General features: G+C 36.2%; 1 protein-coding gene across 3 annotated transcripts; it reads left to right on the top strand.

The window, feature by feature from the left end:
- Window positions 1-34,511: 34,511 nt before the first annotated feature.
- Window positions 34,512-128,950, top strand: CDK8 (cyclin dependent kinase 8; the record flags this gene model as incomplete). 3 transcript variants are annotated; one of them, XM_084234574.1, is made up of 13 exons in its annotated part: window positions 34,512-34,639; window positions 81,258-81,333; window positions 87,921-88,031; window positions 91,910-92,050; window positions 109,042-109,099; window positions 111,480-111,611; window positions 118,393-118,536; window positions 120,917-120,986; window positions 121,770-121,842; window positions 124,677-124,774; window positions 125,478-125,556; window positions 125,683-125,838; window positions 128,825-128,950. In XM_084234574.1, 13 exons carry the CDS (start codon window positions 34,512-34,514, stop codon window positions 128,948-128,950), a joined length of 1,392 nt encoding a protein of 463 aa, XP_084090700.1. The 3 variants fall into 3 exon arrangements, with proteins under 3 accessions (XP_084090700.1, XP_084090699.1, XP_084090701.1); XM_084234573.1 differs by having other exon boundaries at window positions 125,680-125,838; XM_084234575.1 differs by lacking the exon at window positions 34,512-34,639 and having other exon boundaries at window positions 81,310-81,333; window positions 118,408-118,536; window positions 125,680-125,838.
- Between the last annotated feature and the right edge of the window lie 15,229 nt (window positions 128,951-144,179).

Here is a 144,179-nt window from a genome sequence, read left to right as displayed (position 1 = left end):
GACTACAACTCCTGTCTCAGAGGCCTGCCTTCCTATCTCGCTCCCTTTTGGACGTTGCCAGGGTTAGGTGTCTCCCTCTCCTTGTAATCCTTCACTTTCTTGTTACCCCTGCCCTCCGTCCTGCTACTGGTTTCTTTCTCGGCCGTTGCGACGGAAGCTCGCGCCGGGGTAGGGGCCCCCCTACAATAACCTGGGCTCCAGAGCCCGACCCACCTCTTCCCAACCGAGCCCGAGTAACGCTTCCCCTGGCGACCTGGATCCCACAGGGAGGCAGGTGACAGACGGTGTGTCTGAGCCAATGGCCAGTGAGGGGAGCGCATGAAGAGCGCAGTTAACCAATCCGGGAAAAGATGGGGGTCCCCAAGGCCGGCCGGCTTTCCGCAGCGTGTCCCGGAAGTGGCAGTGGGGGCCCAGCGCGCACCCCCAGCTCACCTCGCCGGGGACGGGGCCGACCTCCTCCTGTGGGTTCAACAGTCACGCGGCGGGCGGCTGTCCTCTGGGGCCCGGGGGCTGTGATCGGAGGGCCAAGGGACTGGCCCCGGCGCCTCCGGAGATAGCTGCGCCTCCTAACCGCCTAGTGAAGGGAGGAACTGGAAGCCTCGCCGCAGTTTGAGATTACCCAGCTAGCGTGGAGTCCATGGAGGACAGCCCTGCGTCGCTAGCCCTGCGCCCGGCCGCCCTACCGGCTGAGAGGGGACGCTCCTCCGCCCGCCGGGAGCTTGCGGGTGCGACTGGAAACTGGGTCCGGCGAGCTCCAGAATGCCCGCCTTTCACGTTCCGCCCTCTCGAGGCCCGGGGTCTCCGCGCTCGCGCGCAGGGCTGGTGGTTGCTAGGTCTCTTCTCGAGTGCCCAGCGCCAGGCCACTTAGCGCGGGTGACAGCCGCGTAGTCCCAGGCACACGGCCTGCTTTCCACTTTGGGGAAGTATCACCACCTGCTCGGCGCCCTGTTGTCCCGTGTTTGCCTAGCTTGCTACAGAGTGCAACCCTCTATTAAGTGATGTAATAGAGGTAAAGGGAAAACTTGTACAAAATAAAATAAAATAAATAAGCCTATTGTTATAGATATTAAAATGGGACTATATAAATACACAGTCTACAAGGCCCTTCAAGATTTCTCTACTACATACCTACTGCTTGGCGTTCGGGAAGTATTTGAAGTACCTGTACTCTCTTCGCTGTCCAGGTGTCACATAGCTAACAAGCCAGACCCTTTGCTCTCTTCGAGACCTGAGAATTACAAATCCTAATCACATCTGAAGTGCTTATTTCAGATTTCTTCCTTTTCCTGCTAGGAAAGACGTTTGAAACAACCCACATTCACGTCTCTGGTCTTATTTCTGAAATATGACACTAACCTTGCCCTTTGCTTTGCCCTTGACTACTCTGCACAGGCTTTTATGGGCTCCTTTCCTGACATTCTTAGCCAGAATAATTGCACAGTGCTCACACTGTTGTTACTTTTCGTCCAGCCATCCATCCATCCATGAATTCATTACTGCAGCAACTTTCCAGAGCGACTCAACCCCCATCATTATGCTGGGAGCCTGAATAACAAACGAGATGTAGTCTACTGTATCAGTGAATTACTGGTGTAATAGAGGTAACGGGAAAACTTGTAAAATATAGGCATATTGTTATAGATATTAAAATGGGACTATATAAATACACAGTCTACAAGGCCCTTCAAGATTTCTCTACTACATACCTACTGCTTGGCATTCGGGAAGTACTTGAAGTACCTCAACAATTATACGGGAACTCCTAAGAAACCTCCCAATCCCACTTTCACCAGACTTAATTTCCTTTCTCTCTCAGGACTCTGAGCAAACTCATCTCCAAGGAATTTTTTCTGATAGCTCTTAAGTGACACCCTCATCACACCCCCCATCCCAAAAGCCACACAGAAAACCAGGCAGATATTTCTTCCGGGCCTCCAAAAGCTCCCTATGTGTAACTCTATCTTGAACATGTACTCATTTACTTAACAAATACTGAATGCTATCATGTGTTAGGTGATAGTAATAACAGCAGAGAATAAGGCTAACAAGGTCCTTGCCCTTGTGAAACAAGGCCCTCCTTTTCTATGGAAGAAGACAGATATTGAGCATGTACTATTAAGAAGACAGATAATGAGCAGGTACTATCTATTCTATGATTTTCTATTAATGTATCAGTCTCCCTCATTTAAGAACTTAAACTCCTTAAATTATTCAAGAAAAAGTTATTTATTTTTATAACCCCAGAATTTATCACATAACATAACATTCTCTGGCCTAACATTCTCCTATGCCTACTGCATGAGTAAACAGAGAAAAGTGCAAAATTTTGAAACAGGATTAATATGTGATATGGTGACCTTAGAAATTGTGAGGGCAAGTCAGAGAAAAACACCAGGTGCAATATTCTCAAGCAGAAGTCATTTTAAATAGATAGACAATATTTAGTGTAATATCTGGTCAAGTATGAATACTCTTTGATGTTAAACCAAAAGCATGCTAAAATAGAGAAATCAAAGAAGATGAAATCTAATAAGAGATTTTTTTTTCTATATTAGCACTGCTCAAAAAAGAAAATACTTAACATTTCTAAGCTACAGATGTATTCCCCTATTCTATCTGGGCTGCCACAAAGACAGACAGAAAGCACAGGGATTTTATTCCTTTTGCCTCCCAGTACAAAACAAAAGAACAGCAAATTGTTCAAGGTCTGTCAGTGGATATCACTAATCAAGTGATTTACCTGGAGGAAAGCTGCAGGTTTTTGACAGATAATGTATGTAACTTGAATCCAATACCTTGCTTCATTGTTTGTAGCTCAAGACAAAGTAACTATAAATATGGACTAGATGTGATAGTTAGACCTGAGAAATGAATCATTCTGAAATTCTATATTTCCAGATCTCATAACCTACCAAGATCTGTGGTCCAATTAATCTCAGTTTACCTGGACTATTTAAAGCATATGCATATTTAAATCCAGAATCTTTTACAATTAAAAAGAAAAAAGTGTAAAATAAATAACCATAAACTTAAAAAGACCCTCTGTATATCAGATGTTTTTTTATACTAACAATATGTCAGTGACTTTGGCTTCATTGAATGACAACCTTAATTAAAATTTAAAATGCAAATTGGATAATTGATGTAGATTTCTAAGTTTAAGTGGGAATCTTATGAAGTTAGTTTATGGACAGCCCCAAAACAGCTGAGAAATTTAGGCTCATTATGTTATTTTTTAGGCTCATCATATTTCTATGATTAATTTTTAAATAATTATTTAAGGATTCAGGAAGGTGTCAAATATGTGAAGATCTTATAAATGGAATAAAACATTACATTTATAAATACAGTTTTAAATGTTTGAAGAGGATTCATTAAATAATACGTAAATGAGACCTAAAGGTAGTTGAAGGTTAATTCCAGATGACTGTTGAAGTTCACCAAACATTTCTAGATAATAATAACTATAATAAAGCTAGACTATAAGAGCTATTAATAAATTTTAAAACCTAGGGTTTAAGTAGTACATTAAAATTTGGACTTAATAAATTGAATATTAACTATTTAAAGCAAATTTTTTTAAGAGTATTTTCTTTATTTCCTCTTTAAATATCTTTTTAAACATCTTTCTTGAGCTATAATTCACCCTTTACTTAAAGTTTGCAATTCAGTGGTTTTCAGTATATTCACAGAAGTTGTACAACAATCACCACAATATAATTTTGGAACATTTTCATCACCCAAATGAGAAAGCTCATACCCATTAGCAGTCAGTCACCCAATTCCTTTCCACCCCATCCCTGGTAATCTGTAATATACTTTCTATGATTTTTGCCTATTCTGAACATTTCACATAAATGGAATTGTAACATGTAACGTGTAGCCTTTTGTGTTTGGCATCTTTCACTTAACCTACTATTTTCAAGTGTCACTTTGTGGTATTTTATATGTCAGTACCTCATACCTAAAGACAAATTTCTGAGTAGTCTTTTTCTTTGTATAAAAACCGTGTTTGGGGCCTCCCCTGGTGGTGCCGCGGTTGAGCACTGGGCTGTGAAGCTGCCCGCAGCCTCTGCAGCGCCAGTTCGTTCCCCAGCCACCGGCGAGGGTCCCACATGGCACGCACACCTCTCCCGCCACGCCAGCTGCTCCCCTCAGCAGTGTACTTCGTCCGTCTGCCTGTTCTGTTCTCCGCTCTGGCTCTGGCGAATTCCCTCACCCTCCCACGCTTCTGACTGTACCCAGTGCTTGTACAAATAAATAAATAAATAGTTTAAAAAAAAAACAAAAAACATGTTTAAGGATAGCTGCTGTTAAGAGCTAAATTGTATTCCTCCACCAAATTCATATTTTAAAACCCTAACCCCAGCATCTCAGTCAGAAGTGTGACTTAAGTTGGAGAATTAAAGTTAAAATTAAGTTGAAATTTTGATAGTTTTGGTTACCTTAAATGAGGTTATTAGGGTGGGTCTAATCCAATTTGACTAGCATTCTTATAAAACGAGGACATTTGGACACACAAACACCAGGGATGCTTGTATACCAAGGAAAAGCTGGGGAAGCACCAGTGAGATGGTAGGCCAGTCAATCGGAGACACCTCAGAAGAAACCAAACACGCTAACAGCTAGATCTTGGACTTTCAGCCTCCGAAACTGTGAGAAATAAATTTCTGGTATGAAAGCCACTCTGTCTTTGGTATTTTGTTATGGCAATCCTAGTGAATGAAAATATACCCTCTATGTTAACATTTTAAAATTTTACTCTATCAGAAATTCCTTCAGAGACAAGCATGAGACCCAAAAAAATAGGGCACTCAGTTTTCTAAACTTGTGTTCTAGAGATATGCAATGTTTTCTTTTAGAGAACTTGTTTTCTCCTTGGAAGAAGCAGCTTTATGGACCATAACCCCATCTCTCTGTTTGAAATAAAGTACGTGTTGCAGATTTTCTGGGAATTTGGAATTTGTTGGTTAATTGTGAGTAAAAGAATTGAAAGGTCATATCGATGCACAGGCCGAAACCCCTCAGATGAAAGCCATGGGCAAGTAGACAAGTCATTAGACAAGAAGCAAAGGACTTTCTAGTGTCCAAGCATCTAAGTTATTTTGCAAATCAAGGGTATATTATTCTCCTGTTTCTTTATATCATTCTCTCTCTCTTTAGTTGGGTTATTTTACTGGGGTTCTTGTAGCTAACATATTTTTTCATCAGGCAGGGTTCAAGCACGATACAAAAGTCACTCTGCATTTATCAAAAAGAAAGTTATTCCTTATCAAGACTCAGAGACCTACAAATTTGTTGCAATGAGAAAAGGAGAAATTTGTTGCAATGAGTTGAGTCTCAGGCTGACTTTCAGGTTCCTACAGGTTCAACCTAAGGGGAAAGCTCCCACCTCAGGTTGCCCTAGAAGTCCTGAGTTCAAGAAAACACCATTTCAGCAGCTGCAATACAGTAATAGGAATGCCGATATAAGAAACATTTGTCATCACAATCACCAAGTCTCTCTCAGACCTCCATGGTGGTCTAGGGGTTAAGTCTCAGTGCTATCACCACTATGGCCTGTGTTCCATCCCTGGCCAGGGAGCTAACCCACATATGGCGCAGCAGACTACTCCTGTCTCACCGGCTACTCCCCTCAGCAGTGTATTTCAGTAAATCTGCCTGTTCTGCTCCTCACTCTGTCTCTGGTAAATCCTCTCACCCTCCATAACCCCTGGACGTCTGGCCTATACCCCAGTTATTCTAGACGCGCGCGCACACACACACACACACACACACACACACCTCTCTCTACACCATTAAAGCAGGAACCCACTTGTGCAGAAAATCCTTACCTCTCTGTACTTGACTTACAATTAGCCCAAAGAGGGTAAAAGTATGACCTCTGCTTCACTTTACTTTTCCACAGTTCAGTTTTCCACATATTGGTGAATACATTTAGCGGGCAGAATCTAATTTGCATCTAGGACAGTTGCAAGTAAGTGTGGGTAATGGCATTTTTTTCAGTTTCCAGGCTTTATGTAACATGGTATGATAATAAAGGGAAAATGGAGGTTTAACAAGGAAATCCAAAGTATCCAACAATATCATACAAGTATCCAAAATATCATCAATCTGGCCTACTAAATTATATCAGAGACTATCTTGGGACAGACTCTCTAGAAATAGAGCTTGAGACAAGGATTCTTGTTCAAGTGACTTATCAGGGAAGTGTTCTCGGGAGAAGGAGAGTAAAGGAAGTAATATTGACTAGGAAGACAAAGGAAGAAGAATGAGCCTTAGCTGATTTCACAAAATTCACCACCAAATTTAACCAATAAGTCAGTCGTTTGTAATTTTGTGCCATTGAATGAGATCTGCATGGGCAGGAATATAGCATAGCCTTGCATGTTTGGTGATTGCTATTTTGGCCAAGAACTATTGCTTAGAGAAAGCAGCATCTAGAATTGTTATCCAACACTCACAGTGCTGGAATTTAGATGCAGTAGCTTCTGAAGTTGATCTGGGCAGGACATAAATAGTGTTCACTACAGTACACTCTTTGAAATGTTTCAACCATTTGTTTTTCAGGTTAAACAACTCCATCTAAGCACAAGCACAGTTTCTCCAAAATTCTTATTAGTCACCATTTCTGGGAAGTTTTATGATAGGAAGGTAATGGGACAAGCTACTGTCCCTACTACTGCAGTTGGCGCCCAGGCCACCACTGATATCATTATCTCCCTCCTCCACCACCCTTTCTGGATTCCCTTCCACCTCAGCTATCACTTCTGGTGGTATAGGTGGCACAACTAGTGGATTGACCCAGACACTCATCACTGAGGGGCTTAATACCCTGCTTGTCATGTTCTTATCAGGCTGTGGTAACTGTACTTATCCATTTATAGTTATAAGCAGGCATGGGACTACGCAGATATGCCCAGGTGGATCTCTTGAGTGCCTAGTACATTCCTATTTGCTTCCATATGTAGCAGAAACCCCAACTCTTCATAATGATTTGTCAGTCGTCTGGCATTAGGAGTCTAAAGTGATCATAGAGCCATCATAACTTTAAGCTGAATAGGACTCCCACAGTATCCTTTGATGGGCGCCCCCTATGTCTGAGTATCAGGATCTCTGGCTTAGCAAAGCCTAAAGTTACAAGGACAAGAAACATAAAGTTTCCAAATGGATCACTAGGAGTGATAGTGAGTGGGTCACTCCTGCTTTTATTGCTTGATCTCTGGATCCATGTCTTCTAGGGACATGGTCTAGGGACACAGGCCATATTATAGTGATTGATTTAAGGATTGTATTGTATCCAATGATAATGCTTCAACCTTATTAGAGTTCCTGTTCACAGGTTGATAGCCACATACATGTACCAAGGCTATGTTAATACACTCTAGTAAAGATACCAAATCTGCAAAGCAATAGCAATAGGGTCAATACTTGGTTAAGTTTGTGGTAGACCATCATCATCAGTCATGATCCATCAGGTTTTTGCAAAGGTCAGACAGGGAAATTAAATAGTTATGATGAAGAGCTCCATTCCTTCAAGTCTTTGAGGATGGTAGTACTCTCTGCCATCACCCTGGCTTAAAATACTATTTTTGACTTAATGTCTTGGTGAGAAAGAGGCAGTTTTAAAAACTACTTCTTTGAATTTCCTACTTCAGTAGCTCCTATTCCACAGGTCAAATAACTAATATGAGGGGTCTGACAACTGCTAAATATGTCCATTCTAGTGATATATTTGGGAACCAGGAAAATAACCAGTCAGGTTAAAACTGAGGCCATGGACTCAGCAGACCAACTTTGAGATGGACCTTCCTTCCCCACAGTCTGCCGGGGCAATGCTGGTATTGTTTTTATTCCAAACTTCCAAGAACCATCAAGCGCATAATTGAAATGCCCCTGGGGCACTTTTTGGTGATTAAAATCCTGCACCTGGGCCTCCCCGGTGGCACTGTGGTTGAGCGCTGGGTTGCAAAGCTTCTCGCAGCCTCTGCAGCGCGGGATTGATCCTGGGCTGTGGGGCTGCCGACGAGGGTCCCACATGGCACGCAGACCTCTCCTGCCCCCCCGCTGCTCTCCTCAGCAGTGTGTTTCGTCAGTCTGCCTGTCTGTTCCCCGCTTTGTCTCTGGTGAATCCTCTCACCCTCCCATGCTTCTGACTGTACCCAGTGCTTGTATAAATAAAATAAAATAGATTTTTAAAAAAATAAATAAAATCCTGCACCAGGGGAACAGGCCGCCATACAGATTGTCCCTTACCCACTATATATTCAACCCACTATGGTCCAGCACACTCCTGGATCCCTTCCAGATGTTTTCTCCCTCTCTTTGCTGGTGTGAGTTATCCAGATATAATAATTCTCTGAATGAAAGTCCCTTTCCTCTCATAGCATGGCAAACACTTCCCTAATTGAGTCATGGTGAAATGTTACCCCAAGTGTTTGGTCTGGCATCTAAAAACTGAAGGTGGGAAATCATTATCTCATAAGGGCCCTCTTTACTACAGACTTTTGCATAGCAAGGGAAGGAGGGTGTTATCTTCTAAAAAGAGGTGAGGATCACTTTGGTAAGCCCATTAATTCAGGGGAATATGGGGGCTCATATGGTGTACCTGCCCTGCAATAGATATACCCTATGTCAGAGCTACGGGTCTCACTCCCTCCCTTTCAGGGTATGGCGTTTGGAAGAGGGCAGTGTGCTGCTCCTTCTTGTGACATCTGGGCCTGCCATTCAGCACAGTCTCTGTCAACTGCAGGTGATAACAGTCTCTTTAAATCCTGTCAAGAAGGCCCTCTGACTCTCACATTTCACCCTTAATTCATGATTAACTGACCTTCCAATTCCCAGTCCTTAGAATAACCACTCCCTCCATATCTCTCAAATGCCAGAGACACTGAACCAACCAGGACATTCCCTTCTGCCTGCCACACTTTCCAACTCACACAGGCAAAAAGCTAGCCTTTGAACAACTTCAAAGCCAGGAACTGTCAATAATCCATCAAGGTCTTTGTGGCTGATCATCTAGCAAATAATCCAACTCTAGAAATTCAATCCTGCTTTTGGAATTCCTCTGGGTCCCAACTATCTTATGTCAAGTTCCTTAGAAACACCTTGAGTCACAACTATTGATGGATACTCTTCAGGAGACGCCTTTCAGTAGTGAGGAGGAAAGGCAGGGAAGAAAGATTACAGAGCAAGAACTGGCTGGTGTCTAGCCTCATTTGATTCTTTTATTTGGGAAAACCTATCCTAGCTCTTTCTGCCAGGATAACTCTTTTAGTGGTCATCAGCTGTGGTAACTTCTCCTTTGGAAAAAAAAATTTTTTAATCAATTTATTGACTTATTTTATTTTATTTTTTTTAAAGATTTATTTATTTCTGCAAGCACTGGGTACAGTCAGAAGCGGGGGAGGGTGAGAGAATTCACCAGAGCCAGAGCGGGGAGCAGAACAGGCAGAAGGACCAAGGTACACTGCTGAGGGGAGCAGTGGGCGCAGCAGGAGAGGTCTGCGTGCCATGTGACCCTCGCTGGTGGCCAGGGATTGAACCCGTGCTGCAGAGGCTGCGGGCAGCTTTGCAGCCCACCGCTCAACCATTGTGCTACCAGGGAGGCCCTCCTGTGGAAAAATTTCACTGGCCTCCTAGGCCTTGGTTAGGTTTTCCTTCTACGCAATTTCATAGTAACCTATAGTAACCTTTGTCTTTCACTTATATATGATAATATTACTATCTTCCTATTTGAGAAAAGAGAAAAGAATTTTCCAAAATATATATGGTACTCCTTTCTCTAAGGGTTTCAATATGCCTGGGATGAGGTAAGGATATATATATTTATGAATTAGTATATGGTATTTATAAAATAGGTATCATATATATGACATACACATTTTTTAAACTCTGCAGGAGGTTATGCTACATTCAGAGCCCTATCCTAATCCCTTTAATATCCACTAACCCAGTAGTTTTCAATTGTTACATTTTAAAATCCTCTGAGGAGCTATTGATTCATGAGCCCAGTTGCCAAAACATTCACATTTAATTGGCCTAGAATCGTGCCAGCCTATCAGTGATTTTATTAAAACTACCAGATTATTCTATTGTGCAGTTAGGATCAAGACCCACTGGACTGGACTATGATGTCTTGGGGCAGGGCTCTGGTTTATTCCTCTAGATGTTTCCAGGATCTACTTCAGTGTCTGTGCTGGGCATATAATAATATTGCAAAATGGTTGAGGGAAGTAGAAAGATAAGTATAATTTCTCCCTTATTTATGACATAAAGTACTTAACAATATTAAATCACATTTATATGTATGTATATATATTTGGGGTGTGTGTGTGTGTATGTGTGTGTGTTTTAACCCATATGGAGAAAGGGGAGAAAAGATTAAAACATCTTATGTGTTAAACCATTTGAGCCCCCAAACAAAAACTTAATAAGGTAGCAGTTTTCCCATTTATTATTTGTGTGCAAGTTACATAACTTCACTTGGATTCAGTTTTCATATCTGTTAAGTAGGAATATTGCTGAGGCTGTAGAATTGTTGAGGATTATAGAAATTGCATTTAAAGGGTTCAGTGCAGGGCCTGGCATGTAGTGACAATTGCCAGCAAATTGTGTCTAGTGGTAGTTATAATGATAATACTTTACTGGGAGAGTTTTGACAAATCAAGCTTAGTGCTGTTAAAATCTATGATTTCTCTTGAAACAAGCAATAAGCATTCATAAGAAATGATTCAGATGAATGCCACTGTTTCACAGACTTAGCTTTCTGAACTGTACAACAGCTTCATACCTTGTTTTTTGTTCTTTTCTCTTGATTCTCTCAGCTGTCAACCCTGCACTTCCAGCTCTGTGTTCTTGTCTCCTCTTCTGCCCGTTCCCAGCCCAATTCATTGTAGTCTCTTTCAGATACAACTTTCATATTTTAAAAGACAGTTTTCAAGAGGACATTCGTAGATTGCTTCTTCCATAGGACTCAGTCCCCTTTCTACTCTCTATTCCCATCTACATATATATAGGAGGAAAAGATGTGAAAGATATTTTTAAGTAGTTTATGTCATAAAAAAAAAGTGTACATGCTGGTTCCTAGGCCAGTCCAAAAATAATATTTAATATATAGTGGATCTAAATTATTAATTGTCCAAATAGGGGTTTTACTCCCTGAATCAGAGGTGCAGATGATAAAAAGAATGTTGTAGAGAGGAATGAGGAGAGAAAGGAGGAGAGTAGAAAAGTAGGATTTTCTGACAGTCAATTCGAAAGCGTCTCCCCCTTTGCTCCATTCCCACTCCTTTATTCATCTGACAGTCTTTACTGAACTCCTATTGTATGCAGTGTCCTGCTGGCTGCTATGAAAACAGCTGGTGTGGTGTCTGGAACCTGGTGGGTACTCATAAATGTTTATTTCCTTTCCTCTGACATTGACCTTCATGTGAACTTGTCCATTCCTGTTCTGATGTCTTTTGTAGTAAAAGAGCTATGCCAATCTTGTTTTTTTTGTAAATCTGAATAGAATTTGATAACTTTTGACCTCTATTTAATGTAGATAGGTTAGAAATCATTATCTTTGGAGACTGGAAGCCAGGAAAGGAGAGGGGTTTCTGGGATGTTACCTAAAACAATTTGAGACACAGGAGTCCTCTGTGGGCCATGCTTCCAGAGACATTTGTGCTCATCCAAATGGAAAGTTAACTTAGGTCAAAGAGTAGAAAGGAGGATTTTTCTGACAGTCAATTAACAAAACATTTAAAAGTTTGTAATTTGCTTATTGGAACTTGGAACTCAGAACTCATTTTGTCAAAAAAAAAATATATATATATACATGTATATATGTGTGTGTGGTTTTACTTCTAACTGTATAGTGTTTGAATTTGATTCTATATATAGAATTTGATAACTATATATATAGTGGTTTTACTTCTAACTAGCCCAAAAACTTAAGTGATACTTTGATTTAAATAACTTTTTATTGATTTGATCCCCGACTGCCCTTGCCCTGTTGGCTTATCCTTTCTTTTTTGCACTTCCTTTTGTTACCTATGTGACCTTGGTCAACATACTTAATATCTATATGCCTCAGTTTCTTAATCTGTAAAATGAAGGTAAATAACTACCAAATTCTGATGATTAGATTGAAACTGTATCCCTGCAGCACAAACATGACTGACTTTTCCCTGTCACCTGAGCTGGGACACATACTGGCTTTGTTGATAACAACCACTGTGAAAGTGTGAGCAGACCTGCTTAGGCTCCTGCTGCTGACCCCAAAACACTCTGCCTGCAGTGCCAGGCCACCCCAAAAATGGCCAGCAGTGGTGACAAGTGGTGGTGTTTTCCCCACCCCACTGCCCCATGTCATGTGGCCATGGGGGCTCCAGCAGTTGAAGTGACTCTACACCCGGTGGTTCCTGGTTCAGGGCCACAGAGAGGTTCTGGGGTAGCTCCTGTGCTGTGGCTCCTGTAGCATGATAGGCCAACATGGCAGGCTGCCACTGGAACCCATATCCTAGCACTGCTGTAGAAGCCCTCTGCCCCAGCATTGTTACACCTGGCCCCGCTGAGAGGCACTGGGTGCAGAGTGCCTCTGGTCCTACTGAGGCTGGCTCCCACCCTTGTTCCCTGGAGCTCCACCAGACCTCAGTGCAGGTTAAGTTTTCCCTTTTATCTGACCAGGATTGCGAATGGATCAATCAGGTTCAAGTTCTTCAGCTGTCAGTCAAGGACTTGAGCTCATTCAAATTAAAAACAGGAGCAAGTACCTTTAAACACCAATCAAACAAATAGGATTTAAAGACTGTCCAATCAGTCATGTAGGCTGGGGACCCTTGAGGAGAATATAAGAGAGGGCAGGAGCCAGCTTGATTTACTCAGCATCCGTCCTCTGAAGAGACAGGGATTCAGTAGACCTCCAAAGACTCTAAGACCTCTGCATACCTGTAGACCTCCCTCTACCTCCACATCTCAGTAGACATCCAGAACCTGAGACCTTTGTGGAGACCCAGCTGCTGCACCTGTATCTGGCCATGCCTCTGACATTGTTTGCAAGGAGCACTTTCAGCCTTAGCCCTGTGTCTCAAAGAACTGGTGGCTATTGGTTCATACCAACAGCTCACAAGCAGCTGTAATGCTGGTGTCTCTGACACCACCTCATGGTGACCAGTGGTGACCAGCATCACTGACCAGTGCTAACCAGCTCTGTTTACAGGTGACTGGCACTCTGTGTCCGGCTACCTTTGAGAGCTATCCATTGCTTTGGATTGTCTGGCACTGCCTCCCAGTGCTGTTGCTTCAATTACCGTCCAGTCCAGTGTCTGGTGCTGTCCAGCCTGGCCTTCAGTCTGTTGCTGTGAGCTGATGCATTGTCACCTTAGCAGGCTCACCTGTGGGCACATCCAGCTGCTGCCATGAGTTGAATACTGGTCCACTCCTTACTGGTGTGCCACCGGCTCCAGGCCTCTGTTGCTAGGACAGCATTATCTTGCATGAGTGACCTCTGTTTGGGATGACTGAACACTGCAGACACTATCTGGGGTGAGACAGTCCACCTGTGGCCTTAGAAACTCTTTGTTTCCCCAATCTTCTGTTTGTTAAATAAACCCCATTGTTGTTTTTCCCTAAGCCTAAGGGGTGTGTTGCAGTTGTCAGTGCATAGGTGAGAACCCACAAACTGTGACCTGCCCCCACCATGGAACTGTTCTTAGCACTGTTTTAAATACTCTTTAGGCACTATTTTAAAATGAATAAAAGTCTTGCACATAGAAAATAAACAATAAATAGCTGTTACTAGTATTAGCATTATCTGTCTTACGTTGACTACTCCTCACTCCCAAAGGGCAGAATCTTAGACAAAAATTTATGCAAAAAATGATTTTTTAAGGAAGCATTCTATCAACTTTGACCTAAGTTTAGAGGGGATATAGGGGCCACTGGGGACATAGGTCACCCTGTGTTGTCCCAATCAGAGACTATGAGAGTTCGAGTATTCATTCTTGTACCCCTAGTCACTAAGTAAATTTGGAATGGCTTAATTCCCAACTATGACTTTATATGTGAAAAGGAAGTGGGTAGTCTAAGGGTAGCCCTACAAAGAGATAAAGAAATCTGACTTGACATCTGCTATATCATCGCCTCCCAAGAAAACAGACAATGATGCATAATGTGAAAGGTATTGTGTTAGGTCCTGGGATAAGAAGAGTTATAAAAGCCAATCCCTGTCCTTATACACTTTAGAATACCGTTTATGAGCGGGATTAAACACACAATGGTAAAAGTCCCAAATAAGCGTAAACAAAGCACTTGCTATGTATGGGTGATAAGATCCCAGATGTACCTGACTTGGATCTCAACGATTGGGTATGGTTTCAATAAGTAAAAAACAAAGGAATGTTGATGGGGAAAGGAGTGGAATGATGAATGTTTTCGGGAGAATCAATAAACTTGTTCTAATGTAGTGGTTCTCAACCTTGAATGCTCATTAGAATCACCAGGGAGCCATAAAAATCCCAATGCCCAGCTGTAGCCCAGATCAATTACATCAGAATTGCTGGATGATGCCCCAGGTATTTTCAGCGGACACCCAAGGTTAAGAACCATTATTTTATTGGAAAAGAAGCAGCTTATGAGAAACTTGTTAGGAGCTATACTAGAGATACAGAAGAGCTCAGATTATGAAAAAGTTAGCTATGTTGAGATAATTATGTTAATCAAAATTTAACATTTTCATTGCAAATTGCCTTCAAGTATTTTCATAAGTCAGGCTAAAGTAATTGCAGGGCCTGGAATGTTAGATGAACTATGAACTTTAAGCTCTAGGTGATGAGAGATTACATTAGGGTCCTGGAAGATTTTTCAGAATGATATAAATGAAAGATTGCAAAATTTGAGCAGGATGTCAGGTTAAAGAGCAAGAAGGACAGTTCCTAATAGACTTGACCTTGGTTGATGAGAGGAAAGGGCAACTGAGGGAGAAAATTTCCAGAGGTTCTGGGCATGGAAACAAATAGGCCCTGGTATCAAGCCTCAGGTGGCTGCAAAAGTGACTTAACCATACTTATGTGTGATAAAAAGAGGGCTGTGTGGCTCAGAGGAGATCCATGTTTGTGCAAGAACTAGACAGAAAAGACTTGGCTTTTCTGGCAACTTAGTGTTAATAATATAGTCCAGCTGGTTGACATCTTAAGACTAGAAAACCAAACTCCAAATTAAACTCCATTCCTATATATCATTTGCTGCACTGTTGTATAGCAAAATGTATTTTGAACTAAAAAATAGAAAGTAATCTGTTATTTAAGAAAAAAAGATGCCCAATGGAGGGAAAAAATGACAGAATTATAGTACTGTATATTGACTTAAAGAGGTAAATTCTACTTAATACTTGTAGAACATGAGAGTAGAACTTACCAACAATCAATGCAAAAGATTTTCAGTTTGGGATGTCCTTAACAGTCACACTAGTGGGAAACTATTAACTAAGAAAAGGAGCTTTTTTTACCTTATTACTTGCATTATTTTTCCTGCAGTCTGTTTTGTTTAGCATGTATTTGATGGAAAGGTCTTGCCAGAGAACAGAGATATTAAGGAAGCAAGGAATAGGGTAGAAATTTTTAAAATTATCTTGCAAAAATTAAATTAAAAACATTTCAAGCTAGTGTTGTGATATAAAAGGCAAAGGCTGTCCTCACTTAAATGCCATGGTCTGTCATTTTAACTGTTGTACTGCCAATAATCCTAACCTCCCTTGCCTCATCTTCTTTTCATCATACCCAGTTGGCAAGGTCCTAACCTGGAATTAATCCAACATCTGTCTTTGCCCAGTCTCCACCTGCTCTGTTGAGTGCTGGTGATGAAAATCTCACAACAGGGCAGATGGGTATTGATATGAATGCATGATTGCACCCACAAATGGACCCTCAATCTTGGTAGAAGTCTTAGGGTGGTATTCTGCCAGTAACTCTTTCATTATGCTCAAAGATTATTTTAAACCTGAAATCCTTTCAAATATACTATCATTGCTTTCTCTCTTTCCATGCCTACTCCTCATTCATAGCAGGGGAACTTTTCCTTTACCTTATAGAGAAAATCAAAACCATCTGAAAAGCAAATGCTTTTACCAGAATCACAGATACGTGTATATTCTATTTGGACAAACTGAAAACCACAACCATGATATCTTGCTCTTCCTTCTATTAAGAAGTTGGGTCTACTTGCCCACTCTTTGATCTGGGATGGGCTATTTTGCTTTAACTGAAAGAACATGGTGACAGCAAGGTGTGAATTTCAGAGCCAGGCCTCAAGAGAGACCTCACTGCTTTGGCCTTTGCACTTTTAGAGTGTACCCACAGCATATAAGGAAGCTTGAACTTGACAGCTGAAGGGGAAAAACCATGTGGAGAGACCCAGTCAAGAGCCAGCACCAAACATTGGACATGTAAATTAGGTCATCTTAGACCCGCCAGTCCCCATCTAGCAATTGCCTGCAGCCATATAAGTAAACTCAAGAGAGACCAGACCGCTCGGCTGAGCCCAGCCAACCTATAGAACTGTGAGAAATAAGTGGTTTTTTCACCACTACATTTTGGGGTTAACTGTAGGGCAACAATCAATATGTGACAGTGACTCATCCCTCTTCACTTCTCACCTGTTAACCACAGAAGAGATGCTCAAGTACAAGCCTATGCTTTGGCCTTTTCTTTCTTGCTATTCCAGGAGTATAGAACTATCTCTTACCCCTTACAACTGGCTCCACCTAATCAGCAATGAAATATCTCCTGTTTCTCCTGAGTAATAAAGCTTCTTTCAATCCCATGTTCACTTCCAGTGATAGCCCTGATGTTACAGGTCTTTCTTTTCCCCTTTACAGCTAACATTGTGAATGAGAATACTAAAAATAGCTAACATAAACAGATCACTCACCATATGCTATGCACAATTCTAAATACATATATTATTAACTCCCTTACCCAACACCACAACCTTATGAAGTAGTTACTATTATTATAATTTTACAGATGAGGTAACTGAGGCACAAAGCAGCTTTCTCTGTTAGTTAAAGGGTAGATTTGGGTACAGAAGACAGACTCTGTGGCTACAGTCAGCTCTCTTAACCATTCTGCAAAAAATTTATCTATCAGTACATTATTCCAGTCTTTTACTATGAACTTACTCTTCAATTCAATGCAGGCTGTCATTGATCCTTGCATTACCACCAACACTACTCTTGTTAGTGTCCAAAAAAAAAAGATAATAAATCTTACATTCTCAACAGGGCTAAATATGATCCACAGGGGGCAAAGTGGATCCTTAAGGGGCCAAAAAAATCTTAGATATTACAATGGCTTCTATACCTCCAAAACACCACAGTATATTGATAGATATATAGTTTTCTCTGGTATTAAAATTTCAAGGGGGTAGATAATTAGGGTAAAATGTCTGAAAATGTTCCTTAGTAGAGAAATAATTTTTTTTAAGATTTTTTATTTATTTATACAAGAGCTGGGTACAGGCCAGAGGCACGGGAGGGTGAGAGGATTCACCAGAGACAGAGCAGGGAACAGAACAGGTGGACTGACTGAAATACACTGCTGAGGGGAGCAGTGGGCGAGACGGGAGAGGTCTGCCAGCGCCTTGTGTGTATCTCCCTGACAGACCAGGAATCAAACCCGCGCTGCAGAGTCTGCGGACAGCTTCACAGCACTCTCAACCTGCTGTACCACCGGGGAGCTCTGTAGAGTGATAATTTTAAAAGACGTTGAGAAACACTGTGGTAAACTGAAAACTACAATCTTTTGTTTAAAATTTATTTATATATTTTTATTTTTTATTTTTTTTAAAGATTATTTTATTATTTACACAAGCACTGGGTACAGTCAGAAGCGCGGGAGGGTGAGAGAATTCACCAGAGCCAGAGCGGGGAGCAGAGCAGGCAGAAGGACCGAAGTACACTGCTGAGGGGAGCAGCGGGCGGCAGGAGAGGTCTGCGCACCATGTGGGACCCTCCTCCGGTGGCCGGGGAGCAGCCGGGGATCGAACCAGCGCTGCAGAGGCTACGGGCAGCTTCGTAACCCAGCGCTCAACCGCTGCGCCACTGGGGAGGCCCTATTTATATATTTTTATATCGTTGTTCATTTTTGTGCAAGTTTGATTTTTTCCTTTCAAGTGTAATCCCCAGAAAATTGCCAACACCAAGATACCGGTGAACTGTAACCAGTCTCTTGTGCTCTTTCCTCCCTTGTTTGTTCCCTTTCCCACCCCCTCCCTTGCTGAATGTCTTCCATTTATAGTTTGCCTGCTAGGTTGTTTTTTTTTTTTTTTCCTGATTCCTTGTTTGGCTCCCCTATATTCCTCCTATAAGTGAGACAATCTGATATTTTTCTTTTTCCTGTTGATTTATTTCACTGAGCATAATCTCTTCTAGTTCCATCCACGTTGCTGCGAATGGCATGATATCTTTTTGATTGCTGTATAGTGTTCCATTGTGTATATATACCACATCTTCTTGATCTGTTTTGGGCATTTAGGTTGTTTCCATATCTTAGCTATTGTAAACAGTGCTGCAATAAACATAGGAGTACAGGTTTCCTTTGGAATTAATGTTTTTGTGACCTTTGGGTATATTCCTAGGAGTGGAATTGCCAGGTCATATGGTAGCTCCATTTTAGTAGTTTGAGGGTCCTCCACACAGCTTTCCATAATGGTTGGACCATTCTGCATTCCCACTAATAGTGTAAGAGTTCCTTTTTCTCTATATCCTCACCAGCATTTGTTGTTGCCAGTTTTTTTAATATGGGCCATTCTTACTTTTGTGAGGTGCTACCTCATTATGGTTTCAATTTGCATTCCCTGATTATGTTGAGCATTTTTTCATATACCTGTTTGCCAAATGCATTTCCTCTTTGGAAAAGTGTCTTTTTACTTCTATCCATTTTTTGACTGGATTGTTTGCTTGGTTTTTGCTGAGTCATGTGAGTTCTTTATGGATCTTTGAAATCAGACACTTATCAGTTGCATGGAGTGCAAATATTTTCTCCCATTCAGTAGGGTGTCTCTTTGTTTTGGTTATTGTTTCTTTTGCTATACAGAAGTTTTTAGTTTGATGTAATCCTAGCTCCTAGCTGTTTATCTTTTTTTTTTTTTTAAAGATTTATTTATTTATACAAGCACTGGGTACAGTCAGAAGCGCGGGAGGGTGAGAGAATTCACCAGAGCCAGAGCGGGGAGCAGAGCAGGCTGAAGGACCGAAGTACACTGCTGAGGGGAGCAGCAGGCGGCAGAGAAGTCTGCACGCCATGTGGGACCCTCCTCCAGTGGCTGGGGAGCAGCCAGGGATGGAACCGGCACTGCAGAGGCTGCGGTCAGCTTCACAACCCAGCACTCAACTGCTGCGCCACCGGGGAGGCCCCTTGCTGTTTATCTTTTCTTCACTTTCTTAACTCTGGGGGATGAGTATTAAAAGCTGCTTCTGAGGGCATCCCCGGTGGCACAGCGGTTGAGCGCTGGGTTGCGAAGCCTCTGCGGCCTCTGCGGCGCCGGTTCGATCCCCGGCTGCTCCCCAGCCACTGCAGGAGGGTCCCACATGGCGTGCAGACCTCTCCTGCTGCCCGCTGCTCCCCTCAGCGGTGTGCTTCGGTCCTTCTGCCTGCTCTGCTCCCCGCTCTGGCTCTTGTGAGTTCTCTCACCCTCCTGGGCTTCTGGCTGTACCCAGTGCATGTATAAACAAACAAACAAACAAACAAACAAATAAAAAAAAAAAGCTGCTTCTGAAATGTGTGTCATGGAGTGTTTTGCCTATGTTTTCTTCTATATATTTTATGATTTCATGTCTGATGTTCAAATATTTTATCTAGTTTGAGTTGGCTTTTTTGCATGGTGTGAGGCAGTATGTGGTTTCATTCTTTTGCATGTGGCAGTCCAATTTTCCCAGCACAATTTATTGAACAGACTGCCCTTCTTCCATTACATAATCTTTGCTCCTTTGTCATAGATTAGTTGTCCATATATATGTGGCGTTATTTCTGGATTTTTAATTCTATTCCATTAGTCTGTGTGTCTGCTGCTTTTGTTCCAGTGCCATACTGTTTTAATTATTATGGGTTTGTAGTATAGTTGAAAGTTTGGGCATGTGATACCTCCTTTTCCTTTTTAATCAGGAGAGCTTTGGCTGTTTGAGGGTTTTTTGTGATTCCATATGAATTTTAGCAATATTTGTTCTATTTCTTTGAAGAATGGCCATTAAGATTTGTATTAGAATTACATTGAATCTGTAAATTGCCTTTGGTGGGATGGCCATTTTGAAAATGTTGATTCTTCCAATCCATGGGCAAGGGATGTCTTTCCATTTCTTTGTGTCTTCTTCTATTTCTTTTAACAGTGTTTTATAATTTTCTTTTGATAAGTCTTTCTCCTCCTTTGTTAGGTTTATTCCCAGGTATTTAATTTTTTGGGGTACAATTTTAAATGGGATTTTTTAAAAATTTCTTCTTCTTCAGGCTAATTGCTTGCATATAGGAAGGCTACTGATTTTTGTGTGTTGATTTTGTATACTGCTATTTACTAAACTCGTTTATTGTTTCAATTAGTTTTTCTGTAGAGTTTTTTTTTTTAAGATTTATTTATTCATGCATACAAGTACTGGGGTACAGGCCAGATGCGTGGGAGGGTGAGAGGATTCACCAGAGACAGAGTGGGGAACAGAACAGGAAGGTTGACTGAAATACACTGCTGAGGGGAGCAGTGGGCGAGATGAGAGGTCTGCCGCGCCATGTGGGATTCTCACCCGCCTACCAGGATCAAACCCATGCTACAGAGGCTGCAGACAGCTTCACAGCACTGTGTTCAACCACCTGCACCACTAGGGGAGGCCCTTCTGCATAGTTTTTAGGGTTATCTGTGTATGTTATCATATCGTCTACAAACAGTGATAGTTTTACTTCTTCTTTCACTGTTTGGATTCTTTGAATGTCTTTCTTTTGCCTTATCACTCTGGCTAGGACTTCCAAACACTACAATCTTTATTTTGCTTGAAATAGCAATTCAACACTATTGGCCATTCCCACATTTTCAGTACATGTTCTCTTTGTGACTTTTGTGATATTGTACTCCCTGGTTTCCCAAACAACCCTCTGATCTATTCCTTTCAGTCTCCCTTTATGGCTCTACCCAGCCCTTGAATGTTGGAAGTTCTCAGGGGTCTTCACTCTTCTCATATAACACACTTTGCAGGTAATATCATCAATTCTATGGCTGGTGCTTTTCAAATTTTTATCTCTAGTCTTGCTCTCTCTTTTGAGCTGTAGATGCCCATATCCATCTGCCCAGTTGGTATGTTTTTACTTAAATTTTTTAGACATCTCACATTTGACATATTCAAAACATTTCTTTTTTTTTTTTTTTTTTTTTTTTTTTTAACAATAACCAATATTTATTTATTGCTGCTTTATGCCATGCACTGTTCTAACAGGTTTTTTTTTTTTTTTTTTTTTTCCCCTTGGTATTTATTTTTTATTTTTTTTTTTAAAGATTTATTTATTTTTTTTTTTTTTTTTGAATAAATTTTATTGTTATATTCCCCATACAATTGCAGCCCCCCCATTCTGACCCCAATCCCTCCCCTCCCGCCCCCCTAAAAGTGTCTCTGGTTCATAGTTTTTTGTTGATTTTGATTTTCACTATCTTATAGTTATTCATTTTCCTGGTCCCTTATTTAAGTTTTCTAGATTCCTGCTATGAGTGAGACCATCCGGTATTTTTCTTTTTCTTTTTGGCTTATTTCGCTGAGCATGATCCCTTCCAGCGCCATCCATGTTGCTGCAAATTGCATGTGTTTATCTTTTTTGAATGCTGAGTAATATTCCATGGTATATATGTACCACATCTTCTTGATCCAGTCATCTATTTTTGGGCATTTGGGTTGTTTCCAAAGCTTAGCTATTGTAAACAGTGCTGCTATAAACATAGGGGTGCAGGTGTTCTTTGGAATTGATGTTTCTGTGTCCTTTGGGTAAATACCTAGGAGTGGAATTGCTGGATCATATGGAAGCTCTATGTTTAGTAGGTCCAGAAATCTCCACACAGCTTTCCACAGTGGTTGGACCAGTTTGCACTCCCACCAACAGTGCAGAAGAGTTCCTTTTTCTCCACACCCTCGCCAACATTTGTTGTTGCTAGTTTTTTTAATATGTGCCATTCTCACTGGTGTAAGATGGTATCTCATGGTAGTTTTGATTTGCATTTCCCTGATGACAAGTGATGTTGAACATTTTTTCATATGCCTGTTGGCCATTTGCATTTCCTCTTCAGAGAAGTTTCTTTTAAGCTCTTCTGCCCATTTTTTGACTGGATTATTTTCTTTGTTGTTGTTGAGTCTCATCAGCTCTTTGCAGATTTTTGTGATCAGTCCTTTATCATTAGTGTTGGGTGCAAAAATGTTCTCCCAGTTGGTGGGGTTTCTCTTTGTTTTTGTTATTGTCTCTTTTGCTGTGCAAAAGCTCTTTAATTTGATGTAGTCCCAGCTGTTTATCTTTGCCTTCACTATCACTGCTTTGGGTGATGTGTCTGTAAAGATGTCTTTGATGTGCAAATCACGTAGTGTTTCGCCTATATTTCCTTCTATATATTTTATGGTTTCAGGTCTTATGTCTAGTTCTTTAATCCATTTTGAGTTGATTTTTGTGTATGGTGTGAGGTGGTGGTCAAGCTTCATTCTTTTGCATGTAGCGACCCAGTTTTCCCAGCACCATTTATTGAACAAACTTTCTTTGCTCCAATGCATATTCTTTGCTCCTTTGTCAAAGATTAGTTGACCATAAATCTGTGGGTTTACTTCTGGATTTTCTATTCGATTCCATTGGTCTGTATGTCTGTTCTTGTTCCAATACCATGCACTTTTGATGATTATGGCTTTGTAGTATAGTTTGAAGTCTGGGAGTCTGATGCCTCCATTCCCTTCTTTTTTTTTCAGGAGAGCTTTGGCTATTCGGGGTTTTTTGTGATTCCATATGAATTTCATCAATAATTGTTCTATTTCTTTGAAGAATGACATTGAAATTTTGATTGGAATAGCATTGAATCTGTATATTGCTTTTGGAAGGATGGCCATTTTAATAATGTTTATTCTTCCAATCCATGAGCAGGGGATGTCTCTCCATTTCTTTGTGTCTTCTTCTATTTCTTTTAACAGTGTTTTATAGTTTTCTTTGTATAGGTCCTTTACCTCTTTTGTTAGATTTATTCCCAAATATTTGATTTTTTTTGTTTCAATAACAAAAGGGATGGTCTTTTTGATTTCTTCTTCTTCAGATTTATTGTTTGTGTATAGGAAGGCTACTGACTTTTGCGTGTTGATTTTGTATCCTGCCACTTTACTGAACTGATTGATGAGTTGAATTAGCTTTTCTGTGGAGTTTTTGGGGTTCTCTATATATAATATCATATCGTCTGCAAATAGTGATAGTTTGACTTCTTCTTTTCCTATTTGGATTCCTTGGATGTCTTTCTCTTGTCTTATTGCCCTGGCTAGGACTTCCAGTATTATATTGAAAAGCAATGGTGAGAGTGGACATCCTTGTCTTGTTCCAGATCTTAATGGAATTGCTTTCAGCTTTTCACCATTGAGAATGATACTGGCTGTTGGCTTGTCATAGATGGCCTTTATGATGTTGAGGTATGTTCCTTGTATCCCAAGAATTTCAAGGGCTTTTATCATGAATGGGTGTTGCACTTTGTCGAAAGCTTTCTCAGCATCTATTGATATTATCATATGGTTTTTATATTTCTTTTTGTTGATGTGTTGGATAACGTTGATTGATTTTCGGATGTTAAACCATCCTTGTGCCCCTGGAATGAATCCAACTTGGTCGTGGTGAATTATCTTATGGATACATTGTTGGATTCTGATAGCTAAAATTTTATTGAGGATTTTTGCATCAGTGTTCATTAGGGAGATTGGCCTGTAGTTTTCCTTTTTTGTGTTGTCCTTGTTCGGTTTTGGTATTAGTGTAATGTTGGCTTCATAAAACGTGTTTGGTATTGTCCCTTCCTTCTCAATTTTTTGGAAGAGTTTGTGAAGGATAGGCACTAATTTGTCTCTGAATGTTTGGTAGAATTCATTTGTAAATCCATCAGGTCCTGGGCTTTTGTTTTTGGGGAGGTTTTTTATTACCATTTCAATTTCGCTAATTGTAATTGGTCTGTTTAGGTGTTCTATTTCTTCTTTATCTAGCTTTGGGTGATTGTAGAGTTGTAGGAATTTGTCCATCTCCTCTAGATTGTTGAACTTGTTTCCATATAACTGTTCATAGTAGTTACTGATTATTCTTTTGATTTCTGCTGTGTCCGTTGTGATTTCTCCTCTTTCATTGATGATCCTGTTTATTTGTGCTTTCTCCCTTTTTTCCTTTGTGAGCCTGGCTAGGGGTTTGTCTATTTTATTGATTTTTTCAAAGAACCAGCTCTTGGTTTCATTGATCTTTTGGATTGTTTTTTTAGTTTCAATTTCATTTATTTCTGCTTTGGTTTTTATAATTTCTTTTCTTCTACTGGTTTTGGGGTTTTTTTGTTGTTCTTTTTCTAGATCTTTGAGCTTCGAGATTAGGTTGTTTCTTTGCGTTCTTTCTTGTTTCTTGATGTGAGCTTCTATTGCTATATATTTTCCTCTTATTACTGCTTTTGCTGCATCCCATACATTTAGGATATTGGTGTCCTCCTTGTCGTTCAATTCAAAAAATTTTTTAATTTCTTCTTTGATCTCCTCATTAGTCCAATGGTCTTCCAGTAGTGTGTTTTTTAATCTCCATGAGGTAGGAAAGTTCCTTGCCTTCTTTTTATGGTTTATTTCTAGTTTGATGCCTTCATGGTCAGAAAAGATGGTTGATATGATTTCAATCTTGGTGTATCTGTTGATGTTTGTGTTGTGCCCCAGTATGTGATCGATCCTGGAGAATGATCCGTGTGCGCTTGAGAAAAATGTGTACTCCGTTTTTTTGGGGTTTAGTGTTCTATAGATGTCTGTTAAGCCCAATTGCTCTAGGTCCTTATTTAGAGCTTTAGTTTCTTTACTTATTTTTTGTCTTGTTGATCTATCCATTGTTGATAGTGGTGTGTTGAAGTCTCCCACTACGTATGTGTTTTCTCTGATGTCTGTTTTCAGAGAGGACAACAGTTGTCTGATATATTTTGGTGCTCCTTCGTTTGGTGAGTATATGTTAATGAGTGTTATTTCTTCTTGAAGTATTGTCCCCTTGATCATAATGTAGTGGCCCTTGGGGTCTCTTTTTATCTTTTTGAGTTTGAAATCTGTTTTATCTGATATAAGTATAGCTGTTCCTGCTTTCTTTTTTGGTCCATTTGCTTGTAGGATTGTTTTCCATCCTTTAACTTTGAGCCTATTTTTATCTTTTGTAGCTAAATGTGTTTCCTGGAGACAGCAAAAGGTTGGGTTTTGTTTCTTAATCCAGGCTGCAACTCTGTGTCTTTTTATTGAAGAGTTTAGTCCATTTACATTCAGAGTTATTATTGATATGTTAACATCTGTATTTGCCATTGTGTTTGTCTTTCCTTTGATTTTATTTATTTATTCTTTTAATAACTTTTTTTTTTTGGCCTTCTTTCATTGTTATTCGTCCCTCTGAGGTTCTGGCTTTAGGACTCCTTGTAGTATTTTTTGGAGTGGGGGTTTAGTTGCAATGAAATTCCGGAGTTTCTGTTTGTCTGGGAAGGTCCATATTCTTTCTTCAAAGAGGAAGGAGAGCTTTGCGGGATAGAGTATTCTTGGTTGGCATCTGTTTTCTTGGAGTCTGTTGACTATGTCCCTCCACTCTCTCCTTGCCCGTAGTGTTTCTTCGGAGAAGTCTGATGTCAGCCTGATTGGTTTTCCTTTGAATGTTATCTGTTTCTTCCCTCTTGCCAGCTTCATTATTTTTTCCTTGTCCTGGATTCTTGGGAGCTTTACTATTATGTGTCTTGCTGTATTTTTCCTTTCGTCGTGGAAGTTTGGTGTTCTTCTTGCTTCTTGTATATCAATTTTCAGCTCCTTCTTCACATTTGGGAAGTTCTCTTCAATTATCTCTTTGAATATTTTCTCTGTTCCTACATCTCTCTCCTCTCCTTCTGGTATTCCTATAACTCTTATATTTCCTTTCCTCATGGAGTCAGATAGTTCCCGAAGTCTTTCTTCGTTCTTTTTCCTTCGTACTTCTCTTTCCTTTTCTGTTTTGGTTCTTTTTATTTCTATGTCTTCAAGATTACTTATTCGTTCTTCCATTTCATCTATTCTGCTTTCATTGCTTTTCCCAGAATTCTTTAGTTCTTCCATTAATTCTTTGATCTCCTGCATTTCTTTTACTTCCCTCTTTAGGGACTCAATTTCTTTCTTCTGACCATTGTTTTCCCTCTCTAGGGACTCAATTGCATTCTTCTGATCGTTGATTATTTTTCCCTTATCATTGTTTTCCTTTATGACTTCTGTTAGTTTTTTAATCACGGCAATTTTAAATTCTCTTTCTGGAAGGCTCAGAAATTCTTCCAAGTTATTGTCTTTGCAATCTGGGGGCTGGCTTTCTTTTTGTGGTGTGCTTTTTCTCTGGAGAGTTGCTAGGTTGCGTGTGGTTCTTCTCTTCCCTACTGTCTGTTTTCTAATTTGCCGTATGCGTTGGGACACTGTGTAGTTGGGACTGGCCGGCATCTTGGGTGGGCTTCTCTGTTCCCCTCTGGTTCTTCCAGGAGTCATCTGTCAGTTTCAAGCAGTCTTTACTGGAGAAAGGTCCCTGTTCTAAAATGCCGATGTAGGGACACACTCCCCTGTGCGCCTGGTCTGCCCCGGCGGTGGGTTCCTGCTCCCCTCTGGGCTTGGACTGCAGGCCAGAGGGGGTCTGGCGTGGGCGAACTTCCCCCGCTCACCTCTGGCTCCTGAGGAAGCCTTCTGCAGGTAGTCTTTACTGAAGAAATGTCCCTGTTCTAAAATGGTGATGTGGGACACACTCCCTGCGTGTCTGGTCTCAGGCACACTCTTCTGCGCACCTGGTCTGCCCCGGCTGTGGGTGCTCGCTCTCCCTGTGGGCTCAGACTACTTGTTTGGAGGGGGCCCGGTGTGGGCAAACTCCCCAGCTGGCCACTAGCTCCTTCAGGAGCCTCTGCTGGCTTCAAGTCGCTAGGTGGTGCCAGAGATCTCTCCTAGAGCCCTTGGGGAGCTGATTTTCCACCCCGTGGGACAGGGAGCAGAGCGGGGATGGTAGGGTACACCTCAACGGCTTTGGGGTGCTGTGTCTGCCTTGTGCCCCACCGTCGTGGGGAACCTACGCCCCTAATTTCGTGCCCCGGGTCTCTGTTCCAAAGCCCTCAGTTCCAGGACGCGGGCTGTAGCCCAGATCAGTGGGGCGGGAATGGCGCCTTTTGAATCCTGCTCCCCTGCCTGGGCGCCTTGTTCCTGCTCACTCAGGATGGGCCTCCGCCGTCTCCCCCTAATTTCGTGCCCGGGTCTCAGTTCCAAAGCCCTCAGTTCCAGGATGCGGGCTGTAGCCCAGATCAGTGGCGCGGGAATGGCGCCTTTTGAGTCCAGCTCCCTTGCCTGGGCGCCTTGTTCCTGCTCACTCAGGGAGGGCCTCCGCAGTCTTCCCCTAATTTCGTGCCCCGGGTCTCAGTTCCAAAGCCCTCAGTTCCAGGACGCAGGCTGTAGCCCAGATCAGTGGCGCGGGAATGGCGCCTTTTGAATCCAGCTCCCTTGCCTGGGCGCCTTGTTCCTGCTCACTCAGGGAGGGCCTCCGCAGTCTCCCCCTAATTTCGTGCCCCGGGTCTCAGTTCCAAAGCCCTCAGTTCCAGGACGCGGGCTGTAGCCCAGATCAGTGGCGCGGGAATGGCGCCTTTTGAATCCCGCTCCCCTGCCTGGGCGCCTTGTTCCTGCTCACTCAGGGAGGGCCTCCGCCGTCTCCCCCTAATTTCGTGCCCCGGGTCTCAGTTCCAAAGCCCTCAGTTCCAGGACGCAGGCTGTAGCCCAGATCAGTGGCGCGGGAATGGCGCCTTTTGAATCCAGCTCCCTTGCCTGGGCGCCTTGTTCCTGCTCACTCAGGGAGGGCCTCCGCAGTCTCCCCCTAATTTCGTGCCCCGGGTCTCAGTTCCAAAGCCCTCAGTTCCAGGACGCAGGCTGTAGCCCAGATCAGTGGCGCGGGAATGGCGCCTTTTGAATCCCGCTCCCCTGCCTGGGCGCCTTGTTCCTGCTCACTCAGGGAGGGCCTCCGCCGTCTCCCCGCAAGCCTAGGTAGAAGGCGCGGGGACCTGGGCAGCTGCGATCCGGTCCGGATCCGCGCCGCTTTCCGCACGCAACCTTACCAGGCGGCCGGGGCTGTGTGCTGGTGCTGGTCTCCTCCTGGGGGGCGTGGCTCTCTTTAATGGCGCCTGGAGCTCACCTTCGCGGCGGATCCTGCAGGGTTCGCCTCTCCCGTTCACGGGGTGTGGTGGCTGCAATAGTTCCTTTCCACTCACAGTCCCACTTGCTGCGTCCGTTTTTCTTGTTGGCCGTTTTGGTTTGTTGTTTCCCTCCTTTCTGCCGGTCGGAGAGTGCCGACTTTGTGGGCGGGGGAGGGGAGCAGGGTTCTGCGCTTCCCTCCCTTCTCGTCCTCTTTTATGGCAACTTTCTTCTTCGGGCAGTTTGCTGGAGTAGTCCGTTTATCTTCCGTGTCCCAGTTCTCACTGGGACCTGCCGCTTTTCCTCCCTATTAACTTTTTTTTAATGGGAGATCTTACTCGCAGCGTCTCCTCGCCGCCATGTTGCTCCGCCCCTCTCAAAACATTTCTTTTTACCACACCCCCACTTGTTCCTCTCAAAGTCTTTTCCATTTCATTACATGGCAGCATCCTCAGGAGTCATCTTGATTCTTTCTTTTATTCCCCATCCAACTGGTCACCAAGTCATCTACCTTTTGTTCTCCCTTCCTTCCTGCCTTCCTTCATCCCTCCCTCTCTCTTTCTTTCTTGCCTCCTATAATCTATTCTTAACATAGCCCTTGGAATATTTGTTTTTAAACCATAAATCAAATGTGGTCACTCCTATTCTTACACTCCAATGGCTTCCTTTATCCTAAAAATAAAATCAAATCTCCTTACTTATATAAGGTCTGAAAGGCTCTATATAATCAGGTCCCTGCCTACCTTTTTGTTTTCATCTCACACAACTCCCACTCTTATTCATGACACTCCTCTTTCATAGGCCTTTGTTTCTACTCCTTGGTTCACAGCGTAAGGACTTTGTACTTGTTATCTCTAGGAGCCACTGGACTACTCTGTTCCCTTACTTTAAAAAGTTTTGCTCCTCATCATTCAGGTCTCAGCTTAAACATCATGACCTCAGAGAGTCCTTGGTCATCCTTCCAATCTAAAGAAATCCCCTACTGTTCCCATTTTCTAGCACATTGCCCTGTTTCATTTCCTAGATAGTACTTAGAACTTTCTCCTTTCTCCTGTGAGCTACCCAGTCTCCATTTTCCTTATTCTTCTGAAATAGGAACTTGCTACCCGTCCCTTCCTCCTTGGCCACAGTTTCTTGTTCCAGGATGGGCCCCTGGCTCAGCTGAACCAGTGCTTATCCTGGGATTTTAGAACTGGAATTGACAAACAAGTTCATTTATTCTCTAATGGTATTATTCTCTAATGATAGGTATTGCCTGATGTAAAATTCAGCAAGTGTTAGTGATCATATTTTGTGGTAGAAATGACACTCACATGATGAGGGGAGAAAATGAAGTCATTTTTAAAAGGTTTTTTGTTTCTGTTTCCAAGGTATAAATTATATTCTGGATGCCTATAGAGTTAGTTAAGAAATGCTGGCATCAGTATTTTCTTTGAAAAATTTAAAAAGGCCAGAAAGTTGATTGGTGTCTAACACCATATTTAAATGTAGAAGCTTAATATGCAAGCTTGATGATAAAGATGATGAACATTCGACTTGCAGAATGGGAGGTTAGCTTCTCTCTGTTTAACACTTGCTTTGATATTGAGCAAGAAAATTGGGCTAAGAGTTGTAGTGATAAGTCGTGTTCAACTCTGAGAGGACCCATTTGGGCTTTCACATTAATATATTATGAAGCTCAAATTTTTTTTGCACGTTGCAAAAATTACATGATCAAAGGTAAGATAGAAGATGTAAAACGTTTTAAATCACTCCCCCCTCATTACTATTAAGGTCCATTTCAACCTTCATTGAAATCAATCCAATTAAATAAATTCTGTGGTGCTTTGCATAGAGGAGGGGGTAGATGGTACGAGGAATGCATGGATTGGATGGTGATAGATGGTAACCAAGCAGAGGTGGTGGGTGTGGTATGGTATATACATTTGTCAGATGTGTGAAGCTGTACTCTTTAAACTTATACAATGTTGTAAATCAATGTTACTCAATAAAAATACATTATAATTAAATATAATTATGTAAACTACATGCTAGTTCTGTAGGAGATACAAGGATGAATAAGTCAGAGTCTCAGTCATTAAGATGTTTATTAAAGGACAGATTTTTTTAAACTGCATAAAGTAAATGCCTAAAATACAAGGTAACTATGTTTCTACATGAGTTACAAATAAAGTGCAATGGTGGCAGGGCTGAGGTAGGTGTTCATGACGAAGAAAGGTCACATTCACTTACAAAAACCAGAAAAGGTTTCATGACTAAGGTAGACATTTGAGCTGTGCCTTGGAGGATGGGTAGGATGGGTTTGACTGCAAAGGTCAGAAATGGTATGAGGAAGTAATCAGTTTTTGAGAATAGAGACAAAGGCATATTTGGCATGAATATGAAGGACAGTGGACAACTAATGAAAGCTTGAATCCATGAGGTTGACAGTGAAACAACAGAAAGACTATTTACTGGCATTATTATTCATAGGAATGGGGAGATTCAGGGCATAGTACAGTATGTTCAGTTTCAGAAATATTAAGTTTGAAATGACAGCAGAATATCCCCATAGGCTGAACACAAAGCAGTTGAAGTGTGGGGCTAGAGTTTGGAAGTCATATTAAAACTGGAGGTGTTAAATTTAGAATGTAAATAAAACCACATTTTGTGAAAAGAAGCATGAATCTTGTTTGCATATTGTTTGGATCATAGGCTAATAAGGGGTCATATATTCCAATATAATGTCATTGGAAATCATTATGAAGAAAAGCGGCATGGGATATCAGTAAGACCTGAGGTTGAAAATAAAACTGAAATGACATCTCCAAGTTGCTGATATGTTCAATTCATTCAAATAATAATGAAGTCTATATCCTCATTGTTTGATTCAGAGAAAGTCATTCTAAAAACAGGTTCTATTCCTCAAGTTTTTGGAATACTAGTAAGTATTCCAAGTATAACAAGTGTCACAAATCCTCCCTAGTTCAGTGCAGGCTACTTCTTATCTTTCATAATTGAGTGTCTGGCTGCTGCATTTCCTTTCCTCCAAGAAAGAACACAAGTTCCACACATAAGAAAAGGCTGATAGTTTTGGGATAACATAAGGGAATTACCACACAGAAAAAGAAAACCTTAAAACTGGTTATAGATATTACTGCTCCTTAGCTAAAGCACCCCTGTAAACCTCCAGTGGTTATTTCTTCCTTAGCTCCTCATTCTGATGCTGTATTAAGGGGTCACAGTATCTTACACCATTATATAGCCCTGACCTGGAGTCCAGACCCCTAACTCTCACCCTAGTCTCAGAAAGAAAAGCAGTCTTTTCTCTTCACTAGTCCAAGGTCAGCTTTCTTTTCTGTCCCATGATTATTCATAGTAAGAACACTGTTAATTATCTTGACTTTAGTGATCATTTCATTATGAAATGTCTATCAAAACATCATGTTGTACATCATAAACATATTCAACATTTATTTAAAAAATGCATATGCAATTTATTCAAAGATAATTCTTACCGTTGTCTATATGGCAGATTGAGTTAAAACAGTAGTCAAAAGTACATTTTTAGAAGTCTGGGACTTTCCATGTTCAAGAATATTCCATGCAGATTATACAGAAGATGGGGGTGGGGGAAGTGTTCAGGGCAAGTCCCATGATTTTTCACAACCTTTCCTCTAGTATAGTAGTTTGGTTTCTCAAGATCTGTAAGTAAACCTGGACAAAAAGATACATACCTCAAGAAACACAGATTACTCTTTTTCAGGAATAGTGTATTTTAAAATCTTATTTAGGGAACAAAATAATTCTTTATCTATGGAAAGAACAGTCTTGCTAAAGAAGCACCCAACTTAAATTACTGAAGAGAAACATAGCAACCCACTGATGAAAATTTGACTTCTTTGTGTGGTTACTCCGAGCTAGGACCTTTAATATCTCCATTTTGCAAAGAAAGAAACTGAAGTTCCAAGGATACTCTGCTAATAAATGGCAAAAGATGATTCAAATCCAGGCCTAGCTAGCCAGTTGCTGTACTTACACATGAAATAATATTAGAGGTAAACTTTAAACCAGTGATAAAGTCACTATTTTCGCCTAGGCAATTTATATAAGATGATTTTTCATAAAATAGTGTCATCATAATCATCTGTACATAGATATTTTTGACATAAACATATTTATTCACTAGTTCAACATATGTTTGCTGTGCTGTATGATACTAGGTAAGACAGAAAAAGCCAGTGTGACTTTAATTTATAATCTAGCAAGGGAGGGGATATAAAAGACAAAAGATAATTTGACAAATCAAACAGGAAATTTAAAAAAAAGTGTTAGGGGGTCTTACAAGTAGGAGGGGTTATCTGTCCTTTGATGGAATTAGTGGTAAAAGGAGCAATTGGAAAAACATAAAATAAATATATAAAATTTTTAATTTTTTTAAAAGATTTATTTATTTATGCATACAAGAGCTGGGGTACAGGCCAGAGATGGGGTGGGGGTGTGTGTGTGAGAGGATTCACCAGAGACAGAACGGGGTACAGAACAGGCAGACTGACTTAAATACACTGCTGAGGGGAACAGGAGAGGAGAGGAGAGGTCTGCCGGGCCATGTGGTTTGCTCCCTGGCCTGCTGGGGATCGCCCTCATGCTGCAGAGGCTGCGGATTGCTTCATAGTGTGGTGCTTAACCCCTTGCGCCACCAGGAAGGCCCATAAAGATAAAAAATTAATATAAAATCTAAAATAAGAAATAGACATACAACTAACAGAGTAAGACAAATAAGCTTATTATTTTTCCAAAATATTAAGATTCCTCCAGCTGAACTCTTTTCTACCTTTAAATTATTAACATTATTAGCTTTTGTGGATTTAGTTCCACGGCTAAAAATTTTTCTTACAGGCAGTGATGCAGAAGGCCATACATACTCCTTAAGAATGTTCCTTCTGAATGGATGGGGAGCATTTGGATGATCATCTGTTACAAGAGTAACACTATTTCGGAGTAGCTTGCATAGTCGACATTGATTCACTTTTATGTTTGTAATGTGTGTCAGTATCTGATATCATTATGCAGTCCTATCAGATTCGGAACAACTGGTAGTCGGCGAGCTGTTTAGAAATGCTCTTTGAAAGTTGGCATAAAATGTGATTCTAATACAAACAAGTCTCCCTTACATTACACGTGAATTTCTTTGGTTAAGTTTATAGTGCACATCAGACTCTAGCTAGAGACAAGGCTGTAAAAAAAAAAAAAAAAAAATCCCCTAAGTGACTGAAACTAACACCTTAAACTACGAATCCCATCAAGCAACGCTCTCCAGACTCCACAGTGTGGGGGTGGAGTCGTGGAAGGGGCGGCCCGAGCATGCTGGGCCTTGTAGTCCGCGGCCGCGGCCACCCTCGGGGCCTTCCACGTGGTGCGTCTGGCGGCAGCGCGGGGCAGCAGCTCCCCCTCACCTTCCCCTCAATCCCGGGGGGTGCGGGCCCGGGTGGGAGCGGACGGCCGCCCCCGAGCGGGCCGGCAGGAGGGCCGGAGGCAGCCCGAGCCTTTACGACGTTTTGCGACAGCCGCGGCCGTGTTCCGCGAGTCCCCTCCCTCCCTCCTCTCTCTGAGGAGGTACCGGCTGTTGTGCGGCGCTGCCTTTCTGTGGAGTGTATGGGAGAGTGAGTGAGTGAGTGAGTGAGTGTGAGCGTGTGTGTGTGAGAGAGCGGCTGAGGCGTGAGTGCGCGCGTGAGAAGGAGAGTCCGCCGCGGCCGCCCCGCCGCTCCCCGCTGCGGGAGCAGAACGCGCGACCGGAGGGAGCTGGAGAGTCGTTGCCCCGGGAGCCCGCGGGGACAAGGGCAGAGACACCCGCTCCCCACCCCCAGCCCGCGTCCCTCGGCTCTCCTCCGCCCGGGGGCACCTCCCCGCCCCCCGTCCCCCCCGCCCCCGGCCGGCCGCTGCCCCGCCGCCCCCCTGGATGTCCGCGGCTCCCTCGCGGGGCCTCCTCCTGCTCTAGCCGCAGCGGTCGGGCTGGTGCTGCGGCCGCCGGGAGTAGAGCGGGCGGGTTCCCGGGGGCTGAGGCTGCCGGTGCTTCCCCGGTCCCCACCCCTGCCCCCTCGCCCCCCACCCACCCGACCCCCCGGCCCCGGAGGCTGTGACAATGGACTATGACTTTAAAGTGAAGCTGAGCAGCGAGCGGGAGCGGGTCGAGGACCTGTTTGAATACGAGGGCTGCAAAGTTGGCCGAGGCACTTACGGTCACGTCTACAAAGCCAAGAGGAAAGATGGGTGAGTGTTTGTGTCTGTGCGAGTGGCCGCGCCGGGCGGCGCTCCCGCAGGCCTGGCAGGTATCCGGAGGGGGCGCGGGGCGCCCGAGTGCGGGCTCCCCCTTCCCGACCCCCGCCTCTGCCCCAGCCGGCCGGGTTTGGGGAGGAAGTGGTGGCCACACGCTATTCCGCATGCTGCTGCCTCTGTGTTCTACTTCGGTGGCTACCCGGGAAAAGGACCCTCTATTCCCGGGGCTGGACACTTTTCGAGGGTTTTGATAGCCTAAGGTTAAAAAAAAAAAAATCGCTGTATTGGTCAGTTTGATGATCCTGGGGGTCGATTTATTATGGTAACCTACTGGAGATTTCCTTACCTACCTCTGGAGTGACATCCATCCGTCTGGAAGGGAAGCTGTGATCCTTTTCCTCACCAGTTTGTGATGGATTTATTATCAAATTTGGGTTTTATTGGGGCGGAAAGAAAGCAGCAAGTAAATGTGATTCTGAAGAGTTCTTGTTGGTGATCATGTGCAACATAAATGTAGCAAGTGCTATTTAGTTATCATTAGCTGTGATTTTTACATAGAACAATGGGGGTTTGCTGCAGGGTGGGTGGTGGGGAAAAAGGCGAGTGACAAATAGGGTCTGTCTTGTTCAGGCTGTTCCCCCCCAAAATTTAACAGCCAGGCGATGAACTTGAAATAGTCGTTTTGCTTTAAATATTCTTCCCTAGAAATAACTTAATTAAGTCTATAACTGGTAATGTTCCCAATTTAGTTTCTTAAACAGGCAAGTGAAGTGTTCATTTTTCCTTTGTCAGTAGATGAATGTCTTGCAATATTGACAAAAGAGAAGACTATCTTAGTTGCAGAGAAAATGTATTTTATTAACTCCATGTTATCTTGTAAAAATGAATGTTGTCCTGTTGCCTTGACACTGGAAAATTTCTGGAAAGATAATGTCCAAGCTAATTAATTATATAATCTCTCTATTCTATTATAAATAAAGTAGCTTTACTTGAACAGCACTGTTACTTTGGTTAGCTACTGTTTAACGTTTAAACTAATTGCTTTTTTTTTTTTCAATTAGGTAGGAAAGTATGTTCACTCTATTAGCACTGAAAAAAAAATGAAACCATTCATAAAGCTGAAGTTGGGGGGAAGCCATATTTATAAATACTTTAGTATTCTGGATATTGAAAAAGCAATATATATTTATTCAACATTTTGCTTAGAGTTACTGAGATATCTTTCTCACATATTTAAAATGGACCCTGAGAGGAAAATAATAATTTTAATGAATGTGAAATGTATGTTTAAGTTCTTACATGCAGCATTAAAGCAGTACAGATAACTGCAAAGGTAGGGATTTGAAAACTTAATATTCTGGGTGCTGTCTGTATTTAAAAGTACTTTTTACTGAATTGAATAGTCTGGTGATATTTGAGAAATCAGCATCTGGAGATACTGTTTACTGTGGTTTAATTATATTTTTCATACTACTCTGTAGTAACATATATTTTTAAAATTATCCTCATAAACTTTCCATACAATATTTTTCAAAAACCTTAAACCATCTCTCCATTCCCTAATATTATGTAATTTTGGGCATTTTCATAAAATTCCCTATCCCATACGATTAGGCATAGTCATTTGACCAGTTATATCTTTTATAAAAATCTGGTGACTTTAAATTATTTTTAATCTCTCTGAGAGAAGCCAGTTCCATTTTCATAAATTACTAATTTAAACTAATAAAATGTGCAAGTTCTATTAATTTTTATTTTATATTTTAAAATAATAATATTGTATATTGCCAAGAGGTATTTTTAACCACATTTTTTTAATCTTATTGTCAGATTTTAATTTAGGCTAAGCAAAACTTTAAAAGAATTATGCCATATAAAAATAGCTAAATAGTATATGAGCGTTTATGATAGCTGAAAAATAGCATTGCATTTCTGAAAAAAACTTTACATTTATAATTCTTTGGGCTTGTTTTCTAGCAACCTTTAATGATGTTTATATGATGAGGTTGATTTTAATGGATCAAATGTCAAGAGAGTTTTAAAATTACTTAAGACATTTTTTGTTTTCCAGAGGGAATATTTTTCGGTTTGGCTTCTTTTTTATAACCTCACTCTGGTAAAATACAACATTGTATTTATGAGAATCTTTTGATCTTATGTCAGTGAAATGTAATTTAATGCGTTTTAGTCCTGGTAAAATGGAATTTATGGCTGTTTAATCTTTTATATAAAGTTGATGATCAAGAAGTTTGTTTTTAGTATTTACTTTCAAATTAAATTATATATTCTGCAATTGAAATTTCAGAGTGCTCTAGGAACTCAGACAGTAACACTTTCAAAGAGAATATTGAGATTTATACTAAAATAAATAAATTTTGTTTAGACGTATTTGATTGTTAAAATGAATGTATGTAAATATTGTGTCATTTCTGTTTAGACCAGACTTCCTGGCTTCTTAATTTATTAAGTTTTTAGAAATAAAACAGCTTTAAAGTTCATTTCTTTGACTTAGGAATTAGTAATAATATCTTGCTCAAATATACCTCGATAAATTGAGCATTTTAAGGAATGTGGGGAAAGGGAATTATTTTATTTGCAGCATGATACAAACAAGGGGAAAGGACCTTTTTGTAATTGTGTTAATTTCAAGATACTAATAGAGTTGAAACTTAAATGCCCAATAAATCTTGGAAATAATTTGTACTCACTGTCAGAGATACTGTCCTTTGTTTCTCAACACCAAAAGAGTACTCAGTGGGAAGGAGGGAATTCGTTTTCTTTCTGAGTCAGTTGCATTTTCTTTTTGCAGAATTTAGGCAACCAAACTCATTTTGTTTGAAAGAATGGAAAAGTGTGAAAGGCAGAAAACAATCTGTTCAAAATTCTAAACTCCCATTAAAATTCTACATTTGTAGAATTTAAAAATCAATTTGGGATGAGTTTGATCTCAAAAAACAAAAACACCCTAATGTTTTTATAAATAGGGGTCTTAATCTGCTGTGTTCAAAGGAGCAGGTAATTATAATTAGGAGTGTGAGTGTGTGTATATGTGTGTGTTTGTTATATACAGAAAACTTTTGTTAGGATACTCTTTGTCGGAAATCCAGAGATTAGTAGAAGTGATGATGATAATAGCTAAATTATTGAGTAAGTACTGGATCCCCAGCAAAACTCTTTATATTCATTATCTATTTAATCCTTACAAGTACCATATCAAGTCAGTTGTGCTTTTTACAAGTGAGGAAACTGAGGTTTGAAAGGCTAAGCAAATTTGGCCATGGTTACAAGACAAATTAAATGTCAGAGCTGGAATTAGAAGATTATAAGTAGATTTCTTACTCCAGAGATCATATGTTTAAACATTATGCTTCATATAATTAATATATTAATATAAACATAGACATGTAGATTTGGTTTTTAATGGGTCATTCAGAAAGCATGAATGCCCTATTCCAGTACTAGTCTTTTCAATTAACTGGCATACTTTCTTGGTATTTCCCTGAAGGGCCTGTTTTCTTCAAGTGTTACAGAAGTGTGTGTAGATGTGTGTGTTGATATGTATGTACACACATATGCATATATATGTCTACAGTCAAACTTTAATAAGGCATATTAAGATGTGAAAATTGTACATCTAGGGGAAAGAGCTGAAGTTGGGGAGACTATACTTTGATTTCAGACTCTGCCTCTGTGACCTTGGGCACTTGCCCTCACCTTGATTTCTTTGTGAGATTAGGGATTTGAATTAGTAGTTTTTAGGGTGTTGTGGGGTTTTTTTTGTTTTTTTTTTTAACCATTATGGCTTGAATAAGTAAAAATTATGTATGTAAGATATCATACTTTTGCAAGAATCATAAACAACTACTAAAAAAAATTTATTTTAGGCAGTAATACTGTTCCATATTTCTTAATCACAACTTTAGCATGGTTTCTAATCAACCACCCAAAAGAAGTTAGGTAACTCTCAAAGACTTATCAATTACTTTACCTAACATGCCTTATATCACTTTTGCATTCTTTCATATATATGATGTTGAGATTTATGAGCTATTACCAGCTCCCAATTCTGTGAACCATTTTTTTTGGTGGCTAGCATAGGGACTCTTCTAATTTAGTTTGCATTGGAAATTTAATTCAGTTTTAATTTTTAACTATGATTAGAACTTGGTTGGATCCTTTTATTTCTCCCAAAGGAAATTTAATAATTTTTCATCTCAGTAATGCTGAACCCTAATCTATATTCAATTTGATTTCAGTATTTCTTTAGATGTCAGAAATGCCAAGTGCAATGTGAATAATCCATCATTGGGGATTTCTTACGCCCAATAAAGAGTATTCTTATACCCTTTAAAAAATGTGGTGGAAAAAGACAAGCAGAATATTTACTGTGCATTTCTTAACACTTGTATTTGAATTTCTCTGTCTGGGATGTTTAGTACATTCAGTTCCATTGTTTAGGCCACTTTGAGGTTTCATGGTTAGACCTATTTTCTTGGTAGTGAGACTGACAAATTAACTAATTTAAAGTAATTCATTTGGAACTTGTTCATTTGATTATTACCTGTACTTTTTTTCCCCAACATTTGAAATCCATTTGCTTGTTTAGTCAATAGATATTTATTGGACCCTTCTGTATGTCAAGCACTGTGCAAGGTATTGGGAATACCAAGATGAATAAAATATAATTTGAGGAGATAGCCCCTGGCAAAACAAACATGTAAATGAACTAGTAATTTAATGAATACTGTCATAATACAAGGTACTGTTGGAACACATATGGAACCTCCCAACTGTTTAGGGTTTTCAGAAGATGACTGAAAGTCTCAAAAGTGACTATTAGAAGACGGGAAAGAGAACGTCAAAAAGGGCATTGTAGGAAGAATAGGAACAAAAATAGGTGCTCATTATTGTGCTCTTATATAGACCCCATTAAATTTTGTGAGTTTGAATTTTTCTTCCCATGCCTTTCCTCTACACTCCTTTTCCCTTCCCAGCATTTTGAGCTCCTGCTGCATGTGTAATACTTTGTACATGTACTACAAATGTTCCATTATGCCCACTGGTCATGATGAAATCTCTCATTGTTATTTAAAATGAGGATAAATTTATCAGCATACAGTGAACACCTTAATTGTGTGGCAGTTTTCCACCACTGAAGTGTGGGTGAATCAGAATGCAAGCAGCTCCTGAAATCCATCTTGCCTGATTTAAGAGTATTTTTGTATGTAAAACTGCCACAGAAGAACTCCATTTTGGTTATGGCCCTTGGTAGTAGTTCATTTTACATTGACCTCAACTCCATGAAGAATAAGAAGCTAGTATGTACTATGCTGCTGGGATGGTAGTGGGAATAGATTGAGGGGGAATTTCTCTTGTTGGGACTCTGATGTGTTGGGATGGGAGATTACAGAGATGGCTTCTGGCATGTTGGATTTTAGCTAGGAAAACAGAAATAATGACAAGTGACTATAAATTATTGGTGGCCATTTGCAAACATAGCCACTTTTTCAGGAATTACCTTTTCTGGACAAATGTGTTCAGAATTATGATTTACAAGGTAAATTTACAAGGTAAAAAACCTTTTAAGTGTTTTATCCATATGAAGTTGGGAACGGTGTGCAGTCAGTGTTGTTGAATACAAATTCCCTGTGACTGGTGTTATCTTTCCTACAGTGCCTTATATTGTTGAATCCAATCCTCATTGTCTCTTTCTTTTTCGTTTTTAATTTTTTTTCTGTTCTTAACTGCAGCTAGAGAATAAAAATCCTACTGTCCTTTACTCCTTCAGGACAATTTGTAAATCCTTTTCTTCACCTACCTTTAGGTAGGTCTTGGTCATCTCTTTGTTACTTAGAAACCACTAAGGTGTTTTTTTGTCCTTAGTTATCTCTTGTCACCTCAGGGCTGTTCTTGATGTTGTCAAGAACCTGTTATTTTCATCTTAACACTTGAAGACATTTTAGTATGGTTATTGTCAAGATTCTAAGATTCTTAGTGTGGTTATTGTCAGTCTCAAAACAAGTTCCTCTAGCAATAAGCTTCCCTTGTTGATGGAGTTATGTCATGTCTTTAAATATGTTATGACAGGAAAAACACTGAGAACCTCCTTAAAATTGAGATATGTTACATACCTTTTTAAAATGTGCAGTCCACTGGTTTTTGGTATATTCACAAGGTTGTGTAACCATCACTGCTATCTAATACAGAATGCTTTTATTACTTCAAAAAGAAACCCCATACCCATTCATAATCACTCAGCATTCCCCTCTCTCTAACTCTTGGCAGCCACTAATCTTCCAGTCTCTGTGGATTTCCCTATTCTGGGCATTTTATATAAATGGAATTATATAATATATGGCTTTTGTGTTGCTTTTTACTAAGTATAATGTTTTCAAGGTTCATCCATGTTGTGCCTGTGTCACTATTTCATTCCTTTTAAATGGCTGAATAATACTACATTGTTTGAATGTACTGCATTTTGTTTCTTCATTCATCAGTTTGTGGACATTTGGATTGTTTCTTCTATTTGGCTGTTATGAATAATGCTGCTGTGAACATTCACGTGGGAGTTATGTTTTCATTTCTCTTGGCCATATACCCTGGAAGGTATGGAATTGCTGGGTCATATGATAACTTCATGTTTAGTGTTTTGAAAAGCTGCCACACTTTTCAGAGCAGCTGTACACTACTTTTGAGTGGGTTTACCTTGTCTTTGATTTCGACCAAGATATTTGTCCTTTGTTTACAAGACTGGGCTAGCTTACCTTATTCCCAGTTCCATATTTGCACTTTTTTTTTTTTCATATTTGCATTCTTACCACAGTGATTCTGAAATACTGATAAATACAACTGTTACTCCTCCATCAGATCAGACCACTATTCTGAAATCTTTCTCAGGCAGCACCATGTGCTGGAAATGTTTTCCTCTCAACTGAAATCACTTCTACCATGTAGCTTCAGGGATCATAACTATTTTATCTTAACGTACAGCTCCTATAATTCCCTCTTTGCTCATATCCCACAAAACAGTTCTTCATAGATATATTCTGTAACTACTTCAGTGTATATGTGGTTAATATTTATATGTCCTTTGGGTCTTTCTGGTGGATGTTTATGGGTTAGATATTATAGATTTATGCTACGTTAGTTTTGTGTTCACCTCAGTTTCCAGCACTGTGCCAAATGTTAACTGCTATTTAAAATATTTAATGTTTGATGTACCTGAAATTCTTAGTTAGAAGTCTCCCTTTTAAATTTCCTAAAATTTTTAACTTGAACATACTAAGGAGAATAGAAAAGTAGTGCCTTGTGAAAATACCTTGAAAAGCAAAGTTTGATGGGCTGGTTATATTCATACCAAGAACAGAGTTGCTGAAAAGCAAAAGTCAAAGAGGGAGGCAAACTTTGTTGATTGGCTGAATATAGAAGGCCCATGAAAACTGAGTCACTACAAAGCATAAAATATTTTCTGAAATATGATTTGAAAATGAATCAGTTTAAATGGGAATCAAACATCTATTTCTAAACTTAAGGAAAATATAATTAGTCTCTAATCAGAACTAGCATTTATTTTTGTTTAATAAACTTCTTGATTGCTTCATATTTGAAGTTTACTTCTGTTATGTGCATATGAAATTATCTAGGTTAAACTACTGTTGAAGGTAATTCAGTCCTCTCTCTAAACAAGCTCTTTCCAATCTATAACTTTGTTAGAGCCAGTGAATTCAAACAAACTAAATAATCATCCTAAGGGGAGGAATTTTTATGTCATGATGCAAGGCTTACTTTGGGTGTTTATATATACTTGAAATTGTAGGTTGTCTGGAGAACTAAGGAATTTAAAAATAAACAACAGAACTTGTCAATGTCAGTGGTATTATGGCTTATATTAAACGGGTCATATTTTGGGATAAAGCAGAGATAAGTATTGAAAAATTATTTTTATATGTGTAAAGGAAAACTAATAAATCATGAAGTTTCAGCTTACATAGCACAGATTAATTTAACGTATTTTTCACTTTATGAAAGAATCTCTTTAAATACCTGCGCTCCCCTAGTATATTTTAGTGACTCAGTTTGCAAAAATTTAGTTTATACATAATTTCCAAGAAAATGTCAAACACAAAGTAAGATATGCTTGCAGTTTGCTTTCTAATGCTGACTTATCATTGAAGCAACTTTTAAATATAAAATTAAGTTGGGCCTCCCTGGTGGCGCAAGGGGTGAAGACGCAACTTGTGAAGCTGTCCACAGCCTCTGCAGCACGAGTTCGATCCCCCGGCCAGCCACTGAGCAACCCATATGGCTTAGCAGACCTCTCCTGACTTGCCTGCTGCTCCCCTCAGCAGTGTATTTCAGTCAGTCTGCCTGTTCTGTTCCCCATTCTGTCTCTGGTGAGTCCTCTCACCCCCCACACCTCTGGCATGTACCCCAGCTCTTGTATGCATACATAAATAAGTCTTAAAAAAATAAAATTAAAGTCATTTAAGTATTTTGTATTTCTTTGTCATTTCTTTTTTAGCTGCAGTGGGTTGGGGCTGGGTGGTTTGTTTGTTTGTTTTTGTTTTTTTTTGTAAATTTGTATATTTATAATTTATTTGGTAGGTATTTCTTGAATGTCTATGACATGCCAGTTTCTGTGCCAGATATATGAATTCCGTAGTAAACAGCTCATGGGGGAACTTACAGATTTTTTGAGGGACACAGACAAGTTGACAGGTAATTACAACATAGCTGGATAGGGCTTTGATAGGGAAATTATAGGTTGCTGTGGGGGTATCTAATTTGCCCTTGTAGGACTCAAAGATAATATTTGAGCTGTGACTTAGAAGAGAATTAGAAGTTACACATGTGAATGGGCAGTAAATATGACTGATCAGGAGTTGGAGAGTGAGTGCAGATTAGAGGAGTAGCATCTGGCACCAGAATTACTTTATATAGGAAGTGGTGCAGTCTGCTTGAACAGGGAGTTTGATGGGGATTAGATGATGTGTAATAAGCAAATTTTAAATCAAATTATTTATTTCAGTATGGGGGGGCAGGGAGGAGAGGGTACTGAAGCTTTCCTCAATACCCTTTGAAGCCTCCACTGAGTAGCATTTACAAAGATATGAAGCAAAGATAATATGGTGAGGAAATTGAAAGAATTTCAGTGCCAGAGGAGTAACAGGTGGCAAAGAGTATAAAAATAAAATTGGAGAAGTAAGTGAGGTCTTATAAATAATGCTAGGAAGGTAGCACATATGGAAGACAATGGGGATTTTAAACAGGTAGTAAGGAGTGCAATTTATCATTTAAAAAGATTGCTGAGCAACACAGTCAGGTCAGAGGGAGCTTGTGTTAGGTGCATATAGCCTGTAATCCTGGTTGAGAGATGCTAGTGGCTTGAATTAGCAGAGAGAATAACAGAGAGAGTGGGGAAGAACAAAAAAGTAGGACTTGTTGCTTTATTAGACATGAGAGAAAAATAAGTGAGAAGAAGCGAGGGTATTGGCCAGGATTTTGACTTGGCCAGGATATTAATGCCATTAATGTAGACAGACAAAACAACAAAGGAAAAAACTTGAGAGGGAAGATGATGAATTGAATTTTGATGATGAATTGAATTTTAGGTATCTCTTAAACATCTGAGAAGAAATGTCCACTAAGCAGACACATGACTCTAAAGCTAAAGAGGAGAGAGAAAGACCTGGATAGAGACAGACTGTCTTGGGAATTACCAAGTACTTGCATAGCTTCAGGTAACCTGGAAATTGCTTGGTGAGTGTGTAGAATGAGAAGAGGACCTAGAATATAGTGAAAGAGAGGTCTTATCCAAGAAGCCAAGAAATTGAGTCATGAGAAAGAGGACACCCAAGGTCACCCCATTGTACAACAAGAATTCTGCATTGTGCAGATTATTGTCTCTACACAGCAGTTGTAGAATAATCAGAAATTTGTAGGTAGAATCTTATCAAGGACAGAGTTTTTCCAGAGGGAGTGGAAGGCTGTACCTTGTGGTACACAGAGGACAAGGGAGGTAATGAAGTATCTGGATTAAGTAAAATATTTTATAAGAAGAATTCAGCTAGTTTTCTGGACCCCAGAACTTATAACACTTCTTTGTAGGTTTTATCAAAAATGTTTTGGTACTTTCATGGTTAAACTTATCCAGGGCCAAGCAGTGAAAAACTTTTGCTGTATTATTAAAGCTAAACCTGTAGGTGACATTTATTTATTTTTTTATTCCATGCTTGTCAAGATAGTAAATCTTTTTTTAAAAAAGCTTTTTTTCTGATTATAAAATGATACATGTTCATTGTAAAAAAAATATATGGTTCAGAAATGTATACAGAAACTAAAATCCCTAACTCTGCTACTTGGAAACAATTTTTATTTTCCTGTTAGTTTTCCAGATAACTCTGAATATAAGTATAGATTAATGAAAGCTGCTATGATCTTATTTTTTTATTTAAGAATATTATGCATATTTCCACATCAGTAAATACAGTTCCAAATCAGCCATCACCTTTTATGTATTCATGTAAATGTGTACCTAGTTAACCACAGACTGATAGACAAAGTTTAAATAGTTTAAATAGTCTCCAAGTTCTAGCCATTACAGTTAGCAAGGCCCTTCACCTCCGGATGTGTGCAGTTCTCCAGTGTAGTATCAAGTCCTTGAAGTCAAATTTCAGGGTCAAAGGTATCCACTTTCAACAGCTGTATTTTATTATATAGTAAGATTAGATTATAATATTTATATGTTATCTTGATAAAAATTCAAATAACAGATAAGGATACCCAGGAAAATATGTCTCCCTCTTTAGAGGTAATGTGAGCAGCCCCTTATGTATTGTATATAGAAGCATGTATATATGAGTGGATTTTATTTTATTTATTTATTTTTTTATAGAGGCATTATTTTTTATTTTTTTATTTATTTGTTTGTTTGTTTTTGTTTATACATGCACTGGGTACAGTCAGAAGCGCGGGAGGGTGAGAGAATTCACCAGAGCCAGAGCAGGGAGCAGAGCAGGCAGAAGGAACGAAGTACACTGCTGAGGGGAGTGGCGGGTGGCAGGAGAGGTCTGTGCGCCATGTGGGACCCTCCTCCTCTGGTGGCCGGGGAGCAGCCGGGGATTGAACCGGTGCTGCAGAGGCTGCGGGCAGCTTCGCAACCCAGCGCTCAACCGCTGCACCACCGGGGAGGCCCTATGAGTGGATTTTAAAAGTTATTTTATTACCTTACTCTTAAGTTTTTTGTATAAGCACTCCAGTTTGCAGAAGTGCATTTTTTTAATTTATGGTATTATTTTTCATGTACAATTTAAATATTTTTTATATAGTCACATTTATTCATCATTTCTTTAATGGCTGCTGGGTTGTGTGTCAGAATTAGATCTGCATGCCATCATCTCTAAACATAAATTGTATAGTATAATATGTATTATTCTGTGCTTTGCCTTTTTCAGTTTATGTGTTTTGGAGATCAGTATCAGCATATAAAATGCAATTCATTTCATCAGCTCATCATTCTGCTTTATGGACACTTAGGATGTCTTTTTTTTTTCTTAACTTCATTAAACAGTACTGCAGTAAATGTCCTTTACATCTATCTTTGCACATACCACCCTTTCAGATGGAGACAGAAATACCCAGATCCCTAAAGTGAAATTTGCTGTGGGTGACACCACTGGCAACAAATGAGGTTTTCACAAAGCCAGAGAAGCTTGAGCATTTTCTGTCCTTGCTTCTCTAAGTGGTCCTGGATCATCCTGATCATCATGCTCAAGTACAAACAGTGTCCGTGTATCACTGTAAGACTGGTGAGGTGTGGGTAGATTTCCCAGGAATATCCTTAACGGGTCAGGGCTTCATATTCTTTGAAGTCCAATCTGATGTCCTCTAAAAATGTACCAGTTACTCATACATGAAAACTCAAAACAAAATTTATCTGGGAATTGATACAATAATGACAGATTTGAGTCATGGAAGTTAAATATATTGTAGAGTTGGAGTTGTTTGGAATATTATTCTTTGGGAAATTTTGCTATGAGTTTTCTTTCTCCACATAGCATTGTTTGTTTTTTTTTTTTTTTTTTAATTTTTTTTAAACCTATCCTGCCCTTTACCATTTTATTTATTTATTTTTTTAATAGAGGCATGCCTTCATTTATTTGTTTGTTTGTTTGTCCTTTGTTTACACATGCACTGGGTACAGTCAGAGGCGCAGGAGGGTGAGAGAATTCACCAGAGCCAGAGCAGGGAGCAGAGCAGGCAGAAGGACCGAAGCACACTGCTGAGGAGAGCAGCGGGCGGCAGGAGAGGTCTGCACGCCATGTGGGACCCTCCTCCTCTGGTGGCCGGGGAGCAGCCGGGGATCGAACCAGCGCCGCAGAGGCTGCGGGCAACCTCGCAACCCAGCGCTCAACCACTGCGCCACCGGGGAGGCCCAGCATTGTTTGTTTTAGGTGACTAGTTCGGTTACAAAATTTAAGACCTGGGCCTCCCTGGTGGCGCAGGTGGTTGAACACCGCAGTGTGCAGCTGACCGCAGCCTCTGCAGTGTGGGTTTGCTCCTGGGCGGCCGGCGAGAGTCCCGCATGGCGAGGTGGACCTCTCCTGTGTCGTCCGCTGCTCCCCTCAGCAGTGTATTTCATCAGTCTGCCTATTCTGTTCCCCTCTCTCTCTCTGGTGAATCCTCTCACCCTCCCACGTCTCTGGCCTGTACTCCAACTCTCGTATAAAAAATGAAAAAATCTTTAAAAAAAAAAGATTTAAGACCTATGTGGATGTTTAAAATTAAAAGTTATTATGTTTATACCTACTTCAGTGTACTTTCATCAGATTTCTTTTTTTTTTTTTTTTAAGATTTATTTATTTATACAAGCACTGGGTACAGTCAGAAGCGCGGGAGGGTGAGAGAACTCACCAGAGCCAGAGTGGGGAGCAGAGCAGGCAGAAGGACCGAAGTACACTGCTGAGGGGAGCAGCGGGCGGCAGGAGAGGTCTCCGCGCCATGCGGGACCCTCCTCCGGTGGCCGGGGAGCAGCCGGGGATCGAACCGGCGCTGCAGAGGCTGCTGGCAGCTTCGCAACCCAGCGCTCAACCACTGCGCCACCGGGGAGGCCCCTTTCATCAGATTTCTTAATACTTAATTTCTTTTTTCTTTTTTTTTAAGATTTATTTATTTATACAAGAACCGGGGTACAAGCTAGAGGCACGGGAGGGTGAGAGGATTCACCAGAGACAGAGTGGGGAACAGAACAGGCAGAATGACGAAATACACTGCTGAGGGGAGCAGCGGGCGAGACAGGAGAGGTCTGCTCACCATGTGGGTTACTCCAAGGCCAGTGGGGATCAAACCGGCTCTGCAAAGGCTGCAGACAGCTTCACAGCGCTGCACTCAACTGCCTGCACCACCAGGGAGGCCCTTTTTTTTTTTTAAGATTTATTTTTATACAAGAACTGGGGTACAGGCCAGATGCACAGGAGCATGAGAGGATTCACTGGAGACAGAGCGGGAAACAGAACAGGCAGACTGATGAAATACACTGCTGAGGGGAGCAGCAGGTGAGACAGAGAGGTCTGCTGAGCCATGTGGGATTCTTGCTGGCCGGGATCGAACCCGCGCTGCAGAGGCTGCGGACAGCTTCACAGTACGGCACTCAACTGCCTGTGCCACCAGGGAGGCCCAATACTTAATTTCTTAATAATAAAACAATACTGGTGCTACAGTTTGTTGCTATCACAAATGATTGATGTTGCCAAACTACTTATTTATTAGCATCAATCCTAAGTACTGTCACTCTTGTTTAGGTAATTTATCTATTTCCTATTGCTTGGCTTTGGTCATCCTCTCCTTGCCTGCATAGACCTCCCTTTCCCATTCAATTTTTCCCTTTCCCTCTTCCCTTCTATCCCCTTTGTTTGCTTTTTCTGTTTTATATGAATTTTGGCTTTATTTTGTCACTTGTAACCTGTCTCAGTTTCAGTCATCTCTGTACTTGACTCCGTAACTAGGAAGCTGGAGCCCCTTCTGCTGCCAGTAGAATTGGTACCAGCCTTTGTTCGCAAAGGTTATCATTCTTGTTAGGTAAGCTGGCAGACAGTTATACCACAATTCTGATGTTAACTTTGAAGAGAATTTGAAAAAAATGTTTACGATAAACATCATTCTTCATCGATAAAGTATTTGCTCGGCAAAAGTTGGAAAGTACTTCTTATAGATAGGAAGCAGATGTACACCAACATTTAATCTTTTTATCTGAAGATCTATTTTATGTAAATGAGTCTAGTTCTGCTTAAGAATTTAAACCAGATAGCCTGGAACTGAAAATTGCTACCATCCCATTTCAGCCAAAATGAGTTGACCTCTTTAGATCCCCTTTGGTTAAAAACATTAGGAGATCTATCAAAGTAATACGTATATCTTATACCTCATTTATTTCTCTTGTGGATTAATATTTATATTTTTTTTTGCATGGGACCATTTGATTATAAAGGGTGGTTCAGCTGATGTTCTTTAAGTACTTGAAATCTGAAATTCTTTTTTTCCCCATTATTTCATGGTCCTTACTTTATTACATAATAAAAATTTACATACACTAATGATTATTTGGACTATATCAATTCATCCATTTATTTTTTTTTTAAAAGATTTATTTATTTATGCATACAAGAACTGAGGTGTAGGCCAGAGGTGCTGGGGGTGAGAGGATTCACCAGAGACAGAGTGGGGAACAGAACAGGCAGACTGACTGAAATACACTGCTGAGGGGAGCAGCGGGCAAGACAGGAGAGGTCTGCTGCGCCATGTGGGATGCTCCCTGGTTGGCCGGGGATCAAACTTGCGCTCCAGTGGCTGTGGATAGCTTCATAGGTTGTGTCTTAACCCTTGCACCACCAGGGAGGCTCCATTTATTTCTTAATTGAAATATATTTTGTATATAGTATTGTAATCAAGTTAAGGTATAAACTTATTAATTTGAAACATTTATATAATTTTTTATATATTTTTAATTTTTTATATCATTGTTCATTTTTAAACAATATTTGCTTCCCCCCACCCCCTCAGGTGTAGTCCCCATAGTTTCCTTCACCAATGCACCCATGCACCATCACCTCAGTCCTCTGTGTTCCCCCTTCCTCCCTCCCTCTGATCCCTCTCCCTCCTCCTCTCCCCACAAGTACTTGAAATTTTCAATGTAAGCAAAAAGTACTAACCAAGCATACTGCTTTTTAATCTTTTTTAACTTTGATAAATCAGTGTCTGCTGTTTCTATTGTACGTTGTAAAGCTGGACTTACTGGGTTTAAGTATGCTTGCTGGTACTTAAATGTACATTTTTTAGTGAAATTCTGTATTATAATTATTTCTGAAACATTTTGGAATGTAAAATAATATATGCCATTAGTTATTTTTATTTTTAAGTGTTTAAAAAGTAGTTTTGATTTAGTTGTGGTGTGCTAAATAGGGAAATAAAGTCCCAGTGGTCTTTATGAAGAAAATGTTAGTAATACTTTCTAAGAAGTAATAAACTTACAGTTCATAGCTTTTTAAAGAGCTTCATTAAAATATAATTCATATACCATACAGTTTACCTATTTAAAGTGTACAGTTTACTGTTCTTTTTTTTTTTTTTTTTTTTTTTTTAGTATATTCACAGGGCTGTGCAGCCATTACCACAATCTAAATTTTAGAATACTTTTGTCCACCCTAAAAGAAATCCTGTACCCATTAGCAATCATTCCCCATTCCCTCCAACCCTCTAGCCCTAGGCACCCACTATCTGCTTTCTGCCTCTGAATCTGCCTGTACTGGTCATTTCATCTAAATGAAATCATATAATATGTGGTCTTTTATGACTGGTTTCTTTCACTGAACATAGTGTTTTCAAGATTCATCCATGTGTTAGCTTAAATCACATTTTCTTCAGTCATTCATTAGTTGGTAGGTATTTGAGTTCTTTCCACTTTGTGGTTATTATGAATAATGCTGTTGTGAACATTGGTGTCCAAGAAACTTGAATTCCAGCTTTCAATTGTTTGGGTCTGTATCTAGGATTGGAATTGCAGGATCATACAGTACTCTGTTTAACTTTTGAGAACCAGCCAAACTTTGCACTGTGGTTATGCCAATTTTACATTACCACCAGCATTGAAAAAGGGTTCTAAATTCTTTATATCCTTGCCAACACTTGTTCCTCTACCATTTTTTTTTTAATTCATAGCTATCTATAGGTATTAAGTGGTTTCTCATTGTGATTTGGATTTGGATTTTCCTAATTATGAGCACCTTTTATGTACTTTTTGACTACTTATATATCTTCTTGGGAAAACATATTTAAATCCTCTGCTCATTTTAATTTTTTTTTCAATTGAACATAGGAGTTCTTTAGATATACTAGTGCTAGACTCTTACCAGATATGTGACTTGCAAATATTTTTTCACTCTTTGGGTTGTCCTTTTACTAATTGGTATTGTTTATAGCACAAAAGTTTTTAATTTTGATACTGTCCAATGTACCAATTTTTTTTTTTGTCATGTGTGCTTTTGGTATTATATCTCAAAAACCATTGTCTCACCCAAAGTCACAAAGATTTACTCCTATGTTTTTCCCTAAAAGTTTTAGAATGTTTAACACTTAGACTTTTGTCTGCAATCCAGCCTAAATATGTTATGAGTTGGGGTATAACTTTGTTCTTTTACTTATGGATATCAGTTGGCCCAGCATCTTTGAGTTGTCTGGGTACCTATGTTGAAAATCGGTTGGCTCAAAATGTAGGAATTCTTTTAAATTCTCAGTTCAATTCCATATGTTTATCATTATGTTAATACTACACTATTGATTACTTTTGTAGTAAGTTTTGAAATTGTGAAGTGTGAGTTCTCCAATTTTGTTCTTTTTCAAGATTTTTTTCATTTTTTAAAATTGTGGCAAAATGCATATAATATAAAATATACACTGTGCAAATCAGTGGTATTAAGTACATTCTTACTGTTGTGCAACCATCACCCTATCCATTTCCAGGACTCTTCATCTTGCAAAACAGAGGCTCTATATGTGTTAAATAATAACCCCATTTCACCTACCCTCGGCCTATGTCAACCCCATTTTACTTTTTGTTTCTATGATTTTTGACTTCTTGAAGTACATCGTCTAAGTGGAATCATACAGTATTTGTCTTTTTATAACTGGCTTATTTCACTTGGCAGAATGTCCTTAAAATTCAGCCATGTAGTAGCATATATCAGAGTTTCCTTTTTAAAAACTGAATAACATTCAGTTCAATAACATTCAATAACATTCTATTGTATGTTTATATCATGAATTGTTTATCCACTCATCTGTGGATGGACACGGGTTACTTCCCTGTTTTAGCTACTGTGAATAATGCTTCATGAAATGGCATGTACAGATATCTCAAGATCCTGATTTCATTTCTTTTGGTTTTATACCTGGAATTGGAATTGCTGGATGTTATGTTAATTCTATTTTTAATTTTTAAGCAACTGCCATGCTGGTTTCCACAGCAAATGTAACACTGTATATTCCCTGGAGCAGTGCCCAGGGATTCCAGTATCTTTACATCCTTGTGAGCACTTGTTATTTTCTATTGTTGTTTTTTCCCCCTTCTTTTTACTAGCCATTCTAAAGGGTGGGAGGTCATGTTCATTGTTTTGATTTGCATTTCCCTAATTATTAGTTATGTTGGACATCTTTTGATATGCTTATTGGCCATTTATATATGTTCTTTGGAGAAAAGGTCCTTTGTTCATTTTTTCATCCAGTTATTAGTTTATTGTTGTTGTTATTGATTTTTAGGAATTTCCTATATGTTCTGTATATCGAGCTCTTTAAGATAAATAGTTTGTAGATGTTTTCTCCCATGTTGTGGGTTCCCTTTTTAGGCTGTTGATTTTGTCTTTTGATGCAAAGAATTTAAAAGGTTTCATGAAGCCCAATTTGTCTACTTTTCTTTTATTTACTGTGCCTTTGGTGTTATATCTAAGATATAATTGCCAAATTAAGTGTCATGAAGCCTTTGCCCTATGCTTTCTTCTAAGAGTTTTATAGTTTAAGATTTTTCATTTAGGTAATGGATCCATTTTGAGTTAGTTTTGTATGTGATGTTAGGTCATAGTCCAGCTTCATTCTTTTGCATCTGGGTATCTACTTTCCCATCCTTACTTGTTGAAAGATGTCTTTTTCTCCATTGAATGGCCTTGACAACTTTGTCAAAAATTATTTGACTAAATGTGCAAGGTTATATTTCTGGACTCTATTCTGTTGCTCTATGTGTCTATCTTTTAAGTCATTACCACACTGTTTTGCTTACTGCACCTTTATAGTAAGTTAAAAGCAGGAAGTATGAGTATTCTAGTTTTATTCTTTTTCAAAATTGTATTGACTATTCTGTTTCATAAAGTTTAAAGTCTGTATCTACTGTTATCGCTCACTTCTCTAATAGATTAGAATATCTTAAAAATATAGTGTGATATTTGAAAAGTACTTATTTCAAGTATATAGTTATACACACACACACACACATATATGTATGTAGTGCTAAACACTTATTAGTTCACTATCTTGGATTTTCTAGGTAGATATTAATGTCATCTACAAATACAGTTTTCCTATTTCTCTATAGTACTTCAACTTTAAAAATCAAGTTACTGCAGTGACTAACTTTTAATAATGGCAGTTGAGGTACATTTTCCTTTTAATTTTAAGTAGTAATATTTGTAGTGTTTCTGTTAAGAACTCATTTTTTTCCTCATAAAATTATTAGAGATTGACCTCTTACAAAATGTACTATGAGCTTGGGCAATTTATTTAATCTCTCCAATCACTTCAAATTTCTCATCTTAAAATGAAGTCATTCCACAGTTTTGTTTTGTTTTGATAACATGATAAAATAAACTATGTAGTTTTCATGCTCTCCTAAGGGCATATGAGTTACATGTACTTTAATATATTAAATTAATCCTGTTTTCTCATCATTTGTGATTCCCTATTTTTCCAACGTCCAGTTGTGTATGTTAATTCGCCTTTTCAAGAATTTCAGATGTTTACTAGTTGTAATTTTACTAAATAAATCTGTATGTAGCAGTGTGTAGTGCTTTAGATACAATATATGGTGATATTTATGAGAAATCTCTTATGAAAATTTCCTTATAAAGATAGCTTTTCGTTTGAGGAAAGAGACTAGAGAGTTTTTGTAGGACTTGCCATAAGTATTTTCATGGCAGGAATCAAAGATTAACACATCTATTGACTGAAATTAATAGAAACGCCATCTTGTATACTCATGTAGAATGTACTTAGTTTCCCTTAACATCTTTGTCCTTAACCATACAGTTTTGCTTACAATACAGTTCAGAACTCCCAATGGTTAAACAAAAGAATAAAAGAATGCTTGAGTAAATAAAACAATTAAATTCCAAAAGAACACCCAGACACTCAAACAATGCAGTGTGTGTGCTTATGCTTGGTGTGCAGCTATAATTTTTCCTATTTACTTTGTGCTGATTCTATTTTGCATTGTTAGAATGCCTTCATGTGGTGATTTTTTCCCCAATTGATCATGATGTTGTAACTTCGTTGTGTCATAAAGACTCATGCCTTGAGATGTGCCTGTATTTGCTAGTAAAGGGTAATTAGTAAGCACTGTATCCATTTTGTTTGCAAATGGCCAGATGACCCATTTCATGTACAGAGATTCAGTATTGTTGTTTTATATGAGTGCAGGTGTTCAGGCGTGGCTCAGTGAACTGTGCTTATTGGATCGAATTTTGTTCTTGTTAGAAACATTTGAATAGGTAGAAAACTGCAGAGGGATGGTAGGATAGGAATTGGGCAGATGAAACAGGTATTCACCATGTGCAGCAAACAAAATAGAAAATTTAATCCTATTATTTTATAAAATTGTACTGTCTTTTTATGTTTGGCAAGTGTTGTCGCATTGTAGGAAGCCAAGAACTGGAACAGGTTTGAAGCAAGTTAAAGAGATTGGGGGAAGAATACTGTGCTTATATAAATTAAAAGAATGTGGGTCTTTCAGCTTGGAAATTAAAAAAATAGATATGAAATATAGAAAACTATGATGATAAGTGAATATTGACTTATTTCTTAATCTTAGGCTTATGAACTGTTATTTTTTTTTTCCTTTCCCAATTTGACATAGGACAGTTTGCTAGAAATGCTACAATACTTTATTTTGCTACTGAAAACATAATGAATTTCTATAAAATTCTAGGTATATTCATGAGTGATAGATCTATAATTAGGTGTGACTAATGACTGAAAACTAAAGAAGACACATTTTGGCATTGTAACATAAGGAGGAACTTTGTAACAGACAAAGTTGTCTAAATATGAAATGGAAGGCAGAGAATTCTTTCTTTCTGCAGATGGCTTTAGCATATCCTGAATGACAAATTGATGGAGTTGTTGTACAAGAAACTCAAATATTGGGTAGATGTTTGAACTAGATGACTTGTATCACCCTTTCAACTCTGAAATTTTAAAATAAATTTCAGAAGGCTTTAACAGACAGTTGAAACTAAAACATGGAACTTTTAACATTTCTACATCTAGGAAAAGTACAGTAAGTTATGAAGAAATATGGAGATGGTTTTTCTTATAGAAAGATGATTTTGTGGGTTTTTTTTTTTAGCAATACATAAAAAAATTTAAAAATAATCATATGGTCATGGCAAAAAGTACAAACTGTATATACATAGTGCATAGAAAGGCATGAATTGGAGAGTAAATTCTTCCAATCTTCTTCAACTAGTAGAGAATAAGGGAAGATTAAGAATTATTCTGAGTTTTCTGGTTTGAATAATTAAATTGATAGTGGTAGTGCCATTAATGGAGAAATGGAAGACAAGGACACTATGGAGCAATTGTTTTACATTATCTGATTTAATTGCTTGGGCCTTAGCAGATACTGTTGGTTCACTGGTGACATCTTTTTTTCAAAGATGTCAAATTATTTCAAAAGAAATAGCTTACTGGATAAATTAAGGATAATTTGAACCTCAAAAAAGCATAATGGATTATAATGTATCATATAAATATGCTTGAATTCTTATGGTAGTTAAAAGGGAAGGAGAGGAAGTTCATTATAGAAGAACTGATAAATGTAAATGACATGATAGAATTAAATTTTATGACTCCCAGTGTAATAATTGATTCAGGCAAAAATCACCTATGGGTACTAAAGTCATTTGGCAAGTTTGTTAGGAAATAGAATATTTCTTTCATCTCCACATACCGCTTCATGATTTACTTACTGATTGTAAACATATCTTTACATTTGGTGAGATCTAGCAGTCACCAGCTCAACAAAATGTTTAATATTAGCATCATGAATGTATTTTCTGATATGATACAATAATGAAAAAAATCACCTACGAAGTTTTCTTGCCTAAAATGTTTTTTTAAACCTTATTATAAACTCCTTCAATTTTTCATTGAGTTTAAAATTTTCAAATAATTTTTTTGAAAGCAGGTTTAATGACTGCATTATAATCATATCTAATTGTATACAAGAATTTGTTAAGAGATTATATGTACATCTTTCAGTGATGTTACTTAAAGATGATCTTATAACTGTAAATAAACCCTTACATATTCAATTAAGATATCATGTGGGGCCTCCCCGGTGGCACAGCGTATTGAGTGCCGCGCTGTGAAGCTGTCTGCAGCCTCTATAGCGCAGGTTAGATTCCTGGCCGGTCAGGGAGAAACCCACATGGTGTGGCAGACCTCTCCTATCTTGCCCACTGCTCCCCTCAGCAGTGTCTTCAGTCTGTCTGCCTGTTCTGCTCCCTGCTGTCTCTGGTGAATTCTCTCACCCTCCAGCTCCTCTGACTGTACCTCAGTTCTTATATAAATAAATAAATCTTAAAAAAAAAAAGATACCATGTAAGCAAAATAGAACTAAAAGTATCCTTGAATTCCATATCTTACCTATTTCTCCTTGGAGTCCCCTAATTAAAAGTCATGCCCTAAACCTCTCAGAACTATTGTAATAAGGATATGAGAATAGTGAGATGGAGGTATTTGCACCTATCTCATGGTTTCATAGCAGTAATTAGCTCAAAATGATTCCCATAGGAATTTGATGATAATCTGTCTATAAATTAAGTCAGTAAGTCAGTGCTAATATGTCGTGGTACCTGATTGTGATTTTAATTATCTTTCATTGCTAGCTAGATGAGTGTGAACACTTTTTCATATGGTTAATGTCCACCTGAATATCCCCTTCTGTGAAATTTTGTCTTTTGCCTGCTTTTCTAAAGTCTTCATTTCTAGGAATTTTTGTGCTATGTTGAATATATATGTATTGCAAAAATTTTCTATCATTTTGTGGTTTACATTTTTACCTTTGTGACAGTGTCTTTTGATAAGTATACGTTCTTTTTTTTTTTTTTAAAGAATTTTTATTTATACAAGAACTGGGGTACAGGTGAGAGGCGTGGGAGGGTGAGAGAATTCACCAGAGACAGAGTGGGGAGCAGAACAGGCAGACAGACTGAAGACACTGCTGAAGGGAACAGCGGGTGAGGCAGGAGAGGTTTACCACGCCATTTGGGTTTCTCCCTGGCCGACTGGGAATTGAACCCGCGCTGCAGAGACTGCCTATAGCTTCACAGCGCTGTGCTCAACCTGCTGTGCCACCGGGGAGGCCCAAGGCTCTACGTTCTTAATTTTAATACAGTTTAATTATTTTCTTGGGGAGCAGCAAAATTTAACAAATTTAAGAAATTATTACCACACTCAAAGTTGTTTTTTCAACATTTAGATTTATAATTCATTTGGGGTTGATTTTTTTTAGATTTATTTATTTATTCATTCATTCATTCATTCATTCATTCATTCATTCATTCATTCATTCATTCATTCATTCATTTATTTATACAAGCACTGGGTACAGTCAGAAGCACAGGAAGGTGAGAGAATTCACCAGAGCCAGAGCAGGGAGCAGAGCAGGCAGAAGGACCGAAGTACACTGCTGAGGGGAGTAGCGGGCGGCAGGAGAGGTCTGCGCGCCATGTGGGACCCTCCTCCAGTGGCCGGGGAGCAGCCGGGGATCGAACCGGCGCTGCAGAGGCTGCAGGCAGCTTCGCAACCCAGCGCTCAACCGCTGCGCCACCAGGGAGGCCCAGGGTGTTGATTTTTGAATATGTGTTAGATTAGGGTCAAGTTCATTTTACACACGTTCATTATTACTATAACTTTATAATATGTCTATAAAATGCATAACAAACTAGGTAATATAATTCTATTTGATCTTTTACATGATCTTGGTCATTTTAGCTTCTTTACACATTTTTAAATTAGCTTATCAATATTAACCAACATACACACATCCCACAAAACTGCACTGGCATTATGAATGTGATGCTTTGAATCTGTACATCAGTTTTGGTGAGAATGATACTAAATCTTGCAATCTATGAACATGGCATACCCTCCCTTTATCACTTATTCAGGACTTTTTAAATTTCTTCCAGTCTTTTCCAGTTTTCACTGTTCTTATACTTCTTTTGTTAGATTTATACCTGGGTTTAAATTTTTTTATCCTATTGTGAATTGTATTTACTAATTTTACTTTTTTTTTAAAATTGTTAGTATATAAGAATGCTATTTGTATGTGAAAATTGTATTCAGAAACTATTAAATTTGCTTATTAATTTTAATACTTTGTCAATTATTCTAATTCATCTTTGTTTATCCTTAAGAGAAAGCCGGATCCAGAAAAATGCTAGTACTTACCATGAACTTTCTTCTAAAAATAGCTTTAGTATAGCCATGTATTAAATTGTATTAATTAAAGCAATTTTAAAAGCAGTAACTGATTTGTTCAAGTTGTACTAATTCACACATTTCAGAAATACTCCCTGTTTTTAATTTATTATTTATTTGTGAAGTATTTGTAAAATGACTGCTGTGCCAGTGCTTAACTGCTTAAAGAGTTAGAGTTGAACAAGAATAGCAGTGGGGTTGGGAAACAAATAGTGGCAATAGAGTGTTTCAAATGTGATCATTATTTTCTTTTATGTTAATAGGAGGAAAAAAGGTGCTCTAATCCTTACGGGGGCGGGGGGGGGGAGGAACCTATGCTAAGTATTAAAATTGCAGTTGAAAGTGATTAATACCATATACATACTCTATATAAACTTTTTATAGTTTTTCACCTCTTAAATCCCTATAAGTAGATTTTTTGAAGGTCACTTTATTTTTAATGTTAATTTTTTAAATTTTTACATCATTTTTTATAATTTTTACATCATTGTTCATTCATTTTGCTTCCCCCCACCCCCTCAGGTGTAGTCCCCCATAGAGTTTCCTTCACCAATGCACCCGTGCACCATCACCTCAGTCCCCTGTGCTCCTCCTTCCTTCCCTCTGATCCCTCTTCCTCCTCCTTCCCTGCAGTATGTCTCTGATTTATAATTGTCAGTTTTGCTTTGTTGTGTTTTGTACTTTTACTATTTTTTTACACTGATGTCTTATTTGGTTCCCCTATATTCATTCCTGCTATAAGTGAAACCATATGATATTTTCCTTTTTCCTTCTGGCTTATTTCACTGAGCGTAATTCTGAAGGTTACTTTGAATCTGGATTCATTTGCTTTCTTCTTCTCTTTTTGTTGACAGTGGTTCACATTTTCTGTATGTTTCACTTTTTTTTAACCATTTTTCACCAAAATTTTTACTTTCCTACTACCATTCATTATGTGACTTTGACTCCTTCTCCTTCCCTGAACCTCAGATACCACTTTGTTTATTACTATCTGCTGGTTTTTTATAAATATTTTTCTTTGTTGAATCAACTACTATGTAAACGTCCAATATTTGTCTTTGTCATTCTGACTTGTTCTATTGCACATAATTCCTTCAGGCTTCTTTATTTGCTGTAAATAGTTGCATTTTGTCTTTCCTTATAACTGAATAGTATTCTATAGTATGGATATACCACATTTTTTGATCCAGTCTTCTACTATTGGGCATTTACATTACTTCCACATCCTGCCTTTTGTAAATAGTGCTTCAATAAGCATTGTAGAACAGACAGTTTTTTGAGTTGATGATTTCGTTTTCATTGGATAGATGTTCAAAGTTAGGATTACTTGATCATACAGTATTTCCATCTTTAGTTTTATAGGTAAATTCTTAATGTTTTTCATAATGGGTGTATCAGTTTACATTCCCACCCACTGTGTATTAGGGTTCCTCTTATTCTCTAGCTCTTATTTTTGGAGGTCTTTTTAATAAGTGCCATTCTTGTGGGTGTGAGATAATGTCTCGTTTTAGTTTTAATCAGAATCTGTTATTGGAAATTGTGAGCATATTTCCATGTTTCTACTTATCAGTGAGATATCTTCTTTGGTGAATTGTCATTTCAGATCTGCTGCCATTTATTGACTAGGTTTTATAAAGTTTATAATTTTTTAAAATATATCTTGAATATTAACCCGTTCCCAGTAATGTAATGTATGGATGTTTCCTTTCAATAGGATGTCATTTTAATCTACTTCCATTTCCTTTCCTTTTGTAAAAGCTTTTAAATTTGAAGTCATCCCATTTGTTTATTTTTGCTATTATTTCCCTTTCCCCAGAAGACCTTTATCATTAATGTCATAGAACATATTGGCAATGTTTTTTTTCTATATATTTTATTGCTGCAATTTTATATCTAAATCTTTCATACACTTGAAATTTCATTTTGTACATGGAGTTAGAGTGTGGTCCTATTTCATCCTTTTGCATGTGGCCATCTGGTGTTCCCAGCACCAATTATTGAAGAAACTCTTTTTTTCCATGGTATAGCTATGGCTACTTTATCATAAATTAAGTATTGATATATATGTGGATTTATTTCTGTTTATTTCAGTTTTGTTCCATTGATTCACATGTCTATTTTTATGCCAATATCATGTTGTTTTGATTCTTGTTGCTTTGTAGTATAAAGTCAAGTGACATGAGATCTGCATGTCTCTCCTTTTTTTCTTTCCTTTTTTTTTTTATAGAGGCGTGTTTTTATTTATTTGTTTGTTTGTTTGTTTGTTTTATTTATACATGCACTGGGTACAGTCAGAAGCGCGGGAGGGTGAGAGAATTCACCAGAGCCAGAACGGGGAGCAGAGCAGGCAGAAGGACCGAAGTACACTGCTGAGGGGAGCAGCGGGCGGCAAGAGAGGTCTGCGCGCCATGTGGGACCCTCCTCGGGTGGCCAGGGAGCGGCCGGGGAGCAGCCGGGGATCGAACCTGCGCCGCAGAGGCTGCAGGCAGCTTCGCAACCCAGCGCTCAACCGCTGCGCCACCGGGGAGGCCCTCTCCTTTTTTTCAATTGCTTTTGCTCTTTGAGGCCTTTTGTGGTTCCATATACATTTCAATTTTTTTTCACTTTCTTTGAAGAATATTGTTTGTATTTTGATGGGGATTGTGTTAATTTTATAATTTCCGTCTTATATCATTATTTAATTCCTTTAACATAGTGTCTTGTACCTTTCATTGTATAGGTCCTTTAACTCATTGGTTAGATTAATTCTGAGGTATTCAATTCTTTTAGAAGCAATTATGAATGACATTTTCTTAACTTCTTTGCCAGTTGTGTATAAAAATGTAATGGATTTTTGGGCCTCCCCTGGTGGCGCAGCGGTTGAACGCTGGGCTGCGCAGCCTGTGCAGCGCCGGTTCCATCCCTGGCAGCCGGCGAGTGTCCCACATGGTGCGCAGACCTCTCCTGCTTCCTGCTGCTCCCCTCAGCAGTGTACTTCAGTCCTTCTGCCTGTTCTGTTCCCTGCTCTGGCTCTGGTGAATTCTCTCATCCTCCCGCGCTTCTGTACCCAGTGCTTGTATAAATAAATAAATAAATCTTAAAAAAAATTAATCTTTTAAAAAAAATATAATGGATTTTCGTTTGTTGATTTGGTAACCCACCACTTTGCTCTTTTCATCCTGTTGTTTCTAATAACTTTTTGGTGGTATCTTTAGGGTTTTCTCTATCTTCTACAAGTAGTAATATTTTCAGTTTTTATTTTCCATATTGGATTCCCTTTATTACCTATTGTTGTCTCATTACTCTAGCCAAAACTATATTAAATTAAACAGAAGTGGTGACAATGGACATCCTTGACTTGTTCCTGATATTAAAAGGAAAGCTTTCAGTTTCTCACCATTAAGTATTATGTTAGCTGTTGTTTTGTAATATATAATGTTTAGTACAGTGAAATAGGTTCTTTTATTCTCTTGTTCAGTTTTTATCATCAGTAGGTGCTGAATTTTATCAAATGCTTTCTCTGTATCTATTAATATTATTTATTTATCTTTACTTACAGGGATATAATGTATCACATTGATCAATTTACATATATTAAAACCATCCCAGCATGCCTAGATGCGTAGGATACACTCCACTTGATCATTAGATATGTAATCTTAGAGATATGTTGTTGAATTTGATTTGCTAAGATTTTGTTGAAAATTTTTTCCCTCAATATTTTTGAAGATATTGGTCTATAATTTTCTTGTGCTCTCTTTATCTCATTTTGGTGTTAAGGTAATGTTGGCATCATAAAACATGTTAGATTGCTCTCTCTCTTCTTGGATACTTAGAAACAATTTGAGGAAGATGGTCAATAATTTATGGTATGATTTTTGTCTGTGTAGTTATTGACAGTTGGTTTGTGTTCCACCATACAGTCCATTGAAAATGTTCCATATGTACTTAAGGTTCTGTAACTTTTTTGAATGGAGTGTTCTATGGATGTCTGTTAAGCCTATCTGGTCTAGTCCTCATTTATGGCTATTGTTTCTTTGTTTATTCTCTGTCCATGGTTGTAAGTGGAATATTAAAATCCTTAGTATTATTGTATTGCCAATGTCTCTTTAGTTCTCAGTAATCATTTTATGTATCTTGATACTCTATCATTTGGTACATATATTTATTTATAAGATTTTTTTCTTTTTGTAGAATTATACCCTTAATGATGATGTAATATCAATCTCTATTTCTTCTTGCCTTTTTGAATTTTTGAGTCACAGTGTTGGCAGTGGGCCTGGGTGAGTCCAACCTTGGTGTGAAGTGCTTGGTGGTGGGAAAGGCTGGCTCATGTGTGTGACACTCCTCATACAGCTCTTCTCATGGTTTCCTGAGCTGAGACACTGCAGTCTGCATGCTGTCAGTGTATGCTTCAGAAACTCAGTACCTGTCGCCAGAGGTGGGGTTCTGTGAAGGGGAGTGTGCTGTCTATTCTTTTATCTTGGGAATGTCCTGGCCTGTGGGAAGCACCCTAACTCCTCTATAGATATTTCCCCTCTGAGGGCTCTGTGCCTCTACTCTCCAGAACCGCTGGCAGAACAGCACCCCTGTAGTCTCTGAGTTCCACCCTGGATTGCTGTTTCCAGGCATTTCACTCTACCCACTTCTTGTTCAGTGAAGTAAAAATCTCCTTTGTGTCCTTTCTGGTGCAGTCTTTGCTGGTGTCTGATGTCCAAGTAATGTTTCAGCTTCACCTAAAGCCAAGGGTATAGTATCCCTCGAATAACTTAAATGATCTTCACTGGAGTGAAGCAAGGAACCTTCTCTGATGCCATCTCACTCTAATCCCCTCTTGGTTACTTCTTCTCTATAATTTCATCATATTGCTGTATTACTCTGCCTTTATACTTTTAAATTTTAGGCTTAGCTTTTGATTTCCTACGATGATATGCAGAACATAGTTTGTGTTGTGCACTTTACCCCATCCTCATATGTAATTAAAACTTTCCTTTTTCATGTTCATAGGATGTCTTAGGACTTCCATATACTATCATTCTGATTGTACTCATCACCTATCTCCTGTTTTGTATTTTAATTTCTGAATATCCATGATTTTTTTTTTTTGGTTTGACTTCCTTACTTTGCTGAAGTTTTTTTAGTATATTTTTTGAATGAGGATGAATGTAAGACACTTTTTTAGACCTTGCATGTCAAATAAATGCCTTTATTCAATTCTGTATTAGATTCACACACCACTATGATGTAAGGTTCTTATTAATAGAGATACAACCCTCCCCCACCATCACACACATATACATACATTTCAGGTGTTTAGAAAAGTTCTAAGCAAAAAACAATTATTTTGTGTTTATGTTTAAGTGAAATTGTGCATATGTGTATGTGTCAGACACTAATATGTGTATCTCTTCATATATATATATATAGAGAGAGAGAGAGTAAGAGAGAGAAACAGTGCCTTAAATAGCAGAGATGTTTCTCTTTCATTATGGAGCTGGTAGCTGTTTAGGAAAGGTAGAGTGGATTTTCCTGGGTTATCTAGGGACCCAGGTTCCTTGATCCCAGAAAAGCAGTGACATCATATAGAAGTTTGTTCAAAATGCAAAATCTCGAGCCTATCTCAGACCTACTGAATCATAATCTGAATTTTGAGTATAGCAAACTTTTCCTGTAAAAAATTGTGCATATGAATAAAGTACATATGAATATCCAAAAAAAAATCCACGAAACTATAATTTAACAAGACTCCTGGGTGATTCATGTGCTCTTTAAGAACAGCTCTATGGTTTATCCTCCTCTGCGTGCTCCAAGATGGCTCATCCCTCTGTGTTACTACGCCAGCCAGTGTTAAGGAAGACAGAGGAAGTGGAGAGCATGCAGATTTGTTTTAAGGACATGAACTAGTTGCTGCCCATTTTACCTTTGCTCATATATCCCTGGTCAAAATTTTGTCATATAGCCACAACTATTAGTTACAAGGTAAACAGGAAAATGTAGTGTATTATAGTGTATGTAGTTAAATGGGTGTGTGCTCAGCAATACTTGGTTGGGCTCTGTTTTGAGAATTCTGAATCTATTTGCATGGCCAGGCAATTCGATTATCTGATTGTTTCCAAGCTGGAAAACTGTAAGCCAAGATGTTTTCTAGGTGGTATAAGGAACCATCCTGTAGGGTATCAGTCAGATCACTAGGGTCACAAGTTCGTAACTAATTCGCAGGTAATAGCCAGTAAATTTTTATACCACAAATTTAATACTAGTCTTTAGAAGTCATTGATGATCTATTGGGGCAAAATACATCTGTTGGACTTATCTGAGAATATTGTAATATTTTGACTTATCAGAAGTGATCCAGTGCCAGGTAATGAAATTTACAGTGTCAGTATCATTAGGTAGTTCTAAAACAGAAGAGCTTGGGTTGAATATAAGTGAGCCATCTTTACTCTGAGGTCTGCGCAAGTGAGGTGGCCTCTACATATACACCATCTATTCTCTTTTTCCAGAGTTTAGTTCTTTGAAAGTTAGATTTTAAAAGCTAACTCCCACAGAAGATCCCTAAATATTATGTCATTGGAGATAGGAACCTCCTTTCCTGTAAACCCTATGATAGATGTCCTGTTGTGGAATGTGCCACTTAAAACATTACATAACAGTTGACTCCAGTTTCCCAGAACACAAATTGATTCATTACAAGGAATTCATTACCAAGGGAAGCTGGGTGACTCCCACAGGAAAATGTGCATAAATTCAGTAATCAGTAATATAAATGGAATGTTTGTGTCCCCCCCAAAAATTCATATGTTGAAATCTAATCCTAAATGTGTTGGTGTTTGGTGGTAGTTCTTTTGGGAGGTGATTAGGTTAGGAGGATAAGCCCATAGGAATGAGATTAGTGCCCTCTATAAAAGAGACTTTAAGGTGCTTCTTCTGCTGTATGAGGACACAATGAGAAGAGAACTATCTATGACCCAGGAAGCTGGCCATCAGCAGACTGCATCTGCTGGTGTCTTAATGTTGGACTTTCCAGATTCCAGTACTGTGAGAACTGAATTTCTGTGGTTGGTAAACCAGTTAGTCTATAGTATTTGTTTTTAAATATGTATGGCAATCTGAATGAACTAAAACAGTTTGTAAGTTTTAGTCAAATCATGAGTGAATTTTAGCCAGGTATATTTTAGCCTGCTTATTTTAGCCTGCTTATACCAGGGAGCGACTAAAAATGGAAAAACTGTTTTTAAAGGTAACCTTAATAACTAGGAAAATAAAGAATAGAATAATACAAGACTGATGACAATCATTAGTCTTGTCCAGTGAATCTTGGTCTAGCAGTCTTTTGTTGAAACTCTATCCTCCTAAAGAACTGCTCCTAGAAGATTCCTAACAGTCTTCAGCTTGAGATTTCTGATAGGAATCATCTCACAGTGTTTCAAGGCTGACTTAGGCCTTTTTAAATTGAGAGGCATGATTCCAAGGAGTTTCACTGTCGTACTAGTTAACAGTAGGTACGTTCTTTCCATCATGTTTAAGGACTGTCTTTCTCTGTTTTTCCAGAAGACCATGTGTTCAGGTTTTAGGTGATGTAGGAGTTGCTCATGAGGGTGTTGAGAAAATGCTAGTTGTTGCATGAATCCCTGACGGACAGTAATTGGCCGTGTCTGCTTACAGCACTGTAGAATCTGCCATCCGAGATAACATTGCTAAGTGTATGGGCTGGCCTGTGCTAACACATAATTAGCGAGTGGTTGAGCCCTGAGAAGAAATTGATTTCATTGTCATTAAATCCAGTGACATGCTATAGAATTTATAAAGACTCTTAAAAGTCTGTGTTAATATTAGATTAGAAATACCTTTGCTCTTTCTACCTTTCTTGAAGATTGAAGGTGATGAACAGCGAGGTTTCTGAGTAAGTGGAAAGACTTTGGAAAGCTTTTAATAATAACTTCAGCAAAATGGATATTCTTCATCAGAGAGGTTGGAATTCCTCAAGTTAGGAAACACAAAATTGAGTGAGTTTTTTGCTATTGTTTAAGCTGCAGATTTCCAACAAGGAAAAGCTTAAGTTTAACCCAAGAATAAGCAAATGACAACCAGGACATATTCAAAGCTCTTGTGTGAAAAACATTTGGAGGCGTTCAGGGTGTGAGGTTTGGACTTTGATGTTCATGCTTCAGTTTTACTGTATTAACTAAGGATTATGCTATTGAGAGGTGAGATACAGACCACAACATGGTCGGCAATTTTAACAGTTTTCCTATTGACTTCACTAATTTCTGCCTACAAAATTATCCCGGTTCCATTTAAGGATCTCTTGTGCCACAAAGGAATTGTCCTGAGAGCTCCAGAGGTTAATTTTAGTAATCTGCACGCAGATTTTTCCCAGTACTCTTTCTCTTTCCCAACTCTAGAAAAAAATCTAGCATTCTTTTACAGCTTCTTTGAAGTTTTGTTTTTTCTTATCAGAGGGCTGATATATCAGAGGGTGCTCTCTCTATATATATATATGTGTGTGTGTGTGTGTGTGTGTATGTTAACCCTTTAATTTCTAGCTATTAAGCTAGCGAAATACTAACAGGTGAATGCACCAAGTCTGTCATCTGGGCCTATCTTGCCTTTAGCAAGGGGTTACATTATAGGGGTTAGTTGACGTCTGTTCCAGCATGTACTACCTCACATTTTTTTTTGTTTCATTCTTAATATATGATCTATTAACCATGAAGATTAAGTCTGACTTTTCTAAATGAGTGTTTAATTAGTCTATTCAGGGCATGGTAGGCCAACAGAGACTACTTTCCTCTTTTTTAGGGAATAGAGAAGTAGCAGGGGTCAGCTTTTTCTGTAAAGAGCCAGATAGTAAATGTTTAAGGCTTTGTGGAACACATAACAATCTCTGTTACGTACTCTTTTTTTTTTTTTTAAAGTACTACTTTAAAAATATAAAAACCATTCTTAGCTCATGGGCAATTTAAAAACAGGCTGAGGGCTGAATTTGGCCCAGGGGGCATACTTGCTGACTCCCTGTGTATTACAGCAATGAATGAAAATGAGTGAGGGATAAAGTAATAGGTAAACCTCCTTGCTGAGACATGTTTTGTCTTTTCATTGAGCAATACAAATTATATAGTATTCAGTACCTTAAAGGAGAGAAGATCCTTAAATCACATTGACAAGTCTTTAACTGCTGTGACTATTCTTAGAAAAACTGAGTAGATTTTGTCACTGGGTCAAGAGAAACTTTAATAACTTCTTATCACTGATGATTTGAAGTTAAGTCAGAACACCAGGACTTGTTTGGATCTCTCATGGATAACTAGGTAGAAAAGTTTGTGATCATCAGGTAATCTCAGAGCAGGAAGTTGTTGAAGTGCTAATTTATTGCAAAATACCTGATCATGTTTATGTTCCCAGTGAAGCAGTTTGATTAAGAACTTGGCTAAGTCATTTTATAATTATACACTTACCAAAAAAGTGGGAACCCAATGCTTGCTTTAGACAGTGAGATTTAGGAATCTTTGTAATTTTCTTTTAGTTACGTATTCCTTAAAAAGTTTTGAACAGTTTGTAATCTTGTGCTAGGTAGTATACTTTAATAGGATTCTAGCTTCTCTTTAGAAATCTTATGTCCTTTCTAGCCAAAATCAAGAATGTAATTGGTTTTAGAGCTTACCTTATCTTTTGAAAACAACAAAGATCATTCACATTGTGTACTAGAGTAGAAACCAGGGAAATTTAAGATCCTTGAAGTACTGTTTGAGGACTTGTTGAAAATTTGGAAGGTACCACAGTAAACCTCTGGGACAGAAACTGTCCAGATGGGTTGTAGATTTTCCTAAGGCAGACAAGTATTGACAGTTTTGATCTAAAGAAACAATAATAGAAAGGCACATCTGCAGGTGTGAAATATGTAACTTCAGGGAGTCCTGGAGGTAAACTAATTTTTTTGGTTTGGTTCTGTAGGAGAGCAAGGTGGGAGGGGAAGTGAATAGTCTTTTTATGACCCTAAGATCCTGAATAAATCTGTATCCTTTCCCATTGTGTGTGTGTTTAATCACAAGGATGGGAGTATTACAAGTATTAGTATGATAAGTCCTTTCCTCTATAAGGTTTTCAAATGTTGGTTTTAGACCTATTTTTAGGTTCTGCTTTTAGACAGTATTGTCCAAATTTGGGTAGATATTTGGATGGCTCAATCTGAGCCTTGAGGGGGCTCAGCTTGAATAAATCTATTAATACAATAAGGCTTGGTATTTGTCCACTAAAACTCAAACTTCTAGAGATGTTCAATTTAGGTTTGATTAAATAGACACCAGAAAGTCAATGTCCATTTTAGCACTGCCATAAATATTGATAGGAAGACATGGAGGATTTCAAGGATAGGACTTTTAGGATAAAATTTAATCTGGTAATTCCTTTTGCACAGTAGATATCTCCTTATTAGATTACCTGCTGTGGTGTCACAGAGGCAGAAAAAAAAAAAAATTCCTCATTTAAAGTCTTGCCAGTGAGTTGAAGGTAGTACAAATGGCGTATCTGAGAATTATTAGAGAACAAGTTTCTTACCTTTCCTATCCCAGAGTAGTCTGTCAGCTCCAAGGGAGAGTTTCTGTAACAGTGGTAGGGTCTAAAGTTGACAGCATTAGCATTAATACACATTTTGCAAGGTTGCCCTTTTATATTTAGAGAAATGTTTCCTTGTGAATTTAAGAATAAAATGGGACATCCTTCATCATATTGCCATCCTTGATTGCCCACATTATTTTTTCCCTTTACTTCCTTAGCAAGGGCAGAGCTTGTGTTTTCCTACTGTCCTTTCTAACCATTGTTTCTACAAGTGTCTTAAACATCAAATTCCCATTACTAACTTGTAAGTTTCACCCTCTTGCTATTCCTAAAGTAACTATTCTAGATATTAAAATATGCATTTTTTACTTACTACTAGCTAATATTAGTTGGCACATGTACCATTTTTCCAAATATGAGAATATTAGAATGCTTCAGTTCTGCTTATTCCCCCTCCTCCCCCTGGGTTAATATGACAGTGCTGTTGTATTTTTTAATTCTGTATGTTTATACCTCACCAGATATTTTTGTTGTTGTATAAAGTCAGTGTTCATTTGAATTACTACCACTGTTATCACTTCTTATAACTTCTTGCTTTACTGTGCTTTTGGGATTATGCTGTTTCCACAATACTTAACAATCATAAGTATTTTGTTTGTTGTAAAACTATTGTTGACAAATTCTGTTTTAGTTTGTCTAAAATTACCATTTTTTCTCCTTCAGCACTGAAGTATATTTCATTGGGTGTAGAATTCTAGATTAGCAATTGATTTCTTTCAGTATTTTAAGATTTTCTTCCTTGTCTTTTCTGAAATCACAATTAAGTCTGCTTTCTGTTCTTTTGCAGGTAATGTGTCTGCATTATTTTGCTTCCCTTTTAGATCATTTTTCTTTTTACTTGAAAAACACTTTTTGCTATGATTCATAAATGCTTCTTGAATCTGTAACTTAAGCCATTCATTTTAGAAAATTCTCAGCCACTGTTTCTTTAAATATTGGTTGTGCCTTCTTTCTTGTTTCTCTACTCCTTTGTGATTTTCACCATTTTGTCATTCTCTTTATTTTGAATATTTTCCTATACTCTTTCTTTCAGTTCATTAGTAATCCATTTTGTTGTACTCCTGCTTTTAAACTCATGGATTATATAATTAAGTGCAATTATTTTTTCCAGTCTTAGAATTTTTTCTTCTAAAAATCTGTTGTGTTTTATTTTTGAACTATTGAGACTATCACAATTCTGACTTTTAACATCTTGAAAAGACTACATAAAATATCTGGAACCCTGATAAGCCTGATGTTGTTTACAGTTTCTGCCAGTTTTCTGGTCTCCTCAGGTGCCTGGTTATTTTTTATTATGTTTTAGATATTGTGCCACAAAGGTGGTATCTTCCAACAATGAGCACTTTTTATTTGGTGCCTGAAGGCAGTCTGGGACTACCTTATACATTAATCTCTTTTCAGTCTTTAATATTTGAAGATGAGCTGCAGTCTTCATGAGAGTTAGTGTATTTCTTGTTAGCATTACTTTAGAGTACTGTTCTCTGTGTTGCCAAACCCAGTGGACACTTAGAGAGCCAATATCACATAAGAATTCCTGAATAAGAATTCAGGTTTTGAATCTGCCTGACTTGCTAGCTGTGTGACCTTGAACAAGTTATTTTTCCCTCCTTAGCCCTTGATTTGTTCAGCTGTAAAATGAAGATATAAACAAAAAACAAAAACACAACTTTTTTTCTTAGGGTGTTGTAAAAATGAATGAATCAATGCCTTTCTAAATCTAATATTACTGTCCTAAGAACATAGTGGTCATTTAGTAAATGCCTCTTATTATCATCATTTTATATTTTAACAAATATTTCCATTTCTGAAATATTTTCTTGGCTTAGCTTTTGAGGTAGTCTACTTTATAGTTTTTATTTTATGTGTATGGCTTTTTTGTTTCATTGTTGTGTGGGAGTTCCTTTTTTGTCTTCTACTCCAAATGTAAATGTTAGAATTCCTCATAACTATACCTCTCGAAGCCTGGACTCAGCCCTTTTTGTCTTTATCCTTTCTTTCTCTCAGTAGGTAATATCTTTGACTTACAGGCTTCAGATACTGTTTATATACCAGGGACTGTCAAGTTTGTATCTCCAGTCCAGATGTCTGTTCAGAGCTCAAGATCCATTGACACACTCATCTACTTACTTCCAATTTGAATTATCACAAATTTCTCTAGTTGACCCTGATCTAATTTGAATCATCTCTCACATTCACGTTTGTAGTTAATGGCAGTATTATCCTATCCAATGACGTATGTCAGCAATATGGAAATTATCTTGGATACCTTTCTCTTAAAATCTCCGGTCTTCATGTAGGCATCAGGACATTTTGATCCTATGTCTAAAATGTAATTCCAACCTGTCTACTTCTCACTAACTAACCAATTGCATTTTCTCTGCCATTAATCTTGAACAAGTCACTATCATCTCTTGTCTAAAAAACATTCATAGGAGGGCCTTGACATTCATAGGAGGCACAGGCGGCTGAGCACAGCGCTGTGAAGCTGTCCGCAGCCTCTGCAGTGCGGGTTTGATCTTGGCCAGTGGCAGAGATACCCACATGGTGCGGCAGACCTCTCCTGTTTTGCCCGCTGCTCCCCTCAGCAGTGTATTTAATTAGATCTGCCTCTTCTGTTCCCCATTCTGTCTCTGGCGAATCCTCTTACCCTTCCGCATATCTGGCCTGTACCCTGGTTCTTGTATTCATGAATAAATAAATGATAAATTTTTTTTTTTAAATTCATAGGATTTTTTGTTTTGTTTTTAATTGCAGAAACACACAAGTTGTGGTAAATATATGTACATATTTAAGTGTACAGTTCAGTAATACTAAGTACATATACATTGTTGTGCTGCCATCACCATGATCCATTCACGGAACTGTTTTCATTTTGTTAAATTAAAATTCTGTACCCATTAAACAATGGGAATCCATTCCCCCGTCCTCTAACCCCCCTGGCAACCAACAGTCGACTTTCTACCTCTGAATTTGACCATTCTGGGTACCTAACATAATTAGAATCAAAATATTTGTGAGCCATAGGTTTTTAACTTGTTCTTTCCAGCATACTTCCCTCATTTTCAGTTATCTCTTTGCATAAGGACTGGTGTGATCTCCTGAAAATGCCATATTAATCAAATCTCTTAATTGGCTTCTCATTGCATTTTATGATTTCTTAAAGTCTTTCACATGCTGTACATGGTGATTTGTGTTTTCCCTACCCAGTCTCTCCCAAATATCACCTCATTATTCTCTTCCCTGTTCATGATGCATCACCTTAAGTTTCTATCCCTCTTTAGCACAAAGCTCCTTTTTTGCCTGAGGGAACCTAGTGCCTCCTTGCTAATGATTTTTAACATGTGGTAATATCTAACATGATAGGTGTTTATTAAAAATGGCTGAGTACATGAAAATGAACTTGCTAGATATATTTTACTAAAAAGGGGGGGGGGGGCACCCAGCAGAGATTTTCTCATCTTGCTTTCTTTTTAGTTAAATTCTTGGTAGCATAATTTGTTAAAGAACTCACATTTTCTTTTTTTCTGTACTATTTCTTTCTGCTCTACCTTTGCCCTTCTTTCTGTTTTAAAGTATTCATTATGTTCTTAATTTTAAATTTTGATATATTCAACTGAAAATGATAGAAAATTCTGTCCCAAAGTGATTTAAACTGTAAAGGAGTTTTAATATCTCACAAAACCGTGAAGTAGAGATTTAAGGCAACCTCCTGCTACAGTTCTCCAGCCATAGTGCCTCATTAATACCATTAAGATCCTAGGTTGTTTCCCTTTTTACCACTTATCTTTAGTGAAAGTTTCATCCTTCTTGTATCCTTGGATACAAAAAGACTCACTACAGTCAGCTGGGTTTAAATGCTTCTTGAGATTCTCTCTTTTAGATTCAAAACCCCCCTTCACCTACCAACTTTCTCCCCCAGCTGCCTTGAATTCTTTACCATATGACTCTTTGACCAGAATTGGTACATAGCTGTTATTGAGCCAATCACAGGGAAGGGCAATATAGTTACCTTTGGCCTATTCTGAACTACCTGGAGGATAGGGAGGGGTCATCTTCTTTTGAGGTACATAGGTACATTAGGGAAAAATAAATCTGAACAGAATCAGCATTCTGTAAGAAAGGAATTAAGAGTGATAGACACTGAATAGGTAACTATCAACAATGTATACAATAGGTAACTATCAACTATGCCAGGTCCTGTACTTAATACTTGTCACTCCCCCATGAAGGTTTTCCACATCCTTTCTAAGCTGTATGCTTCCTTGTATGCTGTTCTGCTTCTCTGTTTGTCTTGTTTTGATTCTTCTTCCTTTCCTGAGTGTGAGCATATTGCTATTTGGTACTTAACATTTTGTTTATTCATAAATTCCCCTTATTTTAAAGAACTTAAACTGTTCCTTCTGTGGAACTTTACATTTTGTTTTGTAGCCTTCCTCTGTGCTGTGAATGTTGTCATCTCAAGTTAATTTTTTCCTAAACCAATTAATTGGCTATTTTTAACTCATCTTTCTTACCTTCCTTCCATTCAATTAATTCCTAAATCAGATTAGTTACTATTTATTATGGGACTTGAATTTGTATCTTCCTCTTACTTTGATTACATTCTTTCACTTAGGTTGTGACTATCTTAAAGCAAAGGGCTGGGTCATATTTGTTTTAGTAGCTCCACCATTTGCAGTTGCTTAGTAAAGAGTGAACAGGATACATAGTTTATAAGAGAGCCAAAAGTTGGCTGGTGAAACAGATACTGAAAAGAGATGTGTGTATAAGGTGATCAGTAGGTTTCTCAGGAAAAGCCTAGTAGCCCAAAAGTATGGGGTGATGTATTCAAAGTGATGAAAGAAAAAAAAAAGCTGCCAACCAAGAATACTCTGTCAGCAAAGTTGTCCTTCAGAATTGAAGGAGAGGTGAAAGCTTTCCAAGACAAACAAAAGCAGAGGGAGCTCATCCTTACTAGACCTGTCTTACAAGAAATGCTGAAAGGAGTTTTTCAACCTGAAATGAAAGATGCTAATTAGTATTATGAAAATATACAGCACACTAACAAAATAAGAAGTCAAATTCAGAATGCATTAATACTGTAATATGATGATGTGTTGACCACTTAACCCTAGTGTGAAAGTTAAAGGACAAAAGTATTAAATATATAGTTAGAATTTGATAGTGAATATAGAATAAAAAAGATAAATTGTGACATCAAAAATATAAAACGATGCAAGTAAAAATATAAAGTTCTTGTATGCTGCTTAAGATAGTCAGCATCAAATAGAATTATATTTATGCAGTGTTTTATGTAATCTTCATGGTTAACTGATTACCACAAAACAAAAACCTGCAGTTGATACACAAAGATAAAGAGAGGGGGGGATCAAAACATACAACTATTGAAAGTTATCAATTCAAAAAAGAATTCAGCAAGAGAGGGAAAAAGAACATGAAAACTACAAAATAGCCAGAAAACAATAAGTAAGTTGGTATTGGTAAGTCTTTACTTGTCAGTAATTACCTTAAATATAAATGGATTAAATTCTCCAAAAAAAAGCATAGAACGAACAGATTGAAAAACAAGACCTAACTATATATATTACATTCAGTATACTCATTTCATCTTTAGGAATACACATAGCCTTTAAGGGAAGGCCTGGGAAAATATATTACATGTAACTGGAAACTGAAAGCAGAGGTAGCTATACTTAGACTAACTCAAAAGTTGTAACAAGATACAAAGAAGGTCATTATATAATGACATAGGGACTATTTCATCAAGAAGATGAAAGTGTGTTTGTGTGTGTGTGTGTGTGTGTGTGTGTCTACAGTCTCCCAACTTTGGAGCACCCAAATCTATCATATTTATTAAGCATATACTAACAAATCTGAAGGGGGTAATGGACAACAATGCAATATAGTAGGGAGTTTCAGTACTTCACTTTAAACAGTAAATGGGATTATTCAGTCAGGAAATCAGTAAGAATTCATTGGACTTGAACCACATTTGAACTTCAGGAAGCATACTTCTACCTATACTTGAATCACTGAACTTGTACCGAAAATTGAAGGAAGGGCAAGGAGGGAACATTCCCCAAACTCATTTTATGAGGTAAACATTACCCTGATACTAACGCAGATAAGAACATTAACAAAAAAAAAAAAAAAGAAAGAAAGAAAGAAAAGAAAATTGCAAACCAATATCCCTGATGGCTCTAGATGCAAAAATGTACCAAGATATGTAATAGGCTATACCGTCTAGGTTTGCCTAATTATATTTTGTGGTGCTCCCACAACAGTGAAAATGACCTAATTATACAATTTTTAGAATATAACCCCACTGTTAAGTAAAACATGACCATTGAATAAAAGATAAGAATCACAATCATCTTACTAGATACAGAAAAAGCATTTGACAAAACACAACTGCCAGTGAAAAGTAAAAGGTTTTCTTCTTAACATCAGGCTACCCATCCTTACAGCTAATATTCAGCAATGTACTGGAAGTCCTAACCAGAGCAATTAGGTAAGAAAAAGAAATAAAATGCTTCTAAGTCAGAATGGAAGGCATAAAATTATTTCTGTTTGGAGATGACATAATCTTATAGGGATTATCCTAAAAACTCCATCAAACACCTGTTACAGCTAATCAACAAATTTGATAAAACTTTAGAATCCAAAATCAACACCATAAATCAGTCAGTACTCCTATACTCTAATAATAAGATATCTGGAAATGTAATTAGCAAAACACTGCAATTAAAATAGCATCAAAAGCAATAAAATATGTAGGGATAAATTTAACCAAGGTAGGTGAAAAACCATACACTGAAAACTACAAGTCTTTGATGAAAGAAATTAAAGAAGATACAAAAAAATGGAAAGATAGCCTGCATTTGTTAATTTGGGAGAATTAATATTGCTAAAATGTCCATACTACCCAAAGCCATATACAGAGTCAATGCAATCCCTATAAAAAGTACAATGACATTTTTCCCAGAAATAGGAAACCTAAACTATGTATGCAACAACAAAAGACTCATTATTGGTAAAGAGCAACAAAACTGTAGGCATCACACTTTCTGATTTTAAACTATGTTACAATGTTATAGCAATCAAAACAGTATGGTCCTGACCTAAGAGACACATAGATCATTGGAATTGAATTGAGAGCCCAGAAGGAAACTTTTGCATATATTACTTTGTGTTTTTTATGTGTACTTTTTGTTGCCTTGTTAAGATTAATTAATGAATAATCCGAAGGAAAAGTGACAGAACTTTTAAGATGACTTTGGAGCAGTGTGACCAAAAATGCTGGTTTTTTTTTAAGTTTGTAATTTATTTCTATGCTAAGAGTCTGTGTCTCAACTGTGGTTTTGCTGTAGACAAAACTGTGGTTTTGCTATGTTTGACATCTAGAGACTATCTGTCCTCTTTACTATTTTTAGATTATGATTTAAAGAGATGCATGATAGTTGAGTATAATTGCCCAGGAAACTAGAGTGAGCTGGATTGCACTCAAAATAAAGTAGCTACAATCTCAAAACTCGACTAGTTTGTATACTTTAATAAAACCATGAGCAAATTGTAGCCAGGTATGGACTCACACAAAGAATGACTAGGGATACAGGCAGCAATGGATATTGTTATTAGCAACACCAAGTATCTGCTTAACATTTCAGAAATTTAAACCAACAGAGAAGCAAGAAAAGAGCATGTGAGAAAATGAAGGCACACAGATTAAGGCATGATAATATTTTGTTCTCATCATCTAGATCTGTTCATGGGACCTGGGTGGGAGTTGTCTCTTGATCCAAAGAAGTCCGTCTTATGGAATATCCAAGGAATCCTTAGTTTGAGGTGTCTGGCTGGGATAGTTATATATAACTATCCAATAATAGATGTATATACTGTCACTATAATCAAGCATTATGGACCTAAGGAGTTTTTGTTGTTAACAGAATATGGCATGATCATTTCCATGGAGGTTTAAGTGTAGTTTTTCTCTAATAATGCTTCAAAAATAGCTAGTTAATCTGAGGGCTTGTAGAGCTGATTAATTATCTATTAAGGGAAGATAGTTGTTTCCATCAATGATAAGATTAACTCTGGAAAATTGTGTTAGCCAGAATTATTAGATACCTCCTCTATTGATGTATAAATGCACAATTCATATTCAGTCATTCTGAATTCTGATTACCCATAGAGTTTGAATGTGTCTTGAACAGTGAGGACTTTAACAAACTTGCTTGACACCTTGATTTCTACCATCAAGTTTACTATATTTGACCCTGATTGATAAGAATATTGAGACTTAGAAGCAAAACTCAGTTTGAAATAGTTACTGGATCAGTTTTTGTATATGAATATGACTCTGCCTCTTCTCAAAAAGCATATAATCGCTGACTATCTATGCATTCATATGTTTTATTTGTATTTAATCTGTAAAGACCAAGTGTCTCTTGTGATCTGTCACATGAATTTGGAGAGAGCAGTTTTCATAATAGGAAATTGAAAGATATTTTAAGTGTAAAAGATACTGTTAGTTTTATTCTTACTTTGGGGTCTAAATTCTCAAAAGGCAAAATCTAAGAGTTTCAAATGACATGATACATGAACCTAAGTGATGGTATCCAAAGGTAAGAAATAACACCAGGTGATATTTGAAAATACAGCAATAGGAACTGTAAGTATTAGGACTTAGGTTTTTTTTTTTTTTAATTACCCATTAATATGCATTTAAGAGTTTTCTTTCCCTAATTGAAAATATTAAGATCACTAAATGTGTCAAAGGTGTCATGTTAAAGCAGTTAGATGTTTCAGTTCACATCTAAAAAGCATTGAACCGAACTAGGTTATCTTGTATAATCATTAAGATTTCATTCCATAGTCCAGCATGAGTTCTCACAGAATTTTTCTCCTCGCTAACCATTATACCCTCACATGCAATGAGAGTTTTATATTATCTGCTTCTAAATTATCACATAAAGATAATTATTAAATTTAACATACTAGTCTTTATGTAATTAACAGTGTTTTACAAGGCAGTCAAGCACAGTGATTAGTTCAGCTGTTTTTGTTTCTCTTATTTGTTTTTTTCCTTAAATATGATTTTTCCATGAAGAAAGCAGTTAACTAATTGACATGATATAAACTCCTTGATCTTAGTTCATTGCTCTATAATGTTTTCCTAGCATTGCAGCTGATGATGGATTCCTTCAGAATAGACAGCTACACAGAACTTAAACTCCAAGCCACATCCATTGACAGTGTAATCAGCACTTCATGATTTCATACAATGCAAATCTAGTCTAGAACTTCTAGCTTCCAAAACTGCTGTTGAGAAATCTAATGGTATACTGATTCTGATCCTTCTTTAAAAACAATTATTTTTATTGAAATATAATTGACACAACGCTGTGTAAGTTTAAAGTGTATAGTCAATTGACTTGATAAATTTAGTATTATTGCCATTATGCATTAGCTAACACCTCTGTCACATCACGTTGTTATTTCATTTTTGTGGTGGAAACAATTAACATTATGGTATCTAAGTAACTTTGAAGTTTATAATACAGTGTTATCTGTAATAACTATGCTTTGCATTAGGTCTTTGGGACTTTTTTTATATACTGGTTACAAATTTGTACCCTAAACACTTCCCCAGTTCCACCACCCTATAGACCTCATAATCACTATTCTACTGTCCGTTTTTGCAAGTTTGCCTTTTTAAATTCCAGATATAAGTGATATCATGCAGTATTTCTTTTTCTCTCTCTGATGTAGCTCATTTAACATAATGCCTTCAAGGTTCATATATGTTGTTACAGAATTTCCTTCTTTTTCATGATCCTTTCTAAATGGCCCATTACATATCCCTTTTGGAAGCTTGTAAAATCTTTGGTTTATCTCCACTTTTTAAAATATCTTAACATTGTATCTTTATATGGGTCTATTTTCACTCGTGCTGGTAACTCATTGGACACCACCTATTTTACATTTCCTGTACTTAGTTTGTAAAGTTTATTTTTTTAATTATTATATAAATTGCCTTCCTTTTTTTTCTCTTTCTAGAATTTCTGATTATTTGTATTGGACTTCATGGACTGTTTCCCTGATTTCCTTCCTTTCCTTTCAATTATTGGCCTATTTTATATCTCTTCAATTTTATTTTCTGTCTAGACAATTCTCCCACAAGTGTTTCATACTCTCCATTTTCTGCTTTTGGGGGATTTTGCTATATAAAATCTAATTGGTTCTCAGCCTTCTTCACTGTCAGCTTCTGTTTTGATTTTCTTGGATTCTTTTTAATTAGTTTGTTCACTTACTTTAGTTTCCAAACTTTTATGTATCTTCTCTCTTGTTTTTCGTCTGTATGGGCTTATGTCTTGAAAAAAGTTTCCTATCCTTTGGTTTTAGTGGGGTGTTAGGAGGCAAGTAAGTTTGATATGTATATTCAATGAATGCTCTGTTTTACAAAAACACTTTTTTTAATCACTCCTTTACCACCACTTTATATTTTCATGCTATTCTTCCTATTTGTTAAAGGCAAGTGTTCATTATTGTTCTATCATCTTTTTGGTCTTCTCATATAATACGGTTTCTCTTAGCTTTATTTAATTTTTAAATGTAGTATTTCCTTATCATAGTCATTTGTTTTGTACACTCCTTTCAGTGAGCGGTCATTCTTTCTCTCTACACACACACACACACACACACACACACACACACACACACACACACACACACATATCTTCCTTTGGAGATATCTGGTTTAAAACAGTCCCCTTAACCCCATATTACTCCAGCCTATTTCCAAAGTCCCATCAGTCCTCGGGGCTGTCAGCATGTTACAATGGTATTAAACTACTATACTATTCTTCCTATTCTCTGAGCATGCCAGGCCCTCTCTGTGCTTCTCTTGTACTTTTGTACACATTGTTCCCACTTCTTGGGATGTCTCATAACTACTGATTTCCTCTTTACAACCCCTTTCTCCTTCCTGACAAACTTCTTAAGTTTTAAGAATCTTCATTTAAATAGACTCTGATGCTTTTTCATCTTGTTTCAACTCTTCAAGGTATAATTGATATCCCCTCTATTTATAGAACTTAGAAGACCATGCTGTGTTCTACCTCTTAATTGATAACACACACATAAGAGTTCTCAAAGTTGGATTTAGAAACCTCTGTGTGTTCCCAAAATCCTTTCAGAGGGTCTGCAGGATTAGTGCTATTTTCATAATAGTGCAATGGTACTATTTTTTTTCCACTCTGATTATCATGAGTGTGAGCATTTTTTTCAAAGGTAACATACGTGGTGATGCCATTGTTCTTGTGACTAGTGGCTATGTGGTTTTATATATATTTTATGCTTTTAAAAGATCCCATCTGTCCGCAGCCTCTGCAGCATGAGTTCAATCCCCGGCCAGTCAGGGAGCTACCCACATGGCATAGCAGATCTCTCCTGACTCACCCGCTGCTCCCCTCAGCACTGTACTTCAGTAGATCTGCCTGTTCTGTTCCCCACTCTGTCTCTGGTGATTCCTCTCACCCACTGCATCTCTGCCCTGTACCCTTGTTCTTGTATGCATAAATAAATAAATCTTTTTTAAAAAAAATCCCATCTATTTTTAAATTCTAATTTGTTACTTATTCATCTAGGGCAGAAAACTCCATAAAATAATTAACTAACTCTGTTGTATCCCAAGTACCTGCCACAGTTCTAGATACATAGTAAGTGCTCAATAAACACATTTAATGAACTTCTTTGAAGGTGTTTGGGGATAAGAACTATGTTTTAAATTATAACCATTTTGTACTTAATGATGCATTCATTTCTTAATTTTTTATTTACTTATACTTGAATGAATTTTTAGAAATAGGTCTGCAGGCTTTATTTTACACACACATACACACACACTTTCTCATGCATGTGCAATATATATGGAGGAAGTGAATATACATTAGAGCAGAGAGAATCTATTACCTGAAGTCAGGAGCTCCATTTCTGAATCTCATCTTCTACAAATAACTATAGACCTTTGAACAAGTCTTATTCCTTTGAATCTAACTTTTCCTCTTCAAATAATGGGATTGAATCAGATTATCTATAAACTTGTTCCTGTATGATATATGTGAAAGGTATTGTGTGTATATGAGTTATATTTTATTAGAAATGTGCATAAACATAAATTTATCTGTATATTAAAATAACTTTGTTTTTACAGGAAAGATGATAAAGACTATGCTTTAAAACAGATAGAAGGAACTGGGATCTCTATGTCAGCATGTAGAGAAATAGCAGTAAGTGAAACTTTTTATCATCATTATCAACTGACTTAAGAATGTTTACTATATAGGGCTTTAAATGAATCTGTCACACATATATACACATTAATTAAAAGTTGATAAATGTTTTTCATATCAACTACCTATAGAAAAATCTGTTTTAAAGAAAAGTAAAAGGGGCATGTAGTTCTAGCAAAATTTTCGATATTTATTTGGGGTTAGGACAGTCTTGATTGGTTGTTTTAATGAATATATGTTTTTCCAATAATCACTAAGTAGTTAAGTGTCAGTTATTTTTACTACAACACTGAGTACAATAAAGTGGTATGTTAGTTGATACGAAATTAGTATTTCTATTTTAATGAGATTAATGTCAGTACTTATGCATTTAAAATGGATAGTGTTATTTCATTTTCATTATATCTATCCATTCATTTGAGTATGCAAAAACATATGCCTGTTTCTTTTGGAAGCACACCTTGTCCATACAGTAATTAGAATCTCCATACAGTGATTAGAATTTTGTTTTAAAAAGAAAATATTTCTCATTTTAATGCATTGCTTTTACATCTATAATGATGTTACATATTTGCAATTTATATTTTCTGTTTGTATTATTGATTTCTTATCTTTATTCTTTCTAGCTATTGGCTTACATTTTTTTTTTTATCTTCTTATGGTGGAACTTTTAATCACTGATTTTAGACTCTTCTAATATAAGTAATTAAAACTTTAAATTTCCCTCTAAGCTGTTGTTTATTTGCATTCCACAAAATTTTCTGTATTGTATTTTCATAATCATTTAGTACTAAATATTTTCAATTTTATTTGTGGTTTTTTCTTTTATTCGTGGATTATTTAGAAATGTATTGTTTAATTTGTAAATATATGAGCTTTCTAGATAACTTTTGTTACTAATTTATTTCCATGTACTCAGAGAAAAGAGACCTTATATTTTAGAGATGCATAATGAAGTAGGTACAGGTGAAGTTGTATTATTTCTAGAATTCACTTCAAAATAGTTTAGGGTGAGGTAGAAGGAATGCATTTGAGTATAAATAAAATGAGATAGGCTGCCAGTCAGTAATGGTGTGTGGAGGTTTGTCTTACTATTCTGTTTATTTTTCTTTTTAAAAAAATTCTTTAATAAAAATTTAAAAAGAAAAAATATCCCTTCCCTTCTGGCAATTCTTATTAAAACTCTCTTCTCTCCCTTCCATTTATTAAACGTTCTTCTCAAAAGTCTTGTATCCTCACCACACACCTCCATTATTCTCTATAATCTGCACTACTTTATTTCTTTCATAACACTAACATAATCCTCCTAAGGAGTTTCTGTTTGTTTGTTTATGTTCTATTTGTTGTCCCTACCCCCAATGAACTATACCATTTCTTCACCAGATTGAACTAGGTGTTGCACATGACAGTCTGTGCTCAGTAAATAATTGTAAAAGAAAGGAAGAAAAAACTCTTGAGAATTTCTACTAAAGTTAGGGACATTCATGGTATATCTTCATCTTCATTGTATTGTAAATGGTTCGTTTTATATTTCCAGAATTTCCTGTGCAATGGAATCCCTTTAGTTTAGTTGTTTTAATATTGTGTTTCAGTGGACCATCAATAATCCAAGAGACCGTTTTACCTCTTTAAAGCCTCAGTTATACTCTACTTTTGCAGCTCACATCTGTTTTTACTAGGTGCCTCATTGTTGTAATTAATTTGCAAGAATCCTGTTGAAGAAAAAGTTAACACAGCTTTAAAAAAATAGTTTGGAATAATTCTCCTTACACCTTTACAGTAATTTCACCACAACTAGCATCATACTTACAGTAAAAATTGAATTTGTTTTTGCTATGCAATAAAATTTTCATTGTAGAAATCAATGTTATTTTGAGACTATTAGAGATTTCCTTCCCTTTTTTCTCACAACTCTTAAGTGGTGTTTATTGACACATTTGGAATGAATTAAGTGTATGATAAATGATGACTAAAACTTTATTTCCTATATAATTAGATAAACTTAAATGGTTTATGTGATAGAAAGTATTGTATAAATGTATTTAAACCTATCTTTGAAAAATTTTTAACATAAAATCTTGAAAAAGGCAAAATTAACTTATAAAATGTTAGAAATAGGCTCTTGAATGGGTTGATAAAATGCTAAAGTTCTATTGATTAGAATGTGAACTGTCATCTACTGTAGTATTAGTGCATAATGTCACAGTGTAACAAGTAGTGACTAAGACCCTAACCAGATTACCTGAGCTCTTGACTTTACCATTAACTAGCTTTATATTACCAAGCAAGTTACCTAATTTTCTTGTGTTTTTATTTTCCTTATTTGTAAAATGGAAATGATAGTATATCATAGGGATTATTTTGTGGAGCTTAGAATACATACTAAAAACTCTGGGCAGATGTTAGCTACTTCTAGTAAGTATCAGTTACCTCTAAGTAGCCACAGCATTAGAATTGTCTGCTTACTAACATTTGTCTCCTTCTAAGGACTTTGGCAGAAGCATATTTGCATGCTAGTGGAGCATCCATCACAGTGCCTGACTTATAGGAGGCATTTGGTAAATGTTAGCCCTGCCTGAGCTTTTGGAAGTACTTCAGTATAAATATTTACCTAGAGGTAAATACCCACTGAGATTGTCATTCCATCTCCAACCCCACTGTGACCCATCTCCTGATAGAGCTCACTTCTAAATAGAGTGTTTTTATATGCACAGTGTAATAATTATTTACTTTATTAATTTGCCAAGGCTGCCTTATAAAATACTGCAGACTGAGAACTTAAACAACAGAAATCAACTTTTTCATTGGTAGAGACTGTAAGTCTAAGATCAGGGCGCCTGCAGGGTTGGTGTCCTCTGAAATCTCTCCATGACTTGCAGCTGACCACCTGTTCACTTGGTTGTTCCTCTGTGCAGCGCCCCTCATGTTTTTATGCTTAATCATCACTTCTTGTAAAGTCACCATTCTTCTAACAACCTCATTTTAACATACTTGCCTTTTTAAGGACCTTATCTACAAATATAATTAGGTTTTGAGATACTAGAGGTTAGGGCAGAAACAAGAATTTGGGAAGAATGCAATTCAGTCCATAACACTCACTTACTACTACAGCAATAGTTCTTATTATAAAAATCATTACTCTTGAAGATTTTTTTTTTCTGGCTAATTCAATGAATTTTTTTTTAAAGAAATGCATTGGTTTTAAATAAGTAGATTTTTTTTTTTTTAAAGATTTATTTATTTATTTATACAAGAACCGGGATACAGGCCAGATACTCGGGAAGGTGAGAGGATCCACCAGAGACAGAACAGGGAACAAAATAGTCAGACTGACAAAATACACTGCTGTTTCGCAGCCGACGAGACAGGAGAGGTCTGCCGCGCCATGTGGGACCCCCTCCGACCGGCCGGGATCAAACCTGTGCTGCAGAGGCTGCAGACAGCTTCACAGTGGGGCATACATCCGCCTGCATCACTAGGGGAGGCCCTAGATTTTTTTTAAAGAAGTGGATTTTTTATGGTGAAAGCAGTGATCAGATCAGATATTAGATCAGAAGCTAAGGAGTGTGTTGTATAATGCCTTTTTATATATTTGTGCATTCTGTTTATTCATGAATTCATTTTTTATATATTCACCAATTTTTTTTTTTTAATGGAGGTAATATTTGGATCCTCTTATCAGGTATTACCACTGTGGTGGACCCAACACCAGCTCATCCATAGGCTACCACCATAGTCCATTGTGCTTCCTTCCCGCTTTGTTCTTACCCCTCCAAGATAGTGAATGATTGCCTACCAGGTGCCAGTTAGTGTGCTAGAAGCTAGGTGTGGTTGTAAACAAGATGCAGTGCCTACTCCTGTCCATTTCATAGCCTAGCATATGTTTAAAATGTCTGTGCCATGGGATTGTAAAATTTTTCTTCCAGGGTGTTAGACTTTGATAAGTATTGGTATTAGACCATAGAGTACTGGCTTTGTATTTTAAAAATTAATTAATTTAAAAGGCATTTAAATCCTGATTCTAAACACTTCCTAGGATTGTCACCTTGAGCAAATTATTTAATCCCCTTCAACCTCTATGCGCTCATTTTTAAAATGGAATAATATAAATATTGCATGGGGTTATTTAATGTTTGAGAAAATGCATGTCATATGTTATGCATCATAGTTGACTCCTCTATTTAGAAGAACCTAATAAAATGGTTGCTGCTGGCTTTTGGTGTTTTTTTTTTGTTTGTTTGTTTGTTTGTTTTTTAAGTATAGGAACTAAGCCTTATCTTGGAAGTGAAATTGAATAGATAGCTTTATTTGTGGGTTTTTAATAACTGGAGAGGACTTTTGTCAAAACTTTGGAGTTTGTTTGTTTTAATTTCTACCACAGCAGTCTCCAGAAAGGATTTGATATAGCTGCCTAGCTGAGAAGTGTTTTCCAATTGTGAGGTAATGGAAAAATCACTGACCCAGAATGATAATGAACTAAGAGTTAAGTTTAGTTCTTCCAGCCAGTTGGATGATTCAGGGAGACACCAAAGTCATTCAGATTCTTTACCTTGTTAACATTTTAGATTTTGGCCTTTTGGTTTCTGAGATAGTATGTAATCTCTCTGGTCTCATAAATTTGAAAATATATTCTGAAAGCAGAAATACGTAATTTGAGTATGATCTTGATCCTGAATAAAATAATCAGTTTTAGAGTATAAGCCTTAATGATTGAATATATAGCCCATTCATAGTTTTTTCTTTGCTGAAAAAACTCCTAATGTGGTATTAACAAAGCTCCTAATGTAGCATTAACATTACATTTATATTGATTTTTGTTTTGGTGGCAGTGTTTTTATTAAAGATCATGAAGTCTTAAGTTCTAAGATCTTGATTTTCTCACATGCCTGTCATATATTTGGAACACATTTGGAAGGCATCATGTAAGTCAGTTTTACCTGATAAAAATATAACATCAGGTTTCATGAGTTTCATTTATCATTGTTACTGCTATTTTTGTTTTCCCATGGTGGAGTGGGAGTGCATTTTAACTGATGGATTGTTAGGGCCATTGTGGTTATTAAATATGAGTAAAATAAGGAGATAAAAGATTTTAAGTAGAAGAATGTCATTCTAGGAGAAGAGAAAGGTTAAACCCATAAAAATGTGCTCTTTTTGGATGCTTCTATCTATGTAAGTGGCCTATTATTTTATTAAAAATGTTAATTTTAATTGATGTTATTATTTAAATGCCTGAAAAAATAGATACTATTTCTCACAGAATTATAGATTTTAATTCTCATCTGATATTGATGTTGATAAATCTATTGTTGCCATTAGATTTTTAAAAGAATTGCAAGGTATGAATTTGTTTTAAGTTCAAATGTTTTGTGTTATCGAAACAAAGACAGCCAACAGAATGGGAGAAAATATTTGCAAATACAGTCTGACAGAACGTGCAATATAATGTAGAATAAATAAAGAATATGAAAAGAGCTGCATCTCAACAAAAAAGCAAACTAATTAAAAAATGGGCAAAGGACTTGAATAGACATTTCTCCAAAGATGATATACAGATAACCAATAAGCATACGAAAAGATGCTCAGCATCATTAGTTGTTAGGGAACTGCAAATCAAATCCACAATGAGATACCTACTAGGATATGCCTGTCTTTTAAAAAGTGGAAGAAAGAAAATAAGTGTTGGTGAGGATGTCAAGACATTGGAACCCTTATGCATTGCTAATAGGAATGTAAAATAGTACAGCTGCTGTGAAAACTATTTTGGTGGTTCCTCAAGAAGCTATATATAACTATCATATGATCCATTAGATCTACTCCTATGTATATATGTAAAGCTTTGAAAGCAGAAACTCAGTTACCTGTACTCCAATGTTCATAGCAACATTATTCACAGTAGCCAAATAGTGGAAATGGCCTGGGTTATCAGCAGATGAATGGATAAATAAGAATGTGTCCATCATGGATAGATAAACAAAAAGGAATGAAAATCTGATACCTGTTACAACGTGAATAAATCTTGAAGCCATTATACTAAGTGAAATAAGCCAGACAAATGTTGTATGATTATACTTGTATCAATTGACTAGTAGAGTGAAATTCAGAGATACAAAGTAGTATAACAGAAGTTACCTAGAACTGAGGGGGAAAGAGAAATGGAGAATAATTATTCAGTGGGTGCAGAGTTTCTTTTTAGGACAACAAAAATTTTCTAAAATGGGTAATAGTGATGATTATATAACAGTGTGAGTATCCATAAGCCTGCTGAATTGTGCACTTAAAAATTGTAAAAATGGTAATTTTTGTTCTATGTATTTTGCCACATTGAAAGGAATTATAGCTAAGCAAAGTACTAACAGAATAGACACATTTCCTCATTTGTATCTTCCAGTATCTTTTCCCCAGAGATTTTTCCTCATTTATTACTGAAACACCTGTATGAATATCTCAGAATTATGTAGGTGCTTACTAGACTTCTAGGATTTTTACCACAGGGCTCATATTGCTTTTGAATTTCACATGGTAGGTTTTTATGGCAAACATTTTTATGGCAAAGATTTTAATGGATATCCTTTGTTTTGCAGTTACTTCGAGAACTTAAGCATCCAAATGTCATCTCTCTTCAAAAGGTGTTTCTGTCTCATGCTGATAGGAAAGTATGGCTTCTGTTTGACTATGCTGAACATGACCTCTGGGTAAGGTGAATTCTTGGTAGTCATGGAGCCATTGGTTTCAGTTAGGGATTAGAGGGAGCTAAAAGAACTCATCTTATTGTGAAATTCCCTTTTTCAAAATGAAAGTAAACTTATAGAATGTGTTTGATAAAATACCTGTGCTAGAATATTTTGTTTACTTTTTGATCTTTGTAACTACTACACAAAACGTATGTGAAGAGTATAAGTAACTATTCCGTATTATTTCTTAGCAATGGATTTTTTTTTAATTGAAAAGTATCAGTAATAACTATGTTGTTATAAAATTTAAAAACAAGCAATATATTTCCTTTTGTTCTGTGGTGTAAACAAATATAAAATGAGAAGGTGGTATTCTCATGTAAGGAAATAAATATGCCATATCTGAGAGTTCATGCTTTTATTGTCATGTGACATTAGGCAAGTCTCTTGCAGCTCTGAAGCTGCAGTTCCCCCCCATATGTAGAATATGATATTTGTGCTATTTTTTGCATGATTTTTCTGAAGATAATTTTGTTTGCTAAAAGCTTTATAAACTAATGTGCTACATTAATATAGGAAACTATATTTATTGTATATCATTCTCAATTGATATTTAGTATCCTAAAGTACTTATTCTTTCCATCAGCAGAAATTCAATATTGTATTGACTTGAATTTGGCATATTCTTGTAGGGGAAGAATTTTTTTGTGGGAGAGAGCGCTACTACAAAATGAAATAGGCATGAAAATTGATTCAATTGTCTATTGCAGCTTTTAGTTATTTTGTGTTTATCTGCCCTGTGATAAGAATATTTTTAATTACCTATACCCAATTAAATATTTGAAGATTCTCAAAATGAAGTATTTACTTTTTTTAACTGTTCTATTTATAAAAGTTAGTATAAAGTAAGATTTTAAGTTTATCTTGCCTAAGTAGCAGAAATATAAAAGCTGCCTTAACATTTTGTATTTACTAAGCAAGTTTTATTTAAATTGGCATTTGCAGGAGTCTTGAGTAACTATAAAATAACCGTTGTTTTTTAAAAATCCGAAATGTCATGTTGGGGGTAAAATATAATGAAAATCTATAACAGAGTAGCCAAAATAATTTTGAAACATATAAAACTTATATTTTGACAAGTCTTGTATGAAGAAACATGTTAGCCAGATGACAGTTTAAAATGCCAAAAAGGAAATAAAAATTGAACATTATGTTAATTCACTCATAGTTTCTTTACTACTGTGAAGTAATATTTAATTTCTATTTCGTAAGTAATAAAGTTTTAAACATTTTTATATACAGATCTGTATTACTAACTAAGCATGGCTTTGAATTTATTGAGATAAGTGAAAGGAAAAACATACTGATGCAGGAGACCATAATATCCTGGTTCAGTTTTTTAAATCTTCAAAATGATTTACATTTTTCATTCAGCTGTTTGTAAATGCAAATATAAAATTTTTAGAGAAAATTAGTACAAACTATAGTAAAACTGTTTAGTAGTAAAATCACCTTCTGAAAATGGTACAATAGTTTCTAGCTTGTGCTAATTTCCAGAACTGGCCTCATTTATATAATTTTAACTCTTTTAACAGATTTCAGAAATTGAAACTTATCTGGGTTTCATATGCTTTAAGATTTATCAGAAATATTTTCATTCTAGATTTCTATTTTCCACGTGAGTTGCTCCAAGTTGTTTTTTATAAATTATCTGGTAGGAAATGTTTTCAAACATATAATAGACACTTAAAATTTTCCCTCTCTGTTTTACAAATCTATTGTCTATGATCCATGCTGACTGTAAATTTTTTTTTCTTTTTAAGCCTCTTTCTTAAAAGAAATCTAATCAAAGTAGGATTCTGTTAATAGAAAAATTTGTTAAATCAGGATAGCCAATAGTGAATTTATCATGTGTCATACTCAAACCTAACATGAAATCAAATTATATGATCCAAATTTATGAGAAATGTATAGGCTGGTTTAAAAAACACTATTATAAACAGGCTGATTATAATACATAGTTCAGCATAGAAGATAGTATTCAATTTGATTCCTAGCAATCTGGTATCTAATAATTTTATATATAGGTATAATAATTACATTTTTACAAAGTTATACTGCATAAATTGATAGAATATTACCGGTGCATATAGGTATTCATCACTGGCTTTTTCCTCTTATCAGTACTCACCTTAAGCCAAATAAGTACTTTTAATGTTCATTTTAATAAAAACCAAGTGATAATTCAGCTTACTAAATCTACTCTTTTGTCCATATTATTTTCTTATTTTAATTGGAATATTAAATTAGCTGGGGTAAGACTGTAGAGGGTAACAAAAACAGCTGTAGTAAAAAGAGTCATTTTTAAAAAAATTGCTTGGATGTTGGTGAAATTTCCTGGTGTGATACCCACATATTTGTTATATATTCCTAGAGTAAAAATAAAGGTAAGAAATTCCTTCATAGTAGTTTTTTGTAGTTTACCAACCTATTGGTAAAAAGTAACTTGTAATACCTTAGTGAAAGTGTTAACTGAAGAAATGTATATGGTATATGGCATTAATTGATTATCTTATGTCACCTATTTTGTTCCTTTCATTTTTTAATGTGGTAGATTTTACTTTTTTAAAAAAATGATTTAATCTATTTTTGTTAAGTTTCTGAGACTCTTCTTAAGGTCAGCAGTCTTATTTGTCACATAATTTCTTAGGTCACAAAATAGTCTATGCTATTGCATTGTTGTAGCTTTATTTTGTTTGTCTGCTTTTATATACGTCAAAGAAATGACTGAGAAGAAAATTAATGTAAATGCTACTAACATGTAGGTTAATTGTGCTACATATATACTTTACGTTCCCACCAGGAGGTCTTTGTTCTGTATTTTTTCTTTAGAAAGTAAAACTCTTTTACTCATTAATCATTTAGTTATTCCTTATTCATGTTCTAGTTTCATATTCTAAAAATAGGAAAAGGAAATGTTAACATATAATATTAAATATTTTACTCCTGTTTTAATGTTTGTTAATTTCAAGAGGAGACTTAATATTCACTCACAAATATTGGCCAAGAGTCTGCTCTTTTGCATATTAGATGGCAAGCATAGATATAGTGGTGCACACAGCAGAGATGATTGCAGCTGGCTACTAGATTTTCTTGCAGTTTGGGTGCTATAATTAAAATGAAGAAACCTGTCAAGAAAGTTTGAAACATTGGACCTTGTTTCTGTTGAGGTACATTTATTTACAAAGTGATTTTTCTATTTGTAAAATGGTATTGTGTTTTACCAGATGTCCACTAAGGCTATACATAGGAAACTTTTATATATGTGACTATGTTTTTCTCATCTGAAAGTTAAATGGTTTTAAATATTTCCATTGTGAACTAGTTATTTACATGTTATTTCTTTGTGCATGGGTGTATATTTTTTTTTGCTTTCTTTATAATCCATGTATTATAAATAAAGTACCACATCTATGCTATGTCAGCCAGATAGTTGCTCCTTTTTTCCTTCATATAATCACTACAGAGTAAAAAGATTCTGTTCTCTTTTTTTGAAGATTTTTTAATTGAAAATTTCCACGAGATAAGCAAAGGATCAAGTAGTCTCTGAAAGTAATTTTTAATTATACTTTAATCACTTTAATCACTAAAAATCACACTTTTCCCTATTAATCATTTATTTTCTAAGACACTGTCATTTACTTAGGAAGTGAAATTTTAGCTCCAGTTATATATTAGTAAATTTTAAAGTTATGTTACTCAGCAAAATGTGAAATTATATTTTTGCTATCTTTGGGAATCAGTGAGTGTTTCTTTTTCTGTTAGGAAATTATTATATATCGAATTATCTTTCCATCTTCTCTTTTTTAAGCTACTGGTGATATTTTTCTTTCTTTCAGCATATAATCAAGTTTCACAGAGCTTCAAAAGCAAACAAGAAGCCAGTTCAGTTACCTCGGGGAATGGTGAAGTCACTATTATATCAGATTCTAGATGGAATTCACTACCTGCATGCTAACTGGGTGTTGCACAGGGATTTGGTAAGTTGACATGTAGTTACATTTAAGGTAAAAAAATGCATTTGTAGTTGGATGATTTTCTGTTTATCTCTAGATATTAGTACTATATTCACCTTGTAGAGGGAGCGATAGTGCTATAGTCTCAAAACATAGCCTAGCCTGTGCTTTTTACATCCTAGTCCTCTGACATACACTAGCTGGTCTTTAATGAACAGGTGAAAGAGGACACAGTTGTTTTCGTAAGCTTTTGTTTCTTTTTAAGTCTGTAAATAGAGCATTGTTTTGCTATGTTGATTATTAGATGCCAAGCAAACTCTAGGAATTGATATGTTTATGAATAGCATGAAAATAAAACATTTACAGTCTACTGCATACTAAGTTACATATTAGGAGATTTTAATTCAATCTGCTTGTTTTTTCAACCCCATTATATTAGTAGCAGTCTCTTGAAAATGTCTTCATTAATTGAATATATTTTTGAGAAGCCTTGTTTTGTCAAAGTGCATTAATTATTAAGAATTTAGAGACTTCAGAAGTTGACCTTCTTATTTTTATTTTTTGTGATAGAATAGTTGGTGCTTTTTGTAAGAAAAAAACTAGCATTAAATTGCATATTAGTTAAATGTTCATAGATTTGAATTATTTAAACCTCAAGTTGCCCTTTCTTATTTAATCATTACATTGTGATTTTGTTGTTCTGTATTTTGTAAAGGTAGTAGCTATAGTAATTACAACAGCTCCTTCCTTTTAAACAGTTATGAATATGAAAAATGCTGGCAATGATGAGTTGATCTCTAATCACATGTATATAAAGGTAAAAACCTGTCAGGGTTGTTTTTTTTTTTTTTATTGAGGTGAAACTGACCTACCCCTCACATAGGTATTCTTTCCAGGCTGATGTAGATTTAATGCATTCAATTGGATCTTCAGATCAGATGTTCCAGTGTCATAGTTTCTAGTTCTTTCATCTACCTTCAATAAATCTTGAAATACATTTAATGGTAACTATTTCATTTGCAGTTCTCATACTTAGGGTTAAATCTAGTTCTAATAACATCAGAAATTTGAAGAAAACTTTTTCCTCGTGTAAACTTTATGTTTAATAGAATTAAAACATTTTATTTACAAACAATGTATTTACAAAACACAAAACAAATCCTTTGGCTTTTTGTGAAATTTAGCTTTTAAGAACGGCATCAACTTAGGGGAAAACTATTATTACTCTTTAGTGACTTCTATGATCTCTAAAAGGATAAAATCTGTAGCTAGAGTGCATTTTTCTCCATAGAGTTAATTATGCTAAAATAACATTACATTTTCTTTTTATTCTTAATTTTTTTCATATTAAAACATGTATTTTTAGATGAATACAGACTGACTTTTAATCCAGTATTTAACTTTTTATGTTAATATATAATATACTTGAGCCACTTATCGTAATAGTAAAAATAATATATGAAGTCTCTTATGGGAAAGTTCTTTCTTTTGATTTAGCTTAAACAAGTCCTCTTTACAAGTGTGCTTAAAAGTGTACTTAATGCCCACATTTGTTGTTGCTAGTTTTTTTAATATGTGCCTTTCTCACTGGTGTGAGGTGGTATCTCATTGTAGTTTTGATTTGCATTTCCCTGGTTACAAGTGATGTTGAACATTTGTTCATATGCCTGTTGGTCATTTGCATTTCTTCTTCAGAGAAGTTTCTTTTTAGCTCTTCTGCCCATTTTTTTACTGGATTAGAGACCAGGAAAAAGACTAATCAATAACAAAGTAAAAATCAAAATCAACAAGCAGCTATAAACCAGAGACACACTGGCTGGGGGGCAGAGGGGTGGGGGAAGGAAGGCCTAGAGTCAAAATAAGGGGGGGGGGGTGCAATTGTATGGGGAATATAACCATAATGAAAATGCATACATTGTGCAAAGATGAAAAATGATGTAAGAATTATATAAAATATTTGTTAAAAAGAAGTATACTTAATGCCTGTTATTCAAGTGCACAAAGGAACATACAGTCCATAGCTAATTTAAAAATTATACTGATGAAAGTTGTTACTTTTTATTGTCATGATATGCTGGCAATTCTGAATATTAGTGACAAAATATTCCTCTTCACTGAGGCAAGCTATTTCCACTTTTCTACCCCTCTTGATAGAGCACTGGTGTTTAGTCCAAAATATTTTCCAAACTGTAATATATCATTTGTTGGGCCACCTGGTGGTGCAGGCAGTTGAGCACAGCGCTGTGAAGCTGTCCACAGCCTCTGCAGTGCGAGTTCGATCCCCGCCAGCCGCGGAGATGCCCACATGGCCAGATAGACCTCTCCTGTCTTGCCTGCTGCTCCCCTCAGCGGTGTATTTTGTCAGTCTGCCTGTTCTGTTCCCCACTCTGCCTGTTCTGTTCTGTCTGTGGTGAGTCCTCTCACCCCCCACGTCTCTGGCATGTACCCTAGCTCTTGTATGCATAAATAAATAAATCTTAAAATATATATATATATATATATCATTTGTCTACTGCTACCTTCTTTGATTTCACCATTTGAAGTGAGATTTCTTGTATGTACATGACTTTTTTAGTGCACTTTCTAAGCGCTTAACATTTTTCTGCATTACAGGCACTCATCACAGGCACCAGTATGTCATTAATATGACAATTTCTGCCACTAATTGGACCTTACTGGTTCACATGCCTCTGTCTTGAATTATTGTTCAGTTCCCAAAGGGCAGATTCGTGAACATAGTTTTAAAAAAATATGCCCACCTTCCTGCCAACTGATAATTAAATTTTGCAGTTTTGAAATTATATAATTTTTCAATTATATCTGAATAGTAATATATGTAGTAGTATTTACTCTGAAGTACAGTTTTCAGACATTATATAATAACATGATATTTTAAACCCTTCTCAAATATTTGTTACGTGCAGATGAAATATTTACCCTATAAGAGCAAAAATAATTAATAATTATATTTTCTGTTCCTTTTTAGTCAGATGTAGATGAACTATGGGAATACTGACCTTAACAGATCTACATAGATTTCTAATGTTATGAATTGGACCAGTTGGTTGAGTTACTGACTTGCCCTAAGAAACTTCTTACTAAGGTGGATAATTGGCACAGATAGCCTAAAAAGACTGTTTTAATAATAGCTCAGAAATTATTGAAGCCTTTGGTAACATTGACTTTATTATTAATAGAAATAATGGTTTGAGATGGTTGAATGTGAAGTACATTGATATATGTAGTTGAATTTTAATAATTAGTAACCCTATTTAATCAAAAGGTTAATTTTGTCACTATTAAGCAACATATAGTAGCATATCAGTAATCTGTCATCCTTGGTGGGAAATAGTAATTCTGGAACTCTTACTGTCTTAAAGATGGCAAGTGCACATATATGAATATTTTAATAAAAATTGGCAGAAAGGAAATAACATGCAACATTTATTTTTGTGAGATAATTTATGTTCCAAACCAAACTTTTTAGTGTATGTGTGTATACATACACATACACACACAACTTTGTGTCTTTGGGGAGTGAGATAGTTCAGCTATCATTCTTTAGTCCTGATTCTGCCATTACCGTCTATATTAGGGAGGGTTCTCCAGAGAATATGAATGTATATATGGAGAGAGGAGAAATGAGATTTATTTTAACAAATTCACTTAGGTGATTGTGGAGGCTTGCTAAATTCAACATTTTTAGAGTAAGCCAGCAAGGTGGAGAGTTGCAGTCAAGTCCAGAAGCAGTCTACTGACAGAATTTCTCTCATTTAGGGGAGTTCAGTTTTTGTCTGACAGGGTGAGTGAGGCTCATCTAGTTAAGGAGGATAATTAGCTTTACTCAGAATTCACCAGTCTAAATGTTAACTTTATCCAAAAATACCTTCACAGATACATCCAGAATAATATTTGACCAATATCCATTACTGTGGCCTAGTCAAGTTGCCATATAAAACAATCAACCTGAACGAATGAGTAAACAGAGGTACAAGTTGAAGTAATGTGAGACAAGTTATTTCAGGGTTTATGTCCCCTTCCAGTTATCTGCTTATATGAAATAAGAGTGTTGGGTAAGGATTTTTACCTGATACTGTAAGGAGGAACTAACTCCGAAAATAACTTCAAATAAAGATATGTTTAAGTGACTCAATGTAAGAAAAGTTTCCAAGTCTATTAACCTGATCAGATTGAGTTTGGTGGTTTTTCTAAACCCAATCAAATAATAAAACATGAAGCAACAAAATCTTATTTGAATACATTTTGTGTACAAGCCAAGGTTTGATTTCTTAACAGTGTCTGAACTCCTTTCTCTGAAAAGATAGTTCTCCTGGGTTGAATAAAGTACGTTAACAATGCCATGAGAAAATTTCACTAACAGTACCCATGTTGTGAATCTTTTAAGGACATCCAATAAGTTAATTTTCTGTCTGGCCTCTTTCAATATAACTGATTTTTTTTTTTAATGAAACTTCCTAAATTTAGGGATGGTTTTCTTTGGCAGTTTGTAAAATAAATTGCAGAATCAGTTATCTTTTACTAGGAAAGGTTCTGTGTAAAAATTTACTTTAAAATTCGCGAATGACCATCAAATTTACTGTCAAAAATATACATGCTAATGTTTGTGAATTAAAATAAAAACTGACTCTACAGTCTGACACCAATTTCTCCTTAAACTTCTTTTCCAGCCACCCTAGAGGTTGATTTGCCTGCTTGAGTTCCTCCCTTCATCTCCAATGTTTGAAATTCTATTCATCCTTCAAGTTCTGCTCTATCTCCCTTCCCACACACACACTTTCCCCACCCAGCTATTAATCACTCTAGCTAGAAGTAAGAATGTTTACATGGAAAATGGCACAGCAGTTACTTTGAACTACCCATGGGGCACTTAGTTTTAGTAGTATGTTCTTATTTGATTTTAAGTTCCTGAAGGCAAATTCTATGGCTTAATAAGTGTTTTACCCCTCCCAGAGCCTAGCAAAATATGTTGTAAATGTACAAAGTATTGCTTAAATGTGTCCAGTGAATGAATTAGCTCATTTAATGGAAACAAAGTGACTTCCAAGGTTGTTCTCTATAGGTTGTTTCTAATATTGTCTGTATCTACGGATGCATACATACTCTTGCATTTTTTTAACCATCTTATTTTCTTTGCTGTGATTGACAGAAGTGGGAAAGCACTGAACAATTTTTCTTTTTTCTTCATATGACATTTTAAGTCCTTTTGTCAGCCTTCCTCATTCTACCTAAAAGAAATCAACTTGCCAATCAGTTCAAAGACCATTCAGCTAATGATACTGATCTGTTGATCTCTTTTATCTCACTTTTCCTCTACCCAATATTTTTGTTCCACCCAGTGATACCTGTTTCCTGACTCATTGCCAGTTTGTTCTAATGTTCTCTTTATGTCATTTATATTGTCCTTTTTTTCCTTTAATTTTAAGGTTTTGGCATCTCCATCATAGTTCATTTACATTTCTCCTTTTTAAAAAAACACCTTGAAGTTAAAGCTGCATAAATTTTTCTGTAACTGTAGGTATAGGGACCATAACTGCCTCTTCCTCAATATAACAACAGTTCTGAATTTGTGTATTCTGCTTTTATACTACATTTAACTACTAACAATGTAAATAATTTTTTGCTAATAGTTGTTCATTTTGAATTTTCTAGTACAATCAATGTAACCTGAATTTTTATGCTTTTTGATGAAATTATTCGTGCAGCATATTAGACAGACCATACAAATGGTTTACACTTAAATCAGACTCTCAGTATTAGAGATTTGGACTTGTGGCATATTCCCTAAGAAACTTACTAGAAGGTAAAATAGTAGTTAATATGACTGGTTTATTTGCCATTATTTTTATTAAGTGTGTGTCAGCTCTTTGTATGATTATTCATGTGTTAAATTTTTAAAAACCTGATGTCCAGATTTCATATTGCCTCAATGGTTTTATCATAGTGGTAGTTAACATGAAGCAATGAGGTACTTAGAGTTGTATTTTCTTTTTAAAAAATACATATTTATATTAGATGTGTTATATGTAAATATATTTACATTATATATAATATATGTGAATATATTCACATTATATGTATTTTTATATACATTATTAATGAAGTACCATTATTTTAATTTTTTTCATGATGTAAGATTTCTCCCCTTAGGTGTGATCACCATAGTTCTCACACCACCAAAGCACCTACATAGTCCTCCTCATGCATTGTGCTCTCCTCACTCCCATTTTCTCCCATTCCCCTTTTATCCCTCACTCTCTCCCTTCCTGGATGCCTCAGATCTGTGTTCAGCTTTCAAGAGTTGATTTGAAAGTTTGTCTTTGTCTAATCCTTTGGCTTCTCTATATTCTCTATGTAAGTAAAACCATCCAATATTTATGTTTCTTCTTCTGGCTCACTACACTTACGAAAATCCCTTCCATATCCATCTATGTGACCTAAAAAGCATGAGTTATATTACAGCATAGTTTACTTAATAGTATATTCTACTTAGTGCAACAGAATGAAAATACAACACTAAGCTTTGGGTGGCCTGCCAGCTGGAAGAATACCCCGAGGAAAATTGGAGTGAGCTCCCAAGATCTCACAGAGCCCCAGCTGCCATGTCCATCAACCAGTAAGCACCCACAACAGTTTCAGTAAAGGACCCACACATAACAAAAGCCCCAACTGCAATAGAGAAAACCCAAAGCAAAGAATGGGGAGAAAGAAAAATACAACTGGCCAATCAAGTCCCCAGGGAAATTATGTATCACAGAGAAAAAAACAAAACCCCAGAACCAAACCACAGAGATTGAAGAGCATTATTATCAATCAAAGAAAGAATTGAAAATTGCAATGATTGTGAAAATTTTAGTCATGGAACAATACAAAGCAAACAGAGGAAAACAATTCAGAGATATGCAAGAACACAAAAAAGCAAGTGAAAGCAATGAGAAACAAAATCTAGGAACAGAAGATCAGAACTGAAATCTTAAATAAGAAAATAATTGTACTCCAGGATACAGGAAGATCAATGGAGGAGATGAAAAATTCTGGAGAAAGTCAAGGAAGCAGAATAAACTAAATGTAAGATCAAATCACTGAGCTCAAAGATGCAAGTGGGGAAAGAATGAAAATAGAAAAAGAGATATACAAAGGGGAAAAATGAAGCAACATTTCAAGAATTATCTCATACCATGAGGAAAGGAAATATAATAATCATAGGCATCCCAGAAGGAGAAGATAGAAGGGAACTGAAAAATTATTTAAAGAAATATGGAAGAAAACTCCCTAAATTTGAAGAAGGAGCTGAATATACAAATTTAGGAAGTTAAAAGAACACTAAGTTACCTCAACAAAAGGAGACCCACAGCAAGATATATAGCAGCAAAACTTCTAGGAGTCCAAGACATAGGGGAAAAAAAAAACAAAGCTGATGGGGGGGGGCGGGGGAATTACCTATAAAGTAACCCAGATTAGGTTACTCTCAGATTTCTGAAGAAGCACTATGGGCAAGAAGTCAAAATACTGCAAGATTAAAAGCTTTCAGCCAAGAATACTCTATCCTGCAAAACTCTCCTTCAGATATGAGGAATAACTAAAGTTCAGGCAAACAGAATCTTAAGGGGTTTGCAACCACTAAACCCCCCTACCAAGAAATATTAAAAGGAGCACTAGTGTTAAAACCAAAGAGAATATTAAACACAAAGAACTAAACAAGCAAATAGAATCACAAAACAAAAGGAAAATTGCAGTAATGGACCTTTATATATCAATAATGACACTAAATGTCAATGGACTGAACTCACCAATTAAAAGACTTGAGTATTGAGTTGTATTAGGAAATAAAATCCAACCTCCTGCAGCTTCTAGGAAACACACCTAATTTCCAAGGATAAACACAGACTGAAAGTAAAGGGATAGAAAATTCTACAAGCAAATGGCACTATTTTTTTTTTAAATCCGATAGTGTTCCTGTCCTGCAGTTTATTTCTATTATATTGAGTAACCTGGAATCACTTGTTGGGGTTTTAGCTGTCCTTGGGATAAAGGATGAAATTGGTTTCCTAGCACCTGTTAAATTAGATCAAAATCTCCCAATGAGGGCCTCCCCTGGTGGCGCAGCGGTTGAGCGCTGGGCTGCGAGGCTGCCTGCAGCCCCTGCAGCACGGGTTCATTTCCCGGGCTCTGGCCAGGGTCCCACAAAAACAACAACAACAACAACAACAAAAACCTCCCAGTGAGCCATTGACGCAAACTCAGTTTAAATTTATCAGGTCATCTTATTATGTATTGATGGTAGCATGATGAATTATTGGGATATTTTGGATCTGACTTTTTTTTTTTTAATTTTTTTTTTTTTATAGAGGCATGTTTATTTATTTATTTATTTGTTTGTTTGTTTTGTTTATACATGCACTGGGTACAGTCAGAAGCACGGGAGGGTGAGAGAATTCACCAGAGCCAGAGCGGAGAACAGAGCAGGCAGAAGGACCGAAGTACACCGCTGAGGGGAGCAGCGGGTGGCAGGAGAGGTCTGCGCACCATGTGGGACCCTCCTCCGGTGGCCGGGGAGCAGCCGGGGATTGAACCGGTGCTGCTGAGGCTGCGGGCAGCTTCGCAACCCAGCGCTCAACTGCTGCGCCACCAGGGAGGCCCTGGATCTGACTCTTTATTTGAGTGAATGATTTCCTGGTTTGCCAGTTTTACTTACAAATATTAATATTTGCTCATGATTATATAGTCAGTTGGTTTGTTTTTTCAGGTGTATTTTCTTATTGTTTGCTGAACTCTTTTACTAGTGAGTAGAAAAATTGAATAGCAAGTTAAATGCCTTGATTCTTGTTACTTGGGGAACTGTAACAGCTATACTACTGAATTTAGGGGTTTTTCTTTTAGACTAGGGATTTTTATTTTTTTATTTTTTTATTTTTTTTATTTTTTTTTTTTTTGTATAGAGGCATGCTTTATTTATTTGTTTGCTGGTCTGTTTGTTTGTTTTGTTTATACATGCACTGGGTACAGTCAGAAGCGCGGGAGGGTGAGAGAATTCACCAGAGCCAGAGCGGGGAGCAGAGCAGGCAGAAGGACCGAAGTACACTGCTGAGGGGAGCAGCGGGCGGCAGGAGAGGTCTGCGCGCCATGTGGGACCCTCCTCCGGTGGCCGGGGAGCAGCCGGGGATCGAACCGGCGCCGCAGAGGCCGCAGGCAGCTTCGCAACCCAGCGCTCAACCGCTGCGCCACCGGGGAGGCCCTAGACTAGGGATTTTTAAATTGTAAATTGTAAGCCATAAGAGAGTCAGGAAATCAGCCAGTATAAGCAACCTTTTTTTTTATTTACCTTAATGAAGTAGAACAGAAACAATATGCAGTGCTTCATATTAAGGGTAGCTGTTGAAGCTTTTGTTTCAGTTATGTACTTATATGCAAATGTGATTTGTAATATTAAATAATGTTCTTCCCATGGGTTGTGTTGAAAAAGGTTTGAAAGCCACTGCACTATACTATCCCCAGATGGTCTTTGGGGTTAGAAATTAGGGAAAGAATGTTTAGATTAGGAAAAGAGAACCTTAAGGGAAAAAAAATTAGTTATATCCTTAGAAAATACTCTCAAATAAAAATACTTTGTTTTATGTGAACTTCTTGATATTGATAATAAAATCATTTTGGATAGCAGCAAACTTTTAGGGAATATATTTTTCTAAGCAGGGCTTATATATGAGTAGAAAAACTTAAGGCAAATTTACTTTCTTCTTTAATAGCTTTCTAAATTGTCTGAATAGTTTGCAGTTAACACATGTTGCTATTGCAATCAAAATAAATGCTCATCTGGACTATAAAATTGAGGGAAATGTCTGTTATTAAAAGTTCACACATAATATTCCATGTGGTCTAATATACTTGGTTTAATGTTAGTAAAATTAAAAAAAAAAAAAGGCCAGGCATACACTTTCTTTTTAAAGAAGATTTTTTTAAAGAGTTTAAGATAATATTTTTGAGTGATCCATCCTGAAAATTCACGCAAAGTAAGAATTGTCTGATTTTAAAGTCTTCCTAAAAAGAGGGGCCAGAATATTCTTTAAAATTAAATGAATGAATAAATAAACAGAAAGAACCTCGATTATCCTTGTGTTGGAAAAGGCAAAAACAAATTAAACAGTCTAAAAGAAGGGAACTTTCATTCTCAGCCTCTGTTCTTTTTGCTCCTCTGCGCTTTTGCTTCAGGAAATGAGTGTTGAGAACATATTAAGTATGTTTCTTTAAGACTGCTTGGAAGAAAAATGCTATGTGATTTTCAGTTTTAACCATTGCTATTATTTGAGATTTGCTACATTTATTGGGAATTCCAAGGAATTACTTGATATCTTGTTTGTTTAATTGTATAGTTAATAAAACTGTAATTATAAAATTATTATCTGTAAAATTTAGGCTTGAGGATAAAACGTGTTTTATTGATAACTGGTGAAGGCAAATGGAAATTAGGTTTGAATAAATTTTAGTTCACATTACAAATATTGTGCTTATTCTAAAGTATGTTTACTTAAATGACCAAGTAGGCTGTTTTCCTCTAGAAAGCATTTGTAAACACTGCTGGTTTCTTAAGATATGCTTCATTTGCTTAATTTTGATAATGATATAAAAACATACAAAATGGATTGCATTCTATTACATAGTTGAAAATAACAAAAAAGTGGTCTACTCAGTTTTACTAAATGGTAAAACTGTAGATGTCATACATGTTTTTATATGGGCGGATTGCAAGTTAATAATAAAAATATTGTTATTTTGGGCCTCCCCTGGTGGCGCAGCAGTTGAGCCCTGGGCTGCAAAGCTGCCTGCAGCCTCTGCAGTGCCCGTTTGATCCCTGGCCACTGGTGAGGGTCCCACATGGCACAGCAGACCTCTCCTGCCACGCCTGCTGCTCCCCTCAGCAGTGTATTTCGTCAGTCTGCCTGTTCTGTTCCCCGCTCTGGCTCTGGTGAATTCTCTCACCCTCCCTCGCTTCTGACTGTACCCAGTGCTTGTATAAATAAATAAATAAATCTTTTAAAAATATATGTTGTTATTTCATTTGCATATTGCTTTTAGTCTACTTAGATTTTTTTTTAAAAAAGAATTTAATGTTATGTATTTGAGTGATCCTAAAATTGACTCAAAGTAGAGAATTATCTGAGTTTTAAGTTAGATATATCTGTTCTATTTTTCACAGAACTGATACATCATTATGTTATTTACATAACTGCTCCTATATTTATAAACAAAATTTACTATCATCCAAAGCAGTGTGTTTCCTAATGATAAAGGACTGATCACAAAAATATACAAAGAGCTGATGAGACCCAAAAAAACAAAGTAAATAATCCAATCAAAAAATGGGCAGAAGAGCTAAAAAGAAACTTCTCCAAAGAGGAAATGCAAAGGGCCAACAGGCATATGAAAAAATGTTCAACATCACTTGTAATCAGGGAAATGCAAATCAAGACTGCAATGAGATACCATCTCACACCAGTGAGAATGGCACATATTAAAAAACTAACAACAACAAATGTTGTCGAGGATGCAGAGAAAAAGGAACTTTCCTGCACTGCTGGTGGGAGTGCAAACTAGTCCACCCACTGGGGAAGGCTGTGTGGAGATTGCTCATTCTGCTAAAGATAGAGCTGCCATATGATCCAGCAATCCCACTCCTGGGTATTTATCAAAAGGATACAGAAACATTAATTCAAAAGGATACCTGCACCCCTATGTTTATAGCAGCACTACTTAGAATAGCTAGGCTATGGAAACAACCCAAATGCCCAAAAATAGATGACTGGATCAAGAAGATGTGGTACTTATACACAATGGAATATTACTCAGCAATCAAAAAAGATAAACTCATGCAATTTGCATCAACATGGATGGAACTGGAAGGGATTATGCTCAGCAAAATAAGCCAGGAAGAAAAAGAAAAATACCAGATGGTATCACTCATAGCAGGAATTTAGAAAACCTAAATAAGGGACCAGGAAAAAGACTAATTATAATAAAGTAAAAATCAAAATCAACAAGCAACTATAAACCAGAGACACAATACTTGGGGGGGGGGGGAGTAGGATGAAAACCAGGGGGGTGGGAATTGTATGGGCACTATAACCATGATGAAAATGCATACATTGTACAAAAATGAAAAATGATGTAAAAACATAAAAAAAAACCCCACAAAGCAGTGTGTTTCTAAAACAGAGCTAATTTGGGGAGGTTTCGTTTAAAAAACTTTGAATAATATTATACACAAAAATTCACCAAGCTTCTTCCTACATCTAATATATACTGTAGCCTTATTTAATATGATGTTAATTATGAACACCCATTTTTTTTCTTTTGACATTTTTTTACTTTAGCATAAATGCTCTGTCTACAATCAAAATACCAAGAAATGGTTTTTCCAAAGTTTTAGAATTCTCTGAATTTATACCCTGAAAAAGCATGCAAAAATTGATGTTTCTATCTCATAAGAGTCAGGCCTTAGAGTATTATATAATTTTCTAGAGATCTTAAAATTTGTCAAAGTAATTTAATCTCCTAAAAAGAGAACATATCAGATAATATTTTCTCTTAGTTAAAACTATTGTCTAAATTTTTCGGAAGACACTGGTGCCCATTGCAACATATTTTTCATTAAATCTTTTTCAGATTAGCAACCATATCTCTTGACTAAATATAAGCAAATGAAATAAATAATAGGGTAAAAGCCAGTCTTCTTATAGTAGTAAGCATAGCAATAAGCCATGTTTTAAAGTCAGTTCAATATAAAAGTTCAAGATTTTGTATAAAGTTTTGTCAGTGCTGTAATAAACAGTAATTTTTTTTTTAAATTGAGTGAAACTCTGGTTTCCTCAGGTGTAATTAGATATTAAATCAGCAATAGTTAAATTAGCTATTAAAAATATGCCTTTATTCTATCTTCAATACATCTGACTTACTTTGATATAGTATCACTGTTATAATTACTTATGTCTTTTTTTATCATTTGATTTATATGTAATTTGACTCCAGATTTATATCATGGCCTAGATAAAACACTCTTAAGTAGGGAGATACTCTGAGGGTTCCTAACACTGTTCTTAAATAGATGTCTGAATTTATAAGATTAGTTGCAACTGTGTATTTCTGGTCTATTCAATTCACAGATGTGTAATTCAGGTCGGTAACAATTTAAAATGCCTATTTTTTTTTTATGCATACAAGAATTGAGGTGTAGGCCAGAAGTGTGGGAGGTGAAAGGATTCAACAGAGACAGTGTAGGGGTCAGTACAGGCAGATCCACTGAAATACATTTCTGAGGGGAGCAGTGGGGCAAGACAGGAGAGGTCTGCTGTGCCATGTGGGTTAGCTCCCTGGCCAGGGATTAAACTCATGCTTTGGTGGCTGCCTTGATAGTGCTAAGACTTTAACCCCTGCGCCACTAGGGAGATCCCTAGAAATAAAATACTATGTGAGAAAAATCAGCAAAAGAAAATATAAAAGTGGTTGTTAAATCTGTGTAGTGAATTATATTTTCATAATCACATTTGAATAAATAAAAACTTTCTGCAAGACCATGTATTTATATCCTAGTTGGAAAAAAAATTTTTTTTAAAGTATCACAAGTTTTAACGCAAACTGCATGAAGAAATTGTCACTATTCTGAGAAGTTATTTCACCTTAAAGGCATCACTTTATTGTCATTAGGGAGAAGTTTTTTGCTTATCATAAAATTAATTTTGTTACTTATAAGTCCCAAGCATTGTCAATAGGAAGGAACATCAATTGAGTTAATGTCACAAATGGGGGCTGGAGGGAGGACACAACCAATAGAAAACTATAAGATAGTAAAAGTAATATGCAAACATATAGATTTGTCAAGCAGTTAATACTTGGGAAGACAGGACACAAAACTAGTACTATTCACTCATACTACCAAGTAATATAAATTAACATTGTTTAGAATAATAGTTGAAGTAGGGTGATTTTCACATTAAATATAAATTGTATTCACTTATTTTTTAAAATTTGATTCAATTCAATGGGCTCTTCTGAAAACTAAAAGATTTTTGATATCCTATCTGCCTCCTTAATAGTTCTTTAAGGTGTATTTGACGTTCTTATTATTCGGTTTTCTCATCTTCTTTCTCCTTCTTAACCCTTCTTTCTCCTTGTAAAAGGGACAGTCCCTTACGTAGTGGGCACAACAAAAAAAGTTACTTTTTTTATTTGACACTTTAGCAAACTCTGATTGAAGTACATATTAAAACCACTGCTTTACAAACATACAGTCATACTTGGAAAAATAAGTTTTTGTGTGCAAGAAAACATACACATATATTAATACATGTGCAGATATTTATTAGGAAAAAACCAGAATTTTCCGTGCCTAGAAATTTAAGTTCATTTCTATCGCCACAGATCAAGCGTCAACTTTTCTGTTCACTCAGTCTCCATTTTGCCTTGATACGTATAAAGAGTCCACTTTCATTTCACCTCTAGAATAAAAAGTTATTTCATTAATGTGAAAACTATGCCACCATTCTCCAATTTCACATCTATGTCAGATACCTCTGATTGACAATGGCATTTTTCTCATCTGTCCAGTTCCTGGTCTTTCTCAAGACAGAACTCTTTATACTTCTTACTTTTCTAGAGGAGTTATTCTCTTAAATGAAGCCAAGTTGCCACTCCTTCTGTATGCCAAAATCATCAGATTACTATTTCCCCATGTGACAGATTCTGAAGGACAGAAAGCCTCTACTAGAATGCTTATTTCTACAATATCAGGTTTGTGCTTTCGGAAATATCAGTGACTTTTTTGGGAGCAAAGCAGAGAACAAGAAATGTCATGAGACTAAAAGAAGGACATACTCTTTTAAATGTAAACTTTTTTTTTTTTTACTCAGTTAAGCAAAACAGTAATAAGGATATTATAGCTTCAAACAGTAGTAGCTCATTGATTTATTTCATTGTTCAGCAGGCAACAAAGGGTGTTCTATAGTAATTGAGAGAGCATGAGATCTTTTCCACTCCAGCCAGTATAGAAGGACGAGAGATGTGCCCATGGGTACCTGTGCTTTTACTATGTGTGATTAAGCACTCAGTGCTAGAAAAATCCATCACACATAAAAAAAAATTAACCTATTTGTATGTCTAGAGGAGGGAATGGGGTGTGGTAGAAGAGTGATGGGTGGTGAAAAAGGGTTTCTCAATTTAATTGTATATTACCTTATAGTTTAAATTGTTTATATTCAGAGTGTTAATGCATCTTGCATTAAAGGGGAAAAAAATCAGATTTTACCAAGTAGCTCAAAAGAAGGGTCCTTGGGGGTAGAAATACTGGCATGGCAATGACATAGTTGAGAAAGGTCTAATCACAGAACTGAAAAGATGTGCAGTGGTAGAGGGTAGGGCTGGAGAGGTTGGTGGGAACCAGTTTACAGATATGTTACATCCCCTCGTAAGGACTTTGTATCTTATTCACAGGTAATGAGGATCAATTTAAAGTTGAAGTAAATTTTAATAGTACTAATAAAGCATAGCAAAAGCTTGCAGTTTTTGAAAAGGTTCATCTATACTTCTGTCATTGTTTTGTTCTTCTAGTCCTACTCATAGCACTTTTTTTATCCTACTTGTAATCACCTTCTGTTCTGCCATTTTCACCTAATCTCCTTGTAATAATTTTACATGTTATTGTGGAAATTTTAAGCTAAGGAGTGATGTGATTAGTTTTATCTTTTAGAGAGGTTAACCATGGCAACAGTATAAAATATGGATTTCACGGGAGAGTAGGGAATGTGTTGAAGAGATAGGAGATCCTGCCCTAATGAAGAGAGTTTTAGCGCAAACAAGCAAGGCCCCTCCTAATCCCCCATTGTGAGTTGAGAACAAGCTTTCCCCTCAGCCAAATTGAATGCTGCCTGATGCTTCTTGGAAAACCCTCCTCTGGAAATTTTAGTCTTTGAAATTTATGTACTACCATTTCACCAATATCCTTTATTTATGATGGGGATAAAATATACTTCTGATTTTTTAGTAGTTGATAAAATAACATAACGTAAGTTACTTTTGTTAGTAATAACGGGGCTATTACTAAATCTGGTTAGGGAAGAAATGGTGACCCCTGTAAATAGCCTTCATTAAAAATCTCTAATTTCATTTTAAGCTTGCTTTGATCAATATGTGAAAGGCAGTCTAGTCTAGTTTCACTTTTGTTCATGAGACTGGTAGAATTAAAATCAGATCAAGTAGAAAGTAGGTTAGCAGGGTAAGTTTTAGGGATTACATTTCCCTCTCTTCTGTCTCTCATCCTCTTCCCTTCTTTTCCTTATTAACCCTTCTTTCTCCTTGTAGAAGGACAGGCCTTTCATAGTGTACACAACAATATCAGATTTTAGATAACAGTTAATTCTGATTTTAGAGATTTTAAACCTGTTTGAAATACTTTTATAAAATCTGTTTATTTAAAAATAAAAACCTCAAAAATATTCAGATCATGAAAATTTCCTATACCTTTGCCATCTCATTTAGAAAAGACTATTAAATTGATATCTCTTATTTGTTTGAACTCAGATCTGCATGCTTTGGTGTCTCCAAAAACTGATTATCAAGTGGCTCCTTCCTGATGATTAATTTACTACTTAGTGTTAAATCATCTTTGATGATTCTTTTTCCTTTAAAGTTGCAGGACATTTTAAATAGTTGGAAGAGTAAAAAGGACCCACATAACTTTTTATCAGCTATTCCATGTAATGAAACATACTGATAAAAGGACCAAGAAAAGCCTTAACTTTCCATGGAGAAAAGTACTGCCATATTTGGGCATTCATTAAATTTACATCTTGCTTTGCATATGTACATGTAAAGTTTCTTGGGTGACTTCCTGTGTTTGATTTTAATTTTTGAGTGAGATTTTTTTAAAGGTGGATTTGTGTTATATTGGCATATTGTCTATTTTAAAGAAACACTACTGTCTACTGAAAAAAAACACTATTTTGTTTCCACAGAAACCTGCTAATATTTTAGTTATGGGTGAAGGTCCTGAGCGAGGAAGAGTAAAAATTGGTATGTTACATCTTTGATAAGTCACAGTGTAGCACTCTTTTAAAAGTTGCAAGGCAGCTTTATCACTTCTAACTTTTGCTGTAACATGTATATATTCATATAGTTCCATATGATCATTTTTAAAGAATATACAGTAAAAGCAAAAAATGTTTTACTCTTGAAGGATGTCAGCCGATCTTTAGAAACTGAAGTGTTCTAATTATAAAATAAGCCATTCAAGTATCTTAGAAACTCCTGCCCTCATTAAAAATAGCCCATAGAAGTGAGTGGCATTCGTCCATGTTAGAAACCTGCATTGCCTTTAGTTACAGAGGCATATAGCATAACAGTAATTATATCATCAGTTCTATTCAACTGAGCCAGATTAGATCAAAACGTATGCCTCGGTTGACTTCATCTGGATTAGAAATTACAAATTTGGAAAACCACTGAGGCCAGATAGGTACAGAATCTTAAGTTCTAACAAACCCATCTTATGGTGGGCCTTTGCTGATGGGGGAAAAAAATTATCAAGCATTCTTTACCTTTTGTGTTTTATAATAGCTCCACTTTCTTATATATCAAAGCAAAAATTTACTCATATCTGGTCTGATAACCTACTAAAAATAGAACTAAATTTATCCTGTTTTTTTTTTTTTCATTGTCATTTCTAAGTTGTGTTTGTCCCATTTATTTAGTTTGTTCTGTGTGTGGGTAGAAGAAATGTTGTAACTAAATTATATTACTTTAAAGGTAACAGGATTGTGGGAATAACAGTCAATAGTTTAGTAATTCCTGATTTTAAAATTTAATATGAATTAGAATTATCAGCTTATTTGTACCACTTTACCAACAAAGAAAAACATATGGTGTGCCTCACCCTTCCTCCCAGGTACCCCTGCAAATCCCCCAAATCTCACTTTTTACTTCTAACAAAAACTCTAGAAATACTCTTTTATGATATAAACTTTGCAAAGTTTTTAGTAGTGGGAACATTTGATGCACCTCAGAGTGCTACTCCTGGTGATTGGCATCCTTTGAGAGCCAGCCCCCGTCAATACTTATCCTAGTGTTAGGGGGAAAGGATGTCGCAACCCGTTTTATATCGGGGCTGCTCTGTAACACTAATATCAACAAATGTCTGTTAAATCCTTACATGTGCTTTCCATCCAGTTTGGTAACAGTTCATTTTGGTGGCATCAAAATCAAATTTAAGTTCAAAGCACGTGAAGTATAAAAATACCCAGCCAGGCAATAGTTACAGATGTGTTTTTTTCTATAAGATTTTTGGGAAATTTATATATTAAAATCTAGTTTGTATTTATACTTCAAAGTAATGTGTATGATGTTGGCAGGTTTGGTTGATACTAACAGTTTAAAGCATTCATATGTAAGAGGAAATACTCTTCTCTAAGCCAGTATTTAGTAATCTGAGTCATGGTTTTAATTCTTTGCCAAATTTCTTTTTTTCTTTTTTTTCTTTTTTTTTTTTTTTCCTTAGCCTCCACAATTAAGTAGCTAAACTAGGGCCTGCTTCATTTAAAAAAATATATAAGAAGAGTAGAAACTAAGCAAATGTTGGGATGAATCTTAACATTTTTGAATTGGTGATGTGACAGTGATTGTTCATATTTGGCAAAATATTTGTATAATGTCATTATTCTTGATATCAAAAGTAGAGAGATTAAAAAAACACAGTTTTACCTTTAAGAATATTGTGGTTTAGTAGGATAAACAGCATGACTGAATAACTACACATTAAGCACTGTATCTCACCACAGCTCCAACACTGAGATAGGAGTTTATGACTTTTGTCCAATCATTAACTTGTTCTAACCTCAGTTTCCTCATTTGAGAAAAGAAAATGATTGAATTATATTATCTTTAAAGTCATTTCCAGTTTAAAAATTACTGATTCTTTTTAAATTGTTAGTAAAACTCAACCCAAATAAATGGGAGGAAATAGTAGTGTTAACATCCTATATAGTCAGTGTCTAACTACCCTAATGATTAGGCGTATAGATGCAAATAATAGAAAACTTAACTTCAATCCAGTTTCTCAGTGCTTGTGAGCATTAAGTTGAATGGAAATGCAGCTTAACAACCTGTCCCCAGCCATTGGTGGTATAGCAGATGGAAAGAAATCTGTGCAGAGCAATAGGGTCAACTATAGCAGAGCCTATCTATAGCCCATTTAAAGTGCTGAGTGACAGTAGTTTGCAAAGAATGAAAATCTTAAGCTTGTTTTTTATTTAGACTTCTGAAAGGGGTGAGATATTTTGTAGACTTTTTCTTCAGAATTCACATTTTCATATCTTACTAAATAATGGTATAACTAGAGTAATCAATTAAACTTGTAAAAAATCTATTTACTCAATATTATTTTTATTCTATTTTACAGCTGATATGGGCTTTGCCCGACTATTTAATTCACCTTTGAAGCCTTTAGCAGATTTGGATCCCGTAGTCGTAACATTCTGGTACCGAGCCCCAGAACTACTTCTTGGAGCAAGACATTATACCAAAGCTATTGGTGAGTAGAATTAATTAAAGTATCATGACATTTCAAAGTTACTTTGTTACCATGAAATAGGCATATTTCTTTGTATTTTAAAATCAAATAATATAGAAAACTATGAGTATGAGCAAAAACTAACAAAATCACAATACCTAAATATTTTTTAAAATTTTAAGTAAATGGAATCTTTCTAAGCATTCTAAGTGAAAAGTATTTTAAAAATAATTTTACTTGATAAGAGAAATAAAGCACAGCAAAATTTGCAAGTCATTGAACTTCAGACAAATGTTTCTTTCAAAACCAAAAGAAATACTAGCCTCTAAAAGATCCCCTTAAAGTTAAGGAAAAAAAAGATTATGGGGAAGAAAGGTAGGGTTTAGAGCCTTTTGATTCACTTTTCAATTTGTGATAACATTCATTACCTCTCCATTATGAAGATTAGGAAATTAGTTTTCTTATACTTATCCACCTACTAGCCTCTCAATTTATAAGCTATGTCAGTATCTTTATCATTTTCATTATTATCATTACTTTGTCAACGTTTAAAACATCTAATTTCTGTTTGCAAACCTTAATGCCCACTGTTGTTTATACTTAATTTATACATTGTAATGGATTCAAAACTCAATTGCTGCAGTCCTTTTACCACAATTTTCCATTACCAGTATCTTTATTCTGCTTATTTTATTGGGTTGAATTTTATCATCAAATAATATTTTTGTGTATGTTTTGCCTTTTTTTTTCCCGTTCATCATTTGCCTGTTTTCCTTACATGTTCTGTGTTCTCCAGGATAGTTTTAAACCCACTTTTCTTTTATTGATCACACTTGTTTATTTTTGTCTTTTTTCTATTCTGGACTGCTTTCTTTCTAGTTTTTTTTTTTTTTTTTCCTCCTGGGGCAGAGTTATTTTAGGATTCTGTATTTCATCCCTTATTTTGCTACAGCTTATACTCAAGTAACTTCCTTCTGAAGGGTATCTTAGAGTAAATTTTCTAGTACTTGTCAAGTACACCTTTATCATACTGGGTTGACAGGGTTTTAAATTCTAGTTACAAAGTACTTTTCCCTCAAATTTTGATGATGCTCCTTCATTGTCTTTCACCAGTGTTTGTTAATGAAAAGTCTAGTGCCAGTCTTACTCTCTTTCATGGGTAGATTACCTGGGGCTTTTCAATTCTTTGTCTTTCTGAAAACAATAGAATTTGCATTTCACATTGATGTGCAGGCCAGTTGCTAGGGACATTCAATCTGAAGTTCACATTTGGAAAATTCTTTTATACTAGACCTTTGAATTCCTCCTCTTTGCTTTCTATTTCTCTTATCTAAACTGTGGCTAGTCAGATATTGTACTTCTTGGATTGATCCTTCTTACAACCATTTCTCTTCTTGTTTTTCTGCCTTCGTCTTTTTTGTTTCCAAAAACCTCTGATAGTAGTTTTTCATAACATTTCATATTACTTTATGAATAGAAAACTAATCAAGGATCTGTAAGGATAGTGAATATGGTCCTTTTAAATCATTTGTAATTTGCTGTATTTTTGGAGTAATTATTTGTGCTTCCTTTATGGACACCGTTTATATTGTCTTGCTTTCTCCCTTACATGTGGCAAGTGTTTTTCAACTATTTGTTGGCCCTTGATTTTCTTTTTGTATTTAAGAATCAGGTTATAAAAAGCTGCTTGGGAACCTTGTATACCTATGGGGCTCATATATTGGCAGATTTTGCTTCAGAGTGATACAGTTAGCTGCCATTAACTGGGGAAACCCTATTTGCCAGTATGTACAAGTCTGCTCAGAGGCCTTCAGATTATTTAGGGGGAGAATACTTCAACTTTTGGCCCAAGCTTTGTATAATTGGAAGCCCTCTGGAAGATCCACTGTTGAAACTAAGACTTTTTTTCCTCCAAATGGTATAACGTATTCTTTGCTTGCTTGATTTTTAAATTCCTTCCACAAAACCACCCTTGCTCATACCCCATCTGCCTCCCTCCCCTATCCCTTCTAGTCTTTCCCCTGAAGGAGAAAGCTAAAGACTTTGTAGTTTGCATTGGCAGTTACAAAAATCTTCTTATAGTTGTGTAGTACTAATCTGTGTCCCACTCAACAATAAAACTGTGGATGAGGGCTCTCTTTGGACCACTTTATCCTTCTATCATTTAGAAATGTTTTTATATATCTCTACTTACAGCAGGACTTGATATGACTAGTCTCTTTATTCAGATGTTAGTCAAAATAATACTACCCCTTTAGAGAGAAATTCCTTCATACCTCAGTATAAAGTAACTACTGTCCCTTCTCCATCACAATTCCATCTTATTGTTTTGATAACAATTGAGCAGTATCTAAAGTCCACTAAATTAGATAAACTTTGTCTAACTGTTCATCACTGTAGGTTAGTGCCTACGTGGTACATAGTGAGAACTCAATATTCTGTTGAATAAATAATCTTCCTGATATCGCCTCCTGTTCATTTTATTATAGATTTATACTTATTCACTTTGCTGCTATTTTAATGTACATTCAAAAGAGAAAAGGGGAAATAACTAATCATTCCCCATATTAATCTTGAATCCAGCTTGTCTTTTCTCAAAAAAAAAAAATTGATAGTTAACTTTATACCTGCTTTGAGGTAACATTTTATTTTATAGAAAAATAAAGGTAGATAAAATTAAGTCAGTTAGAAATGGGAGTTCTCTATAATATCCGTGACTTTTCTACAAATTTAAAATTATTCCAAAATAAAATATATTAAAAAGAAAGAAAAATAAAAATTATTGAAGCTAGCTCTATTTTTGTTAATACATATTACTACCTAAGTACACATCTAATTTTTTTATGGGTATTCAAAATTTATTTAAGAAATATATACATATATTTGTAAACTATATGATACAGAGATTTTTTTTCCACCTAGAAAAATCAGTATTTAAAAGTAGTGTTACTTGGGCCTCCCTGGTGGCACAGTGGTTGAGCGCTGGGTTGCGAAGCTGCCCACAGCCTCTGCGCACCAGTTTGATCCCCAGCTGCTCCCTGGCCACCAGAGGAGGGTCCCACATGGCGCGCAGACCTCTCCTGCTGCCCGCTGCTCCCCTCAGCAGTGTACTTCTGTCCTTCTGCCTGTTCCGCTCCCCGCTCTGGCTCTGGTGAATTCTCTCACCCTCCCGTGCTTCTGACTGTACCCAGTGTTTGTATAAATAAATAAATCTTTTAAAATAAATAAATAAATAAATAATAAAAGTAGTGTTACTTTTGGTAGGATAGGTAACAGAATATACAAATAAGGAAGTAATTACCTAAATTTAGCTGCTATTAAATGAAAACTTGAGTCTTTGAATTAATTTAAGTAAAAAATATACTGTCACAGACACTTGTGATTTTACCTCATTATCTTTTTCTTAAGAAACATATCTTACAATGAACATAAAGATTTGTATAGCTTGTTATTCACTAGGACATTCTACAGTTCAGCATTTTTAACATAGGACTATCTGTCAAAAACTACCTGTAGTTTGTGTAGATTCCTTTGTCCAAGTGACTTTGTAATTTAGAAGACCCCTTCGGATTTTTCTCTCCTCCTTATCAACATCAAAATTTTTTGGATAACTATTACATAAACTTTTCAAAACTTAAGAGAAACCAAAATGAATGCAAATAATATGTTTACCTTTAAGGGATCTATGGTCTAGTTGAGAAAACTGTGAATATATGCATGAAATAATTTTGTCTTCTTTGAGCAATGGAAGTAACTAAGTAACAATCTGAGTTAGCTCTGTCATTCTGTGTGTGTGTATGTGTTTTAGCCTTTTTTGGAAAATTGTCTCTTAGTTCCCATTAAACTCTAAAAATTCTATGACTACATAAAAACAACTTCCTCTAGAGGTAGAGAGATCACAGAGGGAACTGAACTAGGTGCCAAAGGTTGAAACCAAAGTTGGTGCCAATCCCCTCATCATGGAGATCCCCACCTCCACTTGTCACATGTAAATCTGACTTGGCAAGAGCAATCTTAGAGAACACTTTCCTGTAAAAACACTGTAAAACACTTTCCTGTAAAAAAAATTTTAATGGAGATAACCTAAAATTGCTTTTTTGTCTGAGAGAAATCATACATAAGCTACTTTTAATATATACTTTTAAAAATAGAAAGAAAGGAGTAAAAACTGGAACTTCTACCTAGATTTCAGTCTCTCCCCACACAGTTCCTCCATTTTGTTATGTGACAGTAGTCTAAGTGTTCATTATAGTGCTCAACAAATTGCCCACACCATAGTTAAAGCTGTTTACCAAGAGCTTCCCTGTCAAGATAGTTGGATTGTAAGCATCTGCGAGAAGAACTTTGTTGAACTCACATGTAATTTGCTGAATACATGCATATATTCATTTTAACAGCATCATGTGGAAGGGTTAAAAATCTGCTAGTGGAGTTTGATGGATTATGTTAAAATGAAGTGGGCTATGAAGAGCAAAAGAACAGAGAGGAAAATCTGAACTCATCTAATGAAAATGTTCCCACCCTCTATTATAAACAGATTTTAGTGCTATGGTCATTTATTCATTTGTATGGAACTACAGCTGAATTATTAAAGCAAATAGGAAAAATAATAGGCCAATAAACATTGTACTTCTGAGGACAAAATTTAATTCAGTCTGGATATTTGGTGTTTTTATTTGTTAAACTTTATAGAGATCACTGAAAGAAAGGTATCTCTCGTTAAAAAGTGCTTCAATTGTCACTAAAGCAGTCTTAAAAGTTTTACTGAAGTGGGGGCTTTTAAGCTCAGATGTTTTTCCTCAAACAACTGATTATGTGGCATTCTATTAAGTGGGAAATATATAACAAAATAGAATGAGAATTTAGTCTTTTATTGAGATAGAAGCCTGCTAATAGTGTGTATATTGATTAAAACATTATTTAACAAATCTTCCACCCCATTGTGAGTATATGTAGCATACCTATCATTATCTGCTTTGCCTGGTTAACTCAGTAGGCACAAGGAAGCATCACAGGTTTTGAGAAGTGAATGGGATTTGACTTAGGCAGGTAGATGAGCAAGAAAGCACTTATTCATGAATTTGGCAATCTGGAAAAAAAATAGGCAATATAAGAAAAGATACATTTACAAAAATTTAGAAATTTGTCTAAGATAACACCAATTGTTTAAGGATACCTAAACGATTTCTCATCTTTCTTTGCATTTTTATTTTCTTCTTTAGAATTTTTCATAGCTAACTAGAAGGGGGTGATAATTGTGTTTTTTAAATGCTATGAATAGACTTTTAAACAGACCCATCAGCCCTTTTTGTGATTCTGCTTATATTTTGTGTCTTATTTGATTAATATCACCAATCATGTTTATGTGGAGTACATACGTAAAAAAGAATAATAAGGAAATAATTTTCCCATTTAATTTCTGATACTAAAAACAAAATACTTTGACATATTTTCTAATGAGGATTTTCCATTTGGTGCTCTTAGTTAAACTTAATTCTCTAATGTGGGATAAAATTGATATGCAAGTACATTGTCTCTTTTAAATCACTTCCTTATAGTCAGGTTATAATTTTTAAGTAAACAGATGATTAATTTGTTACTCAAATGTAAATGTAAGATTTGACATTCAATTAGGCATGTATATTACAGTTTTGAAATTTAAAAGCAGTTTCAGTTATATGTAAATTACAGTTTGAAATTACAGTTTCAGTTATATGTAAATTAACATTTCCTCATTCTCTGTTTAAATCACAATTATTAACATGCCTGAACAGTCAACTTTAATAAAATAGTGATTTTCATTTGTTCCTCCATAGTTTGTTTTTTTTAACTGCAGGTTAGGGTTAGACAATTTAGAAACTGTTGAGTGTCTGCTCTGTGCATACCTTTGTACTTAATATAGAGAAGTTAACATTTGTTAAGAAGAGAAATGTAGTTCTTTCAACTTTAAATTCAAAATTGGCATATAGTTCTTTCTACTAATAGTTCTATTGAGCACAAATTGAATATGAATGAAAGTTAGCTTGTGTCTTAAAGTGAGTGAAGGGAATTTGTTGTGTACAGAGAAAACCATTTGACTGGCTCTTACAAGTAATTCTTAGGAATTTATATCCTTCATATCCATTTTAAAGGTAGTATTTTGCCCATATCTTGTTCTCATTAAATACTTGGAAATTTTGACATTGCAATAATATAAGGGAACACACTGAAAGAAAAATTGTTCAGGTAGAAATGCTATTTCATTCGAATATTTCAGGTCAGGTATTATCTTTTTTTTGTTGTCGAATTAGCACCTTACTAAGTAAGTTAAAGAAAAAATAATTCTTCCATAAAGAATTATGCTAATTGTTTTTGGCAATATGCCCAATTTTAGAGACTGTTTTGGTTTTTTGTTTGTTTATTCTTTGTTTAGTTACATTTGGTTTTTTGTTCCGAGGTTCCATATGTAGCTTCATGTGCATTTCATAAAGTGATATCTGAGGCATTTAAAACTCATTAAAAATTCAGCTAATAAATTTGATTTAAACTTGGAATGAAGCTACTGGGTGAGATGGAAATATAATGGAATAAAAAATAGGAGTGTGGGGGGGTGGAAATATATATAAACAATATTCTGTGATATTAATAATTATAATTGCTTAGGAATTAATATGATTTACTAGGGAAAAAAAAGGAAAAAAACACTCCCCGCCAAGATAAAAATGCATTTTCTTTTGGAAAGAACCACTTTATTTTCCTCCTTTCTTTTTCTTTTTTCCTTTCTTTTTTTTTCTATTCTTTTTTTTTCCTTTTTGTTTTAAAGATATTTGGGCTATAGGGTGTATATTTGCAGAACTACTAACGTCAGAACCAATATTTCACTGTCGACAAGAGGACATCAAAACTAGTAATCCTTATCACCATGACCAGCTGGACAGAATATTCAATGTAATGGGATTTCCTGCAGGTACACATTATGTTTTCGTTTTTATTTTTAATTCACTGTTGTTTGAAATTAGATGTCTTCATTGAAAAGATATTTATTTTTAGCTAATGAAAGCTACTCTTACTCTATTCTTTATATTTATGACTTGCATTAATCAAAGAGCCAAAGAAATATTTAAATTTGTAGAGTTCACATATTAGTATAAAACATTTATGGGTTTTCTGAATTTGAGGATTGTCTTTTTGTTTCATTTTGTTTTGTTTTTTTTGTTTTGTTTTGTTGCTTAATGTTTGCAATGATAAAATATTTGCAGTATCTGTATTAGAAAGGTACCTTCGGTTCTTACCAGTGAAAATTATAAATTAAGTATTGTGTATTTTTGTCTGGCAGCACATATAAATAATACTGCCATTACATGAATTTGAATACAAATTTTGAACATTATTTCTAGTTAGGGCACTGTGTAGAAATCACATTATATTGATTAATAGAATTTTTCCTCTGTAACTCTTGTCAATAAGAACACTCTCTAAAATGTGTTGTTACAATACACAAGATATGGATGAAAGTCTGGCATTTTACAATGATCTTGTCACAATGATTCATATCAGGGAGAACATTGATTAGGTGTCTCATTATGGGTATTAGAGCTCTCCAGCTGTATATCCCAGTTTCTCATTATACCACAGAATGGTAGTTCATTAGACACCAAAAACTCTGCCCAGTGGTCCAAAATAATAAAAATTTGCTTAAAACACCTACAAAATTTTGGCTAGTCAAAGTACTTACTAGAAATTATTTCTTATTAGGAATTTATCTCAAGTGAGTAGAACTTAAGACTTATTTAGAAATATTTGGGAGTTATAATTTCACCTTTCATCTTAAGGGTGTTATCAGTGAATGCAGAATAACTACACAGATACTACCATAATTCAGAATCATTCAACTACTTTGTTGTGATGGGAATTTCAGTTATTCATAAGTATTTACTGTGTACCTGCCTTGTGCAACACTATGTTAAATATAACATGTTGTTGATGTAACAGACATGATTCTTTGCCCTGTTGGAGTTTACATTGTGCTATTCTAAGTAGAATGTTTATAGGTGTGGTTCAAGTCCATGGAGAATGACCTTTTCATGTTACATTTTCTAAGGTTTCAGGGAAAGGAACAAGACTGGGAGAAGAGAGTAGAAATAGGGAAGGCTTCTATAGAAGATGATTTTTAACGTGTGGTTCAGAAGTTAGGGTACCTTAGAAGGAACTTGAAAAGCAGACGTCAGAGTTTAGATTTGATGTGTAAAGAATCCATGATAAGTTCTTGAAAACTAGTAACATGGTTTATGTTATATTTTATAAGATTAATATGGCAGTGGTATATAAAAATTAAAGAGAAGTCACATGTCAAGGAAAGCCGCTGCTTACCTACAAGCAGTACTCTAGTTGTTAAATGATAATAAGGATGGAGAATAGAGATCAAATTTAAAATATTTTCTAGGAGTGTATAATTAAGAGAAGTTGACAAAATTAGAGAAACTGAAAGCAAGGAAATAGTTAAGCAGAAAATTCCGTTTAGGTGTTTAAAAGATATACTTTTTTAATTTACAATATGTGGTATCTGTGGAGGAGAGGTAGCAAATATTTTTACAAGTAAGTTGAAAGAAAAACTAATTGCCATGTAAAATCTATAGGTGCTATAAAGATACCTGTTACAGTGCTGTGCATCTGGTAAACGCTTACAAAAGTCTGTTGGTAGTAATGGAGAAAGCAAGCTGTTTTGCAAGTATTGTTTGCCAGCAAAAGTAGCTGAAGCTTTTTCTACCTTATTTATCTAGTAGCTAGGATTGTTTTTATTAATGTTATTGAAGCTAATCATAGCACCAACTGACTAGTCATCGTCTGTATTCTATTTCAGACAGTTATTATTACTTTGATTACATTGATTACTGATATAAACAATATATGAATACGGTGAAAGTGAGGCGGGCTATATAATAGGAAATGCACCTTAAAACTACTTAGGAGAAAGATATACATTTATTGTTGATGAGATTGATTGCTGAATTAATGAAGAAATTTAGTGGGAAAGGGGGAAAAGTGGTTTTAAAAATAAAAATAGAAGTATTTAATAATTTATTATTTATAATTCTCTAGTTAGTCAATTGAGAAAATATATAAAATACATAGTAAAACATTGAGAGATCTAATGCTATACAAAGTATGGGGAATTTATTTATAGTTCAGGATAAGGTGTTTACTGTAGCTGATCATTCATTTAAAGTCTGTGCTTTCATGGAGGTAAAAAGTATAGGATAATGTAATGAAAATTGAGGTAACCTTTTATTAAAATTCTTGAAAGTAGGAATCTAGATGATACAGGATTTTATCGATATATTCCACAGATAAAGACTGGGAAGATATAAAAAAGATGCCTGAACATTCAACATTAATGAAAGATTTCAGAAGAAATACGTAAGTTGGAAAGAAAAATTGATGCTTTTTTGATTTTTGCCTGTCCAGACTATTTAGTAAAAGATTGAATATTCACATAATGGAATACTAAGTAAAATATTTCTCTAATAATTTTGTTTAATATCTTACATTATAATGGTCTTAGTTTCTTATGATGTTTAGATTATCATATAAAGAAAGATAAATGTCTACTTTTTGCAGCTGAATTGAATATAAAAAGAAAACCATTCACTTCTGTCCATATTTAATGCTTTCTAAAAGCTAGACATGAGTGGAAAGTACTTACCTGTAGTAGTAAGAAGCATTAAACAAACCTTTCTAATAACTACTTTCCTACCTACCTAGGTTGTGCAGAAATTTTAAGCAGGTTTTGTAGAGAAGGAATATTACACTTACTTACAATTCAAGATCAGGTGACTGGGAGAAGTCCATTTTTTCAGACAGACCTTTAACAATTATGTTTTTAAATTTTAAACCTACTGGTAAGACCAAATTAAATATGGGATTATTATTGAGATGAACGTGCATGTTAAAAAAGGAACTATATAACATCTGCTATTATTCATGAAATTAACCTTGTTTTTAATCCTGACTAAAATGACTAATGTGAATATTAAATGAAATATAAAATTGGCTTAATGCTATGCTTTTTGTGCTGATTATACTATTTTCAACATGTAGTCCTAATCTAAATGATAAAAGTATTTCTCTTTAGAAAAAAGTTCAGTCCTTGTAAAATTAACCTCAATCTAATATAGATATTTCATAGTATTTTTCTTTCAGGTATACCAACTGCAGCCTTATCAAGTATATGGAAAAACACAAAGTAAAACCAGATAGTAAAGCATTCCACTTGGTAAGCCTTGGAGAATAGTTCTAATGAAATGTATTTCCCTCCCCCACCCCAATACTAATTAGCCCAACCCCGGGTTTATTTGGGTTAATTTATATGGTTACTCAGCACTTTTAAAATATTTCAATGGTAAATGCAGAGTTAGTTGTGCCTACTAGAAAAGACGTCAAAATATTTGTTTTTCCAAACTCTTAACATGATTTGACAGGCTAATGTTTAGTTACATTAGGTTTTCTAATAGGTTTTCTATATTGCTACTCAGTGTACCATCACCACTGAAATTCTAGAGAATATGTTTCTTTTGCAGTTTATTTGCTTGCCTTTTTACCAAGACTGTTGAGCACTGTTAAATCACATTTATTGGTTTTTATCAATTATCTTAAAATTTTAAAACTTTCAGAGAAAAATGAAAAGGAAAGTAATCCCACTGTTCAGAAATAAGTACTATAGGTTTTGTATTTTAGTTCTCTGAAAGATTGTTTACAAAATTTTAAACTCCCAAGACTTGGGTTTTGAATTCTTTCAGTAATGGCATATTTTATTTCTTATTTCTGGAAGAGTATGAGATACAGTATTTATCAGTGTATACTGGAAAAATGATTATTCCTAGAATATAAATTAATCCATGTACTGTGACGGTAATTTGTAATAAGATTTATATTTGAGTATTGCCAACTTAAATTTGCTTACAATAAAACTTCCACTTTTACACCATAATAAATAATGTTTTCCTATGAAGTTATATAATGTATAAAGGGGGAGTTTGGAGAAGCATGTTGCATTTTGCTTGCCTTAAGATCCTTTCAATCCTTCATTCCCAGTATTTTTATTTTATCAAATGAGTTTGTTAAATGGGAATATTTTTACTTTGACTGGATTAAAGTTTCTTATTATAATACCAGGCCACTTGCAAACATTTCTTCTATTTCTACTTCTCTTTGTGTTCTTTTCTTTTCTTTCTGCTTCTAGATGTTCTACTTATTTTTAAGTCAAGTGATATATCATATATTTCATATCAACACTTTAAAAAGCAGTGCTTAACCTATCATATTGTAACATTATTATCCATATAATGATTTATTATAATATACTTAAAACAGGATCCAAATTAGAAGGTATGTTAGATTCATCAGCATTATGAACTTACTTATTTTAACAAAACAATGATAGTAGTGGGAGGCCAAAATTCACAATTTAGGGAAATTACTCTTCTCCCAATTCATTGCTACTCATTGTAATTTGTGGTGACTCTCACTATCATCACCACTGAAATTCTAGAGAATATGTTTTCTTTGTAGTTTTTTGCTTGCTTTTACCCGGGTGATCTATCTTGAGTGCTTTCTGAAAGCTTTATTATAATTCCGATAAAACTGTTGAGTGTTTTAAATAACAAAACCATGCTTTTCCTTTCAACTCTGAAAATAAAGTGTGCTTCAACTGAAATATCAGATCATAAAAATTAAATTTAAATCTAATTAACCCTACATTTTAGAATATTTTATATCCTTCTATCTTCTAAGTATGTAATTGCCCATTAAGTCTCAATGTGTCTGTTAGTGTCTTGCTTTTCAAAGTTTAGCCCTAGTCTAGCAGCATTAGAATCATCTGGGAACTTACTGGAAATGTTGATTCTTGTGCTCCTGCCCAGATATACCAGTCAGAATCAGAAGCTCTGGAAGTGAAACCTAGGAATCTATTTTTTTTTTTTTTTTTCACGTCAGAAGGGTAATGTGCCGACGTCGTAACAAGGTTTAAGGGAGGCACATCTCACACAGCCGCGTGAGCACCCAATCATCATGCTATGAACCGGAAAAGGATCTAGGAATCTATTTTTAAAACATGCTCTTGGGCTGATTTTGATGTACTGTAAAGCCTGAAAATCATTGCATTAGATCAAAGATTATAAACTAAGTGGCCACTATTTATATAATCTCATAATTCATGTGTAAAATTAAATATTCTAATTTATGAGCCTTCAGTAACTATGTTTTACCCAAAATTACCGAATTTTCACATTACTATGACTTTTCTACATATATAATAGTGATAATAATAATAGCTGACATTTATATAGTACTTTCTTTGTGCTAGACACCATTATAATTCCTTTCCATGTGCTCGTTTAATCCCCAAAACAAACCAGTGATAATAGGTACTATTTTTAATTTCTATTTGACAAATAGGGTTACAGAGAGGTTAAGTGACTTAGTCAGAGTCATTCAGTACTCAACTAATAAATGTCAGAATTTGAACCCCAGGGGAGTCCTTCCAGAGTCTCAATCACTTAAGTACTTTGCCCGTTCTATATCAGTCACCCTATTTCTTCAGATTAGTGCAACACTATCCAAGAGAAATTTCTCTTATTATCTGTGCTGACCAGTAGGGTAGTCACTAGCCACATGTGACTGTGAAGTTCTAGAAATGTACTTGATGTGACTGGGAAAGTTTTTAATTTAACTTGTTTTAAGTAATTAGAAATTAAGTCATTATAACCACTTGTGGCTAGTATAGTTTCTCCTTAATAGAAAAATAATAAATATAAGAATTTTAATCCTATTCTAAGATGAGACAAAGCAGTTTAGATAATGTGGGGAAATGGTCATTGGTTTAGAGTAAGAAGACTTACAGGAGAACCAACTGAGATCACGAATATTAGAATGACTAAAATGTGAATTACTACACTAAATTTAATAATTAGGAATATTTTTGTTAATGTTGGGCAATGAAATACTCTACAAATTGTGATAACAATCATCAAAGCCATATATCTCCCACATATTGCCAGAGTATAACTATGACAAGTAATTTAGCAAAGTGTTTATGATTTGTGGTTTCAGCTTCAGAAGTTGCTTACTATGGACCCAATAAAGCGAATTACCTCAGAACAGGCTATGCAGGATCCCTATTTCTTAGAAGACCCACTTCCTACATCAGAGTAAGTGATCAATTAATGAACTCACCAACATGATAGAATTTGGGGAGGGCTTGCTTTCTTTCAGTTGTCCTTCTAGGTTGCCAATCCTTTTATATGGAGTATGAAGAATATTCTTAAGGCAAGCCCAAAATTAGCTTTTATGACTCGAGTGTCATTTAGGCAGTCTACTCTTGCTTTGTGAAACATCGTTAGCATTAGTTTCAACATTAATCAGTTATTTACTGAAGGTTGATTATGCATGTAGTAATCATTCATACTCACTGAGATTGCTCATTTCTATGGTTACAGTTTTGTGCTCCAATTGCAAATCCCATTCTCAAATAAATTTTTTTCCTATGCCATCATTTATTTTAAATCTAATAAGGAACATAAAAAATGTGTTTGAAAAGTGACATTTCAGCTGAATTTATATTTTTGGTTTTCTGTCTTTGGTAATAAAAAAATAATGCTGGGATAAAAGAAGAAAGTTGAGTCATGCTAAGCTGATTATTGATTATTTTTATGCAATGAAAAGTCCTCAGATGGCTTGTTATAATGTGACTGATTAGAAGAAATGATTCATCCTGTCACAGGTGCATGAAAGGTATTACAAATATGGATACAAAGTCTGTCTTAAAAGATTAAAATGAAAACCATTTTAGCAGAGCATTTGTAATATTGATTAGTATACCAGAAATTGTTTTTCTTTTTTTCTCGTGATCAGCGTTTTTGCTGGTTGTCAAATCCCTTACCCAAAACGAGAATTTTTAACGGAAGAAGAACCTGATGACAAAGGAGACAAAGTAAGTATTAAAGTATAGTTGGCAGCTTCTTGTTTTATTCAGTGCCACCATAACATTTTCTGGTTTGTTTCAATTTGGTTCTCCTTCTGAGTTGAACTGTATTTTTCTGTTTAACCAATTGAGAAGAACCAGCAGCAGCAACAGGGCAATAACCATACTAATGGAACTGGTCACCCAGGGAATCAAGACAGCAGTCATACACAGGGACCCCCGTTGAAAAAAGTGAGAGTTGTTCCTCCTACCACTACCTCAGGTGGACTAATCATGACCTCAGACTATCAGGTATTTCAAGTTTATTTTGTATTTGTCTGCCATGTCAGTATTTGCATGTGGGTTTGTGAACATCAGAAAATAAAATTTAATTGGGAAAATATTGACCATTATGTACCTAAGGAAATACATTGTTAGGAAGTGTTATCAGCATGGAAAAGTGCTCACAATGGTATGGTAGGGGATGATGAGACTTTTGAATGATCAAAATTAAATAATGCCATTTATTAACTATGTTGCCTTAGATAAATAATATAACATTTTCCGATGTTAGTTTTTATCTGTAAAATGAAACTAGGAAAGCCTAACTTGTCAATTGTGGAAGTAGACATGATATGTCTTATCTTACCTAGCTTATAATATTAACTAAAAAAATGATTTCTGTTGTTTTGAAACAATAAGTAAGAACACAGGCTTTCGGGGCCTCCCCTGGTGGCGCAGCAGTTGAGCTCTGGGCTGTGAAGCTGCCCGCAGCCTCTGCAGTGCTGGTTCAATCCCTGGCCACCGGTGAGGGTCCCACATGGCGCAACAGACCTCTCCTGCCGCGCCCGCTGCTTCCCTCAGCAGTGTATTTCTTCGTCAGTCTGCCTGTTCTGTTCCCCGCTCTGGCTCTGGTGAATTCTCTCACCCTCCTGTGCTTCTGACTGTACCCAGTGCTTGTATGTATGTGTAAATAAATGAATGAATGAATGAATGAATGAATGAATGAATGAATGAATACAGGCTTTCAAATCCCAGCCCAGCTGTTGACTTCCCCGCTCTGGCTCTGGTGAATTCTCTCACCCTCCTGTACTTCTGACTGTACCCAGTGCTTGTATGTATGTATGTATGTATGTATAAATAAATGAATGAATGAATGAATGAATGAATACAGGCTTTCAAATCCCAGCCCAGCTGTTGACTTCTAGGTAACTTTAAGTGGTTCAACTATTCTCAGTTTTCTCATTTGTAGACTATAGACAATAGTTAGTGTGAGGTTATAGGAAGGATTAAATGAGATAATGTAGCCTAAGGCAAAGTGGCTAGCCCAACATAGATACTTTTATCATTTTTATTAGCATTATCATTAAAATTCTTGGTAGCATTCACAGTATACAGTAAGCACTTCTTAAAGGTTGTGAGTGGTCCTGGTGATGGTTATAAGAAGAAGAGGAGGTTACTGAGTAGCTACTGAGTAGTAGTAGTGTCAGCTACTACTTAAGTATGAAACATACATTATTTCCTTTAGTTGTTATAACTCTGTGAGGTGTTGACATTGTCATTTCAGAAAACTGAAGCTCACAGGGGTTAAATAACTTTCACATGTTTACTTAGTGAACCATTGGTGGGCAAAGGACTTCAGACTTAGATCTGACTGTAAAGACTGCTCCATTGCCTACTTCTGGATTCTATCAAGAGATATTGTCAGTTCCTTTGCTGAAAGAACCATTTTGAACATTGTAATACACTTTCCCATTCATTTAAATCATATTTTACAACTAAATTGGGTTTCATTGTGGGAAAAACTGAAAACTTGACTATTTAGAGCTATTTATCTACTTAAAGAGCAAAAGAGATCTTATTAAACTGACAATACTCACAGACACTGCTACTGCACTTAAAAAATCAGATATTAGCTATTTTTTAGTTAAGAAAAGGTTCAGTTCACCAACCTTGGAAATCATTGCCTGCATAATAATTCCCCTCAGTAAGCAAATAGAGGAAATCAAGGATAGATGTCTTTGGGTGTTTGATGTTTGCACCAGCATCATTTCCTCCCCATTTGCATGGGAAGAGTAAATCTTTCTTGGATCAAGAATGTGTTTGCACACTAAGATGATGCATCCTTAAAATGAAGCACAGCCAACCATACTCTATAGCTGTTGCTGCTAAAACCAAAAAAATGTTACTGTCTTTTTGTTTGTTGATGTTTTTATTTTGGTTCGTTTTGTGGGTGATTTTTTTAGTATTTCTGATTGCAATTCATGTATCACTTTTTTAAAAATGTTACTTTGTAGCACTGGCAGAATTTGTAATTTATGATTTATTAGGTATGCTTCAAAAGGGGAAAGTAATGAGTTGTGGTAAATCTTTTATGGTCTTTGTTGTAATACAATAGATCAAAATTAGAGGATTCAACTCTATCATTGTTCTTTCCCTTTGTACTATTTGTAGAATTGAGAATACCATTTTTCTTTTTTTAAAAGATTTATTTATATATACAAGAACTGGAGTATAGGCTGGAGGGGTGAGAGGATTTGCCAGAGACAAGAGTGGGGAGCGGAACAGGAGAATTGACTGAAATACACTGCTGAGGGGAGCAGCAGGCGAGACAGGAGAGGTCTGCTGCGCCATGTAGGGGTTAGCTCCCTGGCCTGGGGTAGAACTCTTGCTGCAGTGGCTGTGGATAGTTTCATAGTGCTGAGACTTAATCCCTTGTGCCACCAAGGAGGCCCCTCTTCTTGTATTTCAATAAATATTTTACTTTTGTATGTAACTTATAGTAGGAAATAAGATTGATTATTCTGTAGGGCATAAAAATATTTAATGCCAAAGATGATGTTTCAGTGGTATCTTTTCTTGATATACTCATTTTATTTAGTAATATGTGTGTTGGGGAGCTTTCTGTTAAAGAAATGAGCATGTGAATTTGCTTTTGAATTTCCAACGGTATACATTAACTTAATGTGTAAACCTCTCAAGCAAATTATTAAATATCAGTAGACACAAAACAGCATAAAAAGGTGTTACTGTTGTAGGAAAAAATGTAGTATACAACAAAATAAGAGTTGGTTTAGTAGTATTTACTAGCAGTACTTCAGACCTTAATAAAGAAAAGCTGAAATTAAAAGATTTAGGGGTTTTGTCATTTTAATTCTAAAGCTAATGCATAGCATAAGACATTTGCATTTGTACAGCCCTGAAATGACACTTCAAGCACTTATTAGCTTTTTTGGATTGGGATATGGCCATCTCAGAAACACCTGAATCACATTTCTCCCCCCATCTCCTTTTCCAGCGTTCCAATCCACATGCTGCCTATCCCAACCCTGGACCAAGCACATCACAGCCACAGAGCAGCATGGGATACTCAACTACCTCCCAGCAGCCTCCGCAGTACTCACATCAAACACACCGGTACTGAGCTGCGTTGGAATATTGTCAATGCACTGTTGCAAATGCTGCAGGACTGACTGTGCAGCTCTCTGCAGGAACCTGGTATGGGCCATGAGAATGTACTGTACAACCACATATTCACAGTGTCCAGTATCCAAGTTCCACCACTTTTCACAGATTGGGGTAGTGGCTTCCAAGTTGTACTTATTTTGGAGTTAGACTTGAAAAGAAAGTGCTAGCACAGTTTGTGTTGTGGATTTGCTACTTCCATAGTTTACTTGACATGGTTCAGACTGACCAATGCATTTTTTTCAGTGACAGTCTGTAGCAGTTGAAGCTGTGAAATGTGCTAGGGGCAAGCATTTGTCTTTGTATGTGGTGATTCTTTCAGTGTAACAACATTATCTGACCAATAGTACACACACACACAAACACACACACACATTTAACTGGTACTTGAAACATACAGTATATATTAACTCATCAAAATAACCAAGCCTCAAAATGAGATTATTTTGGTACACTTTTCATTTTAGTGTCTTATCAGTGAATTGATTCATTTTCTACATTAATCAGTGTTTTTTGACCAAGAATATTGCTGGGTTTTTTTTCAAAGTACAAAAGGCTACATGGTTTTTCCAGAAAGGTTTCAAAACTCCCAAAGATTAATTTCCAACTTAGATGTTTGTTTTTATTTTCAATCTATGACTTGACTGGTATTAAAGCTGCTATTTGATAGTAATTAAGTATGTTGTCATTGATATAAACCTGTTTGGTTCAGCAAACAAACTAAAATGATTGTCATAGACAGTGTTTTATTTTTCCTGTTGGTGTTGCTGATTTGTGAGCATGCTTTAAGATGAAAAAAGCATGAATGATAAATTCCTTAAAAAGGTGCGGCATCCAATTCAGATATTTTGTCTTGATTTTAAAGCTGGTTGGTGTAGTGCTATTAAAATTTTGTTCAGTTAATTTTCTTTTAAAAAACTCGTTCGCACGTTGTTTAGGGTGCCCTTACTTCAGCAAAGGAGAAGGAGTAGGAGAGCCTTAGAATTTTTGAGGAAAAAAAAAAACCTATAACATACAATGTACTGTATCAAACTATTTTACATGAATGACACAAGTATTCTGAATTTAAAAAAAAAATTGAACATTGTTAAAAACAAGGTGTTACGTAATAAATTTATTTTTCATAAATCAAAATGGAGTCAACTGTATTTTTATGTGCACAAAGATGTTTTGCTTTAAGATGTACCTTAACAAGTGACCTCTAAATAAATCTCCAGTTCTCAATTATATCTATATATTGTGTCTCCATAATAAAGTAGAGTAAATGACATAATTTAGATACGGATTTCTTTCTATTACACTTAGTACTATAATATAAAAGATATGAAATAGCGGTACCTTCCTGATTGGAAGAAATTACAATAACCCTTCTAGAATAATGCCTAATTTTGTATTATACTGAGAACAATTTGACTGTTTTATCCCAAATAATTATTTTTCCTCCTGTCTTAAGCACAAAATACAGGATATTTAAATTTTTTTTTTTCTTAAAAATCCATTCATGTAAAAATATCCTAAAAATATATTATTATATGTGATATATATCATGTGTGTTAAAAACTGAGGAATTTCAGTACTTTTAGGAACCCATTACCATCAGGATGATTTTAGGAGTTGAATTTGTGTTTGCATGTTAAGTCTTCCCATCCTATCCCATATTGCAGATATGATGATTGAGCCCCCCTCTTCAAACCCTCAGGAGCTTCCCTTTTATCACAAAATTGAGTTAGAGCCCTCCAAGTTTGACTTTTGTCTATCTTACCCTTACTATGTCACTCTGTCTTTTAATTTTTCTCCCTGTCTTTAATGCAGTGTTTTTCAAATTTAAGGGTGTGAGAATCATCTAGAGTTTTCTTTTTTTTTCTCCTGTCCCAGAGGTTGATTTGGTAGGCTTGGGGTAAAGCATGGAATCTTCATTTTTAACAGCTGTTTATGCAATTTTCTGAGGAATGCTGGTATAGAAAAATACCTCCAGCCGGGTCTAAAAATTGAGCGAACAGTAGCAAATTAAATGGCTTGGAGAGGGGGCTGCTCTGGTAACAACTATTTTCTCTTCATGCATGAATTTCATAAAACAAAGCTCAATATAACATGTTCCACTCTAAATGCTGGAAGCTCCTAGGGCTCAGTTCTCAGATTTCTTTATTTCTTTATCGACTCCCATTCACACTCTGAGTGATGCTTATTTCGTTTTGTTAAACATGTTGAGGACCATAAGTTTTAGGTAAGCAACCTGTTTTCTCCCTAAACTCCAGACTCACAGATTTCACTGCATCTCTGACAAATAACAGGCATAGTCATACCCCTGCTATCATTGTCTAGCCCATTCCCCGACTTTTTTTTTCCTACATAATACCTATCACCTGACCTGTAACATATACAGGACTATTTTCTTTCTTGCCCCATGGAATGGAAGCTCCTGGAAAGGAGTCCTGTTCCATCTCAAACCTCACCTCTTCATTCTTGCTTCCCTAGGTGATCCCATCAAGGCTTTTACTGCCCATCTCCCACTGCAACAAGCCACACTCATCTGTTTCATAAGCTTAGAATAACGTCCTGCCTGTTTTCCTCCCTTTTCTCTCTAGCCTTTTTGACACAGTAGCCTGAGTGATTCTTTTAACAGAGATTATCCCACTCCTCTGCTCACATCCCTCCAATACTTCTTAGTAAAAAGCAAAATCTTTACAATCTAGCCTAAATCCTTATTTGTTCTAGCCTCCTGTTTCTTATCCAGCCCATTTTTTTGTTTTTCTTCTCATCTGCTTTACTCCGGCTACCCTACTCTCTTTATTGTTCCTTGAATCTGCCAAGCGCATCCTGTTTCAGGGCTTTCATTCTTGCTGTTCCATCTTTATCTTTTCCAAATGCTCTCCCCATCTTGGTTCTTGGCTTACTCCTTCACTCCTTCCAGTCTCTTCTTATTAGAGACACTCTCCCTTTCAACTCTATATAAAAGACCCCACTTCCTTATACCCACTAGCATTGTCTTTCCTCTTTAACCTGCTTTATTTTCCTGCATATGCCTAACATATGACTGTTTATTGTTTTCCCCCACCCCACTATAAGATAAACTCCACAAAGTCAGTCTTTTAATTGAAGTGTAGTTGACATATAACGTTGATAGATTCAAGATGTACACGTGTCTACTTGAGAAACACCTACCCCAATATAATTATCACCATTATGTTAGCTAATATCTCTAGGCAGTCTTTTTTTTTTTTTTTTTTTTTTTTTTTTTTAAATTTTTTTTTAATTGAGGCATGTTTCATTTATTTATTTGTTTGTTTGTTTGTTTAGTTTATACATGCACTGGGTACAGTCAGAAGCGCGGGAGGGTGAGAGAATTCACCAGAGCCAGAGCGGGGAGCAGAGCAGGCAGAAGGACTGAAGCACACTGCTGAGTGGAGCAGCGGGCGGCAGGAGAGGTCTGCGCGCCATGTGGGACCCTCCTGCGGTGGCCGGGGAGCAGCCGGGGATCGAACCGGTGCCACTGAGGCCGCGGGCAGCTTCGCAACCCAGCGCTCAACCGCTGCGCCACCGGGGAGGCCCTCTAGGCAGTCTTTATTTACCTCAATAATCCCAGCAACTAGAAGAGTACCTCACACATAACAGTGTTCATAAATTCTAATGAATAAATGTCTTTGTATTTAAATATCAAATACAATAATATCTCAAACTCAACATACACAAAAGAGAACTTTTTGTCTTTTCTCCTTAGCTACCATCATTTCTCCTAATACCACCTAACTTCCTAACTGACCCACCCTGCCCCGCTTCGTGCCATTCAGTAGCCTGTCTTCCCCACAACAATGATCTTTTTTTTTTCCAGAACAATGAGCAACCTAGCATTTTCACACATGTATGTATTTTTCTGCTATGTATTTGTTTATTATTAGTCTCCCCCACTAAGGCAGTGACTTTATAGGCCTCTTCAAGAATAAGAGCACTATGCATGCTCTTAATCTTTCAATTGCTTCCCATAACACTTAGAATAAAGTCAGAATTTCTCAACATCACTTACAGTGTTTCTTCGTTAGCTCGCCACTATTCTCATTTCCTACCACTTTCCCCATTGCTAACTACTGCAGTGACCTTAGACCCTCTTCTCATCCTTGAAAATGTCAAGCACATTCCTGTATCAAGGCAATTTTCTTGTTACTCCTTCTGCCTGGAATTCCTGTGCCCGAGATTTTGCCAGTCTCTCAGTTCATTTAGGTCTGCTCAAATGCCACCGCCCTTCCCTTCTGTCACAATTTATCTGCTTTTCCTTCAGAACAGTGATCACTACCTTATTATTGTCTGTCTTTTCCTGTGAGTTCAGGGACTTTGTTTTCTTCACCATTACATTCCTCATCACATAGGACAGTGCTTGTTTTTACATATGTATCATCTTGAAAGAGAACTGAATGGAAATAATCACCATCATCTATATTTCCTAGTGCTTGTGTGTATAGTCATTTCTGAAACTGTTCTGCATGCATAACTTGTTAAATTTTAAGATTTTCAAGTTACAGTTCCATTGATTTATACTGAAGTGAACCCCAAAAGAGCATCCAGATTGAAAAGGAAGAAATAGAACTATATTAACAAAATGATTGTCTATGTAGGAAACTCTGAAGAGCCTACAAAAAAGCTCTGATAGTTCATCAGTGAGTTGTAGGATATAAGGTAGATATACAAAAACAATATTTCTCTATACTAGTATTAAATAATGAGAAATTTAAAAAATTTAATTCCATATTTAATAGCACAAGAAAAGTTTGGAATATGTAGGAACAAATAATAAAATATGTGCAAAATATGTTTCCTGAAAACTACAGAAACAGAACAATGATTTAAAAAAAGTCAAAAATACTGAATAAGTGGAGGAATACCATTTTTATGAACTGAAAAACTTATTATTGTTAAAATATCACTTCGCAAACTGACTTTATAGGTTCAACACAATTCCATGCAAAATCCCAGGAAAAGGTTTGGTAGAATTCAATACATTTTTCTGTAAAATTTATATGCAGACACAAAGAAACTAAAATGAGAATGACTATATTACCTTACATTAAGATTTATTCTAAACCTATAGTAATCAAGGCATTGTAGAAAGAATAGGCACATAAGTCAATAAAACAGAATGAGAGTCCACTAAAATTTGATACCCAGATGCAAAAGCATCCAAACAACACCTGAATTCATATATTGCATTCCATAAAAAATAATGAACTCAAAATTGAGCATAACCTAAATATGAAATGTAAAAAATGCAGTGAGGATATGGAGTAACTGGAACTCTGATATTGCTATTAGGAGTATAAAATGAGTCATCTTAGAAGAGGATGACAGTTTCTTTATGATAGTAATCCCAAATGAAATGAAATTAATTTTCACATAAAAAGCTGTCCAAATGTATATAGTGATTTGTAGTTGCTAAAAGCTGCAAACTACCATATGTTTATCAAATGGTGACGATCCTATGATATTCCATACAGTGAAATAGAGTCCATTACTGCGACACATAACATGAATATTATGTTACATGGAAGAAGTTAAACTTAAAGACTACATACCATGTATTTCTAATTATGATATTCTGGAAAAGACAAAATTAAAGGACAGAAAACAGATTAGTGGTTGCCTGGAAAAAGTGTGAGAAGAGGCGCTGACTACAAACAAACATGTAGGAATTTGTGTAATGAAATTGTTCTATATCCTGATTTTTCTGTATCCTGATTTTTATTGTGACATACAAATGTTTGTATTTTTCCAAACTTTCTGAATTGTTTAGGCAAATTTTAGTGGTTTTAAATTATACTTTAATACAAAACAAATAGAAGGACAGGGAGCAACTGAAATTCTCATACATTACTGCTGGGAAATAAAATGCAGCAACCATTTTGGAAAATAATTTGTCAATTCCTTATAAAGTGAAACATATTTACCATATAACCCTACAATTATGCTCATGTCCCCACAATACCACAAAACATAGCTTGTACCTGCATGTTTAAAGTAACTATTCATAAGACCCCCAAACTGGATATCTTATTAATAGCTAAACAGGTAAATTACGGTATAGCTGTGTAGTGGAATGCATTACTCAGCGATAAGAATGAATATTTAGAAGAATATTGATTGTAGCGGTGATTACATGGGTATATACGTTTTTCAAAACTTGTCAAAGTGCATTTTAAATTGGCCTTTGTGTAGAAATGATGCCTTTTATAACGTTGATTTGTTTAAAATTTATATGCATAGAATACTTAGCACATACTTAGCATATAAGCACTTATTAAACTTATTAAAGCACTTATTATTAAATTAGCTATTATTAAACTTCTTTGTATATAGATATGATTTTTCTTAAGACTATTAATATGACTTAGGTATAGCAGGTAAGTTGCACTTTGGGTCATTCCACAAACAGTCAGATTTGAACCCAGGTCCTCAGCTTCCAGGTCCCTCAGGGAAAAGAATAGTCTAGGGTGGTCATACATGGCCAAGTGGCCACACTCTCTAAAGCACAAAACATGTCCCGAACAGCAATAAGCAGAAAATGAGATTGATAAGCTTATGGACCGCCTGTGAGGGTATTTTATTTACGTGTGGTTTTCCATTTAAATTACAAAGTAGTACTAGTGGGTTTAAAAACTGATGCTGATTTAATAGGCCCTAAAATCAGCTTGACTTATATTATGGTACTTTTACAGGTGAGTTTCTTCACTGAAGGAACATATGCTATACATAAGCAAAAATAGACAACAATTTCTCTGATATAAAGGTGTCCATGAGAAGTTATACCAGATTCCTCTTAGGCACCCCCAAAATGCTTTGGCCCCCTTCCTGGAGGCTACAGTGACTAGTTCCACTGCATCCTTTGGTTCCATTTGCTTGCAGGATTGTTTTCCAACCCTTTGCTCTGAGCCTGTGTTTATCTTTGGAGATAAGGTACATTGCCTGGGGGACAGCAGAATGGTGGATTCTATTTTCTGATCCACCCAGACACTCAGTGCCTTTAAATCGATAAGTTCTGTCTGTTTATATTTAGTGATAATTGATATATGAAAGTCTGCTACTGCTATTTTGTCCTGAGCTCTATGGTTCTATTTCCTTATTTAGTTCTTTGTGGATGTTCTCTTCAACATCCAGACTGGAAAGGAAGAAGTAAAACTAATCACAGATGACATCAAGTTATATATAGAAAATAAAGAATCCACAATAAAGCTACCAGCGCTAATAAATGAATTCTGGAAGTTGCAAGTAACAAGATCAAAATGCAAAAATCCATTGTGTTTTTATACACCATCAGTAAACAATCCCAAAAGGAAATTCAGAAAGCAATTCCAATATAATGGCACCCAGGAGAATTAAGTATTTAGAAATAAGTCTAGCCAGAAAGGTCAAATATTCATGTACTGAAAACTATAAAAAATTGCAAAAGAAATTAAAGACCCAAGAAATAGACAAGATTCATAGATAGGAAGACTTAGCATTATTAAGATATGAATGTAGCCCAAAGTAATCTACAGATTTAATGAAATCTTTAACAAAATTCCAACAATTTTCATAGAAAAGGAAATGTTTATCCTCAAATTTATATGGCATTGCAAGGGGTCTTAAATAACCTCAACAATCGGGAAAAGAATATATTGAAGGATTCCCACTTCCTGACTTCAAACCTTACCACACCCCTCGTTCTTTCAATGACTTTAAAATACTGTTCATGTTGTCTTTATATTTTTATTTTATAGATTGTAATTATTCAAAAACAGAATGAGGAAACATGTTATCTAAATACTCATTTACTATTTAAAATTTGCAATTTGAAGCAGGATATGAAAAAATGGAGGTTTTTTTTTTCTCTCTCTCCAAGTATGTGCTTTGGTTCTAAAAATAAAAACAGAATAAATTAAAATTTGAGCAAACATTATAAGCAAAAAATACCTGATGTTTGTAAATGTTGTTTTGGAACTTAGATGATCTGAATAAACCGAATTCCATCTTTAAAAAATAAAATGGTCCTCCCTGGTGGCGCAAGGGGTTAAGACAACCTATGAAGTTGTCCACAGCCGCTGCAGCACAAGTTTGATCCCGGGCTGGCCAGGGAGCAACCCACATGGTGCAGCAGACCTCTCCTGTCTCACCAACTGCTCCTGTCAGCAGTGTATTTCAGTCAGTCTGCCTGTTCTGCTCCCCACTCTGTCTCTGGTGAATCCTCTCACCCCCGCCCCCACACCTCTGGCCTGTACCCCAGCTTTTGTATGCATAAATAAATCTTTAAAAAATAAATAAAAATAAAATAATACTCGTAGACGTACAGACATGTAGACTCAATGGAGTAGAATAGGGAGCCCAGAAATAATCCCTCACCTGTAAGGGCAATTGGCTTTTGACGAGGGTGTGCGGACCATTCAATGGAGAAAAGACAGTCTTCAATAAATGATAGAGAGAAAATTGCATACCCAAATGCAATACACTATGTGCAAAAATTAACTGAAAGTGATACAGAGACCTCATATGTAAAAGCTAAAACTATTCTTAGAAGAATATGAGAGAATTCTTGTGACATTGGACACTAATGATAACTTCATAGAGAAAACATTTCATAGAGAAAACACTGAAAGCATAGGAAACAAAAGGAAAAAATTCAGACATCAAAATTACAGATGATGTTTAAGAATCATAGGATATTGTCAAGAAACCAAAAATACTAAGAATAAGAAAACATTTGCAAATTATGTGTCTGATAAAGTATCCATTTTTCTTTCATCCAGACAATTTCCCTTAATATATCTCTTAAGTGTGATGGGAATAAATTCTTTCTGTATTTATCTAGAATATTTTGCCTTCATTCTAAAAAGATATCACTGGGGCACAGTTTCTACATTAAAGATATCTCTCTGTTGTCTCTAATTTGCATTGTTTCTATGAGAAATCATTCTTATGTTTCTTTATAAATATGTCTTCTACTTTGGACATGTGATTGTTTGACATAAGAAAACATGGCTGTTGTCAGGATTTTCTTTTGATCACTGGTTTTTCAATGATAGGAATTGCTTGGATTTTGTTGAGATTTTTGGGCCTGTGGGTTTATAATTTTCATCAAATTTAGAAAATTTCTTTTTTTTTAATACTTTTTGTCTATTCCCTCTTGTATGGCTCCTTTTACATTTGATATTGCTCCACAACTCACTGATGTTCTGTTTAATTTGAATATTCTTTCTAATTATCTTTCATTTTGAATAGTTTCTACTATGTGTTCATGTTTATTGATTTTTTCCTTCTGTACAGTTGCCTCTTACTAATCCCATCCAATTTATTTTATTTCAGACATTGTTCTTCAGATACATAAATCATACAGACTTTATGTACATACAGACTTCTCTCTTTCTCACTTTCTCTCTTTTTCTCTCTCTTTTCACATCATCATTATCATCTTGCTTATGTCTACTTGTGCCTTTGTGAGTATATGGAGTGTGTTTATATCAACTATTTTACACCCTTGTCTGTCACCTCTATTATTTCTGAGCATGTCTATTGATTGATTTTTCTCCCATTTACAGATCATATTTTCCTGCTTCCTTTTATGGCTGCTGCTTTTTTTCAGCTTTATTGACTAATAAAATTATAAGATATTTAAATTGTGTATGTTGTGATGACTTGATACACATACATTATAAAAATATTTCTCCCATCTAGTTAATCAATAGTACATCACCTTAAATATTTATCAGGGGGAAGGGGGAGGATGAGAACATTATTTAAGTTCTACTTTTAGCAAATCTCAAGTATACAATACAGTGTTATCACCTATAGTCCCCATGTTATAAATTAGGTCCTCAGACCTTATTTATCTTATAATTGAATGTTTGTATTCCATTACCAACCTCTCCCTAATGCCCCCAGCCCCTAACTCTGACAACCACTTCTTTACTATTTTGACTAGTTTCACTTTTTTAAAAAAGATTCATTCCACATGGTAAGTGATAACATGTATCAGTATTTGTCTTTCACTGTCTGGCTTATTTCACTTGGCATGCTGCCCTCAAGAGGTTCATCCATGTTAATATAGATACATACATAACATATATGTAAGTATATAATTATCTTACATCTTCTTTATCCCCTCACATCTTCTTTATCCATTGATGGGCACTTAGGGTGTTTCTATAGCTCAGCTATAGTACTTCAGTGAGCATGGGGGTGCTGATATCTCTTTGAAATAATGATTTCATTTTCTTTGGATAAACACCAGAGGGGATTGATGGATCATATATCAGCTATATTTTTGATTTCTGAGCAGCCTCCATGCTTCTTTCCATAGTGGCTGCACAAATGTTTTCATGAACAGTGCACAAGTGTGCCCATTTTTCACACCCTCACCAGCACTTGTTATCGCTTAGATTTTTGATGACTTTTAACAGGTGTGAGGTAATATCTCACCGTGGCTTTGATTTGTGCTTCCTCGATGATTAGTGATCTTGAACCTTTTCATGTACCTGTTGGCCATTCCTATATCCTTCCTCTGTTCATTTTTAATTTGAGTGTTTGGTTTTTGTTATCGAGTTGTATGAGTTGGATATTAGCAATTTATCAGAGCTATGATTTACAAATATTTTCTCCCATTTGGTAATTTGTCATTTCATCTGGTTGATTTCCTTGGCCTTGCAAAGGAAGGTATTGGAATGACATAGTCTCATGTTTATTTTTTCTTTTGTTGCTTTTGCTTTTGGTGTCATATCCAAAACATCATCATCATGACCAATGTCAAGGAGCTTCCGTCTGTGTTTTCTTCTAGTAATTTCATGGTTTTAGGTCTTAAATTTAAGTCTTACTCATTTTTAGTTAACTTAGTGTATGGTGTAAGTAGGGGTCCAGTTTCATTTTTTTTGCATGCGACTGTCTAGTTTTCCCAACACCATTTACTGAAGAATAGCCTTTCCCCATTGGCTCCTTTGTTATAAGTTAATCCACCATATAAATATGGGTTTCTTTTTGGGTTCTCTATTCTGATCCATGGAACTGAGCTAGCTGCTTTATTTTGTTATGCCAATGTCATTCAATGTCATAGCATCTAGTTATAATGCAAATTTAAATCAGGAGGTATGGTGTTCCCAGCTTTGTATTACTTTCTCAAGGGTTCTGATTATTTGGACTCTTTTGTGGTTTCATACAAATTTTGTGATTATTCTTTTTTGTGCTATTAAAAATTTTTAAAAGATTTATTTTTATTTATTTATGCATACAAGAATCAGGGTGTAGTCCAGCGGTGTGGGAGTTGGGGCAGTGAGAGGATTCACCAGAGACAGAGTAGGGAGCAGAACAGGAGGATCTACTGAGATACACTGCTGAGGGGAGCAGTGGGCAAGACAGGAGAGGTCTGCTGTGCCATGTAGGTTAGGATCAAACTCATGCCTCAGTGGCTGGCGATAGCTTGATAGTACTAAGACTTTAACCCCTGCGCCACCAGGGAGGCCCACTATTAGAATTTTGATAAGCATTTAAATGAATCTTGATTACTTGGATAGTACAGACATTTTAACAATAATAATTCTTCCACTCTATGAACATGGAATTTCTTTCCATTTACTTACCTCTTTTTCACTGTTTCTCATCAGTGCATTACAGTTTTTAGTGTACAGATATTTCAGTTCTTGGTTAAATTTATTCCTAAGTATTTTACTTTTGTTGATGCAGTTGTAAATAGGATTATTTTCTTATTTCTCAAGCTGGTAAATTATTTTATTGGTTGCTGAATATTATAAATTTGCTTTCTGGTGCTAAATTTTATTATATTTGTTTAGTATTAGATTTTGTTTAGGCAAATTGTTAAATTAACTAGATCTGTTTATCAGGTTTCAGAAAGTAGGCTTTAGTCTAGAGCTATTTAAGTCCCACTATTAAGGAAAGTGTCCCAGTTACCTGACTGGTAGGAGACACAAATTGTTTTCAGCCCATGTGGTTTTCTCTAACCTCAGGTAGTATTGCCTCATGGAGGCACAGATCAGTACTCTGTCAAAGACTTAAGGTGACCACTCTACAGATCTCCAGAGCTGTGTGTCTACGTGCACGTGTATGTGCAGCTCCCCTCTCTCCCATGCATTGTCCATTAAATTGTAGCCACTTTATCTTCCCTACAGTGGACCTTAGTATTTAGATCCCCCTTCTCGGCACTGGAAACTGCTTTCTAGCTATAAGCTCTGTAATAGTAAAGCTTATTTGTTTCTCAGAGACCATACTTCCACACTGCCAATTGTCTGATACCTGAAATTCAGCTGAAGATATATTTTGTCCGATTTCTTAATTGTTTAAGGGGAGAGGGTAAACTTTATCTCATTACTTTATCTTAGCTGGAAATGGAAGTTATAGCAGAAATTAATTTGCTAGATGGGTCAAGTTTTAGGCAGGTTCACAAGATTTATTAACACTGTGGTATAAGTGAGTCTGATCTTGCTAAGTCAGTCAATATGTAGACCTAAAATTTGTGTACAATGTGTCATATATATCCAAACATAAGGCAATCTGGACTATAATGCAATCTTCTGGTTTCTTGATAAGATTGGAAAAGAAAAGTTTATGTAGAAATATCTATACATACATACATACATAGACTTCCTTTAAGAGGTGGGGATGGAATATTTAAATATATACTTATAATCAATTTCATTACAAATATATAAAACTGTACATTAGTAAACATTATTTTAGAATATTACTTTACCCACTCATGTGAAATAATTTTATTCACTCTCACATGTACCTTTGACTTTAGTAATTTTATTGTTCATTGCTATAATTTCCTTTTTAGTTATTTAAAACATCTTTATGTCATCAAAATTATTTGAATTATAGTACCTTTTACTTTTAATATATGTTGTTCTTTTTTTTTAAAGATTTATTTATTTTATACAAGAATTGGGGTACAGGTCAAGAGCGTGGGAGGGTGAGAGAATTCACCAGACCCAGAGGGGGGAGCAGAACAGGCAGAGGGACGGAAGACACTGCTGAAGGGAGCAGTGGGCAAGGCAGGAGAGGGCTGCAGCGCCATGTGGGGTTCTCCCTGGACGGCGGGGAATCGAACCGGCGCTGCAGAGGCTGCGGACAGCTTCGCAGTGCGGTGATCAACTGCTGCGCCACCGGGGAGGCTCTGTATGTTGTTCTTACTGAAAATTTTACCCATTCCCCAGTCACATTATAAGAAATGGCTTACCCTGATGTGCGCAAATCAAAATACAAAAAAATCATCATGACTTATAAACGATTTGTATAAGACTTACAATATACTTAACAATTGTAATTAGATATAAGACTGTCCAAGAATAATTCACTAAAAATATTCCTGTTCACTATCTTTGTCTCTGTTTTTAAAAATTTATTCCATCAAATGACTTCTATAATCATCCCAACTAGTATTGTCAGATCATTTTAGACTAAAGTTACAAGATAAAATAGAGGTGGTTCAATTAAATTTGTTTTTTTATATAATTTTTTTTATTTTTATATTCCCCATACAATTGCGACCCCCTTATTTTTACCCCAATCCCCCCCTCCCCGCCTCTTACCCCTCATAGAGTGTCTCTGGTTCATAATTGTTGATTTTGATTTTTACTTTCTTATAGTTATTCTTTTTCCTGGTCCCTTATTTCAGTTTTCTAGATTCCTGCTATGAGTGAGACCATCCGGTATTTTTCTTTTTCTTTCTGGCGGTTCAATTAAATTTGAATTTCAAATAAACAATAAATTTTTCAGTATAAGAATGCCCCAAATATTGGGGTTTCTTTTGTTTTGTTTTGGCTTTTTGTTTGTTTGTTTGTTTTGAAGATTTATTTATTTATGCATTCAAGACTGGGGTATAGGCCAGAGTTTGGGGGGGTGAGAGGATTCACCAGAGACAGAGTGGGGAACAGAACAGGCAGGCTGACTGAAATAACCTGCTGAGGGGAGCAGCTGGCGAGACAGGAGAGGTCTGCTGCATGATGTGGTACGCTCCCTGGCCGGCCGGGGATCGAACTCGCGCTGCAGAGGCTGCGGATTGCTTCATAATGTGGTGCTCAACCCCTTGTGCCACCAGGGAGGCCCATGAATGCCCCAAATATTGTATGTAATATGCTTGCACTTAAAAAAATTTTATCAATTCAAATTTGGCTAGTCCAGTTAAAATATAGATTTTTATGTCCTAAATCTAGCAACTCTATTTTATTTTGCAAATTATGTTTGTTGAGGTAAAATTGGTTTACCTCAATGATTTTGAATTTGACTGACCCTTTGTTAATGTTTCTCTATGTTCCACATATAAATGACACCACCTGGTATTTGTCTTCTTCTGATTTATTTCACTTAGCATAACCCCTTTTGGTTCCATCCATATTGTCACAAATAGCAAGAGTTCATCTTTTTTAATGGCTAAAAAAAGATGGTGTGGCATTTGCCTAAACAAAATCCAATACACACACACACACACACACACACACATATCCCATTTTTCTGATCCACTCCTCTGCCCTTGGGCACATAGGCTGTTTTGAAACTTAGGGCTAGCAAGCCTACTATAAATAAATGTATCTTCTTCAGCTGTGAGATGTTACTATTCAGATGATTCCTTCTATTTTGATTGATAATATGAGGATAAAATATCATTTTATATTTAGTCATAAACAATAATTTCACCATAATTTTCTCCCTAAATATGTAATACCATAAGAACTACTGAATAACCAAGGAATACTTCCCTAGGTTGGAGATAGAAATTGGCTCAGAGAACAAAATAGGAGACTGGGTTCACCAATTCTCTGACTATGCCACCAGAACCCAAGTTGTTAATTAAAATATTATGATACTCCTTAGCATGGTTTTGGCCAGATGATTATATTCATTTTTCTTTGCATATTTTCAGATTTATTTTCCATGATTGTTTTGGCCTAGCAGAATTTTTAAAAGCAAATATTATCTTTATCACCACCATCCAGACTGTACAGATTGCTGATGCTTCCTAAGCCACATACATCTGTAAGGCTATTTAAAAGGTAAATCTCAGTATCTTAGAAGAAATTGAGGATTACAGAATCCCTTTAATCAAATTCACTTTTTGAAATAGTAGCCACAAAGATAATCTCTTCCTAAAAGTTACCATGTTTCTTCATTTATTCTTAGGTATAGTAACAATAACGCCTTCACTTTCCCCTGTTGTATTATTTAGA

Source organism: Talpa europaea (assembly GCF_964194135.1).
Source record: "Talpa europaea genome assembly, chromosome: 6".
NCBI classification, from domain to species: domain Eukaryota; kingdom Metazoa; phylum Chordata; class Mammalia; order Eulipotyphla; family Talpidae; genus Talpa; species Talpa europaea.
The sequence above is the reverse complement of the archived record's forward strand: the minus strand, read 5'-3'. Positions and strand labels throughout refer to the sequence as shown.